General features: G+C 45.1%; 1 protein-coding gene across 1 annotated transcript; it reads right to left on the reverse strand.

Annotated features, from left to right (window-relative positions):
* Positions 1-12,672: 12,672 nt before the first annotated feature.
* SFRP5 (secreted frizzled related protein 5) lies at positions 12,673-114,289 on the reverse strand. The gene is made up of 3 exons (XM_073595536.1): positions 113,185-114,289; positions 60,859-60,936; positions 12,673-20,934 (listed from the first exon to the last, which is right to left on the reverse strand). The coding sequence occupies exons 1-3, from the start codon at positions 113,699-113,701 to the stop codon at positions 20,582-20,584; spliced, it is 948 nt and encodes a 315-aa protein (XP_073451637.1). The 5' UTR covers positions 113,702-114,289; the 3' UTR covers positions 12,673-20,581.
* Positions 114,290-144,179: the final 29,890 nt, after the last annotated feature.

Below are 144,179 nucleotides of genomic sequence, written 5' to 3' on the forward strand. Positions count from 1 at the left end.
TCTGTGCCTAGGCACTTCTCTTTCACTGTGCCGGGGCCATATAGAATATATGTACACACACACACAAACATGCAGTGTGTTTGAGCTTTGGGGTGCACACCCTAATGCAATAGGCTGCACAGACCTCTGCCCAGGAGACACCCTGTCTAGCATGGGAAGACCAGTACAGCAGGAGGCCTGAACAGCCTGCCTGCTCGGATAAGGGTCTGGTATGAATTTTGGGGGGGGGCACTCAATAGTTTTTTACATTTTGGCATGGGGTTCCCCTTAAAATCTATACCAGATCTGAAGGGCCTGGTATGGATTGGGTGGGACCCCACAATGTTTAAAAAAAAAAAAAAAAAGAGAATGCTATTTGGAATAAACAATGCTAAAAATAGAAAACAAATTCTGAAATTCCGAAAACGAATTGGTCTATTGACGTAATATTGGACCGATTCGTTTTTGGAATTTCGGAATTCATCTTCGGCATTCCTTTTGTATATTCAGAAATCAGAATAGCTGGTTGTTGAGGGGTGGGTGGCCGCTGGCGTCCTTAAGCCCCTTCACGCTTAAGGGTAAAACAAATCTAAATGCCTAAGCCCAATTTTGTCATTTTGACATGTGTTAGTAAAACTGTACATATCATCACAACTACTTTGTGCATCCAGGTGGATTATACCGCGTTTTTTTTTCAGGACAAATTGGGCTTTCATTTGGTGGTAAATGGTAATGGATATCTCCTGGCTCAAAATAGTAAAAAAAAAAAAAAAACATTTTTTAAATATAACGGTATTTTTTCTACTACTACCACAACCTACCACCAAAGAAGAAGCAAAAATTAATTTCGCCTGTTCCTGATGATTGCAGTGATACCACATATGTGTATGTTAGTTGTTGTTTGTACCCGTAGTACAGCCCAGAATCAATAGTGCGCATTTTGCTTTTTTTTTTTTTTTTTTTTTTAAATCCTACCTAAAACACACCGACACTGACACTAATAAAAAAAAAAATCCTGTCCAAAAATTATTGACCATGACCTTTGACCTTGACCTTTGACCCTGACTTTAACCCAAACACTAACGGTAGCAACTGACCTAGATCAAACTTTTTTTTTTAACTTGTTTATTTTTTTTTTTTATGTGGTGGATGCCATGCAATTCTATTGGGATATGCAATAAATGGACTTTTGATATCTCGGTGTACAACCACTTATGTTCCCATATATACTCTACGGCTGGCGAGCCGGGGCGTGCACGCGCAAGAGGAATCCCACCCTTTTAATCCATCAACCTGGATCCACTCACCTGGAGCGGCGTTTCCCTTGTTCTGATGAAAATAACTTATCCTTTTTCTCACTCCCTTAGGCTTAGATCTGATGATAGTGTCTGGATTTTCCACCCAAGGTACCTTATACTCTGTGAAGGAGTACGGTAGGTACCAGTGGCAGCTGGTGGTAATTTTTTTGTGGGTGAGGGGGGCGGCAAACAGTGCACCTGCACCCGCAACCGTCACCCCCGTCGGGTCGGGTTGATTGGTCGGTCGGCCGGTAGATTTACCCCATCCATGGCGGGCAATCACGGGCGGCTCCCCCTGCTCTACTCCACGGGCATCACGAGCAGCTTCTCCTTCCCCTGCTCAGCGGCTTCCGTCTCCTCCCTCCTCCTCGGCGACCAATCAGAACGCTCATTTGGGGTGCAATCGGGAAACATGTCTCAGACCCATGCTTCCTGATTGGCAGAGAGGCGATTCAGTGTAAGAATAGGGAATATTAATTCGCTATTCTCACACACCTGGGTGGGCTCGTAGCGCAGTGCTCTGCACCCGGAGCCCACCCCAGTTTGGATAGGGTGAGGTGGTGGCGATGGATAGGGGAGGGGGCGGTGATGGATAGGGTGTGGCGGTGATAGATAGGGGAGGGGGCCGTGATGGATAGGGTGTGGCGGTGGCGATGGATAGGGGAGGGGGCGGTGATGGATAGGGTGTGGCGGTGATGGATACTGGAGGGGCGGTGATGGATAGGGTGTGGCGACGATGGATAGGGGAGGGGGCGGTGATGGATAGGGTGTGGCGATGGATAGGGGAGGGGGCGGTGATGGATAGGGTGTGGTGGTGGCGATGGATAGGGGAGGGGGCGGTGATAGATAGGGGAGGGGGCGGTAAAGAAAGGGTGTGGCGGTGGCGATGGATAGGGGAGGGGTGGTGATGGATAGGGTGTGGCGACGATGGATAGGGGAGGGGGCGGTGATGGATAGGGTGTGGCGATGGATAGGGGAGGGGGCGGTGATGGATAGGGTGTGGCGGTGGCGATGGATAGGGGAGGGGGCGGTGATAGATAGGGGAGGGGGCGGTAAAGAAAGGGTGTGGCGGTGGCGATGGATAGGGGAGGGGTGGTGATGGATAGGGTGTGGCGACAATGGATAGGGTGTGGCGGCGATGGATAGGGGAGGGGGCGGTGATGGATAGGGTGTGGCGATGGATAGGGGAGGGGGCGGTGATGGATAGGGTGTGGCGGTGGCGATGGATAGGGGAGGGGGCGGTGATAGATAGGGGAGGGGGCGGTAAAGAAAGGGTGTGGCGGTGGCAATGGATAGGGGAGGGGTGGTGATGGATAGGGTGTGGCGGCGATGGATAGGGTGTGGCGGCGATGGATAGGGGAGGGGGCGGTGATGGATAGGGTGTGGCAGTGGCGATGGATAGGGGAGGGGGCGGTGATAGATAGGGGAGGGGGCGGTGATGGATAGGGTGTGGCGGTGGCGATGGATAGGGGAGGGGGCGGTGATGGATAGGGTGTGGCGGTGATGGATAGGGGAGGGGGCGGTGATGGATAGGGTGTGGCGGTGGCGATGGATAGGGGAGGGGGCGGTGATGGATAGGGTGTGGCGGTGATGGATAGGGGAGGGGGCGGTGATGGATAGGGTGTGGCGGTGGCGATGGATAGGGGAGGGGGCGGTGATGGATAGGGGAGGGGGCGGTGATGGATAGGGTGTGGCGGGTGGCGATGGATAGGGGAGGGGGCGGTGACGGATAGGGGAGGGGGCAGGGATGGATAGGGGTGGCGGCCATGGATAGGGGAGGGGAAGGTGATGGATAGGGGAGGGGGCAGTAATGGATAGGCTGTGGCGGCCATGGATAGGGTGTGGCGGGTGGCGATGGATAGGGGAGGGGTGGTGATGGATAGGGTGTGGCGACGATGGATAGGGGAGGGGGCGGTGATGGATAGGGTGTGGCGATGGATAGGGGAGGGGGCGGTGATGGATAGGGTGTGGCGGTGGCGATGGATAGGGGAGGGGGCGGTGATAGATAGGGGAGGGGGCGGTAAAGAAAGGGTGTGGCGGTGGCGATGGATAGGGGAGGGGTGGTGATGGATAGGGTGTGGCGGCAATGGATAGGGTGTGGCGGCGATGGATAGGGGAGGGGGCGGTGATGGATAGGGTGTGGCGATGGATAGGGGAGGGGGCGGTGATGGATAGGGTGTGGCGGGTGGCGATGGATAGGGGAGGGGGCGGTGATAGATAGGGGAGGGGGCGGTAAAGAAAGGGTGTGGCGGTGGCAATGGATAGGGGAGGGGTGGTGATGGATAGGGTGTGGCGGCGATGGATAGGGTGTGGCGGCGATGGATAGGGGAGGGGGCGGTGATGGATAGGGTGTGGCAGTGGCGATGGATAGGGGAGGGGGCGGTGATAGATAGGGGAGGGGGCGGTGATGGATAGGGTGTGGCGGTGGCGATGGATAGGGGAGGGGGCGGTGATGGATAGGGTGTGGCGGTGATGGATAGGGGAGGGGGCGGTGATGGATAGGGGAGGGGGCGGTGATGGATAGGGGAGGGGGCGGTGATGGATAGGGTGTGGCGGTGGCGATGGATAGGGGAGGGGGCGGTGACGGATAGGGGAGGGGGCAGGGATGGATAGGGGTGGCGGCCATGGATAGGGGAGGGGAAGGTGATGGATAGGGGAGGGGGCAGTAATGGATAGGCTGTGGCGGCCATGGATAGGGTGTGGTGGTGGCGATGGATAGGGGAGGGGGCAGGGATGGATAGGGGAGGTGGTGCTCGTGAGCCCTTAATAGATGTGCCGCCCCTGGTAGGTACTCTTTTTGTTTATAAGGACATTTACAGATCCTTTTTCAGTTTTCTATCAAATTTTAATTTTATTCTTGTACAGATAAACACTGTTTAAAAACTCGGCTGTGTTTTGTTTCCTGGGTCCCGGGGGTTGGGAATTATTTTAGTTTGCGGATTCATTAGCACACGCTCTATAATTATACGGTGAGTGTGTCCCAGGCACATGTTCTCAAATTTCCTGACATTGAACTCCAGACTCAGCTGTGAGCCTGAAAATGTTATGGATGGGTCATGTAAAGAGCTATTGAAGTCTGTTTACGTCTTCTTCCTGCAGCCAGAGAGTTCCCACGGTAAGTCAAGGGTTTGACCCTCTCAACCTTCCAGGCCAGATTATTTATTTTGTTATGAACCGGATGATAATGTTAATAGCTTATGCTTAATAATTTTATAAGAAGTCTGACATTGGACCCCTGCATTATTGTGTTTTGTTTTTCTAAATATATAAAGTGTATATAAACCTATAGGCACATACTTTATTATATGTATTGCATATGCAATCCTGGTCTGTATACCGCCAAATTAAAATGCTTGTAAATACATTCATTTATTTAATAGAAACATAGAAGAGTGACAGCAGATAGCACTGAGAATTATCATAAATATATATGTATATATATATATATATATATATATATATATATATATATATATATACACACACACACACACAGTGGATATAAAAAGTCTACACACCCCTGTTAAAGTGTCAGGTTTCTGTGATGTAAAAAAACGAGACAAAGATAAATCATTTCAGAACTTTTTCGACCTTTATTGTGACTTATAAACTGTACAGCTCAGTTGAAAAACAAACCAAAATATATTTGGGGGGGGGGGGGGGAGTAAAAATAAAAAAATTAAATAATGGGGTTGCATAAGTGTGCACACCCTCTTATAACTGTGGATGTAGCTGTGCACAGAATTAAGCAATCACATTCAAACTCATGTCAGATAGGAGTCACTACACATCTGACATCATTTAAAGTGCCTCTGATTAACCCCAAAATAAAGTTCAGCTGTTCTAGTAGGTCTTTCCTGACATTTTCTTAGTCGCATCCTACAGGAAAAGCCATGGTCCGCAGAGAGCTCCCAAAACATCAGAGGGATCTCATTGTTAAAAGGTATCAGTCAGGAGAAGGGTACAAAAGAATCTCCAAGGCATTAGATATACCATGGGACACAGTGAAGACAGTCATCATCAAATGGAGAAAATATGGCATAACAGAGACATTACCAAGAACTGGACGTCCCTCCAAAATTGATGAAAAGACAAGAAGAAAACTTCTCAGGGAGGCTGCCAAGAGGCCTACAGCAACATTAAAGGAGCTGCAGGAATATCTGCCAAGTACTGCCTGCGTGGTACATGTGACAACAATCTCCCGTATTCTTCATATGTCTGGGCTATGGGGTAGAGTGGCAAGACGGAAGCCTTTTCTTACCAATAAAAACATCGAAGCCCGGCTAAATTTTGCAAACACACATCTGAAGTCTCCCAAAAGCATGTGGGAAAATGTGTTATGGTCTCATGATACCAAGGTTGAACTTTTTGGCCATAATTCCAAAAGGTATGTTTGGCACAAAAACAACACTGCACACCACCAAAAGAACACCATACCCACCGTGAAGCACGGTGGTGGCAGCATCATGCTTGGAGGCTCGTTTTTCTTTAGCTGGAACAGGGGCCTTAGTCAACGTAGAGGGAATTATGAACAGTTCCAAATACCAGTCAATATTGGCACAAAACCTTCAGACTTCTGCTAGAAAGCTGAACATGAAGAGGAACTTCATCTTTCAGCATGAAAACAACCCAAAGCATAAATCCAAATCAACAAAGGAATGGCTTCACCAGAAGATTTACGTTTTGGAATGGCCCAGCCAGAGCCCAGACCTGAATCCCATTGAAATTCTGTGGGGTGATCTGAAGAGGGCTGTGCACAGGAGACGCCCTCACAATCTGACAGATTTGGAGTGTTTTTGCAAAGAAGAGCGGGCAAATATTGCCAAGTCAGGATGTGCCATGCTGATAGACTCATACCCAAAAGACTGAGTGCTGTAATAAAATCAAAAGAGGCTTCAACAAAGTATTAGTTTAAGGGTGTGCACACTTCTGCAACCAGATTATTTTCGTTTTTTTATTTTCCCTCACCTAAAAGATTTCAGTTTGTCGTTCAACTGAGTTGTACAGTTTATAGGTCACATTAAAGGTGGAAAAAGTTCTGAAATGATTTATCTTTGTCTCTTTTTTTTTTACATCACAGAAACCTGACATTTTAACAGGGGTGTGTAGACTTTTTATATCCACTGTGTATATATATATATATATATATATATATATATATATATATATATATATACATACAGTATATAAACTCTGCTAAAGTCTTAGGCATGTGCGATGTTAATGCTGTAAATGCAGAATGCTTTCAGAAATCGAAGTGTTAGCAGAAGGGGGGATGGGAGTGCATGTAGCTATGCCCAGATAAAGACATACCTCCCATGGGGGTCTACCTGAACCTTCACACACTCCCATGAGACCAAGCGGTGCACTAATACTGATACCCCCCCCCTAGAATAAGAGGAATGGCTCGTCCACTGCAGCCAAGGCTTCTTGAGGTGATCGATGTGTTCAGGAGTCAAATGCGAAGACATATCGAAGTGTTAATAGTTTATTTTTTATCAATGAACAAAATGAAAAGTAAATGAAGAGAAATCCAAATCCAATCAATATTTGGTGTGGACCCCTTTGCCTTCTTCTAGGTACGCTTGCACACCAAACCATCACTTCCAGGACTCCTTGTTTTCTTTACACTGAAGATAGTTCTTAATGACATTGGCTGTGTGTTTTGGGTCGTTGACCTGCTGCGGAATACATTTGGGGCCAATCCATCCCTATTGGCATGGCATTATGAAGTAGTACTGTATTTCTCAGCATTGAGGGCACCATTGATCCTGATCTGCATAGTTGAGTTGCTTAGCCTTGTTTCCATGTCCTATGCAGGAAGACATAGGAACTGGGGGGCAGAAAACTGGCAGCAGATGCTCTGGACTGATGAGTCAAAATGTGAAATATTTGTCTGTAACAGGAGGCAGTTTGTTGGGGGAAGGAATGGAGAGCGGTACAGTAATGCAGCCATCTGTGAAACATGGTAAAGGTTCCATGCAAGTTTAGGGCTGCATTTCTGCAAATGGAGTTGGAGATTTGGTCAGGATCAATGGTGTCCTCAATGCTGACAAATACAGGCAGATACTTCTCCATCAGTGAGACCATCAGTGAGGCGTGTGATTGGCCTAAAATTTATTTTGCAGTAGGACAACCATCCCAAACATACAGCCAATGTCATTAAGAACTATCTTCGGTATAGAGAAGAACAAGGAGTCCTGGACGTGATGGTTTGGCCCCCACAGAGCCCTGATCTCAACATCATGGAGTCTGCCTGGGATGACATGAAGAGACAGAAGGATTTGAGGCAGCCTACGAGAAGAAGAACTGATGCTGTTTAGAAGCCAAAGGGTGGTCATATAAAAAAAATGATTTGGATATCTCTTCTGTATATCTGGGTATATATTATATACACTGGTGAGCCATAACTTTATGAGCACCCAGCTAATATTGACTGGGTCCCCCTTTTACCACCAAAACAGTCCTGACCAGTCAAGCCATGGACTCCACCAGACCTCTGAAGCTAAACTGTGGTATCTGGCACCAAGTCGTCACTAGCTGATCCTTCAAGTCCTGTAAGCTGCGCAGGGACACACATAAATTACTGCCTTGGTCCCCACATTGTCTTTGCTGTAACGTACAAATGTGTTTTATTTTGTTACTGTTTGTAGCGCTACCACCATAGGAGCCTCTGGTTTTAGTTAGGTTTTTCCCTAAACTGTGCAGGGGCCACCAATCAAACAGGCAACTGTCCATTTACTTCATTATACAGTCTAGGGGATGTCTTTTTATGATTTAGTGCATGTAGAACCTGTAACAGGAGAGGGGTTGGGGTGGTATGGTATACTCCAGAAAATGCTGACTTGTAACAGGAGGACACACTTCACCAGGTGAAACATCTTTGAACAGCCAGAAACGAGAAGGCCAGAAATGAGACCCTGTAGGAATCCCCTGTCTCAGAGAGAGCTACTACTTATACCCCAAATGTAAAACAGCACCCAATCACTAGGACCCTGAACGCAGGTCAGTACTCAAAATGTCCCAGGCAGCTACACACCCTCCAGCTTTCACCAGGCATTCTTCAATGAGTTCTCCCAACCAAAACCTTAGGTAAAACTGCTTTATTATCGCCAACGGTAACTAGGAAAAGCCCCCCCCCCCCCAGCTCTGCTATAGCTGGGACCTCAATGAACATCAGCAGATTCCAGCAACACTGCCTCCAAGGGGCAGCAGCCCCCGAGGCTGGGAAGTTCTCCAGCAGGACAAGAAGCAGGCTGTTCCTGACCCTGACTATTTATGTTCCCTCCAGCCACTTACTGGGCACACCTCCCCAGGGATTCAATATGTACTCAAGCTGTCTATTTGACTCTCCCAGGCTTCTATGTTCTGGAAGCCTCCAGAATGCAGGGGTAAGCAATCAAACCTGCAGCCTGTGAGATCTAGAACAGCCCAAAGAATTCAATAACTGTTCCAATTATTACAGAGGAGCCAAAAGTAACTAAATTTATCTACCATCCTAGCAACCTACCTAGGAGGATGTTACATGTTTATTGCCGTTGCAGTTTTATTTTCATTATTGTTGCCTCGTTGGGTGTATAGCTCAAATAAATCTTCATTCTTCAGCCTTGGTGTGTCAGAGGGTGTTGCTTTGCCAAAAGGGTTCGCTGTCCTCTGGAATCAGGGGACCCATACATCATAAACTCCTCCGGGGGGGGGGGGGGAGTGCCACATATGTATTTATGTTCTCTACATTTGATACTTTTTAGATGTTTATGTTATGCCCCGTACACACGATCGGATTTTCCGACGGAAAATGTGTGATAGGACCTTGTTGTCGGAAATTTTGACCGTGTATAGGCTCCATTACACATTTTCCATCAGATTTTCCGACACACAAAGTTTGAGAGCAGGCTATAAAATTTTCCGACAACAAAATCCGTTGTCGGAAATTCCGATCGTGTGTACACAAATTCGACGGACAAAGTGCCATGCATGCTCAGAATAAATAAAGAGATGAAAGCTATTGGCCACTGCCCCGTTTATAGTCCCGACGTACGTGTTTTACGTCACCGTGTTTAGAACGATCGGATTTTCCGACAACTTTGTGTGACCGTGTGTATGCAAGGCAAGTTTGAGCCAACATCCGTCTGAAAAAATCCTAGGATTTTGTTGTCGGAATGTCTGAACAAAGTCCGACCGTGTGTACGGGGCATATAAGTGGTACAAGACAGAAAGTCTTGAAGGCCATAGAATAGGAACTTAGAGGTTCTCCTGTGTTAGAATTTTCCCATTGCACAGTACTTTGCATTAACTGTTATCTGGTGTTCCAACCAGGATATCTGGAGGACAAATGTCACTCGTCTGGGCTTTGACATAGAAGAAGCATTTAACAGATGGCATTTGTTTGTGCGGTCGTATGAAAAAATTGCTCTGTTTTTGGGCTCATCCAAACACAGATGTGCCCTATAAGTGTCCATGTATCAGTGACTGATAAAACAGAGGTCTGCTCTGTTTACTTTCTTACAGTATGTCATGCAAATTGCAATGGGTACTTGATCCTGTCTGACCTTCCCGTAATACAAATCCTGAAGTGCTGAAGTCATGTCTCTTAATTAAAATTTCACATCACATTGTAACCATTTATACTGTTTACTTTCTGTCGCACGATCTGGTGAACTGAGATTGTAATAACATGCGTTGCAATGTTTAGCCCTAGGAGTTTATGTATCTTAGAAAAGGGTACCCTAAAAATATCCTTAAAAGATAACTGCAATTTTTAATACATTGTTCGAAGACAACCACCCCCCCCAACTTTCATGTCAAAATGTCAAATGTGTTTCCTGCTTTCTCATCCCTAAGGGACACAAGATCAGTATTTATTCTGATGTGATTGGGTTATACTCCCACCTTCAGGAAGATCAATTGGCCAGGCAAGTATAGCCCCTCCCACTCCCAGCATGCTTCCGATTTTTGCTAGTTTCCTAAGAGGATGGACATCTTTTCTCTACTGAGAAAGTTTTCCTCTTTTTATTTTACTAGAATTTTTTCTTTTCTCTCTCCATCTCTCTCTCTCTCTCTCTCTCTCTCTCTCTCTCGCTCTATATATATATTTTTGTTTTCAATTAAAGCAAATCTTTAGTCCCCCCCCCAAAAAAAACAAAATGTAACAGTCAGCAGCTACAAATACTGTAGCTGCTTACATTTATTAAAAGGGGTCCAGCACTGTCTTCAACTAGGCCAAAACTTTGCCAAATTTTTGGGGCCCAAGCGCTGCCATGCTAACTGTGGGAATCTGGCTGCAACTCCATGCAGCTTCACAGCTGGTCTAGGGGAACCATTTTAAACCAGGTTCCATGAAACCCCTGGGTTTCTCCAGAGGTTGCTGGAGGTTCATTGAGAGGAGAGCAGTGACATATTAATCTCTGGCCTACATTGACCCACAAAGTAAGGGGTTACTTCTACACTGACCACCAAAGTAAGAGGTCTCTTCTACACTGACTGCCAAAGTAAGAGGTCACTTCTTCACTGACCACCAAAGTTTAGGGTCACATCTGAACCAGCCAACCAAAGTAAGGAGTCACCTCTACATTGACTGCAAAGGTAGGGGGTCACTGCTACATTGCCTGTGAAAGTTAGGGGTTATATCTTCACTGGAGAACCCAAGGTAAGAGGTCAATTCTACATTGACTGTCAAAGTAAGGGATTGCTTCCTCATTGACTACCAATGTATGGGGTCACTTCTACACTGAAGGCCAAAGTAAGGGGTTGCTTCTTCAGTGACCACCAAAGTATAGGTCACTTCTACACTGAGCACCAAAGTAAGGGGTAACTTCTACATCAATTGCCAAAATAAAGGGTTGCTTCTTCAATGACCACCAAAGTAAGTGGTCAATTTTACACTGACTGCCATAGTAGGGAGTGATTTCTACTGTGACTGCGAAAGTAAGGGGTTGTATTTTCATTGACCACCATTCATTGACTGCCAAAGTAAGGAATTGCTTCTTGATTGACCACCAATGCAGGGGTCACTTCTACACCGACTGCCAAAGTAAGGGGTTGCTTCTTCAGTGACCATCAAAGTATAGGGTCACTTCTACACTGAACACCAAAATAAGGGGTCACTTCTACATTGATTGCAATGATTACAATGACTGCCAAAGTAAGGGATTGCTTCATAATTGACCACCAATGTAATGGATCACTTCTACACTGACTGCCAAAGTAGGGGGTCATTTCTACGTTGACTGTGAAAGTAAGGGGTTGCTTCTTCAGTGACCACCAAAGTATAGGTAACTTCTACACTGAGCATCAAAGTAAGGGGTCACTTCTACATTGACTGCCAAAGTAAGGGGTCACTTCCACATTAACTGCCAAAGTATGGGGTCACTTCTACATTGACTGCCAAAGTAAGGGGTCACTTCTACATAGTTACATACAGTAGTAGGTGAGGTTGAAAAAAGACACAAGTCCATCAAGTCCAACCTATGTGACTGCCAAAGTAAGGGGTCACTTCTACATTGACTGCCAAAGTAAGGGGTCACTTCTACATTGACTGCCAAAGTAAGGGGTCACTTCTATATTGACTGCCAAAGTAAGGGGTCACTTCTACATTGACTGCCAAAGTATGGGGTCACTTCCACATTGACTGCCAAAGTAAGGGGTCACTTCTACATTGACTGCCAAAGTATGGGGTCACTTCCACATTGACTGCCAAAGTAAGGGGTCACTTCTACATTGACTGCCAAAGTATGGGGTCACTTCTACATTGACTGCCAAAGTATGGGGTCACTTCTACATTGACTGCCAAAGTATGGGGTCACTTCTACATAGTTACATAGTAGGTGAGGTTGAAAAAAGACACACGTCCATCAAGTCCAACCTATGTGACTGGCAAAGTAAGGGGTCACTTTTACACTGACCACCAGTGTAAGGGGTTTTTTACAATTTGCATTTTCTTTCTTTTCTTCCCATTATTATTATCCGTTTTATTTCATTATTATTATTTATTTCATTATTGTTACTGGAATCTTTCTACAAACTACTGCTCACATGACTGTTCCATGATCTATAGGTCCAATCATTTTAGTGGGGGTCACCTAAGACCTGAAACTATTTAAGGTCTTCCTCCATTGTAAAAAAAGGCTGGAAAGATCTGGTCTGGGTAGTGCGGTAATATAAATATTGCCCCAGGTGTCTCAGGTGGTAAGAGCATAGAATACATTTTCCCTTTGTTTTTTGGAGCAGTCTCCATCTCAATCGGCTTCATAGGCAGTATATGAATCCCTGTGTATTTGTGTATTATTTCATTTTCCCCGTAAATATACATCATTATTGCAAGCTCGATTTGTTTCCTCGAATCTCATCTTCATTAACGCGTAGCATGTGGCGCTGAACAAGAAGTGCAACACATCTGTTGTTTTAGCAAATGAAATAATTTACTTTCAAACTTAATATTACAGGATTAAAATTACTTTGTAAGAAACACAGTCGTAAAATACAATGCAACTTTTATATAAGATGTGCTGTGGCTGTGAATGTTGGTGGAGCTTTGTTGAGAGATTTTTATGACTTATAATGTGTAATAAAAAAAATAAAAATAAAATAAAAAGCTTTACCCAGTTCAGATTGGCAGCCTACAAATGTGTTCTTTATAAGTTTTCTATGCTAAAATATACATTGACATGAATCACTTTCTGATAAGAAAAACTATAACTTGAACCGGAATATAAACATTCAAACATAAAAATAGCACCACTGCGGGGCCCGTTCCCAGAATATATTTTTTTAAAAGGCTTATTTTCCTTAAAAAAAATGTGCTTTTAACCAGAGCTGTCATCCCGACATTCATATCCACTGGATATCAAAAACAAATGGAAATTCAAAGCAATTTAACAACAAGCCTTAGGAAGTATGCCTTAAAAATATTTGATACATTTGATACCTTTAAACCATTTCATTCATCACAGGCCAATAACATTTTAAAGACTTTCACTAACAATGCCACACCATAGATTATGAGTTGCAAGTAAAAACAAGGGGCCATAATGAAGTTTCCTGGCGCCAACATGGCAGCACACATGTGGTAGTATCCCCACCTACCGTGCCTTGAAAAAGTATTCATACCCCTTGAAATTTTCCATATTTTGTCATGTTACAACCAAAAACGTAAATGTATTTTATTGGGATTTTATGTGATAGACCAAAACAAAGTGGCTCATAATTGTGAAGTGGAAGGAAAATGATAAATAGTGTTTAAATTTTTTTACAAATAAAATTCGAAAAAGTGTGGCGTGCATTTGTATTCAGCCCCCTTTACTCTGATAAGCCTAACTAAAATCTAGTGGAACCAATTGCCTTCAGAAGTCACCTAATTAGTAAATAGAGTCCACCTGTGTGTAATTTCATCTCAGTGTAAATACAGCTGTTCTGTGAAGCCCTCGTGGTTTTTTTAGAGAAACTTAGTGAACAAACAGCATCATGAAGGCCAAGGAACACACCAGACAGGTCAGGGATAAAGTTGTGGAGAAGTTTAAAGCAGGGTTAGGTTATAAAAAAAAATATCCCAAGCTTTGAACATCTCACGGAGCTCTGTTCAATCCATCATCGGAAAATGGAAAGAGTATGGGACAACTGCAAACCTACCGAGACATGGCCGTCCACCTAAACTGACTGGCCGGGCAAGGAGAACATTCATCAGAGAAGCAGCCAAGAGGTCCATGGTAACTCTGGAGGAGCTGCAGAGATCCACAGCTCAGGTGGGAGAATCTGTCCACAGGACAACTATTAGTCGTGTTCTCCACAAATCTGACCTTTATGGAAGAGTGGCAAAAAGAAAGACATTGTTGAAACAAAGCCATAAGAAGTCCCATTTGCAGTTTGTGAGAAGCCATGTGGAGGACACAGCAAACATGTGGAAGAAGGTGCTCTGGTCAGATGAGACCAAAATTTAACTTTTTGGCCTAAAAGCAAAATGCTTGAACACCTGAACACACCATCCCCACCGTGAAACATAGTGGTGGCAGCATCATGCTGTGGGGATGCTTTTCTTCAGCAGGGACAGGGAAGCTGGTCAGAGTTGATGGGAAGATGGATGGAGCCAAATACAGGGCAATCTTAGAAGAAAACCTGTTAGAGTCTGCAAGACTTGAGACTGGGGTGGAGGTTCACCTTCCAGCAGGACAACGACCCGAAACATACAGCCAGAGCTACAATGGAATGGTTTAGATCAAAGCATATTCATGTGTTAGAATGGCCCAGTCAAAGTCCAGACCTAAATCCAACTGAGAATCTATGGCAAGACTTGAAAATTGCTGTTCACAGACGCTCTCCATCCAATCTGACAGAGCTTGAGCTATTTTGCAAAGAAGAATTGGCAAAAAGTTCAACCTTTAGATGTGCAAAGCTGGTAGAGACATCCCCAAAAAGACTTGCAGCTTTAATTGCAGCAAAAGGTGGTTCTACAAAGTATTGACTCAGGGGGGCGCCATACAAATGTACACCACACTTTTCACATATTTATTTGCAAAAAAAATTGGAAAACCATTTATCATTTTCCTTCCACTTCACAATTATGTGCCACTTTGTGTTGGTCTATCACAAAAAATCCCAATAAAATACATTTATGTTTTTGGTTGTAACATGACCAAATGTGGAAAATTTCAAGGGGTATGAATACTTTTTCAAGGCACTGTACTTCCACCCACAAGACCAGTCCAAAGCTATAGTATAGTCAAGTGTTGACACTCACAAAACAGCCCATTGCTGGTGTTTGTTTGCTGTTTGCCTAAACCAACAGTGAGAATGCCTTTGACCATCCTTAGGTTAATGTGGAAGGCAAGTCAAAACCTAACTAAGGTTAAATCTATTCCCAACCCCCCATTCTAAACCAAATTTATCTACCCAGTAAAAGGAAAAACACCTATATTTTCCTACACTGAAGTCACTCTGGTCCGGCCACATGACCAGGGAGGAGAGGAGGGATAGGGAACAACAGATGTCCCACAGTAAATGACTTCATCATCGAGGCTCTGCAGGGCTCTCCGCTACACTGAAGCCGGCGCTGGAGATATCATGAAACTGGACTGGAGCTCCTTCAGAATTAGGTAGGTATAGACATCTTTTCGTTTACAAGGTAGATGCCATAGGCTTAGAATGGGGGTGGGAGTAGATTTAAGCTTAGTTAGGTTTTGATTTGCAATCCACTTAAAATACTCTCTCAATACATCCAGATCAAAGAAAGCACACTTGCAAACAACAGTCGTTTAGGTAGCCAGAACAGCTATACCTAGCTCCTTGGAAGCCAACAAGGATAGAAGGCATCATTGCACATTCGCCTTGCAGTTCCTAAAGTTATATTAGCTGGGCTGGAGCCACCATGAGTAATTGCTGCACATTTGACCGGCAGCATCTGACCATCATGGGCGCCTTATGTAGAGGTGTCTGCCAACATATCGACAGCCAAACAGGTCCACTTATGGCATCTTTGATACTACACAATGGCTCAGTAGTCCTCTCTACAGCAGATACTCTCTTGTCTCTTATAAAAAGATAGGAAGATAGGATTTAAGCTTCCCACCCTGGTAGGTAGGTATTGGCCTACCACAAGTATGCTGGCATGTTGGAGCCAGGAAAATGGAAAATCGTATCAAATACTTACCATAATTTTCCTTTCAATGCAACAATCCATGGCAGAATTCTAAACCCACCCAGATCGTTACTAGTATTTTACAAGAAATGGGATGTTGTGTGGGTGTCAACACTTTATAGCTTTGCGCTGGTCCTGTGTGGCGGACTTAGGTGGGAGATACTACTACATATGTTCTGCCAGGAATGGGCACGGGGAAAGGAAAATTACAGTAAGTATTTGATACAGCTTTTCTGTTACTCGGAGTGAGAAAAAGGACGTGATAATGGATGATGGAGAACTCTAAATCTCATTTTTTTTCAGGTCACATGTGTTGCAGCTTTGTTTGATCCAGATTTTTGTTGAAGGGATAGTCAACCTCTTGCAAAAAATTTATAAATGCAACCATATTGGTTAAAAAAATCCAAGGTTGCCCACCTACATGTTTTTCGTGGTTGCTCATACCCAGAACATTTTACCATAATGTCTGTGACCTATTGCTTATAGAGTATGGATGGGTTTTTAGGATTCTTTGCATCCTCTTTCACTTCCTATGGAAACCAAGTGAGGTACTTTTACATTTTACACCAAATGGGATTCCAAAGGATTGATTTGCTCTTGTGACGGCCACAAAAGAAGCCAGCAGCTAGGGGTAGCTCCCTGATTCCCTGTACTTGTCAGTGGATGAAACAAGGGTACATTGGGTCATAGGTCTCGCCTTTACCTACAATTGGCTTTGACCATCATCTACTTGACCTTTTACATACTCATATAGCCTTATTGCTACATGCTGTCACATAGTGTCCTCTCTGGCCAGTCCAGCCCCCTACCCCTCCCGACTACCAGGTCCTGTCCTACCCCCTCCTTCCTTCCACCAACATAGCCTTCTCCCCCTTGACTCCCTTAAACTAAAGCTATGCTCTCCTCTTTACTTTGTCTTACTTTATTGGTTGAGTTGTGCATTTATCAGTACCATCCTTGTCACCTACCCGGTGTTATTTCAAATTCAAACGACTGATTTTTACTACGTGGCTTATTTGTTATCTTCAACTATACAATCTTTTTACTCTTGTAAGATCTGTAATAAACAAGTTAAACACAAGAATTTTTAATTTTTTTTGCAATGGAGCCTCTTAGACATTGCAACCATGATCAATGGATTGCGAGTGCAATGCCAGGGTTCTGCAGGCTATTCCTCCTTGAGCAGGTCTGTATTGAGGTATGGGGCTGGAGAAGGTGTCAATGGACTACAATTGCAATGAGGTCACCGCATTTGTGTTCCATTGAGATCTATGCTTCACTCTTCTGCGGTTGTCATCTCTGTGAATGGATGATGCAGCTGTGTGGGCGGGGCCATGCATTTTCCAATTTTGGGTGTAAATACCTACCCTAATAAATAGATTTAATTTGTGTTGCTCAAAGCCCAAATCTACTTTTTTAGCGCTATAAAGAAGAAGTATCACCAAATCTTTAAAAATCTTAATTAAATCTCCTATGGTACCAAGTGCATGTAGCACTTGGTCTGGTTTTGATTGGTTCTGAGCTTGCTGAGCAACGTGGTCAGACAGCGACCTAAATTCTTATCTAAATTTGAAGGCATAAATCAGGGATATGCAATTAGCGGACCTCCAGCTGTTGCAGAATTACAATTCCCATGAGCCATAGCAAGACTCTGACAGCCACAAGCATGACACCCAGAGGCAGAGGCATGATGGGACTTGTAGTTTTGGAACAGCTGGAGGTCCGCTAATTGCATATCCCTGGCATAAATTGATAGTATGCCAGCTTATCAGTCTTTAGATGTGGTGGCAGCATTACAAGCAGTGGTGGCTGCTGCTGGAGGATTTGGGGGGGGGGGGGGGTGCAGGCGGGTCCCTCCAGGTCCGCACTCACCCTACGGCAGAGCCCTCCAGCTGTCACGGCTCCCCTGGTGCTCGGTGCTGTGGCTTCTGTCTTAGTCCGGTCTTCTTCCCGGGGTTTGGGTCATCCTGTTCTGATTGTCCGGGAAGCCAGAAACCAATGCCGATTTGCTGGTATCGCAGGGTGGGAGGGTTCTGGGCACAGTGCTCTGCGCCCCCAGGCCAGTAGGAAACTGGCCAATTGGGGCCTTGGGATGTGGTCGTGTGCTTGTGAGGGGGTAATGGACCTGGTAGAGACCTGTTGGTCCAGTGTCCCGCACACTGCACATTTACAGTGTACTGGTGCAGAAAGTAGAGCTGATGTCATCATGTCATCAAAACTCTTTGCGTCAGTGAAGATCACCCAGCCTGGAGAAGAGTGGGGTGGGGGGTCCCTGTGGCTCATGTGATCCATCTGTAAACTTCAGAAAAGGTAAGTATTAAAACACATAAGGCATAATATACCGCCATAGGAGGCCATGGGGATGGGGGGTCAATGTAAGGCCTTGATGACTGGAGATGAGCTTTGATAGAGAAATATATTATCTAATCTGGACATCCCACAAATTGATGAAAAAATCCTGGTAGAGGTTTTTCACTTCTGTCCTATGAAAAAAATATACTTTCACCCTAAACCAGATACTAAAATTCTGGACAGTACTAGATACTAAACCTCCATCCTAAGCTAATGCCTACAATTTTGGACAGTACTGTATACTACTGTACGCTAACATCCTAAACCATGCCGATTCCTGAAATTCTGCATAGTACTGTATACTACACTCTCATTCTAAGCAGTACTGTCCAGATTTTTAAGAATTGTAATTTTAGGAATTGGAATGATGTAGGATGGAGGTTTAGTATACAGTACTACCAAGAAATGTGGTACGTGGTTTAGGGTAGGAGTGTAGTACAAACACAGTACTGTCCAAAACTTTAGGGACTGGCAATGTTGGACAGTACTGTGTACTACACCCTCATCCTGTACCATGCTAAATTCAAAAATTTTGGACAGTTCCCTGTACTAACCCCCCCCCACATCCTAAATCTTACTTAGGCCGGCCATACACAGTTCGAATCTCGGCTGATTCTGCAGGAATAGCTGAGATTTGAACCATTAATGGGCAGGCTGAAAGTACCAAATTGATCGATCAACTTGGGTACAAGCAGCTTGCCGGGTTTGCTATCTTTACTCGTGGTTGCAGGAAAGAAATTCACACCAACTATGGCTGGCCTTACTCCTAAAACTCTGGACAGTACTGTGTACTAAACCCCCCATTCCAAACTAGGCCAATTCCTACAAAACCCCTGTCCTAAACCATGCCGAGTCCTTCAATTTTTTGACAGTGCTGTGTACTATACGCCCATCCTAAACCAAGCCAATTCTCAAAGTTAAAGATGATACTGTATACTACACACCTACCCTAAACAATGATGAGTACTAAAATTCTGGACAGTACTGGGTACTAGAGTTGCCACCTCATCCCTTTAAACCCGAACACCTTTGAATTACACAGGTTCTGAGGTTAATTAAATGCAGATAAGGCACCAAGTGAGTTTAATTACCACCTTAATCAGCCACAGAACCTGTGTAATTATTATGTGTTCGGGTTTAAAGGGATGAGGTGGCAACCCTAATGTGTACTAAACCTCCACTCAAAACCATGCCAATGCTAAACTGTATACTACATTCACATCCTAAACCATGCCAATCCCCAACATTCTGGGCAGTACACACCCTGTAATACACCACCATCGTAAACCTTCTAAAATCCTGGACAGTGCTGTGTACTAAACCCACCCCAAAACCATGCACATTCCTAAAATTCTGGACGGCATTGTATACTGTACTACAATCCCACCCTAAACCATGCCAGTTCCCAAAGATCTGGGCAGTAGACACTCCTCAATACACCCCCGACCTAAAACTTGCTGATGCCCAAAATTCTGGCCAGTGCTGTGTACTAAACCATCATCCTAAACCATGCCAATTCCCAAAATTCTGGCCAGTACTGCGGAATCTGGGAGCGTTTAAAGTGAGATTATTCATGGCCATGCAAAGCCTACAGAGGACCTCTAAATCACACTTCAGCTGTTCCATTCATGACCCCATAAGCAATAATTCAAGGACAATGCACTGATCTTGGAGATACAGCGTCGGGGGCTTGGAGGGGAATATGTACAGCCTGCTCTTGTTTTGGATTTTACTAAATTTTCCTCTGTGGAACATTTTTCTTTCTTTTCTGGTTATGCATGTACAATAGACCCAATGGGCCCATTTTTCAAGCTACAGCCCCTCTCCTATTACCAGTCGTTAGCTAGCTACATGGTGTTTGTGGTTACAAAAAAAAAAGAGAAATAGTTCCTGGCTCTCTGACTTGATATCATGCATCATTTAAGTTATTTCGGAATACATCTGCCCAGTCACGATTCAGCAATTTTCTGTAGAATTTTTTTTTTTTTTTTTTTTTACCAGTGTCAAACTTAGGTCTTAATGCATTAGCCTCAGGGAATGATAAACCATGGCTTTCAACAACTGTGTTAAACATATAATCAGTTTTTTTCTTCTTTTTTTTTTTTTGTATTTCTTTTTGTCGTTTTTGGTTTCCCAATGTCTCATCTTGCAAAGATCCCACTCTTCACCCTGTCTCTTGTATCACTCACAATGACTACTACCCTAGTGTTCTTCTTTACGGTAAGCGGAGTATGCTATGTTACTGCTATTGCTAAGATATAAAGTCCATTTGGTAAGGCTGGGTGAGGGCTTCTTCTTCTTCTCATAAGTTCTCTAGATGTTCCTCTTAGCGGAAAGACCCTAAGTGTGACCCCGCACTGTGAGAAATGGTTTCGGAGCAGGGGTAGGTGAACATGAAGTTGACGGCGTACTTCATGTCTTTGCTTTTCTTGTCCCACTTGTAGATGGCGGTCAGCAGAAGCTTATTGTCCACCTTCCGGCCCATGATAAGGAAGCTGCCGCTTAGATTGTCCAGCTGGGGACACGGGCACCCCGCCGCGTTCTTAATGTACAAGACCAGCTTGCGGAACTCTTTCCTCTTGAGCTTTCCCGCTTTTAAGACTTTCTTTTTCTTCTGAGCCGCGATGAGCTTTCGGTCTCCGTTCTCAATCTTCACCTCTTTGATTCGCATCCGTAGAACTGGAAAGAATTCAAGAAAATAAATGGTCAGTCTGGACAATGGAAAAAAAAAGTTAGATGCCTACGTCACTGTGTGTTGGAGTTGCTGTCTATTTTCCTTATCAAGAAAGTAATTCATTCTGCTTCAAGACAAAAAAAAAAAAGAAACAAAGTGCTTTGTAAGCGATGCTTAACGTGCCAGAACATTACATAATGGAGAGAACGAGGCTCCCCTCCCCCTCCAGAAATGTACTTTAATCATTCCTGTGCATTGCCCTATTGGCAAATTATGTTCCTTAGAAGAACAGAGAAGCAGTGTGTGTGTGTGTGTGTGTGTGTGTGTGTGTATGTGTGTGTGTGTGTGTATGTGTGTGTGTGTGTGTATGTGTGTGTATGTGTGTGTGTGTGTGTGTGTGTGTATGTGTGTGTGTATGTATGTGTGTGTATCTGTGTGTGTGTATCTGTGTGTGTGTATGTGTGTGTGTGTGTATGTGTGTGTGTGTGTGTGTGTGTATGTGTGTGTATGTGTGTGTGTGTGTATGTGTGTGTGTATGTGTGTGTGTATGTGTGTGTATGTGTGTGTGTGTGTGTCTGTGTGTATGTGTGTGTGTGTGTATGTGTCTGTGTGTATGTGTGTGTATATGTGTGTGTGTGTGTATGTGTGTGTGTGTATGTGTGTGTATATGTGTGTGTGTGTGTGTGTATGTATGTGTGTGTATGTGTGTGTATATGTGTGTGTGTGTGTGTGTGTGTGTATGTGTGTGTGTGTGTGTGTATATGTGTGTGTGTGTGTGTGTGTGTATGTATGTGTGTGTATGTGTGTGTATATGTGTGTGTGTGTGTGTGTGTGTGTATGTATGTGTGTGTATGTGTGTGTATATGTGTGTGTGTGTGTATGTATGTGTGTGTATGTGTGTGTATGTGTGTGTATATGTGTATGTGTGTATGTGTGTATGTGTGTGTGTGTGTGTGTGTGTGTGTGTGTGTTTTATTTTTTTTATTTAAAATAGTTTAACTATTTCAATACCGGCCACATTTACCCCCTTCCTGCCCAGGCCAATTTTCTGTTTTCAGCTCTGTTGTTTTTATTTTTTTTTTCGCTATAAAGAAAAAAAGTCCGACAATTTTGAAAAAAAAAAAAAAAAAACAATCTTTTTTTGCTTTCTGCTATAAAACATATCCAATAAAAAAATGTAAAAAAAAATCAAATGTATTCATCAATTTAGGCCAATATGTATTCTGCTACATGTTTTTGGTAAAAAAAAAAAATCCCAATATGCGTATATTGATTGGTTTGCGCAAATATATTTTTATGGATTTTTTTTTTTTTTTACTAGTAATGGCGGTGATCAGCGATTCTTAGTGGAACTGGGCACTTTTACACCCTTCCCTGCCCAGGCCAATTTTCAGTTTTCAGCTCTATCGCACTTTGAATGACAATTGCACGGTCATGCAACACTGTACCCAAATCAAACGCTCATAATTTTGTTCACACAAATAGATCTTTCTTTTGGTGGTATTTGATCACCTCTGCGGTTTTTATTTTTTTGCGCTATAAACAAAAAAAGACCGATAATTTTGAAAAAAAAAAAAACAATATTTTTTACTTTCTGCTATAAAACATATCCAATTAAAAAAAAATGTAAAAAATCAAATGTATTCATCAATTTAGGCCAATATATGTATATTCTGCTACATGTTTTTGGTAAAAAAAAAAACAAAAACAATATGCATATTGATTGGTTTGCGCAAATATATATATATTTTTACTAGTAATGGCGGCGATCTGCGATTTTTAGTGGAACTGCAGCATTGTGGCGGACAAATCTGACACTAAGTGACACTTTTTGGGGACCAGTGACGCCACTTTACACCACTTTATGTCACGCGGTATTTGCGCAGTGGTTCTTTAAATGGAATTTTTGGGAAAAAATACACTTTTTCTGAATTATAATGCAAAAAAAAAAAAAAAAAACAAAGTACATAATCCAATTTTTGTGTAAATTATAAAAGATGGGTTGGATGGAAGAGCCCAAGCAAGCAGTAGAAGGCGGCAGGAGAGGGGTGCCCCACTCCCATTGCTTGTAGTAGCAATCGAGCGGCTATTTAGTCCCTCCGACTGCTATTACAAGAAAGCCCACGGTACTGGGATGATCAGCCCGGTACAACCACTTGAAGTCAGATGACGTACTAGGTATGTGATTTGGCGGCCAGTGGATAATTAACAATATATTGTAACTACACCCCCCTATCGTTTTCAGCCAAGGAAGCTGCAATCTTGGCCTCTGTTTAATCTACAGCTGCCATGATGCTGTACATGTGATCAGTTATGACACCAGCCATTGGATGGTTTGACAGTTTGGTTGAGAGCACAACCAATGGGAGTGTTACATTTCCGGCACATGCCGGAAATGAAACTGTTTTATGGATGGGTTTACTTCCGCTTTAATAGTCTAAACTTACTAAAGTCTTGCAGAACCCCTGCTAATGTCAATTCATTGTGGGTCAATTGTAAAAATGCCCCTAAAGCTGGGTACACACACTAGAAGTTTTTTTTTTATCATTCAACCCAACGGGCTGAATGAAAAAAAAAAAACCTGAGAGATCGCCGTATTAACACAAAAGAAGTTAGTGCAACGATCTCTCCTGCTGTCGGGGCCGGATCTAGCCTGTCTGATGTGGGAGTGCAGTAAAAAATGTCGGGGGGGGGGCTGAGGATACGAGGTCAGCAGTGCAGTGTGTAAGAGTCAGTAGGGCAGTGTACAAGGAGCAGCAGGGCAGAGGATAGGGTTGGCAGTTTGTAGGGCAGTGTACAGTGGGTTATCAGGGCAGTGTACAGGGGTCAGCAGGGCAGCAGAAAGACAGGGGGGTCAGCAGGGCAGCAGACAGTGGGTCAGCAGGGCAGCAGACGGGGGGCAGCAGGGCAACAGAAAGGGATCAGCAGGGCAGCAGACAGGGGGGTCAGCAGGGCAGCAGACAGGGGGGTCAGCAGGGCAGCAGACAAGGGGTCAGCAGGGCAGCAGACAAGGGGTCAGCAGGGCAGCAGAAAGGGATCAGCAGGGCAGCAGACAGGGGGGGCAGCAGGGCAGCAGACAGGGGGGTCAGCAAGGCAGCTGACAGGAGGTCAACAGGGCAGCAGAAAGGGATTGGCAGGGCAGCAGACAGGGGGGTCAGCAAGGGAGCAGACAGGGGGTCAGCAGGGCAGCAGACATGAGGTCGGCTGGGCAGCAGAAAGGGATCAGCTGATGGGCGCTGATGAGGTGGTACTGATGGGTGGTACTGATAGGTGGCACTGATGGGCACTAATAGGTGGCATGGATGGGCAATGATAAGCGGCACTGATGGGCACTGGTAAGCTACACTGATGAGGAGGCACTGATGGGTACTGATGATGGGCACTGGTAGTCGGCACTGATGGGCACTAGTAGGTGGCACTGATGGGCACTGGTAGTCGGCACTGATGGGCACTAGTAGGTGGCACTGATGGGCACTGATAGGCAGCACTGATAGATGACACTGATGAGGTGGCACTGATGGGCACTGATTGGCAGCACTGGTGGGCACAGTTGGGGCTGCACTGATAATCAGGACACTGACATCTGTGCCCTGATTATCAGTGTAGATGTCTCTTATACAGAATCCAGTTATCGGCTCTCCTCTCCCTTCCTCATGCTGTCAGCGTGAGAAAGGAATGCCCATAATTAGCTTCTCTTTACATTGTGATCAGCTGCAATTGGACACAGCTAATCACATGGTAAAGAGGCGCTTGACGCACGGCGGCCACGATCATGGGGGGAGAGCAGATGACGCCCTCCCAGAACTGGCCGGCCGTGCTGTAGCTGTCATTTGGCTACAGCGCGGTTGAAAATCGGTTAAAGTATCCAATAGTTACATACAGTAGTTAGTCTGAGCTTTACAACAGCTTTAATCCTTAATGTAAAGCCCGTGTCAATTGCTCCTCCATTTTCACAGTGACAGGGCATCGCACTGCCACAACACTTGAATAGAATTTTTTTTTTTTTAAACCAGACTTTAATGTAATTTTAAGTCCTTTGGCTCCCCCCCCCCCCCCGAATAACATTTCCATGTAAGCGGTGGGCAGGGTGCCTTAGGCCTATTTATGTTGTTGGGTCCATACTTCATAAAGTCATGCTTTGATTGCCTGCGTATTGAACAAGCTGATTGGGTAGTGATGACAGGTCGGTACACTTGTACCATTGTGAGCTGCCAGTTTGAAGAAGTGCAGCTGGGCACACAGGAATGACAGCTCAGCTCCAGAACCTTTTCGCCAGGCCTATTCCTTTCAGTTCAGCCGATCTTCATCCATCTTGGTGGCCACGGAGGAGAAATGAATGTGTGGTCTGTGATCGGTGCGCTGAGTTCTTCCCTCCTATGCCTCCCAGCAGAGGTGTCAGCCAACGTCGGAGTTTTCCAGGCCGTTCGTAAAGACCACACTCTTTTTCTTATTTGTTTTACAGAAGCAAACTGAATGTTAAACTCACATTTTAAAGCCAAACGTTTTTTTTCCTTCTCGGGCAGTTCCAGCGTGAAGGTGGCGGCTTCCCGAGATGTACTTATGCTAAAAAATGCTTTTTTTTTTGGATTTTGTTCCTTCTTTCCCCCTCCAGCCAGGAGATCTCTAAATTCTGGGAAAGGCTTTGCTGACAGACCTCCCGTACTGACTGCGGTTTGCACGTTCTTTAGGGAAGATGTTGTTGGGGGGGCCCGTCTGCACTTTCACAAAGATGTGTCAGATGCTGGAATGGACTCCAAATACTCAGGAGACATACCTGCCCCGTGCCCCCCGAGCGATGGTTGAGGTCTCTCGCCTCCAGGTTGCATTCTCCGAAAATATCTGAGCCACCAGAGTGGTTAACCCCCACTTTGTGGAGGGAACAGGTACATTAAAACTAAGGCTATGAGCCAGCAGACTTGACTTTAACTTTTTTTTTTGGTCTGCAAACGTATTGAAAGATAAAACATTAGCGTTGGTGTGAATTTTGATTAAAAAAAAAAATCATAACTTAGATTAAAATGAGTCTTAAAATTTCAACAGAGTGGGCAGTGGACTCCTAAACCTTGTGGACGGCCTTCCCAGAAGAGTTGAAGCTGTTATAGCTGCAAAGAGTGGGCCAACTCAATATTGAACCCTACGGACTAAGACTGGGATGCCATTAACCGCCTCCTGCCCGCTGTATAGACAGATGACGGCGGACGGGATCCGTGCTTGTTCTGAGCTGACATCATATGACTTTACCCATTCTCGCCACCTATGCGCGCCCGCGGGGGGGTGCGCAGCGCAACGATCGTGGACGCGCCGTGTCCCCCTTCTCAGTAAAGAGCCGATGACATGGCTCTTTACCCATGTGTCCCATGTGTTATATGTGACATAGTCGATTACATGTAAACACAGAAGTGTGAGGAGATCAGCGGCATCTCCTCACAGGACAGACCTGTACAGATAATTAGGGCGCTGATTATCAGTACCCTGAATATCCGTGCAGCCCCAACAGTGCCCAGCAGTGATGGCAGTCTGTGCCCATCAGTGATGCAATTCAGTGCTGCCTTTCAGTATCCATCAGTGCCTGCTCATCAGTACCGCCAATCAGTGCCCATCAGTGCCGCCTATCCATGCCATCTATCATTGCCCATAAGTGCCACCTATCAAGGCCCATCAGTGCTGCCTATCAGTGCCGATCAGTGTCGCCTATCAGTGCCACCTATCAGTGGTCATTAGTGCCACCTATCCGTGCCCACCAGTGCTGCCTATCAGTGCTCATCCATGCCCATCAGTACCGCCAATCAGAGCCCATCAGTGCCGCCTATCCATGCCACCTATCAATGCCCATTAGTGCCGCCTATCAGTGCCCATCATTGTCGCCAATCAGTGCCACCTATCAGTGCTCATCAGTGCCACCTATCCATGCCCATCAGTGCCGCCTATCAGTGCTCATCAGTGCCACCCATCCATGCCCATCAGTACCGCCAATCAGTGCCAATCAGTGCCGCCTATCCATGCCACCTATCAGTGCCCATCAGTGCCACCTATCAGTGCCCATCAGTTTCGCCTAACAGTGCCACCTATCAGTGCTCATCAGTGCCACCTATCCGTGCCCATCAGTGCCGCCTATCAGTGCCCATCATTTCTGCGTATTAGTGCCACCTCATCAGTGCCCATCAGTGACACCTCATCAGCACCCATCACTGAAGAAGAAAAAATCTTTATTTACAAAATTTTCTGATAGAAACTAAGAAAAACTTTTTTTTTTCTTCAAAATTTTCAGTCTTTTTTTTCTTTTTTTAGCAAAAAAAAAAAACAGCAATGATTAAATATCACCAAAAGAAAGTTCTATTTGTGGGAAAAAAATATTAAAAATTCACTTGGGTACAGTGTTGTATGACCGCGCAATTGTCATTCAAATTGCGACAGCGCTGAAAGCTGAAAATTGGCCTGGGCAGGAAGGGGGTGAAAGTGCCCTGTAGGCAAGTGGTTAAAGTTCATGTGCATGTAAAGGCAGGCGTCCCAATACTTTTGGTGATATAGTGTATAATAATGGATAGATTGAGGGCAGGTATGCCTGGAGGGAGCCTACGCCTTCTTAAAGGTACAGGCCACAGCGGACACCCAGCAATAGCACAATGGCAGCGAAGATATCCAGTGCATCCCTTCACCAATTACAGTACAAACTAATGGCGACCACCCCAACCTATAACTGGCCTATGCAGCAAGGAGCACATGGAAGGGTGACAAACGAAAATTCCCAGCTCACTTACCAGCCAGATTGCAAACATTTTTATACTTCCAATACTATTGACTGTTGGGTATTTGGTTTTAAATATCACCCCAGGGAGAGGAAATTATATTCATATCAGATTGATATGGAGATGTCGATGTTTCCCCTCCCCCCCTTTTGCTCTTGGGCCCTTGAAACACGTTGGCTACCTTTTGAATTGTCCGTTTTTTATCTAAATGCAGTTGTATCTTGACCTCGCTTTCTCAACCTTTTAACACTAGAGGAACCCCAAAAATAATTTGTATGTCTTGAGGAACCCTAGCTAAAACCAAATCATCAGGGCTCAATAGGAACAATGCTCCATTTATTAGTGGTCAATAGGAAGAATGTCCCCCTTAAAGTGGTGTTTAGAATGCCACCCTTAAAGACAGCTATAAAGATATTTGGTGTCATGCTGCTGGCTTTGCTAAGTGGTGCAGAACCTTGAACTCTGTAGGCATCATCAAATAGGTGGTTCATCATCAGCCACAGCTCAAGGAACCCTTAGCAACCTCTGGAGCAGGGTTAGGGAACCTCGGCTCTCCAGCTGTTTTGAAACTACAAGTCCCATGAAACATTGCAAGAACCTGACAATCACAGGCATGACTCCTAGAGGCAGGAGGCAAGATGGGATTCGTAGTTTCACCACAGCTGGAGAGCCGAGGTTCCCTACCCCTGCTCTGGAGGAACCCCGGGGTTCCACGGAACCCTGGTTGAGAATGGCTGCTCTAAGCAGTAGTGTGCCACTTCAAGTTCCCTTTTTGTTACATTGCACTACAAGCCAAGGGGACTGTGAAGATTCTCTGGGGTGTAGAAGCCACCTGCCCAGGAACCAGATCATTTACATCAACATCAGTACTTTAAGAACACCATTGAGAAAACTCTACGGGTCCAGCGCTATTTTTTCCATTTTCCTCAACAGTGCAGAATAAGGTGTGGTGAGTCAGTAATAAGCTTCAGAGGGACCACGGGCAATACTGGTGACCAGTCCTTTGCCCTCTGCCTGTCTTTTTTGGGCACAGCTTTCTTAGTATGTGTCCTCTTTAACAAGCATCACAGGTGGCTTCCAGTCCCATGTTCACCATGTTCTTGTGGGGGTTTCCTCTGGGAACCTCCAGTTTCTTTCCAAAGACAGGCTGATAGGTTCATTGCCTCTAGTCAAAAATGGTCCTAGCATGTATGTGAGATAGGGGCTTTAGATTGCAAGCTCCATGGGGGGGCAGGGACTGATGTGACTGTACAGTATCTAAAGTGTTGAGCAAATTCTTGGTATTTATATACAGTGAATATGTAGAAATAAATAAATGGCTTTGTTTATGATCACTAAAAGTTGGTGACCTCCTTGAATGATGAACTCCTTTGTGTGAATTCTGCCCTGAACTTGGCTTCCTTATGGTTTTGGTTTAGAGCTTTCTTTGGTGTCCATATGTGGCCGAGGTCAGGTTCTGGGAAGAGCTATTACTGTACGTCAGCGTTTTCCATTACTGAACCTGCAGTGAGTGATTTTGTCATGTAGCTTATTTGATTAGGTATGTGAAGTATTGATTTCATGCCTGGTCGCTGATCCCTTCCTGCCTCACTCAGCACCCAACGTAACACATCGAGCTGTTGATTCCCAGATAAGAAGCTACAAGTTGGAGAAGTGGAACTCAGATTCCACATTGTCCCGTCACTGCTTCCCATTATCTCCACAATGTCCTGTCATTGCTTCCCATTATCTCCACATTGTCCCATCATTGCTTCCCATCATCAGCATTCTTTGCAGTGAAGTAGGATTGGTAAGCTGTATTGTGATAACTAGATCAGAATGACTGAACAGAACATGTCAGTCCTCAGTGACAAGAGCTTCAAAGGTAAGCTGGAGAAGGATATCAGGGTTTTTAAAGATAAGCAATTTGTACAACATGCTTTGAAGAACATTGAAATAGACCAGGCTACTCTTCATCACTGCTACAAAGACTGGATGCTTGTTCCAATAGAACTTTCTAAAAACATGCGTCTTCATATTTTTTTTGTGCCTATGAAAGATGGAAGGTGGGCATTGCATACAACTGTCCCAGGAAGGGAAGGGGAGCCCAGGGCCATGTCAGCCTGGAACATGGAGGTGCCTGCAAGATGGACCGCTCCTCCTGTACTGGGCCATGACCCCATAAGTACAGTAGGATGGATCAGGGGCAGAGAAGGAAATTTTTATTTTCCATGGGGCACAGGCAGAGTATTACCAATAGCTCCCAGCAATTAAAGTAAAGTCTACTAGGCTCTATTGATCCAGAAGGTGGGCCTGGGCCAGTGAGGGGACTTCTTTTTCTTTCACAATGTTTTATCGAAAGAAGGTTTACAAGAAAAACAAAAGAGTCATGAATGGAAAATGACAATAGACCAGACCATCTGCACCACATGTGTGTATGTGATACAGGCTAAAAGGCCAAGCTAAGGTGCAACGGGACTACTAAAAGAGCTATCCTATTCAATGGTCAAACCTTCCGAGAGTAGAACACTTAGCTGTTGAAAGAGGTAAACCTCATGGGGATGGGATGGTAATTTGTTGGTCCGGCATAAGAGCAACAGACGGTGCTGAAGAAAATGCAACAGAATAGAAAGAAAAAGGAGGAAGTAAGAGGTTAAGAAGAAAGAGGGGAGGGAAGAAGTGGGTTAGTGTTGGGGACATGACTCCCCCCCCCCCCCGAGGGGCCCATGACAGGCATAGTTAGGCAAATGTAGTGCCCTGTAAGTCCAGAAAACATGAGGGGACTTTTTGTTTTTGCTTTCCGGAGAAGGTGAAATATTATTAAGTAATTCGGCTCCCAATATCTGTGCATATTCCTGACCCTGCACTCTGTACATTACATACTCCTGATGCCTGCCTTCTGTAGGACATATACTCCTGACACCTGCATTCTGTGTGATATATACTCCTGACACCTGCCCTCTGTACATTACATACTCCTGACACCTGCACGTTGTACAATACACTCTCTACAATACATACTCCTGACACCTGCACGTTGTACAATACATTCTCTACAATACATACTCCTCACACCTGCATGTTGTACAATACATTCTCTACAATACATACTCCTGACACCTGCATGTTGTACAATACACTCTCTACAATACATACTCCTGATACCTGCACCTTGTGCAATGCACTCTCTACAATACATACTCCTGACACCTGCATGTTGTACAATGCACTCTATGCAATACATACTCCTGACATCTGCATGTTGTACAATGCACTCTATGCAATACATACTCCTGACACATCCATGTTGTACAATGCACTCTATACAATACATACAGTACTCCTGACACCTGCATGTTATACACTACACTCTATACAATACATACTCCTGACACCTGCATGTTATACACTACACTCTATACAATACATACTCCTGACACCTGCATGTTGTACAATGCACTCTATGCAATACATATATGGAAACCAAACATTCTCTGATCCACACCGAGCAAACCATTTCTATTGCCTGTAGACAACTTAAAGAGTTTATCCAAAGCCAAAACTTTTATCTCAGTTTTGGATAGAATGGCAAGGGGTTAGAACCCCTGAACTTGTCTTACATTGAAGTGATTTCCTTTCACCTTCTGCTGTCTCCGCAGGACAGGAAGTGAAGAGAAATCTCCTTCTTTTTACTTTCACTTTCAATGATAATGCTAAACAGGACAAATAGAGAGCGCAAATCTCCCTTACGGAGGCACAGAGAGCGATAAAAATGTTGACAAGTCTTCAAATACCTCTCCACTCCATTCAAAACTAAAAAGAAAAGTTTTGCATTTAGTAAAATTTTAACAGTGGTAAGTTGATTGTGCTCGGAGTTGGGCTTTAAATATTGAATAGTATATTTAAAGCCCAACTCTTGAGTACAACCAACTTACCAGTGTTCTCCTATTGAAAGGATATCCGTGATATCTGTTTAATAGGTGCAAAAAATACGTGTTGATCCTGCCAGAAAATGCTTTACTATACTCTGTGCCTATACTCTCATCAGTTAGCAATGCTCTCAGCTACCTCTGAGGACTATAGAACACCTCCCCCCATGTTTTGGAGAAAAGGAGAGGGAAGGGGGTGTTCTGCCCCCCGCTATCACATAGGGGGCTTTCTAGCCCCCTTGTGATATCAATAACATAAAAAACATTAAAAAGTGTAAAAAACAGGTACCCGCCCGCCCCTGCCCCAAAGTGCAACATTTGGCACCTTTCTTGGGGGGGGGAGTGGGTACCTGTTTTTGACAGGTACCCGTCCCCACTTCCAGGAGACCTCGCCACAGACCTCACGTGTATATATTTTAGATCTTTTTTTTTTTTTTTTTACACTTTTTAATGTTTTTTATGTTATTGAGGGGGAGGAAGCAAACAAGCAGAGCTTCCCCTTCTGAGTGGAGCTCCGCTTTAAACAACAAAAAAAGCACACAGATCCCCAAAACTCTTCCCTCTCTTCCCCTTCCCTTCCTCTCTCCCTCCCAGCTGCCTATCAATCTGTTTAGTAAGTAACAGCAGTATGGCCTCAAGGAATAGCTTGATTATTGTGGCCCCAGCTGCTATGCCTGTGCTGCAGACAGGTGCTCGGGGGGGGCTTTGGACCCCCCCCCCCCCCCCATATCTATGCCCCTGGAGGAGATCAACGGCACTAAGATGGGAAAAGATGAAAAAATTAAAAAAAAAACTATATTCCATAATAACAAAAATGGTGGTTGATTAACAGCGATTTAGCAAACTAAATAACACCCAGTTGGGGTTTTCCATCTACTTTAACAGATAAACAATAAGAAGCAGCAGAAGATCTTTGTGTTTCGTGGCTGAAAAAGCTTTTATGTAATTCTGATCGCGTTTTATGAATAACACCAAAAAACAAAAAACGCAGACCCGGCAAATCCACATCATTCATGTCTACGGCGAAAGGAACAAACACTTTTCATGACATTGCCAAGATCATTATAGTGTTTATTTGTTTAGCTTTCCATCACGAAACCTTCTTGTTAGACTCCCTGCTGAGATACGACAAGCAGACAAGTACAACAACGCTCTTTTACTTGCTCTCCCGCCGTGACAAATTTCTCTCTTCGCAATGCTAAATAGACCTATAGGTAAGGACTACATCATGTGGAAAGGATTGATGCGTTACCTGCTAATTAATGAACAACCTCCCCAGCAGCTTCTATTATACGCTATCTGTTTCCTGCGATTTTCAAGGGAAACTGCCAGCAACACAAGCCGCCTCCTTTACACTGCTTTCCTTCAGGCTTCTTTTTAGATTTATAAAGTTTCACAGTTTGGATAAAGAGAAGAGTATACGCCAACGGGTTAGGGTCAGTTGGGCCAAAAGGAACCAAAAAGCAGGGCCTTCATAATAAAAAAAGATATCTACATGTCTCACTTCCATCACAAATCCCAAAAAAGGAGGGTTTCATGCCACAATCGTTCCTTCTTGCCCCTCACGTCTTCATAAATTCTGTCTTCTTTGCACTCCAGATTGTTGTTTATCTTTATGGAACAGCTAAAAGATGTACGTTGATTGGGATTTAGGATGGAAGTCTGACAAAGATTTGGATTTATGATGGAAGTAAGAAATTGGGGGTTATTTACGAAAGGCAAATCCGCTTTGCACTACAAGTGCAAACTACAAATGCAAAGTGCACTTGAAATTGCACTGAAAGTGCACTTGGAAGTGCAGTCGCTGTAAATCTGAGGGGTAGATCTGAAATGAGGGGAAGCTCTGCTGATTTTATTATCCAGTCGTGTGCAAGCTAAAATGCTGTTTTTTTTATTGTCCTTGCATGTCCCCCTCGGATAAATTCCAATCCATGCCTATTTTCCATCATAAATCTCAATCCATGCCTCTTTTTCATCATGAATCCCAATCCATGTCTCTCTTCCATCAGAAATCTCAATCCATGGCTCTCTTCCATCATAAATTCCAATCCATGCCTCTCTTCAATCATAAATCTCAATCCATGCCTCTTTTCCATCATGAATCTCAATCCATGCCTATTTTCCATCATAAATCCCAATCCATGCCTCTTTTCCATCAGAAATCTCAATCCATGCCTCTTTTCCATCATAAATTCCAATCCATGCCTATTTTCCATCATAAATCCCAATCCATGCCTCTTTTCCATCATAAATCTCAATCCATGCCTCTTTTCCATCATGAATCCCAATCCATGCCATTCTTCAATCATAACTCTCAAACCATGCCTCTTTTCCATCATAAATCCCAATCCATGCCTCTTTTCCATCATAAATCTCAATCCATGTCTTTATTCCATCATGAATCTCAATCCATGGCTCTCTTCCATCATAAATTCCAATCCATGCCTTTCTTCCATCATAAATCTCAAACCATGCCTCTTTTCCATCATGAATCCCAATCCATGCCTCTTTTCCATCAGAAATCTCAATCCATGCCTCTTTTCCATCATAAATTCCAATCCATGCCTATTTTCCATCATAAATCCCAATCCATGCCTCTTTTCCATCATAAATCTCAATCCATGCCTCTTTTCCATCATGAATCCCAATCCATGCCATTCTTCCATCATAACTCTCAAACCATGCCTCTTTTCCATCATGAATCCCAATCCATGCCTCTTTTCCATCATAAATCTCAATCCATGCCTTTATTCCATCATGAATCTCAATCCATGGCTCTCTTCCATCATAAATTCCAATCCATGCCTATTTTCCATCATAAATCCCAATCCATGCCTCTTTTCCATCATAAATCTCAATCCATGCCTCTTTTTCATCATGAATCCCAATCCATGTCTCTCTTCCACCAGAAATCTCAATCCATGGCTCTCTTCCATCATAAATTCCAATCCATGCCTCTCTTCCATCATAAATTCCAATCCATGCCTCTCTTCAATCATAAATCTCAATCCATGCCTCTTTTCCATCATGAATCTCAATCCATGCCTATTTTCCATCATAAATCTCAATCCATGCCTCTTTTCCATCATAAATTCCAATCCATGCCTATTTTCCATCATAAATTCCAATCCATGCCTATTTTCCATCATAAATCCCAATCCATGCCTCTTTTCCATCATAAATCTCAATCCATGCCTCTTTTTCATCATGAATCCCAATCCATGCCATTCTTCAATCATAACTCTCAATCCATGCCTCTTTTCCATCATGAATCCCAATCCATGCCTCTTTTCCATCATAAATCTCAATCCATGTCTTTATTCCATCATGAATCTCAATCCATGGCTCTCTTCCATCATAAATTCCAATCCATGCCTTTCTTCCATCATAAATCTCAAACCATGCCTCTTTTCCATCATGAATCCCAATCCATGCCTCTTTTCCATCAGAAATCTCAATCCATGCCTCTTTTCCATCATAAATTCCAATCCATGCCTATTTTCCATCAAATATCCCAATCCATGCCTCTTTTCCATCATAAATCTCAATCCATGCCTCTTTTCCATCATGAATCCCAATCCATGCCTCTTTTCCATCATGAATCCCAATCCATGCCATTCTTCCATCATAACTCTCAAACCATGCCTCTTTTCCATCATGAATCCCAATCCATGCCTCTTTTCCATCATAAATCTCAATCCATGCCTTTATTCCATCATGAATCTCAATCCATGGCTCTCTTCCATCATAAATTCCAATCCATGCCTATTTTCCATCATAAATCCCAATCCATGCCTCTTTTCCATCATAAATCTCAATCCATGCCTCTTTTTCATCATGAATCCCAATCCATGTCTCTCTTCCATCAGAAATCTCAATCCATGGCTCTCTTCCATCATAAATTCCAATCCATGCCTCTCTTCAATCATAAATCTCAATCCATGCCTCTTTTCCATCATGAATCTCAATCCATGCCTATTTTCCATCATAAATCCCAATCCATGCCTCTTTTCCATCAGAAATCTCAATCCATGCCTCTTTTCCATCATAAATTCCAATCCATGCCTATTTTCCATCATAAATCCCAATCCATGCCTCTTTTCCATCATAAATCTCAATCCATGCCTCTTTTCCATCATGAATCCCAATCCATGCCATTCTTCCATCATAACTCTCAAACCATGCCTCTTTTCCATCATGAATCCCAATCCATGCCTCTTTTCCATCATAAATCTCAATCCATGCCTCTATTCCATCATGAATCCCAATCCATGTCTCTCTTCCATCAGAAATCTCAATCCATGCCTCTCTTCCATCATAAATCTCAATCCATGGCTCTCTTCCATCATAAATTCCAATCCATGCCTTTCTTCCATCATAAATCTCAAACCATGCCTCTTTTCCATCATGAATCCCAATCCATGCCTATTTTCCATCATAAATCCCAATCCATGCCTCTTTTCCATCATAAATCCCAATCCATGTCTCTCTTCCATCAGAAATCTCAATCCATGCCTCTTTTCCATAATAAATTCCAATCCATGCCTCTCTTCCATCATAAATCTCAAACCATGCCTCTCTTCCATCATAAATCTCAATCCATGGCTCTCTTCCATCATAAATCTCAAACCATGCCTCTTTCCCATCATAAATCCCAATTAATGCCCCTTTTCCTTCATAAATCCCAATCCATGCCTCATTTCCATCATAAATCCCAATCCATGCCTCTTTTCTGTCATAAATCTTAAACCATGGCTCACTTCCATCATAAATCCCAATCCATGCCCCTCTTCCATCATAAATTCCAATCCATGCCTCTCTTTCATCATAAATCTCAAACCATGCCTCTTTCCCATCATAAATCCCAATTAATGCCCCTTTTCCTTCATAAATTTCAATCCATGCCTCTCTTCCATCATAAATCCCAATCCATACTTCTCTTCCATCATAAATCCCAATCCATGCCTCTTTTCTGTCATAAATCCCAATCCATGCCTCTTTTCTGTCATAAATCTCAAACCATGGCTCACTTCCATCATAAATCCAAATCTATGTCAAACTTCCATCATAAATCCAAATCAATGTCCCACTTCCATCATAAATCCAAATATCTGCCTCACTTCCTTCATAAAGCACAATCCATGCCTCTTTTCCATAATAAATCCCAATCCATGTCACACTTCCATCATAAATCCTAAACTGTGGGGTTGACTTACTAAAGGCAAATAGACTGTGCACTTAGCAGTTGCTCCAGAGCTTAGTAAATGAGGCAAAGCTCTGTTGACTTCCATCATCCAATCATGTGCAAGCAAAAATGCAGTTTTCTTTATTTTCCATGCATGTGATTGGGTATTCTTTGCGGAGGGAAGCAATACCTCATTTACTAAGTTCTGGAGCAACTGCACTTGCAGAGTGCACAGTCTATTCGCCTTTAATAAATCAACCCCCATGTCTCACTTTCATCATAAATCTCATGTCTCACTTCCTTCATAGAACCCGATTGATGCCTCTTTTCCATCATAAATCCCAATCCATGTTGCACTACCATTAAAAATCAGAAACTATGTCGTACTTCCGTCATAATCCGAATCCATGTCTCACTTCCTTCATAAAGCCCAATTCATGCCTTTTTTCCATCATAAATCCCAATCCATGTCTCACTTCCATCATAGCAAGGCAGAAAACACGTGGGGACACACTGGAAGCAAGGCTGGAAGAAATAGTGCACTTGAAATTACACTAAAAGTGCACTTGGAAGTGCAGTCGCTGTAGATCCGAGGGGAACATGCAAGGAAAATTAAAAAAAAAAGCATTTTAGCTTGCACATGATTGGATAATAAAATCAGCAGAGCTTCCCCTCATTTCAGACCTACCCCTCAGATTCACAGCGACTGCACTTCCAAGTGCACTTTCAGTGTAATTTCTTAACTTGTAGTGCAAAGTGGATTTGCCTTTCGTAAATAACCCCCAATTTCTTACTTCCATCATAAATCCAAATCTTTGTCAGACTTCCATCCTATATCCCAATCAACGTACATCTTTTAGCTGTTCCATAAATATAAACAACAATCTGGAGTGCAAAGAAGACAGAACGTAGGTAGGAGTGCACAGAGTGAACAGAACAGGATACAGGTTGAGTGACACAAGGCAGGAAACAAGCTGGGACACACTGGGAGCAATGCAGGGAACAAGCTGGGACACACTGGGAGCAATGCAGGGAACAAGCTGGGACATACTGGGAGCAATGCAGGGAACAAGCTGGGACATACTGAGAGCAATACAGGGAACAAGCTGGGACATACAGGGAGCAATGCAGGGAACAAGCTGGGACATGCAGGGAACAAGCTGGGACATACTGGGAGCAATGCAGGGAACAAGCTGTGACACACTGGGAGCAATGCAGGGAACAAGCTGGGACATACTGGGAGCAATGCAGGGAACAAGCTGGGACATACTGGGAGCAATGCAGGGAACACGCTGGGAGATACTGGGAGCAATGCAGGGAACAAGCTGGGACATACTGGGAGCAATGCAGGGAACAAGCTGGGACATACTGAGAGCAATGCAGGGAACAAGCTGGGACATGCAGGGAACAAGCTGGGACATACTGGGAGCAATGCAGGGAACAAGCTGTGACACACTGGGAGCAATGCAGGGAACAAGCTGGGACATGCAGGGAACAAGCTGGGACATACTGGGAGCAATGCAGGGAACAAGCTGGGACATACTGGGAGCAATGCAGGAAACAAGCTGGGACATACTGGGAGCAATGCAGGGAACACGCTTGGAGATACTGGGAGCAATGCAGGGAACAAGCTGGGACATACTGGGAGCAATGCAGGAAACACGCTGGGAGATACTGGGATCAATGCAGGGAACACGCTGGGAGATACTGGGAGCAATGCAGGGAACAAGCTGGGAGATACTGGGAGCAATGCAGGAAACACGCTGGGAGATACTGGGAGCAATGCAGGGAACAAGCTGGGACATACTGGGAGCAATGCAGGGAACAAGCTGGGACATACTGGGAGCAATGCAGGGAACAAGCTGGGAGATACTGGGAGCAATGCAGGGAACAAGCTGGGACACACTGGGAGCAATGCAGGGAACAAGCTGGGACATACTGGGAGCAATGCAGGGAACAAGCTGGGACATACTGGGAGCAATGCAGGGAACACGCTGGGAGATACTGGGAGCAATGCAGGGAACAAGCTGGGACATACTGGGAGCAATGCAGGGAACAAGCTGGGACATACTGGGAGCAATGCAGGGAACAAGCTGGGACATGCAGGGAACAAGCTGGGACATACTGGGAGCAATGCAGGGAACAAGCTGTGACACACTGGGAGCAATGCAGGGAACAAGCTGGGACATGCAGGGAACAAGCTGGGACATACTGGGAGCAATGCAGGGAACAAGCTGGGACATACTGGGAGCAATGCAGGGAACAAGCTGGGACATACTGGGAGCAATGCAGGAAACACGCTGGGAGATACTGGGATCAATGCAGGGAACACGCTGGGAGATACTGGGAGCAATGCAGGGAACAAGCTGGGAGATACTGGGAGCAATGCAGGAAACACGCTGGGAGATACTGGGAGCAATGCAGGGAACAAGCTGGGACATACTGGGAGCAATGCAGGGAACAAGCTGGGACATACTGGGAGCAATGCAGGGAACAAGCTGGGAGATACTGGGAGCAATGCAGGGAACAAGCTGGGACATACTGGGAGCAATGCAGGAAACACGCTGGGAGATACTGGGAGCAATGCAGGGAACAAGCTGGGACATACTGGGAGCAATGCAGGGAACAAGTTGGGACATACTGGGAGCAATGCAGGGAACACGCTGGGAGATACTGGGAGCAATGCAGGGAACAAGCTGGGACATACTGGGAGCAATGCAGGAAACACGCTGGGAGATACTGGGATCAATGCAGGGAACACGCTGGGAGATACTGGGAGCAATGCAGGGAACAAGCTGGGAGATACTGGGAGCAATGCAGGAAACACGCTGGGAGATACTGGGAGCAATGCAGGGAACAAGCTGGGAGATACTGGGAGCAATGCAGGAAACACGCTGGGAGATACTGGGAGCAATGCAGGGAACAAGCTGGGACATACTGGGAGCAATGCAGGGAACAAGCTGGGACATACTGGGAGCAATGCAGGGAACAAGCTGGGAGATACTGGGAGCAATGCAGGGAACACGCTGGGAGATACTGGGAGCAATGCAGGGAACAAGCTGGGACATACTGGGAGAAAGGCTGGGACATATAGGAATGCTGGGGGTCACAAATGACAAGTGGCACAAAGAAATACATTAAGAGAATACAGGGGGGCAATCCACATGCTAGCCTGTTAAAACAGCGCCCCCCCTCTGGGATTGGCTGGAAGCCTTTAGTCTGTTGGGTTTTGTCTCTACTAGCTTTGCACATCTAGACTTTGCAGTATTTGCCCGATCTTCTTTGCAGAACGGCTCAAGTTCAGTTACATTTGATGGCGACTGTTTGTGGACTGCAGTCTTCAAGTCATTCCACAGATTTTCAATGGGGTTTAAGTCTGGGCTCTGACTAGGCCATGCAAGGACATTCACCTTTTTCTCCTCCAACCACCGTGTGGTCATTGTTGCTGTGTGCTTTGGGTCATTGTCATGTTGGAAGGTAAACCTTCTTCCCATTGACAACTTTCTGGCAGAGGGCAGCAGATTTTCCTCAAGAATTTGATGGTATTGTGCCCCATCCATTTTTCCTTCTATCCTGACAAGTGCTCCAGTGTCAGGGCTGGGCTCAGCCCTTCCTTCTCTGAGCTGGCCGCTCAGCTGTCGGCTAATTGCCAGCTCCTATCTCTCTCCGCAGATACTCAGCTGTTGATGAACCTGCTCGTCAGTCCTGCCTACTTAAGCCATCCAGTCCAGAGGATCTCTGCCTTCGCCTTGGTCAACATCACAGAGACATTCTCCTGCGATCCTGATCGAGACTTGCTTTGCTGATATCCCTTCTGGCTCCTATTTTTTGCTTTTCGCTATAATAAATATCCCCAAATTTAAAAAAACATTTTTTTTCCTCAGTTTAAGCCAATATGTATTCTTCTACATAATTTTGGTAAAAAAAAAAAAAAAAATCGCAATAAGCGTACATTGATTGGTTTGCGCAAAAGTTATAGCGTGTACAAAATACGGGAGAGATTTATGGCATTATTATTATTAGTTTTTTTTTTACTAGTAATGGCGGCGATTTGCGATTTTTATTTGGACTGCGACATTGTGGCGGACACATCGGACACTGTTGGCCCTTTTTTAGGACCATTGACATTTATACAGCGATCAGAGCTATAAATAGCCACTGTTTACTGTATAAATGTCACTGGCAGGGAAGGGGTTAACACTAGGGGGCGATCAAGGGGTTAAATGTGTTCACTCATGTGTGTGTGTGTTCTAACTGTGGGGGGGGGGATGGGACGGGACTGCCAAGAGGACACACTGGGATCAATGCAGGGAACACGCTGGAACACAACAAAAAAAAAAAGTCGCGCCCACATATGAAATTGGTGTTCAAACCACACATGTGAGGTATCGCCACGAGTGAGAGCAATAATTATAGAACTAGACCTCCTCTGTAACTCAACACTGGTAACCTGTAGAAATTTGTAAACGTCGCCTATGGAGATGTTTAAGTGCCGAAGTTTGGCGCCATTCCATTAGCGGGCGCAATTTTGACGCGTGACATGTTGGGTATCAATTTACTCGGCGTAACATCATCTTTCCTAATATAGAAAAAAAATGGGCTAACTTTACTGTGTTCTTATTTTATAATTCAAAAAAGTTATTTTTGCCCCCCCAAAAAATTGAGTTTGTAAGACCACTGCACAAATACGGTGTGACAAAGTATTGCAACGACCGCCAATTTTAGTCTCTAGGGTGTCTGAAAAAGAAAAACAATACAATGTTTGGGGGTTCTAAGTAATTTTCTAGCAAAAAAAAAAAAAACTTTAACTCAAAAATAGGCCTGGTCCTTAAGTGGTTAAAGGGGGGGGGGGGGGGGTGATTCTTTTCTATACCCGCTGTATATGTTTCTTTGGGTGAAATTTTGCTAAAATTGTACGCATAGGGGGTTGATTTACTAAAGGTAAATGCTGTAGGCTGTGCACCTTGCAAGTGCATTTTCTCCAGAGTTTAGTAAATGAGGTGAAGCTTCACTTTACAAAGAATACCCAATCACCTTGGAAATTACAGACCAGTTAGCCTAACATCAATAGTATGTAAACTCTTGGAGGGAATGATAAGGGACTATATACAAGATTTTAGTAATGAGAACGGTATCATTAGCAGTAATCAGCATGGATTCATGAAGAATCGTTCTTGCCAACCCAATCTATTAACCTTCTATGAGGAGGTGAGTTGCCATCTAGATAAAGGAAGGCTCGTAGACGTGGTGTATCTGGATTTTGCAAAAGCATTTGACACAGTTCCCCATAAACGTTTACTGTACAGAATAAGGTCCGTTGGCATGGACCATAGGGTGAGTACATGGATTGAAAACTGGCTACAAGGGCGAGTTCAGAGGGTGGTGATAAATGGGGAGTACTCAGAATGGTCAGGGGTGGGTAGTGGGGTTCCCCAGGGTTCTGTGCTGGGACCAATCCTATTTAATTTGTTTATAAATGACCTGGAGGATGGGATAAACAGTTCAATCTCTGTATTTGCGGTTGATACTAAGCTAAGCAGGGCAATAACTTCTCCACAGGATGTGGAAATCTTGCAAGAAGATCTGAACAAATTAATGGGGTGGGCAACTACATGGCAAATGAGGTTTAATGTAGAAAAATGTAAAATAATGCATTTGGGTGGCAAAAATATGAATGCAATCTATAGACTGGGGGGAGAACCTCTGGGGGAATCTAGGATGGAAAAGGACCTGGGGGTCCTAGTAGATGATAGGCTCAGCAATGGCATGCAATGCCAAGCTGCTGCTAATAAAGCAAACAGAATATTGGCATTAAAAAGGGGATCAACTCCAGAGATAAAACGATAATTCTCCCGCTCTACAAGACTCTGGTCCGGCCGCACCTAGAGTATGCTGTCCAGTTCTGGGTACCAGTCCTCAGGAGGGATGTACTGGAAATGGAGTGAGTACAAAGAAGGGCAACAAAGCTAATAAAGGGTCTGGAGGATCTTAGTTATGAGGAAAGGTTGCGAGCACTGAACTTATTCTCTTTGGAGAAGAGACGCTTGAGAGGGGATATGATTTCAATGTACAAATACTGTACTGGTGACCCTACAATAGGGAGAAAAATTTTCCATGGAAGGGAGTTTAACAAGACACGGGGCCACTCATTAAAATTAGAAGAAAAAAGGTTTAACCTTAACCACTTGGCTACTGGGCACTTGCACCCCCTTCCTGCCCAGGCCAGCTTTCAGCACTGTCGCACTTTGAATGACAATTGCGCGGTCATGCTACACTGTACCCAAACAAATTTTTTATCATTTTCTTCATACAAATAGAGCTTTCTTTTGGTGGTATTTAATCACTGCTGGGTTTTTTATTTTTTACAAAAAAAAAAAAAGACCAAAAATTTTGAAAAAAAAATGTTTTTTTTTTAACTTTTTTTCTGTCAGTAAATTTTGTAACTAAGTAATTTTTCGCCTTCACTGATGGGCACTGATAGGCTGAACTGGTGGGCACTGATTAGGTGGCACTGATGAGGAGGCGCTAATATGCCGCACTTATGGGCACTGATAGGTGGCACTGATATTTGGCACAGATGAGCACTGATAGGCGGCACTGATGGGCACTAATAGGCAGCACTGGTGGGCACTAATAGACAGCATGGATAGGCGGTACTGATGTGCATTGATGGGTGGCACTGATAGGCATTACTGATGGGCATTGATTGACAGCAGTGATGGGCATTGATGGGCAGCACTGATAGGTGGCACTGGTGGGCACTAATAGGCGGCACGGATAGGCAGTGCTGATGGGTATTGATGGGTGGCACTGATGGGCATTATTGATGGGCATTGATTGACAGCAGTGATAGGTGGCACTGACTGGCATCACTAATGGGCATTGATTGGTGGCACTTGTGGGCAGTGATGGGCACTGATTGCTGCCACTGATAGCTGGCATTGGTGGGCACTGATTGGTGACACTGTGTTGCACTATTGTAATCAAGGCACTGATGATCAGTGCCCTGATTACATTCCTAGATGTCCCCCTGTGAGGAGATGCCGCTGATCAGTGTGAGGCGAGGAGCGACGATTACCAGCATCTCTGTGTTTACATGTGACCGGCTGTGATTGGACATAGCCGATCACATGGTTTAAGAGCCACGGACACGGCTCTTTACAGAGATCAGGGTCGCGGCGTGTCCTAGCAACACGGCATGGCCACGATCGCCGCGCTGCGTCATATGACGGTGTCCCAGGACGAGAGCCGCACCGCCCCAAAGTCATTTGACGGCGGGGCGGGTGGCAAGCCGTTAAACTACGTAGAGGGTTCTTTACTGTAAGAGCGGCAAGGATGTGGAATTCCCTTCCACAGGCGGTGGTCTCAGCGGGGAGCATTGATAGCTTCAAGAAACGATTAGATAATCACCTGAATGACCGCAACATACAGGGATATACAATGTAATACTGACATATAATCACACACATAGGTTGGACTTGATGGACTTGTGTCTTTTTTTAACCCCACCTACTATGTAACAAGAAAAAAAAAAAAAAAAAACAGCATTTTTTGCTTGCACGTGATTGGATGATGGAAGTCAGCAGAGCTTCCCCATCATTTACTAAGCTCCGGAGCAACTGCTCTTGCAGAGTGCACAGTCTATTTGCCTTTAGTAAATCTCCCCTCCCCCCCAACGTGCGATACACAGCGGCTACCGATGCCGATCTCCTCCGTACATCTTCACCTAATCTACGATTGTATTTAATAATAAAAAAAAAAAAAAATATATATATATAAATAAAAAATCATAAATCTATGACTGTATATAAATAAATAAATATATGTGTATATATATTTATATTTATTTATATACATAAATATATAAATATATATAAATATAAATATATAAATATAAATATAAATATATACAGTATATATATATATATATATATATATATATATATATATATATATATATATATATATATATATATATAAAAAATAAATATATGATTGTATTCATACGGGATCACAGCCTGGATTAAAAAAAACAAAAAAAATCTCCAAAAGAAGTGATGACTCCGCCGGTGCCAAATGTCAGAATGAACAGAACATGTTAACTTTTCTCCCCTCCCCCCCCGGCTCTTTATCGGCCGTATTAATCAGCAGCAGAAATCGCTCGCAGCCTTTCACAATACCTAAACAAATTGGGGAAAAAATGAAAACCAAAACCCGGCCCCATATAAAGCTGCGTGTTTGCTTTAGATGTGATGATAATTCGGCATTTGGAGAGGATGTGAGCGGGATATCAAATAAATATGTCTGAAGGTCTCTCTCTGCTCGCCATGGAAGGCAAAGTGCGCTCTGTGGTCGGTTTTTTATAGCCTGTGGAATTGTACATTCGTTCCTCCATGTTCTGCGAAGTATTATTAGTGCTGAAAGTGTAAGTCCCCGCTTGTCGAGAAAGAACCCTCCCCACCCCACCCCATCCACCCCCCCTCATCCCCCCATCCCATCAACCCCCCCTCACCCCCCATCCCCCACCTCCCCCTCATCCCCCCCATCCCCCACCCCATCCACCCCCCCTCACCCCCCCATCCCCCACCCCATCCACCCCCCCATCCCCCACCTCCCCCTCATCCCCCCCATCCCCCACCCCATCCACCCCCCCTCACCCCCCCATCCCCCACCCCATCCACCCCCCCATCCCCCACCTCCCCCTCATCCCCCCCATCCCCCACCTCCACCGCCACTCCTGTCAACTAAGAACAGGAAACTGAGGCTACAATTGGCACAGGATCACCAAAATTGGACAATAGAAGATTGGAAATACGTGGCCTGGTCTGATGGGTCTGGATTTCAGCTGAGACATTCAGATGGTGGGGTCAGAATTTGGCGCATGGATCCATCCTGCCTTGTATCACCGGTTCAGGCTGGTGGTGGGGGTGTAATGGGGGGGGGGGGGGGTATTTTCTTGGCACACTTTGGGCCCCTTAGTACCAATTGATCATGGTTTATACACCACGGCCTACCTGAGTATTGTTGCTGACCAAGTCCATCCCTTTATGACTACAGTGTCCCCATCTTCTGATGGCTCCTTCCAGCAGGATAATGCACCATGTCACAAAGCTCCAATCATCTCACCACTGGACAATGAGGTCACTGTACTCCAATGGCCTCCACACTCACCACATCTCATCCAATAGAGGACCTTTGGGATGTGGTGGAACGGGACATTAGCATCATGGATGTGCAGCCAACAAATCTGCAGCAACTGTGTGATGTTATCATGTCACTATGGACCAAAATGTATGAGGAATGTTTCCAACACCTTGTTGTATCTATGCCACCAAGAATGAAGGCGGAAGGGGGTCCAACCCACTACTAGCAAGGTGTACCTAATAAAGTGGCCAGTGAGTGTATATACATTGCAGGGGTTATAAAAAAAAAACTTCATAGCGGATTCCTAATTTTTGTTGCTCTGCAGAAATAACTGTTTGTTTCCCCAAGTTCTTTGCAAACTGATTCTGATTGGGAGAGTCCGGTACATTATCATCACCTGGTGCACTCCAAGGAGAGTCGGGACAAGGTAATCTAGAGCCCAGCAGAACGTGCCAAACTGCCCCCCCCCCCCCCACTTCTCATCAGGTATGGACTTTATATGTCAGCAAAAATCCTCCCCCCCAAAACAAAAGTGCACTAATCTGCATGCGTACCCCCTAAACATAAATTCTTCCCCCTCCCAGCACAAATCTTTGCCCCCCATCCCCCCTCTCAGCTCAAATCCTCTCTCATTCCACAAATCCCTCCCCCAAATAAATCACACCTCCTACCATAAATCCTTTACTCCTCAAATTTCCCCTCCAAGTACAAATCCTCCCCCCCCTACTCCAAATCCCCCCTCCCAGCACAAATCTTTGTCGTTGTCCTTCCCCCATTCCCTCTCCCAGCTCAGATCCTCTCTCTCTCCACAATTCCCTCCCACACAAATCAGCCCCCATTAAAATCACTCCTCCTAGGACACATCCTTTATCTCTCAAATCTCACCTCGCGGTCCCCCCCCCCCCACTTCAAATCCTCCCAGCACAAATCTTTGGCCCCTCAGCTCAGATTCTCTCTCTCCGCAAATCCCTCCAGCAAAAATGTACCCCCCCCCCCCAAAAAAAAAATCACTCCTCCTTGTACAATTCCTTGTGCTGCACTGCAAGAGGCAAATGGTGGTCACACCAGATACTGACTGGTTTTTGGATCCCCCTGACCCCCCCCATACCCCCGACCCCCTAATACAGTAAAACTGCACATTTTAGAGTTACCTTTTTTTTGTGGCCAGCCTAAGGCACACCTGTGCAATAATCATCCTGTCTGATCAGCATCTTCATGTGCCACACCTGTGAGGTGGATGGATTATCTTGGCAAAGGAGAAGTGCTCACCAAACACAGATTAAGGGCTCTTTCACACGGGGCGGATCAGTGATGATCCGCCCCGTGAACACCCGCTGGCTCAGCGGGGATCGCTCCACCGATCCCCGCTGAGCAGAAAGATGACAGGTCCATCGCTGCACGCTGTGCAGCTACGGACCTGTTAGAGCGCCGCTCTCCCCTATGGGGGGATCGGATGATGACGGACCGTGGTGTCCGTCGTCACCCGATCCGATCCGAAAACGGATGGAAAAGTAGGTTTTTCCTCCGTTACACTTTTCGGATCGGAGCGGGGTCGGATGTCAGCGGACATGTCACCGCTGACATCCGACGCTCCATAGGGATACATGTATGTCCGTTTTTCATCCGAAAACGGAAGGATGAAAAACGGACATACGGATCCCCTGTGTGAAAGAGCCCTTAGACAGATTTGTGAACAATATTTGAGAGAAATCTGCCTTTTGTGTACAGAGAAAAAGTCGCAGATCTTTGAGTTCAGCTCATGATAAGTGGGAGCAAACACAGAAGTGTTGTGTTTTTTAATTTTGTTCAGTGTATATAGATATCTCTATACAGATATAGATAGTGTTTTTAAGTATAAAATATAACGACTAGTATACATACTAGAAAAAAAAACAATAAATATATATATATATATATAGCGGTCACATTTTTGCTTAATAATTCAATGTTATGTTATAGCTTAGTATTTGTACTTAGTTACTTAGTATTACTTAGTATTAACAAAAATGTGAGGGGTGTACTCCCTTTTGTGAAATACTGTATATATATATATATTAGACATGTGCACAACCAAAAAAATTCGTTTATTTTCGTTTTCGTTTCATTAGTTTATTATTTTTTTCGTTTTTCGGGTCATTCGTTATGATCGCGATTCGTACATTCGTTCATTCATACATTCGTTCATTCATACATTCGTACATTTTTACATTTGTACATTCGTAAATTCATACATTCCTAAAATCGTACATTTGTAAATTAGAAAATTCGGAAATTTGTAAATTCGAAGTTTGAAAATCCAAAAACCCGAAAATTCAAAAATCTGAAATAGTAACTAACTATTAAATTATAGGTATTGTAATTTCCTTTCAAACTTGACTGTCAGTGAACGTAACAAATACAAATTTAACCGAAGTTACGAATTATCCAAAACGAATGCTGCATCTAAACAAATGGAACGGAACAAATTAATAATCAATAATAATAATAAAACGTTGTTATTATTATTATTGTTATTTATTATTATTAATTCATTACGTTCCATTACGTTTTTTCGGATCATTCATAACTTCGGATAAATTTGTATGTGTTACGTTCACTTAACAGCCAAATTTAAAAGGAAATTACAATACCTATAAATTAAAAGTTACTAGTAATTACTAATAGTTAAGTTATTATTAGTTAACTATTATTTCAGATTTCCGAATTTTCGAATTTACAAATTTAAGAATTCACTAATTTACTAATGTACGAATGCACGAATGTACGAATGTAAATTGCGAATGTACGAATGTTCGAATGCCCGAATTTACGAATGTCCAATTTTATCGAATTTACGAATATTCGGAAAAAATTCGTTAAACGGGTTTTCGTTATTTCGGATATTCCCGAATTAACGAATTTGTCGAAATTTGTTAAAAACGAATTCGGAACGAAACGAATTGCACATGCCTAATATATATCATTCATCAGGCTGACTATAAAGTTTAGTAAATATTAATTATTAAAGCATAAACAGAATACTTGGCATGGGTGATTATATTACCCCTAAATCACAGGACAAAATTAGTTTTTTTTATAGACTAGTACATATACAAAAAAAAAAAAAAATATTATATATATATATATACACACACACACACACACATACATACATATATATATATATACACACACACACACACATACATACATATATATATATATACACACACACACACACATACATACATATATATATATATATATATATATATACACACTATTTTATATAGAATAGTATATAGTATACATACTAAAGTAAACAATTATATATATATATATATATATATATATATATATATATATATATAATATATACAGTATATATATTAGAGCATATGAGAATACTTGGCATAGGTGATTATATTACCCTAAATCACAGTAGAAAATTAGTTTTTTTATAGACTAGTATATATACTAATATATATATTTTTTTAGTATATATACTAGTCTATAAAAAACTAATTTTGTCCTGTGATTTAGGGTAATATAGTCACCCATGCCAGTATTCTGTTTATGCTCTAATAATTATTATTTACTAAACTTATAGTCAGCCCGATGAATGAAATCCAGTATTTGGAGCCAAACGCGTTGGCCAGCATCTTAAACAAAATAAAGTCGCACATTCCTCCGCAGTACACAGCCCGTGTCATACAAACACCGCGCCGTGCGTTGTGCAATATTACACCTCCGGCTACAGATATGTTTTTGTTTAAATCATACTTTTTCGTTGCTAGCCAACAGGTTTTTGTTTTTTTTTTCTATTTTGTTTTTTTGTAATCTGTCTTCTTTTTTTCATTCTACCTAATCCAGTGAAGTCATTGAATGAAGATATTACCCAGAGGCCGGTGTCATGGGAAGTCATGTTTTCCTACCGATTAAGAATCCATTACTAGATCCCCCCATTTAAAAAAAAAATCTATTTTAAGATAAAAGAAGAATAGGATGTGTCTCTTCCATTGTGAAATCTTTTTCCTTGGAGCGAAGCTCTGGATGGAAGCTCGGGAATACAATGTGATCTATGAGAACTGTTGCCGTGATTAGCTTGGAGGGATAACCGCTGGCTTCTTAGACGCTCATGTAACTTGTCTCTCCAGATGAAGAATTGGATGTTCAGCTCGGGGATTTCTCCATTCATATAAATATCATTTGGAATTGAAGATCTGAAGGCATTTAATCCCTAACATTTGCAAATTGCATTGCTTGCCTTTCGAGAGAAAAAATGTTGCTTGATTCCCCTCCCCCGCTCTCACAAGCACGTCTAGGCAAATGGCACTTCATAGTTTATGATTTGCTTGAGGCCGTTCATGTACACTTGAGCATGCCTCGGCCTATATGCACATGTGTGCGTGCGTCAGCATATCCGAGTGCACATGTGTGCAGTGCGTCAGCATATCCAAGTGCACATGTGTGCGTGCGTCAGCATATCCGAGTGCACATGTGTGCGTGCATCAGCATATCCGAGGGCACATGTGTGCGTGCGTCAGCATATCCGAGTGCACATGTGTGCGTGCGTCAGCATATCCGAGTGCACATGTGTGCGTGCAGTCAGCATATCCAAGTGCACATGTGTGCGTGCGTCAGCATATCCGAGTGCACATGTGTGCGTGCGTCAGCATATCCGAGTGCACATGTGTGCGTGCGTCAGCATATCCGAGTGCACATGTGTGCGTGCGTCAGCATATCCAAGTGCACATGTGTGCGTGCGTCAGCATATCCGAGTGCACATGTGTGCGTGCGTCAGCATATCCGAGTGCACATGTGTGCGTGCGTCAGCATATCCGAGTGCACATGTGTGCGTGCGTCAGCATATCCGAGTGCACATGTGTGCGTGCGTCAGCATATCCGAGGGCACATGTGTGCGTGCGTCTGCATATCCGAGTGCACATGTGTGCGTGCGTCAGCATATCCGAGGGCACATGTGTGCGTGCATCAGCATATCCCAGTGCACATGTGTGCGCATACTCACAAAGGCCACTAAAGCCTTTTTTTTTGCGTAGAGTGAAATATTCCTGGTTAATCCTGCCTTCAGCTGTCCCTCCCATCTTCTCTGTGTCCCCACTGTAGGCTGAGATTGTGTAGACCAGCTGGTGTCCTCTACTGATGCTGGAGGCCATTACAGATGATGGAGGCCACTGTGCCAATTGGGACCTTCAATGCTGCAGAAATGTTTCTTCAGCATTGAAGATCTGTGCCTCCATACAATCCTGTCTCGGAGGTCTACAGACAATTCCTTGGACTTCATGGCTTGGTTTGTGCTCTGACATGCACTGATAACTGTGGGACCTTTTATAGACGGGTGTGCGCCTTTCCAAATCATGTCCAATCACCTGAATTACCGCAGGTGGACTCCAATCAAGTTGTAGGAACATCTCAAGGAATGATCAGTGGAAACAGGAGGCACCTGAGCTCAATTCTGAGTGTCATGGGGGGAGCCTGAGATACTTATGTACATGGGAGGAGCCTGTGATACTTATGTACATGGGAGGAGTCTGTGATACTTATGTACATGGGAGGAGTCTGTGATACTTATGTACATGGGAGGAGTCTGTGGTACTTATGTACATGGAGGAGCCTGTGATACTTCTGTACATGGGAGGAGCCTGTGATACTTATGTACATGGGAGGAGCCTGTGATACTTATGTACATGGGAGGAGCCTGTGATACTTATGTACATGGGAGGAGGATGTGATACTTATGTACATGGGAGGAGCCTGTGATACTTATGTACATGGGAGGAGTCTGTGATACTTATGTACATGGGAGGAGTCTGTGATACTTATGTACATGGGAGGAGTCTGTGGTACTTATGTACATGGGAGGAGCCTGTGATACTTCTGTACATGGGAGGAGCCTGTGATACTTATGTACATGGGAGGAGCCTGTGATACTTATGTACATGGGAGGAGCCTGTGATACTTATGTACATGGGAGGAGCCTGTGATACTTATGTACATGGAAGGAGCCAGTGATACTTGTGTACATGGGAGGAGCCTGTGATACTTATGTACATGAGAGGAGCCTGTGATACTTGTGTACATGGGAGGAGCCTGTGATATTTGTGTACATGGGAGGAGCCTGTGATACTTGTGTACATGGGAGGAGCCTGTGATACTTGTGTACATGGGAGGAGCCTGTGATACTTATGTACATGGGAGGAGCCTGTGATACTTATGTACATGGGAGGAGCCAGTGATACTTATGTACATGGAGGAGCCTGTGATACTTATGTACATGGGAGGAGCCAGTGATACTTATGTACATGGGAGGAGCCTGTGATACTTGTGTACATGGGAGGAGCCTGTGATACTTGTGTACATGGGAGGAGCCTGTGATACTTGTGTACATGGGAGGAGCCTGTGATACTTATGTACATGGGAGGAGCCTGTGATACTTATGTACATGGGAGGAGCCAGTGATACTTATGTACATGGGAGGAGCCTGTGATACTTATGTACATGGGAGGAGCCAGTGATACTTATGTACATGGGAGGAGCCAGTGATACTTATGTACATGGGAGGAGCCAGTGATACTTATGTACATTGGAGGAGCCTGTGATACTTATGTACATGGGAGGAGCCAGTGATACTTATGTACATGGGAGGAGCCTGTGAGACTTATGTACATGGGAGGAGTCTGTGATACTTATGTACATGGGAGGAGTCTGTGATACTTATGTACTGTACATGGGATTTTTTTTGTTTTTTATTTTTAATAAATTTGCAAAAAATTCAAACAAACTTTTTTCACGTTGTCATTATGGTGGATTGTTTGTAGACTTTTAAGGAAAATAATGAATTTAATCCATTTTGATATAAAGCTGTAACATTCTGTAACAAAATGTGGAAAAAGTGAAGCACTGTGAATACTTTCTGGATGCATTGTATCTGTGCAGTCTACATGACTATAGAGTCAAACATGTGGGCAGATACAGAGTGGTAAATGACCCCCCTTCTCCATGTCCTCCTATTGCTAAACACTACGGGGGTTGGATACAGAATACTGATTAATTACATTCACTAAAAAACTAACAACAAAAGCTTAGTTTTAATACAAATCAGTATTAAATATATCAAATGTAATTGCTAATACCTGTAAAGTAAAAAAAAAAAAAAATGCCGTCGGAACAAAATAAAAGCTAATAATCATTCATCCAGTCAGGTGCAATCGAGACTCGTATTAACCGCTTGCCGACCAGCCGCTGTCATTATACTGCGGCAGGTCGGCTTGTTCCCGCAAATCACCGCAGGTGTACGTCGGCTCCTTTAAGAGCCATAGCAGGCGCTACACGGCGGGGGGAGCCAATGCGTGTGGCCATCCGCGTTCGCGGGAAAAAGAGCCAGAATGGGGATCTGTCAATGTAAACTGATAGATCCCCGTTCTGACAGGGGAGGAGAGAGAGATTTGCTGTTCCTAGTAATTAGGAACAGCGATCTCTCTCCTCCTCTAGTCAGTCCCCTTCCCCCCACAGTTAGAAACACCTCCCAGGGAACACATTTAGCCCCTTGATCGCCCCCTAGTGTTAACCCCTTCCCTGCCAGTAACATTTACACAGTAATCAGTGCATTTTTGTAGCACTGATCGCTGTATGAATGTCAATGGTCCCAAAAAAGTGTCTGATCTGTCCGCCGCAATGTTGCAGTCCCACTAAAAATCTCAGATCGCCACCATTACTAGTAAAAAAAAAAAATAATAAAAATGTCATAGATCTACCCTCTATTTTGTAGACGCTATAACTTTTGCGCAAACCAATCAATATATGCTTATTGCGATTTTTTTTTGTACCAGAAATATGTCGAAGAATACATATTGGCCTAAACTGAGGAAGACATTTGTTTTTGCTTTTTAAAAATGCGGGCTATTTATTATAGCAAAAAGTAAAAAATATTGTTTTTTGTTTTTTTTCAAAATTGACGCTCTTTTTTTGTTTATAGCGCAAAAGATAAAAATCGCAGAGGCGATCAAATACCACCAAAAGAAAGCTCTATTTGTGGGAAAAAAAGGACGTAGATTTTGTTCGGTTACAGCGTCGCACGACCGCGCAATTGTCAGTTAAAGCGACGCAGTGCCGTATCGCAAAAAATGGCCTGGTCATTAAGGGGGGAAAATCTTCCGGTCTGTAAATGGTTAAGTAATGCATTAACAGATACAACAAAACCGGAGGGGGGAACCGCCCAATCAGGTGCACTCGCGGTTTTCAGCAAAGATGGTGGAGCGATGCACAGCTGGACTAACAGAGCCTGTAAAGAGGGCAGAATGCAGCCTGGCTGTCTTGTGACCAATCAGGAAGATGTTCACAGGAGTAGCCAACCCTATGCTTATTCTCCTTAACAAGAACCTTTCCCTACCACTAGTTCTGTCCCTAACAGACGGGGAGCCTTTCCCTTCACCGTCCAATCGCAAATATGTGCCAAAACTGGGAGCCAGGGCCCTAAATAAGCTCTGTCTGATCCAAGATGGCCACCAGAGTCACATGGGGGAGGGGCAGCATCCAATAGGATAGCTTCCCCAGTGACCCAGGAAGCCATAGAGGAACCCTGTTTATCAGTGCCATGGAAGAGCACCACCTGTCATGGAGAAAGTAGATTGCAGAGGAATGGGGGTGCCTAAAATTTTTTTTTCTTTCTTTTTTTTTTTTTACTTTTTATTTTTACACTGCTCCTTTATTTTTATTTTTGCTCACTTTTTTTCCTAAGGAACGTAAACACCCCTTGTAATAGAAATAAGCATAACAGGTCCTCTTTTTTGAGAAAAGAAACCCCAGATTTCTAATTTACCTTTAGCCCCCCCACTCAGCTCTATGCCCTTGGAGGACCTAAGCGACCTCTGATGTCACTTCCGCCTCTTGGGCATAAAACAAAGGATTTTTTTTTTCCCTTAAAAGCAAAATCTTTTCTTTTTTTTTTCCTTTTAAGGCCGTGAATACACTACAGCGTTTTAAATCCCGGGCAGATTTGTCGCGGATCTGTCCGCGATTTGACAGCGCCGAGGTGTGAACGACAAAACGCGGGAGTCGCATTCGAGATGCCATTCTTGTGAATGGCGCCTCAAATCGCTGTGCGGGTCTGCCGCGATGGCTGCGCGATAAATCCGGGTGCAATCGCGGCAACCCGCGATTCAAGAGCTACTTTTGGGCGTACATGTGTCCCGGCGAGGCGGGTTTGCCGCTATTGCAGCACGTTTTATCGTACGACAATCACGTCACAGCGATTTGAGGTGTCATTCATATCGAATGCGCGTCCCGCGTTTCGTCATTCACACCTCGGCCCTGTCAAATCGCGGGCAGATCCCGCGATTCCAAATGCTGTAGTGCGAATGCAGCCCGAAGAGCAAAAAATAAATAAAAAATGAGATTTTGCCTTTAAGGGAAAAAAAAAAATTCCTTTGTTTTATGCCCGAGAGGCGGAAGTGACGTCAGACGTCGCTTAGGTCCTCCAAGGGCATAGAGTTGAGTGGGAGGGGCTATCTTGCCCTCACTCGACATCCTGCCTAGCCGTCGGCCGTGCCGGATCGGTTCCAGGATTACCGACGGCTCCGGTAAGCTCGAGAACCACCGGGAAGTGATGGTGGTGGTGGGGGCACCTCTCCCGCAGCCTATAAAAGTGATCTTGCGGTGAATCCGCTGCTGGGACCACTTTTATCTGAAAGCCAACCGCCTAACTAAAAAAAAAAAAAAAAAAAAAAAAAAAAGATATTGGGGTCATGACGGCCAGCTGCTGCCATAACCCCGGTATTAACCCCCTTAGGACCACCGCACGCCGATATACGTCCTAACTTTGAAGAGGAATATCGTTATAGCAGCAGCTAGCTGCCATAACCCCGGTCTCCTCTTCTTCAGCGGGCGGTCCGCTTTCTGATAAGAGTGGTCTCTGGGGTGTATTCGCCGCGGGATCCCTTTTATCAGCGGCGGGAGAGGGCCCCCCTCCTCCCGCTGCGCTCCGGTGCCCTCCGCCGCTTACCGGATGCGTCGGCAGCGGTGGAGGCGATCGGATGTTACCCCTTGCTGGGTATGGAGATGAGTGAGGGGAAGATGGTGGCCCCCACCCATCTCCATAACATTGCAGGGCGGAAGCGACGTCAAAACGTCACTTCCGCCCATAGCTCTTAAAGGGCCATTTTTTTAAAATATTTTTTTAAATGACAACATTTTTTTTTTCTTTTTTTTTATTGCATTTTAGTGTAAATATGAGATTTGAAGTCTTTTGGACCCCAGATCTCATATTTAAGAGGACCTGTCATGCTTTTTTTTTCTATTACAAGGGATGTTTACATCCCTTGTAATAGGAATAAAAGTGACACATTTTTTTTTTTTTTAAACAGTGCAAAAATAAAAAATAAAAGGTAAAAATAAATAAGAAAAAAAAAAAATTTTAAACGCGCCCCGTCCCGCCGAGCTCGCGTGCAGAAGTGAACGCATACGTGAGCAGCGCCCGCATATGAAAACGGTGTTCAAACCACACATGTGAGGTATCGCCGTGATCGGTAGAGCGAGAGCAATAATTCTAGCCCTAGACCTCCTCTGTATTGCAAAACATGTAACTGGTAGAATTTTTTTAAACGTCGCCAATGGAGATTTTTTAAGGGTAAAAGTTTGTCGCCATTCCACGAGCGGGTGCAATTTTGAAGCGTGACATTTTGGGCATCAATTTACTTGGGGTAACATTATCTTTCACAATATTAAAAAAAAAAAAAAAAAATTGGGCTAACTTTACTGTTGTCTTATTTTTTTTTTTTAAAAAGTGTATTTTTTCCAAAAAAAGTGCGCTTGTAAGACCGCTGCGCAAATACGGTGTGACAGAAAGTATTGCAACAACCGCCATTTTATTCTCTAGGGTGTTAGAGAAAAAAATGTATAATGTTTGGGGGTTCTAAGTCATTTTCTAGCAAAAAAAAAAAAAACTTGTAAACAACAAATCTCAGAAAGAGGCTCGGTCCTTAAGTGGTTAACGGTGGTTGAAGGCAGAATTTGTTGGAGGGGCACAACTTGGTGATTCTGGATGCCAAACAGACAAAAAAAAAAAATATATCATTTTTTTGAATCACGTCTTTAGCACACCGGGGACGGTCCGAGACCCTCCGATTGGAAACAGACGGTCATCTTGCACAACACGCTTTTTTTTTTTTTTTTTTTCCTTTAGTTCCTCCAGTAGATGTCGGCGGGTGAAATGAAAGTCTGTTGATTTTTATCATCGATCCGCACACATAACTCCGGGCCGGTGGAGCTGCAACACGAACCGCATTACTAACTGTCACATTCTGCCTTCGAGGAGCAAAAAACAAAACGCTCGCCGTCTCGCCGCTGACTCCTCCGAAAGATTTCATGTGACACTCGATGATCCCCTCCAATCACAGAGCTTTCGTCTCATTGATTTATTTCAGCGTGAGACTTATAAGACGTGATCCATTGTTCACCTTTCATCTACATGAGATTCATCAACCACTTAACCCCTTCATGGCCAAAACAACCCAACATTGGAGCTTCGACGTGTAAATCTGTACATATCATCACAGCTATTGTACCGGGGGGGGGGGGATCATACCGGGGGAGGGGATCATACCGGGGGAGGGGATCATACCGGGGGAGGGGATCATACCGGGGGAGGGAATCATACTGGGGAGGGGATCATAGGAAGGAGGGGATCATAGGGGGGAGGGGATCATACCGGGGGAGGGGATCATACCGGGGGAAGGGGATCATAGGGGGGAGGGGATCATAGGGGGGAGGGGATCATATTGGGGAGGGGATCATACCGGGGGAGGGGATCATACCGGGGGAAGGGGATCATAGGGGGGAGGGGATCATAGGGGGGAGGGGATCATATTGGGGAGGGGATTATACCGGGGGAGGGGATCATACCGGGGGAGGGGATCATAGGGAGGAGGGGATCATAGGGGGGAGGGGATCATACCAGGGGAGGGGATCATACCGGGGGAAGGGGATCATAGGGGGGAGGGGATCATAGGGGGGAGGGGATCATATTGGGGAGGGGATTATACCGGGGGAGGGGATCATAGGGGGGAGGGGATCATACCGGGGGAGGGGATCATAGGGGGAAGGGGATCATAGGGGGGAGGGGATCATAGGGGGGAGGGGATCATATTGGGGAGGGGATTATACCGGGGGAGGGAATCATACCGGGGGAGGGGATCATAGGGGGGAGGGGATCATATTGGGGAGGGGATTATACCGGGGGAGGGGATCATACCGGGGGAGGGGATCATAGGGGGAAGGGGATCATAGGGGGGAGGGGATCATAGGGGGGAGGGGATCATATTGGGGAGGGGATTATACTGGGGGAGGGGATCATACCGGGGGAGGGGATCATAGGGGGAGGGGATCATAGGGGGGGAGGGGATCATAGGGGGGAGGGGATCATACCGGGGGGAGGGGATCATACCAGGGGAAGGGGATCATACAGGGGGAGGGGATCATAGGGGGAGGGGATCATAGGGGGGAGGGGATCATACCGGGGGAGGGGATCATAGGGGGGAGGGGATCATAGGGGGGAGGGGATCATACCAGGGGAGGGGATCATACCGGGGGAGGGGATCATAGGGGGGAGGGGATCATACCGGGGGAGGGAATCATAACGGGGGAGGGGATCAGAGGGGGGAGGGGATCAGAGGGGGGAGGGGATCATACCGGGGGAGGGGATCATACCGGGGGGGGATCATACAGGGGGAGGGGATCATAGGGGGGAGGGGATCATACCGGGGAGGGGATCATAACGGGGGAGAGGATCATAGGGGGGGAGGGCAGGGGGGGGTTCAGAACAAATTGGGATTTCATTTGGTGGTAAATGGTAATGGATATCTCCTGATTTGATTCTATTAGGAAATGAAAACTGTCGAATTCCAACACATAATAAAATGCGTCCTCTAGGTTCTAGGCAAATGTATACATTGTTACTATCTAAAAATTACATATACAGTGTATATTATAGTTGTACGCAGCCTATTGCATTAGGGTGTGCACCCCAAAGCTCAATCTGTGTATATACATATGGAAGAAATTTTCTTTTTTTTTTTTTATATTAATACTTTTACTATTACAATTTTATTTTTTTGTTAATTTATTTTACATTTTTTTACAATAATTTTTTTTTTTTTTTAGGAGCCCCTTTGGGGGTCTTTGGTGAAATATCAGGGGTCTGGCACACATATATATATATATATATATATCATAGATTTATGCAGCCTATTGCATTAGGGTGTGCACCCCAAAGCTCAATCTGTGTATATACATATGGAAGTGGACAGCGTCATTATGACAGACATTGGTGTGAGTAGTTTATTTTATTTATCTTTTTATTAATACTTTTACTATTACAATTTTATTTTTTTATTAATTTATTTTACATTTTTTAACAATAATTTTTTTTATTAATTTATTTATTTTTAGGAGCCCCGTTGGGGGGCTTTGGTAATAGGTATCACGCAGCCTAATCTGCAGGCCTGAAATGATTTTTTTTAAACGTGTATAAAAATAGCTTCCTTGCTTTGTAAGAGTTGACGACCACCAGAGGTAATACCGAGATGACAATATGGAATATCAAATAAAAAAGGTGAAACTACCACTATTTTATTCTCCAGGGTCTTTGCTTTAAAAAAAAAAAAAAAAAAAAAGTTTTTGGGGGTTTCAACTAATCTTCAGGCCTAAAATGATTTTTGAAACGTATGCAAAAATAGCGTCCATGCTAGACGACCACTAGAGGGAGCATTTCCTAATCCTGCAATGACAATATGCTATATCCAATAAAAAAGTGAAACTACCATTATTTTATTCTCCAGGGTCTCTGCTTTCAGAAAATGTATACATTGTTTTGGGGGTTTCAACGAATCTTCAGGCCTAAAATTATGTTTTTTTAAACATATGTGCAAAAATAGCTTCCTTGCTTATTTGGCAGAGAGACAGCCACTAGAGGGAGCATTTCCTAATCCTGAGAGACAATATGGAATATCAGATAAAAAGATGCAACTACCAATATTATATTCTCCAGGGTCTCTGCTTTCAGAAAATGTATACATTGTTTGGGGGCTTCAAATAATCTTAAGGCCTAAAATTAATTTTTTAAACATGTGTGGAAAAATTGCTTCCTTGCTTTGTAGCAGAGAGACGGCCATTAGAGGGAGCATTTCCTAATCCTGAGAGACAATATGGACCACTATTTTATTCTACAGGGTCTTTGCTTTAAAAAAAAAAAAAAAGGATGGGGTTTCAACTAATCTTCAGGCCTAAAATAATTTTTGAAGCGTGTGCAAAAATAGCGTCCATGCTAGACGACCACTAGAGGGAGCATTTCCTAATCCTGCAATGACAATATGGCCTATCCAATAAAAATTTGGAACTACCATTATTTTTATTCTCCGGGGTCTCTGCTTTCAGAAAATGTTTACATTGTTTGGGGGTTTCAACTAATCTTCATATTTTTTAAATATGTGTGAAAAAATAGCTTCCTTGCTTTGTAGCAGAGTGACGGCCACTAGAGGGAGCATTTCCTAATCCCGAGTTGACAATATGGAATATCAAATAAAAAGGTGGAACTACCAATATTTTATTCTCCAGGGTCTTTGCTTTTTAAAAAAAAAAAGTTTGTGGGGGTTTCAACTAATCTTCAGGCCTAAAATAATGAATTTTTTAAAACATATATTAATGTGTATAGAAAAATAACTTCCTTGCTTTGTGAGACAGATGGCCACTAGAGGGAGCATTTCCTTAATCCTGAGATGACGATACATTGTATCAAATACATGATATGATAGAAAACGCATCATGGGTTGTTACGTTAATAATTTAAAAAGTGAACATACACTTTATTTTTTTCTTTTCTTTAAACAAAAGCGTATATTTATTTTCCGGTCTGCGTGACACAATCTAATGAACGCCGTACATCAGGAGACTTACCGAAGTCGCTGGCGCAGTACTGGACCCGCATGGTCTCGGATTTTTGCTCGATTTCACACTGAGTGCAGATCTTGGTTACTGTAAGAGAGAACAATGTATCATGAATGTGGGACTGCGGAATGTTTACAAGACTCGGCCTGTTTTTTTTTAATTTTTGCTGTACAAATGGCAGATCTGTGCTGCGGGTTTCGGCTGGAAGAAGAATTGGCGCGGATGGCGGGGGCCGGCTGCGGAATGTATTTATTAGCCGTCATTTACACATAATGCCTGGCACAGGCCCCCCGGCACACACACACTCCCAACCGCCTATCGCAGATCAATTTATTTCATGTATCCGCAGGAGACCAGAGCTGTGCCGGATCACCCCCCCCCCCCCCCCGCTTACCGCTAACCCCTGCGACTTCACGGGAAATCCAGCCGGGAAAAGTAAAAAAAAAAAAAAGTTTAAAACGTTTTGTTTTTTTTTTTCTTTCTTTTTTTTGTTTCTGGTGATCCTAATAGGTACTTTGATACTTTCGTAGCATTCTCAGCCCTGGTTCACACCGAATGCGGCTTTTAAAATTGTGCGACGTCACTTGAAATCGCACGTTTTTCAAAGCCGCATGTCAGTTGTGATTTTCAGGTGCGACTTGGCCGACATCTGAGCGGCTTCATGCACAGATGTCCATGAAGGTCGCACCTGAAAATCGCCAAAAAGTAGTGCAGGAACGACTTTTTTCTAATCAGTGCGGCACCACAAAGTCGGCGTCACATCGGTTTGAACAGTTCCGTTGCCGACAATAGGGTGCGACTTGTCACATCGGTGAGAATGAGGACTTAGTGTAAGTCAAGTCATGGCTTTTTGTACCCATTCAAAATTTTTACCATTTTTGAGAGAATTAGAGCTTTATTTGGGGAAAAAAATCGAAAATTTTGAAAAAAAAATCCTTTTCTTTGTTTCTGTTATAAAATTTTGCAAATAAATAATTTATCTTCTTCACTGATGGGCACTGATGGGCACTGATGAGGCAACACAGATGGGCACTAATGAGACGGCAGTGATGGGGACTGATGAGGCGACACTGGTGGGAACTGATGATGCGACACTGATTGGCACTGATGAAGTGACACTGATGGGCAATGATGAGGCATCACTGATGGTCATAATGAGGCTGCACTAATGGGCACTGATGAGGCGACACTGATGGGCACTGATGGTCACTGATGGGCGGCAGAGTTGAGCACTGATGAGGCGACACTGGTGGGCACTGATGATGCGACACTGATGGGCACTTATAATGCGACACTGATGGGCACTTATGATGCAACACTGATTGCCACTGATGAAGTGACACTGATGGGCAATGATGAGTTTGCACTGATGGGCACTGATGAGGCATCACTGATGGTCATAATGAGGCTGCACTAATGGGCACTGATGAGGCGACACTGATGAGGCTGCACTGATGGTCACTGATGGGCGGCAGAGTTGGGCACTGATGATGCGACACTGATGGGCACTGATGAGGCTGCACTGATGGGCACTGATGATGAGGAGGCACTGATAAGAAGATACTGATGGGCACCGATGAAGCGACACTGATGGGCACTGATGGGTACCGATAAAGCTGCACTGATGGGCACTGATGAGGCTGCACTGATGGGCACTGATGAGGCAACACTGATGGGCACTGATGAGGCTGCACTGATTGGCACTGATGAGGCAACACTGATGGGCACTGATGAGGCGACACTGATGGGCAATGATGAGTCTGCACTGATGAAGCTGCACTAATGGGCACTGATGAGGCGTCACTGAAGGGCGCCAATTAAGCTGCACTAGTGGGCACTGATGAAGCTGTACTGATGGGCACTGATAAGAAGGCACTGATGGGCGGCAGTTATGGGCACTGATGAGGCGGCAGTGATGGGCACTGATGGTTGGCAGTGATGAACCTGCACTGATGGGCACTGATGAGGCGACACTGATGGGCACTGATGAAGCTGCACTTATGGGCACTGATGAGGAGGCACTGATAAGAAGGCACTGATGGGCAGCAATGATGGGCACTGATTGGCACTGATCATCAGTGCCCTGATTATCAGTTTAAATGTGCTGTGACAATAATTGGAATTTGTTTACATGACTTCAGCTGTGATTGGATACAGCTGATTACATGGTAAAGGGCTGCTTTGATTGGCTCTTTGCCCTGATCTGTGATCAGCTGTACCCCCAATGTACGAGAGGTGGGGGTGGGGTCCTGGGAGGACAGCAATAGACGGACGCTGGACGGAGCTCCCCCAACTGTTTAAACACCTTGCATCGTGATGATGCCACCTATAGGACTACAGGGGTACGACCTTCTTTAGTCCCATCAGGACGGATCTCAGCGATGTCGGACATCATCCACCTCTTGGACCATACCCAGAGACAATAGGCACATATAGGAAAGACCACCATGGGGGGCACAGAGATTACCGGGGGAAGGGAAAGGCTATGATGTGGTTTCTTATCACCCACAGGTTTCATAGAAACAGCACATTATAAGTGGCCTTTTCTCCCTTAAATTCATTATTTTTTGCTAATTCTTTCTATATATTGTTTTTTTATTTTTTTTTGTGGTAATAATGACCTTGGCTCTTAGTAGCTTGTAATATTTTTCCTGATATCAGATTTTGGACATCGTTGTAGCAGCATTAGAACGGCTGCCAAATATGCCGAGGTGTACAGCCGGCACCGCCAATCTTCAACAAAAGGTTCCAACTTGCTGAGCTCTTGTAGTAGCAGATCGGTTCGCAGATCGCAGGGCGGACTGTGAAATGGTGCTGGAATCGGATCGCATGGGTGTGCTTCCAGTGCGGACCAAAAAAAGGGTTCTCCACCATTTTGGTGCGAATGCGATGCAATTTCAGCCATACCGCTTGTATGGATGAAACCGCATTGCACAGACATCGTATGTGACCTGCACAGCAATGTGGTGTGAATGACGTGTGATGTCTGGCATGGCACTAGTGTGAATCGGCACTCAGGGCCCTTCCCATTGACAGGGGCCCTTCCCACTGACCGGGGCCCTTCCCACTGACTTGGGCTCTTCCCACTGACCGGGGCCCTTCCCACTGACTGGGGCTCTTCCCACTGACCGGGGCCCTTCCCACTGACCGGGGCTCTTCCCACTGACCGGGGCTCTTCCCACTGACAGGGGCCCTTCCCACGGACCGGGGCCCTTCCCACTGACCGGGGCTCTTCCCACTGACCGGGGCTCTTCCCACTGACAGGGGCCCTTCCCACTGACAGGGGCCCTTCCCACTGACTGGGGCCCTTCCCACTGACCGGGGCCCTTTCCACTGACCGGGGCTCTTCCCACTGACAGGGGCCCTTCCCACTGACCGGGGCCCTTCCCACTGACCGGGGCTCTACCCACTGACAGGGGCCCTTCCCACTGACCGGGGCCCTTCCCACAGACCGAGGCCCTTCCCACTGACCGGGGCCCTTCCCACTGACAGGGGCCCTTCCCACTGACCGGGGCCCTTCCCACGGACCGGGGCCCTTCCCACTGACCGGGGCTCTACCCACTGACCGGGGCCCTTCCCACAGACCGGGGCCCTTCCCACTGACCGGGGCTCTTCCCACTGACAGGGGCCCTTCCCACTGACCGGGGCCCTTCCCACTGACTGGGGCTCTACCCACTGACAGGGGCCCTTCCCACTGACCGGGGCCCTTCCCACTGACCGGGGCCCTTCCCACAGACCGAGGCCCTTCCCACTGACCGGGGCCCTTCCCACTGACAGGGGCCCTTCCCACTGACCGGGGCCCTTCCCACGGACCGGGGCCCTTCCCACTGACCGGGGCTCTACCCACTGACAGGGGCCCTTCCCACTGACCGGGGCCCTTCCCACAGACCGGGGCCCTTCCCACTGACCGGGGCTCTTCCCACTGACAGGGGCCCTTCCCACTGACCAGGGCCCTTCCCACTGACCGGGGCTCTTCCCACTGACAGGGGCTCTTCCCACTGACCGGGGCCCTTCCCACGGACCGGGGCTCTTCCCACTGACAGGGGCTCTTCCCACTGACCAGGGCCCTTCCCACTGACCGGGGCCTTTCCCACTGACCCGGGCTCTTCCCACTGACAGGGGCCCTTCCCACTGACCGGGGCCCTTCCCACTGACCGGGGCTCTTCCCACTGACAGGGGCTCTTCCCACTGACCGGGGCCCTTCCCACGGACCGGGGCCCTTCCCACTGACAGGGGCCCTTCCCACTGACCGGGGCTCTTCCCACTGACAGGGGCTCTTCCCACTGACCGGGGCCCTTCCCATGGACCAGGGCTCTTCCCACTGACCGGGGCCCTTCCCATGGACCAGGGCTCTTCCCACTGACAGGGGCTCTTTACTCCTATCGTGGGACCATTAATTACACAGAGGGCCACCTTCCTGCCATCTTGGGGTCCCCCCCCAGGGTGGCAAGTGCAACCTTTGCAACTAAGGTAGCTCTGCCACTGGTGTCAGCAGTTTTTTAATTTTTGTTTTATTTATTTATTTATTGACTTTTTTTTTTTTACAACTCTATTTTTTATTATTTTTTACAATTTTTTTTTAGGACCCCCATTGGGGGGGGGGGCTTTGGAGCAATATCAGGGGTTTACACCCCTGATGTCTCACTTTTGAGTTAGAGAAAGGGACTGAGGGCAGATTCATCAGTCACTTTCTCCATAGCTTCAGCCGCACAGAATGCATGACCAGGAATAGCTTTTGTATAGAGGCTTCCTGTTCATTCATAAACTAAGGCAAAGTAAACACAGAAAACATACAAACAAGAAAAAAAAAAAAACAGAATCGGTAATCAGTATCGATCACTGAAAAGGAAGGGGCCAGTAAATGAGACATTTACCAGCCCCCTCCCTGCTCCCAATCCTGACAGATCCCCCACAGCAGCCAGCGAGAGGTGGGAGGGGGGAAACCTGTCAGTGCTGCAGGCGGGGCCAGGCGGGGCCAGGGGAGCACACAGGAGCTCAGGGAAGCAGGACAGCAATAGGGAGGTAGTGGGAGCGGCATGTAGAGGAACAAATGCCCTCTATTTCCTTCCAGTAGCTGCTGAATGTCTTCGGGAGGGAGAGGAGGAGAAGCGGGCACTCAGCGGGTACATGGAGGGATTGGCTCCTCTATATGCAGCCGCCCCCCGCCAACCTCCTATGCAGGCATACAGAGGTGCCACATGGGCCCCCCTGGAGCATGGGGACGGATCTCAATGGCGACCCCTGATAATGATGTACATTGATCATGTAGTCCCATGGTGTCATTCATAAGATGCACATTGATCATGTAGTCTCATGGTGTACATTGATCATGTAGTCCCATGGTGTCACTCATAAGATGCACATTGATCATGTAGTCCCATGGTGTCATTCATAAGATGCACATTGATCATGTAGTTTCATGGTGTCATTCATAAGATGTACATTGGTCGTGTAGTCTCATGGTGTACATTGATCATGTAGTCTCATGGTGTACATTGATCATGTAGTCTTATGGTGTCACTCATAAGATGCACATTGATCATGTAGTCCCATGGTGTCACTCATAAGATGCACATTGATCATGTAGTTTCATGGTGTCATTCATAAGATGTATATTGATCATGTAGTCTCATGGTGTCATTTGTTGCCCTATACACACAGCCTATAGTAGAGTAAATCTTAACATTCCCATAGCTGTCCCTGATTTGGAGCAATGTCCCTCTGTCCCTCTTTCACCCTCATTTGTCCCTCATTTTGGTCTGATCCATATAGTTGTATATAAAATGCATTTTGTATCTTTCAAAACGTACTTCACAGCGCTAAACCTTTCATCCAGTTTCTAAATTGCTGCATTTGTAAATTACAAAAGCCAATATAAAGGAATAGTAATGGTAAAGAAAAGCACTTGTGGGTTTCACAATTTTTTTTTGGTATAATTCTCCTTTAAGTGGGTGGGGCAGGGGGCGTGTCCTATGCCTGCATACTTTTGCTAATAGGTGTCCCTCGTTCCCATCTCAAAAAGTTGGGAGGTATGCATTCCGTTGTCAGAAGTTTCTGTTTGTGATAAAACATGAGGCATGGCACTGCACAGGTAAATGCATGACCTCATGTCTGTAGTGTGAGAACTGACACTTCCAGCGAAGAAACTTCATATCCCACAGTCCCAGAGTCTCTCACTCTAGTGCTCTGCAGGTGAGAGCTATACTGTAATCACATCTGACACAGACACAAACAGGCAGAGCAATTAACAGAGAGAGCACCATGCAGTCCTCCGTCACATTAGTACTCCGACTTTTTTATGTAACACAGAGGAAATGGTGAGGCATGCGTTGGATGTCGCCTGACCCAGATCAAGAAGTTGCTTGTCCCTCTAAAATGCTCTAGAGGTAGAGGTGGGGGATTAATCTGTAGTACCTGTAATTATTGATTACCTGTAACCCTATAGGCAAGCGCTAAGCCCAGCCTATTGCCATTAGAAATGTATGAATTGGTTCGTTCAGATTTGATTTTGTTTTTGGAGATCCAGATTTATCCCAATTTTCGAATGAACATAGAAAGAAGAAAGGCAACAAATCCGAATAAAGTTATACCGAAAAAACAATCAACGCATTTGTTTATTTGTTTCATTCAGATGACGCCAATATCAAATTATTTTGATAATGATCTGAATTCACGGTGAATAGCTGTGGTTGTTAGGGAGAGGGCAGACGCCGCGTCCCTAACAACTGGGACTTATATGCCGTCAGTGGGATTCCCCGCTGCCAGCGGAATGAAAACAAAACATGGCGGTTAACAAAAGTGTTAAAAAAAATTTTTGGGAGGGATACTGGAGCTCCTCTGTAACCGCTGCCCGCCCGCCATATAGGAAAATGACGTCCGGCAAGTGGTTTCATTATCCTGACTGGGCCTCATATGACGTCCAGCAGGATAAGCCGCGGTCGAGCGCTCGCGGGGGGCGCGCAGCGCGGCGTTCGGTGGTGTGTCACCCTCACACACCGCATCTCTGACGTAGGCTCTTTACCACGTGATCAGCCGTGTCCAATCAGGAAGAGCCGTTTATCGGCTTTTCCTCCACTCGCGCTGACAGGTGTGAATAGATGAGAGCCGATTGGCTGCTCTCCTGACAAGGGGGGGGGGGGGTCACATTGATTATCAGTGCAGACCCATCAAGGATGCCCATTTCAGACCACCAGGTGAGCCCACCAGGGGTGCCAATCAGTGGCGATCAGGATGGCACTCTGTGCCCATCAATGATACCTGCCAGTGCCTCCTGATCAGTGCCCATTAATGCCACCTATCAGTGCCTATCAGTGCCACCAATCAGTGCCCATCAGTGACAATCAGTGCCACCAATCAGTGCCCATCAGTGACAATCAGTGCCACCAATCAGTGCCACCTAACAGTGCCCATCAGTGCCACCTATCAGTGCCCATCGGTGCCACCAATCAGTGCCCATTAGTGCCACCTATCATTGCCCATCAGTGCCACCTATCAATGCCCATCAGTGCCACCAATCAGTGCCCATTAGTGCCGCCTATTATGTCACAATCTGTGCTTGAATAGCTGCACTGGAAGGCAGGGAAGACATTGGGGGACTAACTTTACATAGCTCCCAACCGTCCCTGATTTCGAGGGACTGTCCCTGATTTGGAGCAATGTCCCTCTGTCCCTCATTCCTCCTCATTTGTCCCTCATTTTGGTCTGATTTATATAGTTGTATATAAAATGCATTATTTAGCTTTCAAAAAGTGTTTCCCAGAGCTAAACCTTTCATCTGATTTCTAAATTGCTGCATTTGTAAATCTCGGAAACCAACATAAAGTAATAGTAGAGGTTAAAAAAAAAAAAAGCACTTGTGGGTTGTAACTAATAATTTTTTTTTGTACATTTCTCCTTTTAGGGGGCGTGGCAGGGGGCGTGTCCTATGCCTACATACTTTTGCTATTAGGTGTCCCTTGTTCCCATCTCAAAATAGTCGGGAGGTGTGCTAATAGACCCCCAATGTCTCCATAGAAAGGATCTGTTACCTGCCCATGCTATCACATAGGGGGGGGGCTTGTGATAGCAACAAAGTTTAAAAAAAATTAAAAAGTGCAAAAAAGTAAATAAAATGAAAGCACCCCTTGTCACTCCCATACATACCCATATAAAATGCGCAGTGTAGGACGGACGTGTGTATGAAAACATCAATTGCGACACACATGTGAGGTATCATCGTGAACGTTGGAGTGAGATCAATAATATTTATTCATTTATTATAGGTACTTATATAATTTAGGCAGTGCTTTATATTTATATATATATATATATATATATATATATATATATATATATATATATTACATTCACATTAGTCCCTGCCCCAAGGAGCTTACAATCTAAGATCCCTAACACACATTCATACATACACATATTAGGGACAATTTAGACCGGAGGCAATTATCCTCCCAGCATGTCTTTGGAGTGTGGGAGGAAACCGGGGTACCCGGAGGAAACCCACACAGGCGCAGGGAGAACATGCAAACTCCATGCAGGTAGTGCCGTGGTTTGGGAATCAGAAACCGATGACCCCAGTTTGCCCATTTTGCAGGCCCAGGACCGATATGGCGGGTGCCGGCGGGTGGAGAGGAAGGAGAAGAGCGGACACACAGCCGTTCTCCTCCCCTTCTTGCTGTGACCCGGAATGTGACGTCACTTCCGGGTCAGCCTTTCAGTGTCCCCGGCCAGCAGAGCCGGCAAGGGATGTATTGCAGTGCGATCTGCATTGAATTACATCCAGTGGAGCCCCGAGGAGACATTGGGGGGTATTTTAGACCATGGATGTCTCATTAACCACTTGCTGACCGGCTCACGCCGATATACGTCGGCAAAGTGGCACGGGTGCGCAAAACAATGTGCTATGTCGCTGCGTCATCCGCGTCTAGCGCGCGCCGCGGGAGCGCGCCCGCGGGGTCAATGTCCACCGGTGGCCTGTAATCGTAGCACGGAGAGGCAGAACGAGGAGATGCCTATGTAAACACGGCATTTCCCTGTTCTGCCTAGCAACATGACAGGGATCTGCTGCTCCCAGTGATCTCTGTCATGTTCTAGTGAGCCCATCCCCCCTCCCACAGTTAGAACACGCCCAGGGAACACATTTAACCCCTTGATTGCCCCCCCCCCCCCTAGTGTTTAACCCCTTCCCTGAAAGTGACATTTATACAGTAATCAGTGCATTTTTATAGCTCTGATCGCTGTATAAATGACAAAGGTTCCAAAATAGTCAAAAGTGTCCAATCTGTCCACCGCAATGTCGCAGTCACGCTAAAAATCACAGATCGCCGCCATTACTAATAAAAAAAAATATTAATAAAAATGCCACAAATCTATCCCCTATTTTGTAGACACGATAACTTTTGCGCAAACCAATCAGTATACGCTTATTGCGATTTTTTTTTTTTTTTTTACCAAAAAACTAAACTGAGAAATTAGTTTTTTTATATATTTTTGGGGATATTTATTATAGCAAAAAGTAAAAAATATTTCTTTTTTTTTTTTCAAAATTGTCGCTGTTTTTTTGTTTATAGCGCAAAAAATAAAAACCGCCGAGGTGATCAAATACCACCAAAAGAAAGCTCAATTTGTGGGGGGAAAAAAGGACGTCAATTTTGTTTGGGTACAGCGTCGCGCGGCCGTGCAATTGTCGGTAAAGCGACGCAGTGCTGGATCGAAATAAAGGGCTCTGGTCAGGAAGGGGGTAAATCCTTCCGGGGCTGAAGTGGTTAAAGAGAACCTGTCACCTAAAAATCATCACATAGGGAAGTTTTTGTCCCCGATGTGATCAAAAAAAACAAAAAAGGTTAAGAAAAAAAAGAAAAAGAAAAGGTTAAGTAAAAAAAAAAAAAAAAACTAAAGTTACACCCAAGCACATAAAATCCCCCACCCCTAAAAATTTTTGAGGCCCCCCACCCCCCCATATAAGCATGTATGAATGTAAACGCATGCGCCAGGGGCGCCTTTGCTCGAAAACGTTGATTGCGATACATGTTACATATCGCCGCGCAGGCAGGATTGAGAACAATAATTCTGGCACCAGACCTCCTCCGTAACACTAAACTGATGACCTATAGGGGGGCTTTTGAAGTGTCACCTATGGAAAATATTGGTTACTGAAGTTTGTCGCCATTTCACAGGCGCACGCAAATTTAAGATTTGGGTATCTATTTACTCGGTGCAACCTCGTCTTTTTATATTTTACCAAAAAATTGGGTAGTTTATTGCGTTTGTTTGCCCTAAAGTTCACTTTAGTGTGTTTTTTTACTGAAATGTTTGCGTTTCCCAGATCTTTTTCGGTCATTAACATGTGACATAAAAATTGGAAGTACCACTATTTTATACTCTAGGGCAGTGGCGAACCTTGGCATCCCAGATGTTTTGGAACTACATTTCCCATGATGCTCATGTACTCTGCTGTGTAGTTGAGCATCATGGGAAATGTAGTTCCAAAACATCTGGGATGCCAAGGTTCTTCATCGCTGCTCTAGGACGTCTGCTTTCAGAAAATACTGTTTATCATGTTTTTGGGGTTTTATGTAATCTTCAGGCCCTGAAATAGTTTTTTAAATGCGTGCAAAATGCAAAAACGCCTCTGGCAGCGAAAAGGTTAGAGCGCCACCTAAAGGGGAATTTTGGGGAGGGGGGGGGTTTGCAATTTCACAGGCATGCACAATTTTAGGCTCCGTTCACATCTCGGCATTCCGAATCTTGGGCAGAATGTCCGCGATTCCGCTTGCGATTCGAAAAATAACGGCAAATCGAGGGACGTCCTGTCACTTTCAATAGCGCCCCAGGCGCGGCTCGATGTTGGCGCGATTCGTCAGCGGCGACCATCGCAGCAAAATCGCGCACAAACAGAATCACGGGACGCCTGTCGCCCCAAAAGAAATGCAACAGCTTCTTTTGGGGGCAACAGGTGTCCCACGATTCTGTTTGCGCAATTTTGCCCGCGATTGTTGCCCCAATTTGCCAAGATGTGAACGGAGCCTGAAGGCTTGACGTGTTTGGTATCTATTTACTCCACGCAACCCAATATTTTTATATTTTACCAAAAAAAAAACAAAAAAAAAAAACGGGTATACTATTGTGTTTTTTTTTTGCACTAAAATTAATTTTAGTGTACTTTATTTCTAAAAAAATATGCTTTTGATAAACAGCTGTGAAAACTGTGACATAAATTGCAACTACTGCCGTTTTATTCTCCAGAGTCTCTGCTTTTGAAAATATAAATTTTTTGGTGGGTTTGCAGTAATTTCTAGCAAAAAAAAAAAAAAAAAAAAGCTAATTTTTTTTAAAAATGACTCCCCCATAGGCAAGTGGTTAAACACACGCATGCTTGTCATTGTGTAGAAGTGAAGAGCGGAGTGCTGGGATTATCTTCACCTCGGTGTTGGGGGTGATAATACATTGGTTGCTATGAGCCTTGAGGCATAGATGAGTGAAGATAGGAGCAGAATGTGTGGAACTCCCGTACATCCCATAATACGTCTCTGATTATTTACCGTCCCTCGCGGTTTTTCCTGCCAGTCAAATGTCAGTTTTCAGCGAGCAGGTGATGAACATTCTTCATGTGTAGAAGCGATTACTTGGCTATGCTGGAAATTGTTTACTATGTATCGATCGTATCCGACACATCTACATTGAAGGAGAACTGAACCCAAAGAACAAGAAATGCAATATATTGCAGCTCGCAGTCTTTCGATCCAGGGGCGTATCTACCGCGAGAAAAACGAAGGTCGTATCTACCGCAAGAAAAACGAAGGGCGTATCTACCGCAAGAAAAACAAAGGTCGTATCTACCGCAAGAAAAACGAAGGGCGTATCTACCGCAAGAAAAACAAAGGTCGTATCTACCGCAAGAAAAACAAAAGGCATATCTACCGTGAGATAAACAAAGGGCGTATCTACCGCAAGAAAAACGAAGGTCGTATCTACCGCAAGAAAAACGAAGGTCGTATCTACCGCAAGAAAAACAAAAGGCATATCTACCGTGAGATAAACAAAGGGCGTATCTACCGCAAGAAAAACGAAGGTCGTATCTACCGCAAGAAAAACGAAGGTCGTATCTACCGCAAGAAAAACGAAGGGCGTATCTACCGCAAGAAAAACGAAGGGCGTATCTACCGCAAGAAAAACAAAAGGCATATCTACCGTGAGATAAACAAAGGGCGTATCTACCGCAAGAAAAACAAAGGTCGTATCTACCGCAAGAAAAACAAAGGGCGTATCTACTGCGAGAAAAACAAAGGTCGTATCTACCGCGAGAAAAACAAAGGTCATATCTACCGCAAGAAAAACGAAGGGCGTATCTACCGCAAGAAAAACGAAGGGCGTATCTACCGCAAGAAAAACAAAGGTCGTATCTACCGCAAGAAAAACAAAAGGCATATCTACCGTGAGATAAACAAAGGGCGTATCTACCGCAAGAAAAACGAAGGTTGTATCTACCGCAAGAAAAACAAAGGTCGTATCTACCGCAAGAAAAACAAAGGGCGTATCTACCGCAAGAAAAACAAAGGGCGTATCTACCGCAAGAAAAACAAAGGGCGTATCTACCGCAAGAAAAACGAAGGGAGTATCTACCGCAAGAAAAACAAAGGGCGTATCTACCGCAAGAAAAACGAAGGGCGTATCTACCGCAAGAAAAACAAAGGGCGTATCTACCGCAAGAAAAACAAAGGTCGTATCTACCGCAAGAAAAACAAAGGTCGTATCTACCGCAAGAAAAACAAAGGTCGTATCTACCGCGAGAAAAACAAAGGGCGTATCTACCGGGAGAAAAACAAAGGGCGTATCTACCGCGAGAAAAACAAAGGGCGTATCTACCGCGAGAAAAACAAAGGGCGTATCTACCGCGAGAAAAACAAAGGTCGTATCTACCGCGAGAAAAACAAAGGTCGTATCTACCGCGAGAAAAACAAAGGTCGTATCTACCGCGAGAAAAACAAAGGTCGTATCTACCGCGAGAAAAACAAAGGGCGTATCTACCGGGAGAAAAACAAAGGGCGTATCTACCGGGAGAAAAACAAAGGGCGTATCTACCGCGAGAAAAACAAAGGTCGTATCTACCGCGAGAAAAACAAAGGGCATATCTACCGGGAGAAACACAAAGGGCGTTTGCCTTGGACGGCATTTTTCCCACGGCTGCAGCGTGGTCGTCCTGTTGTGGGAGGGCGTCTATTGACATCCTCACTGAACACCGCGCCCCCCTGCGCCCTCGCTGTGGCACGCATCAGGCAGAGCTGCTCACAGATCAAGTTACACCCAAGCACAATAAAATCCCCCCCCCCCAAAAAGTGGAGGCATCCCCACCCTCACATATACGCACGTACAAACATAAACGCACGCATCAGGGGCGCCTACGCATGAAAACGTTGATTGCGATACACATGTTACACATCGCCGCACACGCCGGAGTGAGAGCAATAATTCTAGCACCAGACCTCCTCCGTAACACTAAACCGATAGACCTATAGGGGGGCTTTTGAAGTGTCGGCTATAGAAAATATCGGTTACTGAAGTTTGTCGCCATTTCACAAGCACATTTAAGGTTTCACATGTTGGGTATCTATTTACCCAAGCAATCTTATTCTATTTTTTTTTTAAATATTCTATTCTTTTCTTTTCGATTCAATTTGAATTTATTCTATTTGAGATTCAAATTTCAGAAGATGGTTTATTCTAATTTATTCTATTCTATTCTTTTTTTTCTATTCTATTTTCATCGGTTTTACTCTATTCTTTTCTGTTCTATCCCTTTATTTTCCATATAATTTTATTCTAATCTTTTTTATTTTGTATTCTGTTCTGTTTTACTCTATTATTTTCTATTATTTCCTATTCTATTCTGTTCTACTCTTTTCTATTCTATTCCTTTATTTTCTATTCTATTTTATTCCATTTAGAAATTCAAATTCGATTAGAAAACGATTCAGATTTGATTCAAAAACGATTTGGATTCGAACTTCGTCCGAAATTTTGTTCCCTTATATCAGATTCATTTAAATTTGTTACTATTGTACTTGATACACCCGAATTTCCAAAAACCGAAAAATTTGTCCGAATTTTGTTTCGGGAAGCAAACGAACCGCATCGTCTACTGTTGTCCTACCTGGGTGCCCAGGACATCCATCACTGGGTGGAGAAACGGGAGACCAGCGAACATCCATTCACTGATCTCCCCTATTTATGGTACATGTTTGTAGACCCTATCAGCCGAGCAGCCTTGGGTGACCACCATGGCTCCTACCATAGATACGGTGGAGGAAAGACGTAGCCACCCATTGACAGGAAGTGTATTCTATAATAGAAACGAACCGCATCATCTACTGTTGTCCTACATTGGTGCCCAGGACATCCATCACCGGGTGGAGGAAAGGGAGACCAGCGAACATCCATTCACCGATCTCCCCTAGTTATGGACATGTTTGTAGACCATATCAGCCGAGCAGCCTTGGGTGACCACCATGTCTCCTTCCATAGATACAGGGGAGGAAAGACGTAGCCACCCATTGACAGGAAGTGTATTCTATAATAGAAACGAACCGCATCGTCTACTGTTGTCCTACATTGGTGCCCAGGACATCCATCACCGGGTGGAGGAAAGGGAGACCAGCGAACATCCATTTACCGATCTCCCCTAGTTATGGACATGTTTGTAGACCATATCAGCCGAGCAGCCTTGGGTGACCACCATGTCTCCTTCCATAGATACGGTGGAGGAAAGACGTAGCCACCCATTGATAGGAAGTGTATTCTATAATAGATTATCGGCTGAAAATTAAAGTAAGGAAGCTTAAAAATAAATAAATAAATAATGCAGCCACCACACCAAGGACTGGTAAGCTATGATATATTGCATTTTTGGCTTCGGGTTTAACCCTCTTACCACCACCACCTCCGTATGGCAGTGGGAGTATTACACACACCTGGTCATCCTTCCCTCCACAGGTGATGCCTGCAAATGCGGGTTCTAGGCTCCCAGGTGGGCCGGGGGGGGGGGGGGGTTGTTGTGTTGGGCAATTACGGAAATTGGTCCGGTGGCTGTGCTGGATCACTTTCCGTGACCCCTCCCCCGGCACAACATCCCCCCATTGTCATTCATTGTCCCACCTGGGTGCCCAGGACCCACTTCCAACGTCATATGATGTCCTGGGCCTTCAGTGGAGATATCTGAATGATGGGTGTCAGGCATCGGGCAGATATCATTCTTTTTCTGCCGGCGATTCCGTGTACAGTACGAACAATCATGGCGGCAGTTCAGCCACTTGATTGTTTTTACAGGAGGCGGGAATAGGGTTGCCACCTGTCCAGGATTCACCCGGACAGTTCGGTTTCAGAATCATGCGACTTCCTGAAACCCGGACACATTATTCAGACTGGACTATGGCTTTCAGATACACCTGGATGAGGGGTGCTGACTGCCAAGGGGTGAGTGAGCTCACCATCCATCCCTGTCTGTGTCTGAAGTCTCCCCCCCCCCTTCTCTCTCCTGACTCTGAGTGAGTACACTAAGGTAATTCAGGGTTCTCAGAGCACCCCTTACATCAGAGTTCCCCTTTACACCAGAGGCCTCTCTGTACATCAGAGTTCTCAGTGTTCCCCCTTAAATCAGGGTTCCCAGAGCATCCCTTATGTCAGAGTCCCCAGAGTTCTCCCTTCCATCAGAGTCTGCAGAGTCCCCCCCTTACAGTGAAAGGGAACTCTGCGAGTTCAGATGTAAAAGGGGAGCTCTGTGGATTCGGATTAAAAGGGGAACTCTGCAGACTCAGATGTAAAAGGGGAACTCTGTGGATTCAGAAGTAAAAGGGGAACTCTGCGGATTCAGATGTAAAAGGGGAACTCTGCAGACTCAGATGTAAAAGGGGAACTCTGTGGATTCAGAAGTAAAAGGGGAACTCTGTGGATTCAGAAGTAAAAGGGGAACTCTGCTGATTCGAATGTAAAAGGGAAACTCTGCGGATTCGGATTAAAAGGGAAACTCTGCGGATTCGGATTAAAAGGGGAACTCTGCGGATTCGGATTAAAAGGGGAACTCTGTGGATTCATCTCTGCGGATTCTGATGTAAAAGGGGAACTTTGTGGATTCAGATGTAAAAGGGGAACTCTGTGGATTCAGATGTAAAAGGGGAACTCTGCGGGTTCAGACTTAAAAGGGGAACTCTGCGGATTCATCTCTGCGGATTCAGATGTAAAAGGGGAACTCTGGGGATTCAGATGTAAAAGGTGAACTCTGTGGATTCAGATGTAAAAGGGGAACTCTGCAGATTCAGATGTAAAAGGGGAACTCTGAGGATTCAGATGTAAAAGGGGAACTCTGTGGATTCAGATGTAAAAGGGGAACTCTGTGGATTCAGATGTAGAAGGGGAACTCTGCGAATTCAGATGTAAAGGGGAACTCTGTGGATTCATCTCTGTGGATTCAGATGTAAAAGGGGAACTCTGTGGATTCAGATGTAAAAGGGGAACTCTGTGGATTCAGATGTAAAAGGGGAACTCTGCGGATTCAGATGTAAAGGGGAACTCTGCGAATTCAGATGTAAAGGGGAACTCTGTGGATTCATCTCTGTGGATTCAGATGTAAAAGGGGAACTCTGTGGATTCAGATGTAAAAGGGGAACTCTGTGGATTCAGATGTAAAAGGGGAACTCTGCGGATTCGGATTAAAAGGGGAACTCTGTGGATTCATCTCTGCGGATTCTGATGTAAAAGGGGAACTTTGTGGATTCAGATGTAAAAGGGGAACTCTGCGGGTTCAGACTTAAAAGGGGAACTCTGCGGATTCATCTCTGCGGATTCAGATGTAAAAGGGGAACTCTGTGGATTCAGATGTAAAGGGGGAACTCTGGGGATTCAGATGTAAAGGGGGAACTCTGCAGAGTCAGATGTAAAAGGGGAACTCTGGGGATTCAGATGTAAAGGGGAACTCTGTGGATTCAGATGTAAAAGGGGAACTCTGAGGATTCAGATGTAAAAGGGGAACTCTGCAGATTCAGATGTAGAAGGGGAACTCTGTGGATTCAGATGTAAAAGGGGAACTCTGTGGATTCAGATGTAAAAGGGGAACTCTGTGGATTCAGATGTAAAAGGGGAACTCTGGGGATTCAGATGTAAAAGGGGAACTCTGCGGATTCAGATGTAAAGGGGAACTCTGCGAATTCAGATGTAAAGGGGAACTCTGTGGATTCATGTCTGTGGATTCAGATGTAAAAGGGGAACTCTGTGGATTCAGATGTAAAAGGGGAACTCTGTGGATTCAGATGTAGAAGGGGAACTCTGCGAATTCAGATGTAAAGGGGAACTCTGTGGATTCATCTCTGTGGATTCAGATGTAAAAGGGGAACTCTGCGAATTCAGATGTAAAAGGGGAACTCTGTGGATTCATCTCTGCCGATTCAGATGTAAAAGGGGAACTCTGTGGATTCATCTCTGCCGATTCAGATGTAAAAGGGGAACTCTTGTTATTAACTCCATATGATTAGAAATGTTATTTCATAGCAAAATATATGTATAGTTTATACTATTAAAAAAAAAATTGCTGTGTGCCACTAAAGTGTTCGGGTTTGACTTGAAGAAAACCCTAGGCGGGAAGGGACATCCTATGACATCCTAGGGTCATCTCTATGACTCTCGGAGGCCAGGCGCGACGTTATGACGTCACGTCCAGCCCGGCAGTTGTAAACACTGCTGTGTGTTCCGCTGGAAAGCCTGAGATTGTTTTGTTTTTTTTTAACTCAGGTTTTCGAGCCTGGAGGAGAGATGTGCGGTCTTATATACCCCAGATATCTCCATAAAGAGGACCTGTCATGCCCTATTCCTATTACACGCGATGTTTACATTCATTGTAAAAGGAATAAAAGTGATTTAAAAAAAAGAATATTAAGGAAAAGTGTAAAAAAAAAAAAAATTAAATAAAAAAAAAAAAACAATAAAAAAATTAAAGCGCCCCCGTCCCCTCATGCTGGCATGCAGAAGCGAACGCTTACGTAGGTCGCGTCCGCATATGTAAATGACATTCAAACCACACATGTGAGGTACAGGCGCGAAAGATAGAGCGAGAGCAAAAATTCTAGCAAGACGTCCTCTGTAACTCTAAACTGGTAACCTGTAGCCTATGGAGATTTTTAAGTACCGTAGTTTGGCGCCATTCCACGAGCGGGCGCAATTTTAAAGCGTGACATGTTGGGAATCTATTTACTTGGCGTAACATCGTCTTTCACATTATACAAAAAAATTGGGTGTTTTGTTTTTTAATTCATGAAGCGCTTTTTTCCCCCAAAAAGCGGCATTTGAAAAATTGCCCCACAAATACCGCGTGACAAAAAAAAAAAATTGCAATGACCGCCATTTTATTCCCTAGGGTCCCTGCTAAAAAAATATATATATATACAATATATATATAAAGTTTGGGGGTTCTGATTAATTTTCTAGCAAAAAAATGATGATATTTACATGTAGGAAAGGAATGCCGAAATTCGCCGTTAAGGCTCGGTTTTCACTATTGCAACCCCAAAGTCGCGTGATTTTCCCGCGATTTTACCGCAATTTTTTTTCCTGCGACTTGAAGCAATGCCTGTGTATTCTTGAGGTCTATGGACCTCAGGTCGCATCAAAGTAGGACCAAAGTAGTGCAGGGACTACTTTGAAGTTGCTGCAACTTGAAGTCGCACAGATATGAACGGTACTCATTGGAAATCATGGGGGGGGGGTACAACTTGTCATGTGACTTTGCAGTCCCAAGTCGCATGAAAAGTTGCATTAGTGGAAACCGAGCCTAAATTGGCTTTTTTGGCTATTTGTTTTTTTTTTATTAGAGAGGGAAAATAAAATGAATGTTTATGAGAGGCTCGTGGAATGAAATGAAGTGCACTCCTCTTGTAAATGTAATCGCACGGACCGTAACGTGAGCTGTGATTGGTCATTCGACTCTCTAGATGATCCGTGGGACACCTTAAAAGAACTATTTCCAGTAGTGACATCTAATGACGGACGATCGGTCATCTGAAGGTGCGGCAGGGAGGACACCGCTGGGTAAAGCTGGAATGCGGTGTTGGAGTGCTGAGAGTCCCGGTTATCAGTTTGTCGGGCGGGCCGCCTCTCGTCGCCCGAGGGTGTGTGATAGACGCTTGAGGGCCCCCAACATCCCTCCTTGGATTCGAGAGGCCCGTCTACTGTATGTGTTGGGACATGTGCTGCACCGCCGACTGCTTGATTCATAGAATATTCGCCTCTGTCTGCATTTCGGGACTCCTCTGGACTTTTACTGAATAGACAGTGCATCCGGAAAGTATTCACAGAGCTTCACTTTTTCCACATTTTGTTATGTCACAGCCTTATTCCAAAATGGACTAAACTCATTATATTCCTTGAAGTTCTACAAACAATCCCCCATAATGAGCTTCTATTTCAGCTTGAAGAAGCTTGTACTTTTTTGGGCTTTTTTGCATGGTTTTATTGAGATTCTTTGCGGTTCTTTGAGATTCTTTGATCTTTTGGCCTCATACACACGGACGTTTTAACAGCGGCTTTTTTTAAGCTTTTTTTTTGCTGTTTAACCACTTCAATACCGGGCACTTAGACACCTTCCCGCCCAGGCCAATTTTCAGCTTTCAGCGCTGTCGCAGTTTGAATGACAATTACGCGGTCATGTTACACTGTACCCAAACAAATTTTTTATCATTTTGTTCCCACAAATAGAGCTTTCTTTTGGTGGTATTTGATCACCTCTGCAGTTTCTATTTTTTGCGCAACTAATAAAAAAAGACCAAAAAGTTTTTTTTTGTTTCTGTTAAAGTTTTTTGTAAATAAGTACGTTTTCTCCTTCAATGACGGGCACTGATACGGTGGCACTGATGGGCACCGATGAGGTGGCACCAATGAGGTGGCACTGATGAGGTGGCACTGATGAGGTGGCACTGACGGGCACTGATGATGGGCACTGATAGTTGGCACTGATGGGCACTGATAGGTGGCACTGATGGGCACTCTTAGGTGGCACCGATGGGCACTCATAGGCGGCACTGATGGGCACTCGTAGGTGGCACTGATGGGCACTCGTAGGTGGCATTGATTGGTACATATGGGTGGCACTGATGGTTACTGATAGGTGGGCACTGATGGGCACATATTGGCACTGACAGGTGGCACCGATGGGCACTGACAGGTGGGCACTGATGGGCACAGATGGGCACTGACAGGTGGCACCGATGGGCACTGACAGGTGGCACCGATGGGCAATAACAGGTGGCACTCATAAAACATATTGGGGGCATTGCTGGAACATAATGGTGCCAATCAGTGCCCATTTGTGGGCTCTGATTGGCACAGATTGGGCACATGTGGATGGCCATGGGGTACATACCTGGCCATCCACATGTTGCCCACTTCCCTGGTGGTCCTAGTGGCGATCCCTGGTGGTCCAGTGTGGTGATCTGAGGGGGGGGCTGAGCTGATAAACAATCAGCACAGACCCCCCCTGTCAGGAGAGCCGCCGATTGGCTCTCCTCTACTCGCGTCTGTCAGACGCGAGTGAGGAAAAGCCGATCAACGGCTCTTCCCATTGACAGCGTGATCAGCCGTGATTGGACACAGCTGATCACGTGGTAAAGAGCCTCCGCCGGAGGCTCTTTACCAAGATCGGTGGAGAGGTGTGTCAGGCTGACACACCGCTCCACCGATCGCCGCGATGCGCGCCCCCCGGCATGTTATCCTGCTGGACGTCATATGACGCCCAGTCAGGATAACGGAACCACTTCCCGGACATCAATCCGCTATAGGGCGGGCGGGAAGTGGTTAAGAACGCCACTCCATGTTATTCAATGGGCTCATACACACCATGGCGTTTTTGAGCTGTAACTGGCACGGTCGTTTTTAAGCTCCAAAAAAAAAAAAAACAAGGACCAGCGCGTTCGGAGGCTCCGGCGCTAGAGCTGTTTTGATGCCGAAAAAAGCTCAAAAACTGCCGTTTTTAGCGTCAGCGTTTTTAAGCTGTAAAAATGTTTATGTGGGTAATTTGGGAGTGGAAAATAGCAGAGGGATGTTTTTTTTAAAAAAAACGCCCCTTAATGTTAACGCTTACAAACGACGTAAAACGCACATTTTTTCCAGGCGTTGTTACTAGCTTTACAGACCATTTTTTAAAACGTCTGTGTGTATGAGGCCTTTTGGTCACAAACCCTTCCCTCAAATTTTTTTTATTTTTTTTTTTTGTGTGTGTTTTTGAGCTTCTTTGAGCTTTTTCATGCCCTTTCAAGCTTTTTTACGCGTTTTTACGCTTTTTTTTAACACTTTTTCGCTCGAAAGCTCTTCTCAAAAATGCGAGTTGGGGGGGGGGGGGGGGGGGGGTTCTGCCTGTAGGAGCATATGCCTGTAAACTCCTGAAAGAGCCACAGTGTGCATGGACGCATTGCCTACCATGGAGGGGAGTTTACACGCAGTAAAAATGAGAGCTCAAAAAAGCTCAAAAACCTGTAGGAGCCGCTTCTTTCAGCTTCTTTGAGCTGTGGTGTGTATGAGCCTTACAGGCATTTGAGCTTTTATTTCAGCTTGGAGAAGCTTGTATGTTTTGGGCTCATGTGCACAGTTTTATTGAGCTCCTTTGAGCTCCGTTGAGCTTTTTTGAGCTTCTTTGAGCTGCAGTGTGCATAAGCCCTTACAGGCATTTGAGCTTTTTTTTTCAGCCTGGAGAAGCTTGTACTTTTTTTGGGCTCTTTTGCATGGTTTTATTGAGCTCCTTTGCGCCCCTTTGACCTTTTTTTTTTTTTTTTTGAGCATAACATTTTTTTTGTTACAAACCCTCCCCTCATTTAATTTTTCCTTTTTTTGTGTGTGTGACTTCTTTGGGCATTTTCATGCTTTTTTGGTACACTTAGGTGTCTTTGTTGCTCGAAAGCTCCTCTCAAAAAAGCGGGGTTTGGCGGGGTTTTTGTCTGCCTGTCGGAGCATATGCCTGTGATCTCCTGAAAGAGCCGTAATTTGAATGGACACATGGGCTAACAGGGAGGGGAGTTTCCAGGCAGGAAAAATAAGAGCTCAAAAAAGCTCAAAAGCCTCTAGGAGCCGCTTCTTTGAGCTTCTTTGAGCTGCAGCGTGCATGAGCCTTACAGGCACTTGAGCTTTTATTTCAGCCTGAAGAAGCTCGTACTTTCTTGGGCTCTTTTGTATGGTTTAATTGAGCTTCTTTGAGCTCTTTTGAGCTTCTTGGAGCTGCAGTGTGTATGAGCCTCACAGGCATTTGAGCCTTTATTTCAGCCTTTAAGAAGCTTTTTTTTTTTTTTTTCTTGGGCTCTTTTGCATGTTTTTTTTTAGCTCTTTTGAGCTCCTTTGAGCTTCTTTGAGCTGCACGTGCATGAGCCTTACAAGCATTTGAGCTTTTATTTCTGCCTGAATAAGCTTGTACTGTTTTGGGCTCTTTTGCATGATTTTATTGAGCTTTTTTGAACTGCAGTTTGCACGAACCTTACAGGCATTTGAGCGTTTATTTCAGCTAGAAGAAGCTTGTACTGTTTTTGGGGGCTCTTTTGCACAGGTTTGTTGAGCTTCTTTGACCTTCTTTTGAGCTTCTTTGCGCTTTTTTGAGCGTAAGTGTTTTTTTTTTTCACAAACCCTCCGCTCAGCTAATTTTTCCTAATTAGTTTTTTGTGTGTTTTCAAGCTTCTTTGAGCTTTTTCATGCTCTTTTACGCTTTTTTTGCGTGTTTTTATGCATTCTTGGGCACTTGGGTTCCTGTGTGCATGAGGCCTAAGAGGGAAATGCTATTTTTCCTAACCGCTATTATTTTTATTTTTTTTTTAATCAATGAATAATAATGTTCACCCTGCGGAGGAAATAGGAGTGCATTCAATGTCTTTCTCAATTTGCGCCGTAGGAATATATATCAGCATTTATGGATGGATGAAGAGCTGTGCAAATTTTGAGAACTTCTCAACCTAGACCAGTGATGGAGAACCTCGGCATCCCAGATGTTTTGGAACTACATTTCCCAAGATGCTCATCACACTCTGCAGTGTAGTTCATCATCATGGGAAACGTAGTTCCAAAACATCTGGGGGTGCCAAGGTTCACCATCACTGGCCTAGACCCACCATGACCACCTTCACCATCGGTGGTCCATCCCATCTTTTTAATGTTGGTTTCATATCGGCGGTCCTCTATGACTTTACTCTCAGCCTTCCAGCCCACCAATCCGTTTCTTTATCTTGCGGTAAAGTCAGAAACTTAGAACGTGCTAATCGTTTGATGGAAAGGTTCTTCTACGGCTCTTGAATTCCAACGTTTGTGAGGCAGAGCAGAAGAATGAGGATGGTGTGTGTGTTGGATTGGTGATTCATGAGAAGTCTGTCCTTTCACCTCCAGAGGTTCTGGAGAACTTCACCACTTGCTGAAAGTTTCAGCCGCGGTGTGAACATCTTGAAAAATGTCTGTTTAATGCTCCAGCACTTATCTGGGGGGGGGGGGGGGGGGACCGGCGGAGCTGTGAAAATAATTTACTGTAAAACGCCTTCGACTCTCACTCTCTGCATGTTTTCATTACTCGTTGCTTCTGAGGAACCATTCACACGTCTGCACTAAAAATTTCATTCGTTTTTTTTTTTGGTATATAGTGGATTTTAGACCCATTCAAGTGTATTTTTTAGGAATTTTCTAGGACAGGGGGTCTACAAACTTTCTGAACAAAGGGCCAGTTTACTGTCTTTGAGGCTTTGGGGGGGGGGGGGGGGCAGAGTGTGGCCGGTGGGATTGGAAACTGCCCCATCATTGATTTTGGTGAAAGGAATAGTGAACCTATTGTTGGTATCAGTGGGAAGAATAGTGCCACATCATTGGTATCTGTGGTAGGATTAGTGCCCCATCATTGGTGGCGGTGGGTGGAATAGTGCCCCATTATTGGTGTCAGTGGGAGGAATAGTGCCCCATCATTGGTTTCAGTGGGAGGAATAGTGCCCCATCATTGGTTTCAGTGGGAGGAATAGTGCCACATCATTGGTATCTGTGGTAGGATTAGGGCTCCATCATTGGTGGCGGTGGGTGGAATAGTGCTCCATCATTGGTGTCAGTGAGAGAAATAGTGCCCCATCATTGGTGTCAGTGAGAGAAATAGTGCCCCGTCATTGGTGTTGGTGGGAGGAATAGTGCCCCGTCATTGGTGTTGGTGGGAGGAATAGTGCCCCATCAATGGTGTCAGTGGGATAAATAGTGCCCCATCATTGGTGTCAGTGGGAGAAATAGTGCCCCGTCATTGGTGTTGGTGGGAGGAATAGTGCCCCAACATTGATGGCGGTGGGAGGAATAGTGCCCCATCATTGGTATCAGTGGGAGGAATAGTGCCCCAACATTGGTGTCAGTGGGAGGAATAGTGCCCCGTCATTGGTGTCAGTGGGAGGAATAGTGCCCCATCATTGGTGTCGGTGGGAGGAATAGTGCCCCAACATTGATGGCGGTGGGAGGAATGGTGCCCCATCGTTGGTGTCAGTGGGAGGAATAGTGCCCCATCATTGGTGTCAGTGGGAAGAATAGCGCCCCAACATTGGTATCAGTGGGAGGAATAGTACCCCAACATTGGTGGCGGTGGGAGGAATAGTGCTCCATCATTGGTGTCGGTGGGAGGAATAGTGCCCCAACATTGATGGCGGTGGGAGGAATGGTGCCCCATCGTTGGTGTCAGTGGGAGGAATAGTGCCCCATCATTGGTGTCAGTGGGAAGAATAGCGCCCCAACATTGGTATCAGTGGAAGGAATAGTACCCCATCATTGGTATCAGTGGGGGGAATAGTGTCTCATCATTGGTATCAGTGGGAGGAATAGTGCCCCATCATTGGTGTCTGTGGGAGGAATGGTGCCCCATTATTAGTGTCGCTAGATAACATGGTACGGTACCCCAAGAGTAAAGCAAAGCAAGAGACACATCTGGCTCATGGGCCGCAGTCTGGAGACCACTGTTCTAGGGGGAAAGGTGCTGCTCGGATGGGCTTCCATTCTTCCTCATAATATGGGGGGTCTATATGGTGTTTGGGGTACAGCCATTCTATAGTATAGATGCAGTTCTGAAGACCCCCACATAGAAGATGGCAGATGGACCTTGTGCTATGGAAAGTGATATGGATCTGGCTTTTCATTTTAGAAGCAGCCTTTATATTATATCTAAGCCTAAGAGCAAAAAAAGAAAGATGAATTCCGGGAATGGCAATTTTTCCACAGTTAGGCCTCAATCACGCAGACCAAGGGGCCATCTTCACAGGTGCTCCATGCAGACCTATGCAGGCAATGAAAGGCTGCTGACTGCATGGATCTCCATGAACATCCCAGTGTGTAAATCTGTGGGGTCCAATGCATAGATCAGGATGCAGACAGAACACCTGGATATACCCTTTCTAACCAACGACACCACCAAGCTTCTAGTTCACTCCCTGGTCTTCTCTCGCCTCGATACTGCGAATCCCTCCTCATTGGCTTACCTCTACATAGTCTATCCCCCCCTTCAGTCCATCATGAATGCTGCTGCAAGGCCTATCCACCTTACCAACCGCTCCGTGTCTACTACTCCTCTGTGCCAATCCCTCCACTGGCTTCCACTCACCCAACAAATTAAATTCAAAATGCTAACAACTACCTACAAAGCCACCAACAACTCAACCCAGAGCTACATCACTGACCACGTCTCAAAATACCAATCTACTCGTTCCCTTCATTCCTCCCAAGACCCCCTGCTCTCTAGCTCCCTCGTCACCTCCTCCCATACTCGCCTCCAGGACTTTTACAGAGCCTCTCCCATCCTATGGAACTCCTTGCCCCAATCCATCCAATTATCTCCTACTCTATTAGCTTTTAGACGATCCCTGAAATCCCATCTCTGCAGAGAAGCCTACCCTACCCACACCTAACAACTGTATTTTGATTCTCTTCTTCAGCCTATCCCCCACAGCTATTAACTTTTGTATCACCTGACCCTCCCTCCTAGATTGTAAAGCTCTAACAAGCAGGGCTCCCGGATTCCTCCTGTATTGAATTGTATTGTAACTGTACTGTCTGTACTGATACCCCTAACTAAAATCCAGTGGAACCAATTGCCTTCAGAAGTCACCTAATTAGTAAATAGAGTCCACCTGTGTGTAATTTAATCTCAGTATAAATACAGCTGTTCTGTGAAGCCCTCAAAGGTGTGTTAGAGAACCTTAGTGAACAAACAGCATCATGAAGGCCAAGGAACACAGGTCAGGGATAAAGTTGGGGAAACAAGAAGAAGAAGAGGGTGCACCAGCCTTGTGCGTTATCCTTTAAACGTCTTTTTATTTATAATTGAGACAAAAATACTACTCACAAACATGTGGGAAAGGGTCAGGGATAAAGTTGTGGAAAAGTTTAAAGCAGGGTTAGGTTATGAAAAAAAATCTCCAAAGCTTTGAACATCTCACGGAGCTCTGTTCAATCCATCATCCGAAAATGGAACAAGTATGGCACAACTACAAACCAACCTACCAAGACATGGCCGTCCACCTAAACTGACCGGCCGGGCAAGGAGAGCATTCATCAGAGAAGAGCCAAGAGGTCCATGGTAACTCTGGAGGAGCTGCAGAGATCCACAGCTCAGGTGGGGGAATCTGTCCACAGGACAACTATTAGTCGTGTTCTCCACAAATCTGGTCTTTACGGGAGAGTGGCAAGAAGAAAGCCTTTGTTGAAAGAAAGCCATAAGATGTCCCGTTTGCAGTTTCTGAGAAGCCACGTGAAGGACACAGCAAACATGTGGAAGAAGGTGATCTGGTCAGATGAGACCAAAATTGAACTTTTTGACCTAAAAGCAAAACGCTATGTGTGGCAGAAAACGAATGCTGCACATCACCCTGAACACACCATCCCCACCGTGAAACATGGTGGTGGCAGAATCATGTGGTGGGGATGCTTTTCTTCAGCAGGGACAGGGAAGCTGGTCAGAGTTGAGGATGGAAGGAGCCAAATACAATCTTAGAAGTCTAGGGGGGTCTGCAAAAGACTTGAGACTGGGGCAGAGGTTCCCCTTCCAGCAGGACAAGGACCCTAAACATACAGCCAGAGCTACAATGGATTGGTTTAGATCAAAGCATATTCATGTGTTACAATAGCCCAATCACAGTCCAGACCTAAATCCAAATGAGAATCTGTGGCAAGACTTGTAAATTGCTGTTCACAGACGCTCTCCATCCAATCTGACAGAGCTTGAGATATTTTGCAAAGAAGAATTGGCAAAAATGTCCCTCTCTAGATGTGCAAAGCTGGTAGAGACATCCCCAAAAAGACTTGCAGCTGTAATTGCAGTGAAAGGGGGTTCTACAAAGTATTGACTCCGGGGGGCGCCATACAAATGCCCCCCACACTTTTCACATATTTATTTGTAAAAAAAATTAAAAACCATTTATCATTTTCTTTCCACTTCACAATTATGTGCCACTTTGTGTTGGTCTATCACATAAAATCCCAATAAAATACATTTACGTTTTTTGGTTGTGACAAAAATGTGGGGGATTTCAAGGGGTATGAATACTTTTTCAAGGCACTGTATATACAGTTGCAAGAGAAACCAGGCCAAAAAAGAAAAAACAATCCATCATTGGTGTCCCATCTTTTGTATCAGTGAGAGGAATAGTGCCTCATCTTTGATGTCAGTGGAAGGAATAGTGCCCCATTGTTGGTATTAGTGGGAGGAATAGTGCCCCATTGTTGGTATTAGTGGGAGGAATAGTGCCCCGTCATTGGTATCAGAGGGAGGAATAGTGCTCCATCATTGGTATCAGTAGGAGGAATAGTGCCCCATCATTGGTATTAGTGGGATAATTAGTGCTCCATCATTGGTATCAGTAGGAGGAATAGTGCCCCAACTTTGGTGTCAGTGGGAGGAATAGCGCCCCATCATTGTTATCAATGGGAAGAATAGTGACCCATTATTAGTGTCAATGGAAGGAATAGTGCCCCATTGTTGGTATCAGTGGGAGGAATAATGCCCCATAATTGGTATTAGTGGGATTAATAGTGCCCCATCTTTGGTGTCAGTGGGAGGAATAGTGCCCCATCATTGTTATCAATGGGAGGAATAGTGTCCCATCATTGGTATCAGTGGGAGGAATAGTGCCCCATCTTTGGTATTAGTGGGAGGAATAGTGCCCCATCTTTGGTATTAGTGGGAGGAATAGTGCCCTGTCTTTTATGTCGGTGGGAGGAATAGTCCCCTATCATTGTTATCAACGGGAGGAATAGTGCCTCATAAATGGTATTAGTGGGAGGAATAGTGCCCCATCTTTGGTGTCAGTGGGAGGAATAGTGACCCATCATTGGTGTCAATGGAAGAAATTCTGCCCCATTGTTGGTGTCAGTGGGAGGAATGGTACCCCAAGGGCCGGATAAAGGCTAGCAAATGGCCACAGTTTGGAGATCGCTTTGAGTCAGTTTTGACTGTTTTAGGAGGAAGGGTCTATTGTACCCTTTTTGGAAGACTTTTGTTTGTTTTGTAGACCGGTTGATAATAGTCACAACTTCGAATAGTCTTCTACGTGTGTTCAGTATGAATAAAGCTGGTAATTGAAGATGACACGAACAAAGGGCTTTTGTTTTCTCAGCGTGGAAGAGGAACAGACTTTCAGACTTTCTTTCTGTTCTGTTGCTTGGAGGTGAACACATCGGGGGGATCCTTTGTCGGATGGCAGCACCAATTAACTACCTATGATTCACCCAAACACAGCGGGAGGCGAGCTCAACAGACTTCATTCTACTTGTGGAGGAATGACAATTAGTCTTTAGTCTACATGGAAATTGATTTCTGTGTCAAGTGAAAGCGTTTCGGCCGGCCATAGATTGGCCATGATTAATAACAATGGTATTGTCTTCACTGGTGAAAGTTTGGGAAGTGGAGTGACTCAGGGCCGGTAGGACTCCGCTCATTAACGGTAATACAGTGACACATTTAATGATGAATGCCAAAGAACAGCTGGGAAGGCAGATGTCTGATGTCCATTGAAGGATTCAGCTGGGAAATCGGTGACCTTACATATACTGTAACTCCAATATTGCAAAATACTAGAACGCAAAGCAACCAATCAACAATCACTATTTAATGAGCCGCCTTCAGGAAAGTGAAATCTGTGGAAATGGAACTCCAGCCAAAACTTTTTGCTATGTGCACTGGGAAATGTTAGGACCTCTGTCAGGTTAATATTTCTACATGGAATGCGTGTTTCCCTTGTGATAGCTTTGGGCAGGTGACGGGTACTCTTTATGGTGACATCAGGGGTCTATTAGATCCCCAATGTCTCCCCTGCTCTCCAAAGCAGCTAACCAACCACAGATCATGCTTGGTTAGGTGTAACAGCCGGGGAATGACAGCTCTGAAACTGTACAGGGACAAAATCATCATCACTTTCAGGTTCATTAGTCACAGAGGAGATCAGGAAATGGATGTTCCTCCACGTTCCTCTGTGGAGTACCACCCTAGCCGCTTACTTGAGGTTCCAGGCTCCCCATGACCTTGTTGTAGCACTACCTCCCGCAGGAGCCCCGAAGACTTAACCGGTTCTTTCCCAAAAAGTTGATGCAGAAGCATCCAGACACACAGCATTTTCCTTTCACTTCAGCTCAATAAACAGTCTAGGGCAGGAGTCTCCTTCTGAACAAAGGGACAGTTTACTGTCCTTGAGGCTTTAGAGGGGCCAGACTATGGCCGGTGGGATTAGAAAACGCTGTGGTGAACACAGAACAAACAGTTCCCTATCATTGGTGCCAGTGGGAGGAATAGTTTCCCATCATTGGCATTAGTTGGAGGAATAGTGCCCCATCATTTGTATCAGTTGGAGGAACAGTGTCCCATCATTGGTGTCAGTTGGAGGAACAGTGTCCCCTCATTGGTATCAGTTGGAGGAATAGTGTCCCATCATTGGTATCAGTTGGAGGAATAGTGTCCCATCATTGGTATCAGTTGGAGGAATAGTGGGTCATCATTGGTATAATTGAAAGGAATAGTGTCCCATCATTGGTATCAGTTGGAGGAATAGTGTCCCATCATTGGTATCAGTTGGAGGAATAGTGTCCCATCATTGGTATCAGTTGGAGGAATAGTGTCCCATCATTGGTATAAGTTGGAGGAATAGTGTCCCATCATTGGTATCAGTTGGAGGAATAGTGTCCCATCATTGGTATCAGTTGGAGGAATAGTGTCCCATCATTGGTATCAGTTGGAGGAATAGTGGGTCATCATTGGTATAATTGAAAGGAATAGTGTCCCATCATTGGTATCAGTTGGAGGAATAGTGTCCCATCATTGGTATCAGTTGGAGGAATAGTGTCCCATCATTGGTATCAGTTGGAGGAATAGTGTCCCATCATTGGTATCAGTTGGAGGAATAGTGTCCCATCATTGGTATCAGTTGGAGGAATAGTGGCCCATGATTGGTATCAGTTGGAGGAATAGTGGCCCATCATTGGTATCAGTTGGAGGAATAGTGCCCCATCATTGGTATAAGTTGGAGGAATAGTGTCCCATCATTGGTATAATTGGAAGGAATAGTGCCCCATCATTGGTGCCTGTGGGAGGAATAGTGCCCCATCATTGCTACTAGCGGATGGCATGGTGCCTCAAGGGCCAAAAAAGGCAAGCAAAGTGCCAGATCCGACCCACAGGCAGCAGTTTGGAGACCAATGGTCTAGGGAATGTCTTTTATGTGTTTTTTTACTGAAGTAACTTGGATGGGATGATGGGTGATATAGAATACCCCAGGAACACTACATAGCAATAGGACTCCTCATCTTGCTCAGTCTCTAGAAGTGAACTCTGCACAAAAGCAGACAAGGCAGCTGGAGCCAAGTTCTTGCAAAAGCTACTTCTGTTAAAGAAATTATAGGACCTTCTGTTCAACAGATAAAACTGCACACAGTCACTAGGGCACTGAGTACAGGTTGGCATTCACAATGACACAGGATCACCGGATGCCTCCTGCATATATCCACTGGGCACTCTTCAGTGAGGGAGCAATCAACTCTCGCAATGCCACGGGACAGCTGGAAACCCTCTTCCAACTCCCCCCCCCCCAAACACTCCCCAGTGAGCTCTCTAGACCAGATCTCCAGAGGATACCTCTAGAATAGGTCCCTCAGCTATATCACAGCTGGGACCACGGTGAACATGCTGGCCAAAGGGGCAGAGCCCCAACAGGCTAGGGATTTCTCCTACAGGATTGGTCCCAGGACTAGCACACCTTGCTCCACGCCTCATACTATTTATGGGCTCTTCAGCCACCTACTGGGCACATCTCCCCCAGAGATTGTCTGAAAGCCCTTAAATATTGAGAGTTCCCATTTGCCCCTTCCACCCACTGTGATTCTAGAACCCTCTAGAATGCAGGGGGAAGCAATCAGGCCATCAGCATGTAAAGCACTGAGCAGTCTAAAGCAATTAACTGCTTCCACTGGTTACAGAGGAGCCAAACTAAATTTGCCTTACAGCCTAATACGTCAACTAGGAGAGTGCTACGTTGTTATAAGCACTTGCTGACAGGACATTTGCAAACCTATGTCGGTCAGCAAGTGGTTAAGCCAGAAATATCTTATGACTGATAAAGATAAGCCTGTCCATGACTCCATATTCCTGTAATTGATGGGCTATGGAAGCAGAACCCCCCCGAAATCATTAGGATTCACAGTAGGGGACACGTGGACCTTGGAAATAAAATGTCTAAAACGTGGGATAGATTATCTTTTCATTACTTTTGATAGATGATGGATTTCGCATATGGCTTCCGCTTCCACCCTCCCTACTGGAGGGAATGTTCCATGCTGTTCGGGTGGATAAACATTTCATGATATATTTGTTGTTTTACTCTATCGGGGTATATCTGAGGGTCTCGCTGGATGTGAAAAAATGCATGATTCAGACACATTTGCAATAATAATGTAAATATCCGAGTCGGATTGTTATTAACACCAGGGACTCGTGGCCGCGGCCTCCACATTTCAGCGGCGGTCCCAGGTGTCGGATGTTCAGGACCAGGAATACAAATAGGAGAAGTGTATCACCTTCCGCGGGGAGCGAAGGGAAAATATTTATGTGTTAAGGCTCGATTCGGCCAAATTCCACAGGAAACATCGACGTGCTTATGTGCCCCATAACCCGCAACACCGTAAAGACAAACGTTTAACCTCCAAATGCCATATTTAAAGCCCTATTAATCTGCTGGCTGGTTTGGAGACCATTGTTGTGCGAGAAGAGTCAGAGTAGATGTTTTCTCCTAGCCAACATGGATGAGCCGAGGGTTCCAGTTGCTGAAGGGCCAGTTTACCGTCATTCAGGCTTTGGGAGGGGCCAGACTGTGGCCAGTGAGATTAGAAAACACTCTGGCGTCAGTGGGAGTAAACAATGCCCCATCATTGCTTCTAGTAGGTGAAATAGTGCCCCAGTGTTGGTATCAGTGGGAGGAATAGTGCCCAACCATTGGTATCAGTGGGAGGAATGGTCCCCCCAACACTGGTGTCAGTGTACGGAGTAGTGTCCCATCAATGTTGTCAGTGGATAGAATAGTGCCTCATTATTGGTGTCTGTGGGAGAAATAGTGACCCATCATTGGTATTAGTGGGAGAAATAGTGAGTCATCAGTGGGAGGAATAGTGCCCCATCATTGGTATCAGTGAGAGGAATAGTGCCCCGTCATTGGTGTCAGTGGGAGGAATAGTGTCCCATCATTGATGTCTGTGGGAGGAATAGTGCCCCATTATTGGTGTCAGTGGGAGGCATAGTGCCCCATCATTGGATTTATTGGGAGAAATAGTGACCCATCATTGGTATCAGTGGGAGAAATAGTGAGTCATCATTGGTGTCAGTGGGAGGAATAGTGCCCCATCATTGGTGTCAGTGGGAGGAATAGTGCCCCATCATTGGTGTCAGTGGGAGGAATAGTGCCCCTTCATTGGTTTTAGTGGGAGAAATAGTGCCCCATCATTGGTATAGTGGGAGGAATAGTGCCCTATTATTGATTTTAGCAGTAAAAGTAGTGCCCCATTGTTGGTATTTAGGAGAGGAATAGTCCCCTATTGTTGGTATTTAGGGAATGAATAGTGCCCCCATCATTGGTGTCAGTGGGAGGAATAGTGCCCCATCATGAGTGTCAGCGGGAGAAATAGTGCCCTGTTGTTGGTGTCAGTGGGAGGAATAGTGTCCCATCATTGGTGTCAGTGGGAGGAATAGTGTCCCATCATTGGTGTCAGTGGGAGGAATAGTGTCCCATCATTGGTGTCAGTGGGATAAATAGTGCCCCATCATTGGTGTTAGTGGGAGGAATATTGCCTCATTGTTGGTATTTAAGGGAGGAAGTACTCCATCCTTGGTGTCAGTGGGAGGAATAGTGCCTCATCATTGGTGTCAGTGGAAAGAATTGTGCCTCATAGTTACATAGTAGGTGAGGTTGAAAAAAGACCAAAGAAAAAGTCCATCAATAATCATCATTGATTCTATTGGGTGAATAGTGCCCCATTGTTGGTGACAGTGGGAGGAATTGTGCTCCATTGTTGGTATTTAGAGGAGGAATAGTGCCCCGACGTCGGTGTCAGTGGAAGAAATGGTCCTTCCAACACTGGTGTTGGTGGAAGGAATAGTGCCCCATCATTGGTGGCAGTGAGTGGAATGGTGCCTCGAGGGCTGGATAAAGGCCAGCAAAAGACCATATCCTGCGTGCGGGCCGCAGTTTGGAGACCACTTGTTTAGGGCATGAGCGAACAATACAGCTAACGGCTGTCAATAGTCACTGAAGAAGTAGTGTAAGAGGTGGCTTACAGGGAGGGTTAGTGTAAGAGTTGGGTAACAGGGAGGTTTAATGTGAGGTTTGGGGTTACAGAGTGGGATAGTGTAAGAGTTGGGATTACAGAGTAGATTAGTGTAAGAGCTGGTGTTACGGGGAGGGATTGTATGAGATTTGGAGGTACAGGGAGGGTTAGTGTGAGGTTTGGGGTTACAGAGTGGGTTGGTGTAATATCTGGGGTTACAGGGAGGGTTAGTGTGAGTTTTTGGGTTACAGGGAAGGGTAGTGTAAAAGTTGGGGTTACAGGGAGGGTTAGTGTAAGAGTTGGGGGTACAGAGTGGGTTAGCATAAGAGCTAGGGTTACAGGGAGGGTTAGTGTAAGAGATGGGTTAAAGGGAGCGTTAGAGTAAAAGTTGGGGTTACAGGGAGGATTAGTGTGAGATTTGGGGTTATAGAGAGGATCAGCGTAAGATTCGGGGTTACAGGGAGGGTAGGTGTTGGATTTATAGATAAGCCATAGTGTGTGAGTTAGGATTACAGGGAGGTTTAGAGTGGTGGTCAGGGCCTGTGTTGATGGGATTTTGTTCCCTTCTGAACTGCCCCCAAACTGGATGTCTGATAAATATGTGTCTGCCTCTAACATGTCTTTTATACATAAATCGCTCAACAGAGGCGCTTGCGCTTCATTTGTATGTGTAGAAAATGCCCATTAATTGCACTATTGGGGGGTACCATTGTAAGAGCTTCTCATCGTTGGCATCTCCAAGAATTGTTTTCCTTCCTTAAAACATAATAATTTGTGGCTCCCCCACACAGTTGATAGACCAACAGATGGTAAAAATGCCGTTCCAAACTAGTTGCAATGAAGATTTATGATAGACATTCAGAACATTCGTGGACCACATGGTCCATGGTCAGGCTCTAACTCTTAAAGCTTGACTACTGTAGCTGTGACCAGTAAGTGATCTCTACAAGCTCAGTTATATTTTTATTTTCATTTTCACTGAATCGGCCATCAGTGACCTAAACCCAAATTGTAGGTTTTATGACTCTGTGATCTTATTGGGGAGGTTTTCCCTCATTTGCTTTTTACATTGATATCAAGGCAAGAAAATAAGCAGGAGTTGTCCTTGGGAAAAGGAAGACACAGACTGCAATAAAAATGTCTAACGGTTCTAGCTCTTGTAAGCAGGGGTTAGGACCCTTTTTATAGTGATCCTACCCTGTTCCCTATGTGAGCATGGGTTGCAACCTTGAAAGAAGTGGGAGGGGTCAGAGTGAGGGCTGATGGAAATAAGAAGTCACAGAGTCTCTTAAGGTGTGGTATTACAGTACCATGAATGTTTACCCTTAATGTGTCCAGATTGGCTTGCAAGAATCCTATGAGAGTGTTAGGGAGTGTGAGTGAGTATGGAATGCAGGCTGGCAGTCCTTCTGAGTAAGACCTCAGTAGGTGGCTGCCAACCCCTCTGAGAAGGACCTCAGTAGGTGTCTGGCAACCCCTCTGAGTAGGACCTCAGTAGGTGGCTGGCAACCCCTCTGAGTAGTACCTCAGTAGGTGGCTGGCAACCTCTCTGAGTAGAACCTCAGTAGATGGCTGGCAACCCCTCTGAGTAGGACCTCAGTAGTTGGCTGGCAACCGCTCTGAGCATGACCTCAGTAGTTGGCTGGTAACCCCTCTGAGTAGGACCTCAGTAGGTGGCTGGCAACCTCTGTGAGTAGGACCTCAGTAGGTGGCTGGCAACCCCTCTGGGTAAGAACACAGTAGGTGGCTGGCAACCCCTCTGAATGGGACCTCAGTAGATGGCTGGCAACCCTTCTGAGTAGGACCTCAGTAGGTGTCTGGCCACCCCTCTGAGTAGGACCTCAGTAGTTGGCTGGCAACCCCTCTGAGTAGGACCTCAGTAGTTGGCTGGTAACCCCTCTGAGTAGGGCCTCAGTAGGTGGCTGGCAACCTCTGTGAGTAGGACCTCAGTAGGTGGCTGGCAACCCCTCTGGGTAAGAACACAGTAGGTGGCTGGCAACCCCTCTGAATGGGACCTCAGTAGATGGCTGGCAACCGGTCTAAGCAGGACCTCAGTAGGTGTCTGGCAACCCCTCTGAGTAGGACCTCAGTAGGTGGCTGGAAACCACTCTGAGTAGGGCCTCAGTAGTTGTCTGGTAACCACTCTAAATTGGGCCTCAGTAGACGGCTGTCAACCCCTCTGAGTATGACCTCAGTAGGTGGCTGGCAACCCCTCTGAGTATGACCTCAGTAGGTGGCTGGCAACCCCTCTGAGTAGGGCCTCAGTAGGTGGCTGGCAACCTCTCTGAGTAGGACCTCAGTAGGTGGCTGGCAACCTCTCTGAGTAGGACCTCAGTAGGTGGCTGGCAACCCCTCTGAGTAGGACCTCAGTAGATGTCTGGCAACCCCTCTAAATGGAACCTCAGTAGATGGCTGGCAACCCCTCTGGGTAGGACCTCAGTAGGTGTCTGACAACTCTTCTGAGTAGGACCTCAGTAGGTGGCTGGAAACCAGTTTGAGTAGGACCTCAGTAGGTGTCTGGCAACCACTCTGAATGGGACCTCAGTAGATGGCTGGCAACCCTTCTGCTTAGGACCTCAGTAGGTGTCTGGCAACCCCTCTGAGTAGGACCTCAGTAGGTGGCTGGCAACCCCTCTGAGTAGGACCTCAGTAGTTGGCTGGTAACCCCTATGAGTAGGACCTCAGTAGGTGGCTGGCAACTTCTGTGAGTAGCACCTCAGTAGACGGCTGTCAACCCCTCTGAGTAGGATCTCAGTAGGTGGCTGGCAGCCACTCTGATTAGGACCTCAGTAGGTGGCTGTCAACCCCCCTGAGTAGGACCTAAATAGGTGGCTGGCAACCCCTCTGAGTAGGACCTAAGTAGGAGGCTGGCAACCCCTCTGAGTAGGATCTCAGTAGGTGGCTGGCAACTACTCTGTTTAGGACCTCAGTAGGTGCCTGACAACCACTCTGAGTAGGGCCTCAATAGGTGATTGTTATCTGAAGAAACCTGGGTTTGAGATGGGGTGTGTCATTTCTATGTAGATAAACCGTTGAAAAGGAAGATCTGACTGGACATTCTTTATTGGCTGATGGCTCTGGACTCCGAGGTAAGGCCTCAGGCCTGTGTGCATGTGTTGGGATACAAGATGGTGGAGCCCTCCTGAAGACAGTAAAGGTCAGTAAACCCCAATTCCCGTGCATCTCCTGAAGCAGCAGGTGAACACCCCCTGGGCCGGCAGGTGGCATTTGCTGGCTATCAATAGATAACATTATTACATGCTTCCTAACTTTGTTATAAAACTTTGTCTCTGTTGAAGAGGTATTCCATGATTTCCAACCTGTGGCCCAACACTGGAAACCACTGTATAGACACCGCTAATACTGTACATCACTACTACTCCAGTGAGTACTGCTATTTTCTGAACACAGGAGCTCGGTCACACAGCCTAGGCACCATTTAGAGATCCATGCAGTAAAATGAAGCCAGCAACCAGGTATCCATAAATAAGAATCCTTTATTGACTACATAGTGAGTATACAGCGCAGAAGGCTAACACCTTTTTGTTACACAGCCTTATTCATAGCATGCATAGTGCTATGAGTAAAGCTGTGTAACTGAACTGCGTTAGACTTCTGTGCTGTATACTCACCATGTAGTCAATAAAGCATTCATATTTGTGGATGATACCTGGTTGCCAGCTCCATTTTGCTGCATGAATCATTGCTAGTGTGTGGAGATACTTCAACCAGTGCACAGGATTTTCCTACTAAGCAGCTTTTCTTTTCTATCTTGTGACCATTCAAAAGATCGCTTTGCATTTCCTCAATAAATGCAAAGCATTCTCTGATCGAATGTGCTGGAGAGGTAGAGCGGTGACGTCACGTTCCTCACCTCGTCCAATTAGAGGTTGATTGGCATTCGTTCAGAAAATGCCAAGCATTCTTTGAATGGTGCCCAGGCTGAGTAACCAACCTCCCCCTGTTTTGGAGATAAAGAGAATGGAAGATGTCCTTGAAGCCCAGGCTGAGCGACAACCATAGCCCCCACCCCCCCACCCCCCAAAATATATTTCATTTTTGTTTAGAGACACTAAAAATGTTTATGGTCAGGTATTGGAAAATCTAGCAGAGCATGTCAAGGAGCCAAGGAGTACTCATGATGACCTGCTGGTAGCTATCCTCAAAACCACTAATCTGCCAACAATTATATATTTAACCAGCAATAGTCCATCACTTGAGGTCAAAGAACGGCCCATGTCCAGACCTTTGTGGTCTGACCACCCCATGTCCTGACCTTTGTGGTCTGACCACCCCATGTCCTGACCTTTGTGGTCTGACCACCCCATGTCCTGACCTTTGTGGTCTGACCACCCCATGTCCTGACCTTTGTGGTCTGACCACCCCATGTCCTGACCTTTGTGGTCTGACCGCCCTTGTCCTGACCTTTGTGGTCTGACCGCCCTTGTCCTGACCTTTGTGGTCTGACTGTCCATGTCCTGACCTTTGTGGTCTGACCGCCCTTGTCCTGACCTTTGTGGTCTGACCACCCCATGTCCTGACCTTTGTGGTCTGACCGCCCATGTCCTGACCTTTGTGGTCTGATCGTAGGTCATGATGATCTTCTCACAATCGTACCCCAAGCCAAAAATAATTTGAGGATATTAAAGTTTGTAACCAACTGACTGATCTTCCTCTCTTCCCGCAATCAGATCTGTAGCTATTTTATTTTCAGAATAGCATTTGGGCTTTGCTTCCATTATGAACGCCCTGTGCATGGGAAACGTCCGACTTTTTAAAATAATTTTATACTAAACACACACTGTTTAATTTAAAATGTCCCTTCTTTCGCGTAAACCAATCAATATATGCTTATTGGGATTTTTTTAAAACATTTTTATGGATATGTTTTATAGCAGAAAGTAAAAAATATTGGTTTTTTTTTTTCAAAATTGTCTGCCTTTTTTTGTTTATAGCGCAAAAAATAAAAACCGCAGAGGTGATCAAATACCACCTCTATTTGTGAGAAAAAAAGGACATACATTTTATTTGGGTACAGTGTTGCACGACCGCACAATTGTCAGTTAAAATAACGCAGTGCCGTATCCCAAAAAATGGACTGGTCATTAAGGGGGGAAATCTTCTGGAGGTCAAGTGGTTAAACCCTCCATAGTCATCACTAGAAGAAACCTTCTACAGATAATAACCATGTGGCCTCTCTGTTGCCCTTTGACCCTCATACCCTAGGCTAACCTGTGCAGTAAATTTTCACCTAATTGTTTGTTTTTGTTGAACCTAATCAGACGTTGCCTCCCCGAGGCCGAAAATTCTTCCCTATGTGTCATCGCTGACTAGTAATGCATCCTTATTTCCTTAGAGATGACATAAGCAGATTAATGGAAGCCCATATTTTAACCGGGATTGTACTGACTTGTAGTCACCCCTTCCAGCAGGTTCTCCGGGGTGTAGGACTCAAGAGGCAATTCTGCTTGTGCTCCACTTATGGGGGGGGGGGTCAGAGACCCAAAAGCCATAACTCTAGGCTCACTTCTTCACAGCGTCACCGGGAAATATTTATTGACTGGTCTCTCTTTTCAGGTAGTATCAAGCGGCAGCCCCTAAGGGTCCCACTGTCTCACCGGGGGGTCATTGAGACGTCAAAGTCTGAAGACATAGCTCATTTCATTGGAATCTATATACTACAAAAGTGGTGGTGACCAAACTCTGTGGAGGCCCCTAGCCAGTCGGCACCTTGGGGTCCCCTGGCAGGTTTCTGGAGGTTTCTCGTGTGCGCCCTCTAGTGGGATAACATTGAACTAAGTAGTGTGCATGTTGCGGCTGCTAGATGGAGATGACCATCACATTACATGGACGGAGGTTGCACCAACATTTTTAGAAGCTGACAGCTGGAAGAAGATGAACTTTTAAGAGACAAACTGTAACCTGATGTCTCTGGTTTATGGACTTATGGTTGCTATTGGTTACATGACATGAATACAGGATTTTCTCTATAGAGTCTTTAATGGAAGGTTTTTCTTTCCTTGAGTTAGTTTTTTCTATCTTTTGTAAACCATTTTAGGGAAGCTTCCTTGTCATTATCTGGTAATCCGGCACTGGTGGTGACCCTTCAAGAGGCCAACTACCTCTTTCCCACACAGAGCCCATTCACATATTTTTATATCCAGACATAGGCCGAACTTCTTTTCTTTACTCAAAACTTTCCAATACTTTATCTACTTCAATGTATATTTTTTTTTTACATAATTCTTCAGCCCTGTTCTCCAGTCTTGTGAACCCATTGCTTATAGTATCCGGAAATACATTCCTTCTGATTACCAGAATAAATCCCAGTCCTCCTGGCATGGCTCCACGGGGGAGAATACTCTGCTTCCCCCACACTTTAGGAAGTTTCTGCCAAGAGTTTGCACATATTTGGTTTCTTTGTGACCGTTGGCAGACTCCCCCATGCTACAAGCACGACCACCAAAACTGCCTAAGAAATGCCGCCCTTTCCAAAAGCTCATCAGGTGTAGTTGTGTCATCAGACAGTGCAGACCTCGCTGTTTTGAGTGGACACTTCCTTTCTTTGCTACTCAGCTGTCATAGTACATTGGGGGTTGCTGAGTCCACACTCATGCCATAACTGCACCATCATTCATCATCAATCAAACCTTCTACATTTGCTGAATGCCTTTGTTGACTATCAGTTGGAAGAAACCATTCTTATCTTGTCTAATGAGCTTCAAATGCAGAAAGAGTTGTCACACAACTGACACAAATACAATTACAAGCAAACAGGAGTTGGGCAGAATCAGTATGATACAAGCCGGGAACAAAGGTCAGAGCTTTAGAAGGTAATTGGAAGTTAAGGACAGAGATAGAGAGGACAATGAAAGTTAAAGCAGAGCTACACCCAAAAGGGGAAGCTCTGCTTGTATGCACACCACCCCCCCCCTCCACTGCCACATTTGGCACTTTTTGAGGGGGAGCGGATACCTGGTTTTGACAGGTACCCGCTCCCACTTTCAGGGAAGGTTGCCGATTGGCAATCTACGACATTTCTACGACATTTCTGGCCCCTCCTTCTCACCTCCCCCGCCCCGCAGCATTTGGGGACACACACAAGTCCCAGTAGACTGCAGGACCATTTAGAAAGTGCAGCGCGACTTGCGCATGCGTACTAGGAAACCGGATGTGAAGCCAGAGGGCTTCACTGCCCGTTTCCCTTACCTAAGATGGAAAAGATAAAGAAATGAAGAATAAAAATGAAAAATAATCATTTAAAAAATAGATAAAAAAGTTCTAATAATAGTATTTGTAGCTGTTGATTTGACATTTTTTGGGGGGAAGACTGGAGCTCCTCTTTAAGGATGGAGTTAGAGAGGGTAACTGAGAAAATTGAGTACTGTCCGTGATACTTTTTTTATTTGGGTAACTGGAAATTAAGGACGGAGTTAGAGAGGGTAACTTGAGATTAAGGACGGAGATAGATAGGGTAACTGGAAATTAAGGACTGAGTTAGAGAGGGTAACTGGAGATTAAAGATGGACATAGAGAGGGTAACTGGAAATTAAGGACGGAGATAGAGAGGGTAACTGGAGATTAAGGACGGAGATAGAGAGGGTAACTGGAAATTAAGGAAGGAGATAGAGAGGGTAACTGGAAATTAAGGATGGAGATAGAGAGGGTAACTGGAAATTAAGGAAGGAGATAGAGAGGGTAACTGGAAATTAAGGAAGGAGATAGAGAGGGTAACTGGAGATTAAAGATGGACATAGAGAGGGTAACTGGAAATTAAGGACTGAGTTAGAGAGGGTAACTGGAGTTTAAAGATGGACATAGAGAGGGTAACTGGAAATTAAGGACGGAGATAGAGAGGGTAACTGGAAATTAAGGACGGAGATAGAGAGGGTAACTGGAAATTAAGGAAGGAGATAGAGAGGGTAACTGGAGATTAAGGATGGAGATAGAGAGGGTAACTGGAAATTAAGGACGGAGATAAAGAGGGTAACTGGAAATTAAGGACGGAGATAGAGAGGGTAACTGGAGATTAAGGATGGAGATAGAGAGGGTAACTGGAAATTAAGGAAGGAGATAGAGAGGCTAACTGGAAATTAAGGATGGAGATAGAGAGGGTAACTGGAAATTAAGGAAGGAGATAGAGAGGGTAACTGGAGATTAAGGATGGAGATAGAGAGGGTAACTGGAAATTAAGGAAGGAGATAGAGAGGGTAACTGGAAATTAAGGATGGAGATAGAGAGGGTAACTGGAAATTAAGGATGGAGTTAGAGCTGCCTAAACTGACCAGGGGTGGTCTGAAGAAGGCCGAGTGAAAGAAAGGAGTGGAAGGCACGTGATCTAACGCTTGAATCAAGATGATACAATTTATTCCTATACAAAGTGGATAAATACTAAAAAGTTACTACGTATTCATAAAAACTAGGTTACAGAGTGTACATTAAAAGTTAGACATGCCCTTGCAAGGGCAAGTGCTCAAAGGTAGGCTGACGCGTTTCGAGGGGTTCCCTCTTCATCAGAGCCTTGGAAAACAAAAGAAAGTCTGTACAATGTGGTAGACCAACATACAGATTTTCCTGCACCACACTTGGCGCAAACAAGCTCTAAGGCTGCATTTAGCATTTGCTGAATGCTGCAAGCATCACCCCAGTACTGTTTTTTTTTTTTTTTAGAGCCAGTGGTCAGCACTCTTGTAAAAGCAATCCTAGTGGCTAACTAGCTGCTCGATTGCTATTACAAGCAGCAGGAACGGGACATCCTCATCTCCCGCCCCCCCTCCTCCTGCCACCTTCCGCAGCTTGTTCTAGGCTCTCCCATCTTTCCAGGAGACCCCAGAGACCAGCTGGTGCATCCGCCAGCTGGCTGGACAGCCAGACAAAGCCAGGATCAGCTTTGATCGTCTGCTCGCTATAGTAGCCTGGAAGCGATGAGATGACATGAGATGACTTCCGGTTTCACTGCGCCATTTTTAACAAATTTGACATACTCAAAAACATAATCTTGGTGTTTTTAATGCTTTTTAAGGGCAGAGGAGGGATTTGGGGGTCTTATGGATCCCAGATCTCTCTATAAAGAGTACCTGTCACATGCCTAGGGCTGTCACAAGGATGTTTATATTCCCTGTGGCAGCAATAAAAGTGATAAAAAAAAAAAAAATGAAAGCAACAGTGTAAAAAAAAAAATAAATAAAAAAAAAAATGCTGCCGTTCTCTCGTGCTGTTGCGCAAAGGCGAATGCGCGCTTTGGTCCCACGCGCATAAAAACATTGATCGTCCATTACGCACGAGGTATCACAGCGAGGGTCAGATCATGGCAGTAATTCCAGCACCAGACCTCCTCTGTAAATCTAAAGTAGTAACCTGTAAAGGCTTTTAGAGCGTTGCCTATGGATATTGAAATTTACGTTGTTTGTCGCCGTGGTACCGGCGTGCACAATTTTAAAGCGTGACATGTTTGGTATCTATTTAACTCGGCGTAACATCATCTTTTATAATTTACCAAAAAAAGTTGGATTATGTATTGTGTTTTTTTTTTTTTTTTTTTGCGTTAAAATTTAAAAAAGTGAAGTTTTTCCAAATAAATTGCGTTTGAAAAATCGCTGCGCAAATACCGTGTGACATAAAAAAGAAATGCAACACCCACCAATTTATTCTCTAGGGGCCTCTGCTTTAAAGAATAAATATATATATATATATATATATATATATATATATATATATATATATATATATATATATATATATATATATATATATAATCTGTGTGTGTGTGTTTTTTATATATATATATATATATATATATATATATATATATATATATATAAATAAATACACACACACACAGATTATATATATATATATATATATGTATGTGTGTGTATATATATATATATATATATATAATGTTTGGGGGTTTCTAACTAATTTTCTAGCAAAAAAAACAAAAAACTGATTGTTACATATAATAAAAAAAAAAAAAAAAAAGCCTGGAGCTGAAGTGGATATAGAGCAGCCTGCAAAAAACGTGCAAAAATGCGGCTCGATTTTGTCTGCGTTCAAAGAACGCCAAAAAGTGAATGCAGCCTGAGTGAAGACTTATCCGACTTCTGAATTAAAAAAAAAAAAAAAATCTATTTCAGAAAAACGGGGAAAATCTGAGACTTTGCTTTTCTGAGGTCTTCACATTGAAGTGTAATCCTTTCTACTCGGTTCTTTTCTGCCTTCCTAGTTTTCAGGGAATAGCGATACAAACATCGTTCATATTTAACCACTTAATGTCCGCCCTATAGCAGTTTTACTGCAACAGGGCGGCCCCTGTGCACCAGATCACGTATATACACAGAGGGACACCTATTAGCACAAGTATGTAGGCATGGGACACACCCCCTGCCACGCCCCTCTTAAAGGGGTTGTAAACCTCTTGCAGTGCAGCGGCCCCCCAGTGCCCCCGTTTTACCTGAACTCTGTTTTTCTAGCTCTAGCCAGTGTCTCGTGTCCTGATTGGCTAGATTGATAGCAGTGCAGCCATTGGCTCCCGCTGCTGTCAATTAAATCTAATGACACGGGCGCCGGGGGCGAGTCATACATTCGGCGGCTATGGACGCCGAATGCTGGACTCGGGAGCGCGCCCGCAAGGTAACCCCCCTCGGGGAAGCGCTTCCCCAAGGGGGTTATCTGATGCGGGGAGGTGCCGCGAGATCCGTCGGGGGACCCCAGAAGAGGAGGGTCGGGGCCACTCTGTGCAAAACGAGCTGCACAGTAGAGGTAAGTGTAATATGTTTGTTATTTTAAATTTAAAAAAAAAACAAACCCTTACAAGCACTTTAAAGGAGAATTCTACAAAAAAAAAAAAAATTATTACTATTCCTTTATATTGGCTTTTGAAATGTACAAATGCAGCAATTTAAAATTTGGATGAAAGGTTTAGTGCTGGGAAACACTTTTTGAAAGATAAAAAGTGCATTTTATATACAATTATATAGATAAAAAACAAAATGAGGGACAAATGTGGAGGAAAGAGGGACAAGAGGGACTTTGTTCTAAATCCGGGACAGTCCCTTCAAATCCGGGACAGTCTCTCCAAATCCGGGACAGTCCCTCCGAATCCGGGACAGTTGGGAGCTATGTATACACATGATCGACTCTTCTGGGTAGGTGGGGCGAACATGCGCGCCGCCGGTGGCTCGCTTCTACTGTGATTACACACAGCGGAAGCCGATCGGCAGGTGCACAGTACCCGATGTCCTCCGGCACCCGACGATCGTCAGGCAGAGAGACAGGACGGAAAATTTATTCCATGTCTTCCCCCTAGTAAAAGCACCTCACGCTGTACGCACAAACACTGGCTAGGCACACAATTAACCCTTTGATCGCCCCTGATGTTAACCCCTTCCAAGCCAGTGTCATTAGTACAGTGACAGTGCTTTTTTTTTTTAGCACTGATCACCGTATTGGTGTCACTGGTCCCCCCAAAAAAGTGCCAAAAGTGTCAGTTAGTGTCAAAATGGCTGCCGAAATATCGCGCTCTAAGGCTTAGTGTACACAGGATATTTTACAACCTCTCCTGAACGATTCAACTTGACAGATAGAAACCGATGTTTAAAAATGTCAGTTTAGCCGCGTTTACGTGCAGCGTTTAGCCGCGTTTGCCTAGAAATTATTATAAACGACCCCGTGTACATGTACTGATAAGATAAGATAGAGGAGAGTTCAGGGGCAGCTGAAAAAAGAAGCCCAACTGCTCCTAAACGTATGTTTATCAGCTGCAGTGTACATGAAGCCTAAGCCACATTACTAGTAAAAAAACAAAAACAAAAAAAAAACAATAAAAATATACCATAGATGGTATAACGTTTGCGCAAACCAATCAATATACGCTTATTGGGATTTTTTTTTTTACCAAAAAAAATAGCAGAATATATATTGGCTTAAACTCATGAAGAAATTACATTTTTTTTATAGGATGTGTTTTATATCCGAAAGTAAAAAAAAATTTTTTTTTTTTTTTAATTGTCTGCAATTTTTTGTTTATAGAACAAAAAATTGCAGACAATTGAAAAAAAAAAAATTACTTTCGGCTATTAAAAAAATAAAAAAATAACGCAGAGGTGATCAAATCCTCCCCAAAAGAAAGCTCTATTTGTTGAAATATTTTTTTATTTGGATACAGCGTTGCACAACCGCGCAATTGTCAGTTAAAGTAACGCAGTGCCGTATCGCAAAAAAAAAAAAAAAAAGGCCTGGTCAAGAAAGGGGGGGGGGGGGGTGTAAATCTTTCAGAAGTCAAGTGGTTAAAGTATTTTTTTTTTTATCCTTCATTGAAGTTCTGTATAAATTCTTTGTATATTCCGTTCACACGCGGCTCCAGGGAGCTGTCTACGCTCTTATCTGTGCGAAGAATAATGTCGGGTCTGGAATGCGGCCGTTTTATTTTTCAACGATTAAAATGTTGGAGCCGCATTAGAGTGGCCCCGTCACATCGGGTTTCCTCTTCTTCTAAGGTAGAGCGCGTTTTCTATTTTCCACTAAGGAGCCCTGGTCTGGGCCATTCGTCTTCTTACCGGGTAGATCTTATTTTTCTCGGGTTATAAAGATACAACTTGTCTGGGAGATTTTTTTTTACTCAATCTCAGAAGTTTTAAAGCAAAAAAGTCCAATTTATTACCGAATATCATTTTTACGTTTCCATGCACTAATGTGCGAATTGATGGCTGCTTGACCCGCTATTGGCTGCTGCAAGTCACTTTACGAAATGTTGGGCCGGTAATTTCTGAATGAACGCTCTGATCTTGTGATACCGTGTGATGTATTACGATTGATAACGGTAATGAAAGCGACCAATAACAGTGCATGTGATGCAAGCTACATCCAGCAGTCATAGAGTGAGCTGTTAACATTCCTTTAGCTGTAGACACGTTGATTAGATAAAGGAGCTTAGCAGTTACCACAAGTCTGGACGGACACGATGGCTGCGAAGATCTGCCTGTCTATGGCCAACTTAATGATATAGTGCATAATATAGTGATATTTTTTACCCAGGAGTTAACCTAAATAGAGATACTTAATGTTTGTACAGTTAATTCCCTCCAATTCATTGGGGGGGGGAAGCAAAAACAGCCTCTACGTCGGTGGTCAATGGAAAAAATGCCCCCCTTACATTGATGGCCAATGAAAAGGATGCCCCCATACATTGGTGGCCAGAGGAAAGAATGTCCCCCTTGAATTGGTAGTCAGTGGAAAGAATGCCTCCCCTTACATTGGTGGCCAGTGAAAAGAATGCACTCCTTACGTTGATGGCCAATAAAAAGGATGCCCCCATACATTGGTGGCCAGAGGAAAGAATGTCCCCCTTACAGTGGTGGCCAGTGGAAAGAATGCCCCCCTTACAGTGGTGGCCAGTGGAAAGACTGTCCCCTCTACAGTGGTGGTCAGTGGAAAAAAATGCTCCCATACATTGGTCGTCAGTGAAAAGAATGGCCCCCTTACAGTGGTAGTCAGTGAAAAGAATGGCCCCCTTACAATGGTGGCCAGTGGAAAGAATGCCCTCCTTACAAATGGAAAAAAATGTTCCCCTTACAGTGGTGGCCAGTGGAAAGAATGTCCCCCTTACATTGGAAGTCAGTGGAAAGAATACTACCCTTACATTTGTCATCAGTGGAATGCCCCCCCCCTTTACATCGGTAGTCAGTGGAAAGAATGCCCCCCTTACATTGGTGGCCAGTGGAAAAAAAATGTTCCCCTTACAGTGGTGGCCAGTGGAAAGAATGTCCCCCTTACATTGGAAGTCAGTGGAAAGAATATTCCCCTTACATTTGTCATCAGTGGAAAGAATTGCCCCCCCCCCCCCTTACATTGGTAGTCAATGGAAAGAATGCCACCCCTTACATTGGTGGTCAGTGGAGAGGATGTCCCCCTTACATTGGTGGCCAGTCGAAAGGATGTCCTCCTTACATTGGTGGCCAGTGGAAAGAATGCCCCACTTACATTTGTGGCCAGAGGAAAGAATGCCCCCCTTACATTGGTGGTCAGTGGAAAGAATGCCCCACTTACATTGGTGGCCAGTGGAAAGAATGCCCCCCTTACATTGGTGGTCAGTGGAAAGAATGCCCCCTTTACATTGGTGGCCAGTGGAATGAAATGCCCTTTTACAGCGGTGGCCAGTGGAAAGAATGCCCCCTTACAGACAGCTAAAAAGATCATTGATGTCATGCCGCTGGCTTTGTCAAGTGTTGTTGGCCCTAGAACTATACAGGCACCATCAGATGGTAGGTCAATTAGCCACAACCCAAGGAACCCGTAGACACCTCTGGAGGAACGTTGGCTGATAAAGGCTGCTCTAGATAATGGTGCAGTGTGCTGCAGCACCAATAAATGAGTTGGTATGATGTTCATCACCCCCCTCTAGAAAAGCCCTTCTTAACCATTTTAGGCACCCCTAAAAATTTCCAGAACCAACTCACTAGGGGGATCAATGGCAAAAATGTCCCTTACATTGGTGGTTATTGGGAAAAATGCCCCCTTAAAGTGGTGGTCATCCCCATATAACATGTTTAACTTTGTAAAATGATTGATACCCTGGTTAGAGAATTTGATTATTAGATACAACTGTATCTTTCTAAAGTGACATCCAGAGAGCAGAGAGGATACACATGCTAATTGAACAAAATAGTTATAAGCTTATTCTGTTTCGATCTGGCTTGGTATATTCCGGCCTTTCTTAACCTTTTACCCCAGAGGAACATCTAAAACAATCTTCAGGTCTTGGAGAACTCTTACTAAATATCATTTCACCGGGGGACAATGGCACAAATCGCCCTTACATTGGTGTTCAGATCAATAGCTATTGGCTTTGCCAAGCAGCTTTGGTTCTAGACCTCCTATAAGCACCATCAGATGGGAGGTCAATCAGCCATAGCTCAAGGAACATCTTGACACCCCTGGAGGAACCCTGGTTGAGACAGACTTTTCTAGACCAAGGTCCACTGTGATGCAGCCCCAATAATTGAGATAGTTTAAGATTTGGCACCTCCATTAAACTTGTTTAACTGTGTAAAATTATTTATACCCTGGTTAGAGAATTAGATTATATATTTTTATATCTACATCAAGAGAGCAGAGAGGATACCTAATTGAACAAAAATAGTTATAAGCGAAGGGGCAAAAGTCTGTCCCTTATTCTGTTTTGACCTGGCTTGGTATAATCATTCTAGACCAAGGGTAGGTAACCTGGGGCCCTCCAGCTGTTTTGGAACTACATTTCCCATGAGGCATTGCAAGGCTGGCAGTTACAATTACTCTCAAAGGCATGATGGGACTTGTAGTTCTGCAACAGCTGAAGGGCCCCAGTTTGCCTACCCCTGATCTAGACCAACCTTTTTTAACCTTTTTTAGGAACCCTTAAAATTACCAGAACCGACTCATCAGTAGGTCAATGGCAAAAATGGCCCTTAGGCTGGTGGTCATTGTGAAGGATGCCCTCTTAAAGTGGAGGTCGCCCCTATAAAACTTAATTAAATGATTTAATCTCTGGTTAGAGAATTCGATTATTGGATATAACTGTATTTTTTTTATATCTGTTTACTTTGAGAGAGCAGAGAAGATACAGACACTAAACTGCACCAAAAGAGATATATGCAAATGGGCAAGGGTATTTCCCTTATTCTGTTTTGATCTTGAGTTATATATTCTAGAGGAGCCTTTGTTATTCTTTTTAACCCCTAAAATGACCAAAACCAATGGCAAAAATGGCGCTTACATTGGTGGTCAGTGGGAAGAATGTCCCTTACATTGGTGGTCAGTGGGAAGAATGTCCCTTACATTGGTGGTCAGTGGGAAGAATGTCCCTTACATTGGTGGTCAGTGGGAAGAATGTTCCTTACATTGGTGATCAGTGAGAAGAATGTTCCTTACATTGGTGGTCAGTGAGAAGAATGCCCCTTACATTGGTGGTCAGTGGGAACAATGTCCCTTACATTGGTGATCAGTGGGTAGAATGCTCCTTACATTAGTGGTCAGTGGGAAGAATGTTCCTTACATTGGTGATCAGTGGGTAGAAAGCTCCTTACATTGGTGGTCAGTGGGAAGAATGCCCCTTACATTGGTGGTCAGTGGGAAGAATGCCCCTTATATTGGTGATCTGTGGGAAGAATGCTCCTTACATTGGAGGTCAGTGGGAAGAATGTCCCTTACATTGGTGATCAGTGAGAAGAATGTTCCTTACATTGGTGATCAGTGAGAAGAATGTTCCTTACATTGGTGATCAGTGGGAAGAATGCTCCTTACATTGGTGATCAGTGAGAAGAATGTCCCTTACATTGGTGATCAGTGAGAAGAATGTTCCTTACATTGGTGGTCAGTGAGAAGAATGTCCCTTACATTGGTGATCAGTGAGAAGAATGTTCCTTACATTGGCGATCAGTGGGAAGAATGTTCCTTACATTGGTGATCAGTGAGAAGAATGTTCCTTACATTGGTGATCAGTGAGAAGAATGTCCCTTACATTGGTGATCAGTGAGAAGAATGTTCCTTACATTGGTGGTCAGTGAGAAGAATGTCCCTTACATTGGTGATCAGTGAGAAGAATGTTCCTTACATTGGCGATCAGTGGGAAGAATGTTCCTTACATTGGTGATCAGTGAGAAGAATGTTCCTTACATTGGTGATCAGTGAGAAGAATGTTCCTTACATTGGTGATCAGTGAGAAGAATGTTCCTTACATTGGTGATCAGTGAGAAGAATGTCCCTTACATTGGTGATCAGTGAGAAGAATGCTCCTTACATTGGTGGTCAGTGGGAAGAATGTTCCTTACATTGGTGGTCAATGGGAAGAAACCCTCCTTAGAGATATCTAAAAAGATCATTTAGGTCAGTGGTTACCTATCTGAGAGGTGAATATTGCTCATTTTAGTTTTTATTTATTTCAGGTACTTATATAGTGCTGTCAATTTACACAGCACTTTACATATACATTGGGGGTTATTTAGGAAAGGAAAATCCACTTTGCACTGCAAGTGCACCTGGAAGTGCACCTGGAAGTGCAGTCGCTCTAAATCTGAGGGGTAGATCTGAAATGAGGGGAAGCTCTGCTGATTTTATCATCCAATCATGTGCAAGCTAAAATGCAGTTTTTTTATTCTCCTTGCATGTCCCCCTCGGATCTACAGCGACTTTACTTTACTACAGTGCAAAGTGGATTTTCCTTTAGTAAATAACCCCCATTGCACATTCACATCGGTCCCTACCCTCAAGAAGCTTACACTCTAAGGTCTCTAACTCACATTCATACATATACATACTGGGGACAATTTAGACAGGAGCCAATTAACCTACTAGCATGTATTTGGAGTGTGGGAGGAAGCCGGAGTACCCGGAGGAAACCCAAGCGGGCACAGGGAGAACATGAAAACTCCAGGCAGGTAGTGTACTGCTAGGTGAAAGTGCTATCCTCTACACCACTGTGCTGCCCCATTTATAAAGGAACCCCTACCATCCTCTGGAGGAACCCTGGGAATTCATGGGACCCTGCCTGAGAAAGGCTGACCTTGACGGTTCTTTCAAAAATACAACAATGCAAAAAAAATAGACCCTCCCCTAGTTTTTATCACAGAATCAATAATTAAATTGTAATAATTTAAGACCAGGCAACTTGTTCTTATAAAAACCTGCTAAAGATATGTATACGGTTTACAATGGGAAAACGAATAAACTATTGCGCCGACTAGATCCCAAGCTGTTTATAATGAGGTTGCTTTATCAATGGCAACTAGACTTTTGCGCTCTGCAGTTGCTCCAGAGCTTAGTAAATGAGGTGGAAGCTCCGCTGCGTCCCGTCATCCAATCATGTGCAAGAAAAAAAAATGCTGTGCTTCTTTTTTTTATTTTGTGTGCATGTGATTGAGTATTCCTTGTAAAGTGAAGCTACCCCCTCATTTACTAAGCCCTGGGGCGACTTGCAAAGTGCCCGCAGCTCAAGGAACATCTTGACACCCCTGGAGGAACCCTGGTTGAGACAGGCTTTTCTAGACCAAGGTCCTCTGTAATGCAGCCCCAATAATTGAGATAGTTTAAGGTTTAGCACCTCCCTTAAACTTGTTTAACTTTGTAAGATTATTTATACCCTCGTTATTGAATTAGAATTATATATTTTTATATCTACATTAAGAGAGCAGCGAGGATACACAATACTAAGCCCTGGAGCAACTTGCAAAGTGCCCACAGCTCAAGGAACATCTTGACACCCCTGGAGGAACCCTGGTTGAGACAGGCTTTTCTAGACCAAGGTCCTCTGTAATGCAGCCCCAATAATTGAGATAGTTTAAGGTTTAGCACCTCCCCTAAACTTGTTTAACTTTGTAAGATTATTTATACCCTGGTTAGAGAATTAGAATTATATATTTTTATATCTACATCAAGAGAGCAGAGAGGACACACAATACTAAGCCCCGGAGCAACTTGCAAAGTGCCCATTCTATTTGCCTTTAGTAAATCCACCCCAATGCATATCTGTCTCCAGCATTCTGTAGGTAGTAGAGTTACCTGGTGGCTGAGTGACTTGCTTGCTGCCAAACTGCACGGCGATGCACAGGTCGTTATCGATGGGGAACTTATTACAGTTGAGCATCTCCGGCCAAGGAAAACCGTAGGACTCCATCACCGGTGCACAGCTGTCACGCACCACCTCGCACAGCGATCGGCACGGGTAAATGGGCCTCTCCAAACAAATGGGGGCGAAGAGCGAGCACAGGAAGAGCTGCGTGTCCCTGTGGCACCTCTTGGCGAGCAGCGGTACCCAACTGCTGGCTTGCTGCTTCACCTCGGGCATGGTCTCGTGGTCGAGCAGATTGGGCAGCCTCATTTTCTTGTAGCCGACGTTGTGGCAGAGGCTGAGGTCTTGGGGGATGTCCACGCACTGGCTCTGTTTGGTGTAAAAGCGTCCGTTCTGGAAATTGTCGGACTGCCAGCTGTAGTAGTCGTATTCTTCGGCCGAGCTCCAGAGAACGAACCCAAATAGCAAAGAGTTCATGCAAGCCACAATATTCCACTGGAACTGCATGACTGCACCGACGCCGGCTGTAGGACCCTCAGATGAGATTCATGAATGGGCTCCGGGGCGCTTCTACTTTTTTTGTTAAAAATTGAATAAAGAAATGGGTCCAAAATGGTGAATTCTTGATCCTCCTTCAATGGGTTAAAGTTGCGACTCAGAAAGGTTTTTTTTTTTTTCTCCTGGTTTCCCTGGTTGTGTCACTCTCCTTTTCACTCTCCCCAGGTCCTCTGCAGCTGCAAGTACAGACAGCTGGAGCTTATATGCTGCACAAGAAGTGAATTAAAAGTCTGTGCTTGTTTGCTTCCAAAACTCCTTACCCCATCCAGGGAATCTTAGCACCACCCACCTCTAATCTTTTAAGTGAGCCCTGAAGGATTAGCCAGCAGCCTGTCTACAGTGGCCAAGCCTCCGCCTGCTGCTTGGACGAAGGAGCCGGATTCTGGGGATGTGACAATCCCCAAAGTTTTCCTTCTGTTCACTCAGGCAGTTTTGTGTAACAAAAGGCTTACATGTTCCAAAGACTTTCACCTACAAGCGTGCTCCTCCATGCTTCTGCTAATGGGCTGCTGTGGATGGCATGCCTTGCAGAGTCTGTGTTCTGTACATCAGGGGTAGGAATTCGAATTCAAGGAGGGGCGGTCAGTTTTCGTACCGACGCGGGTCCGAATCTCATGTTTGTGCTATGACTCAGATCCTAGTATCTATGCAGTCATTTTATGTCTACCAAAAGATAAGAAATGTACGATTTCCACAGCATTTTGTAATATTTGTCAGTTTTTCAGAATGCACCCTTACATCAGGTGTCCCCATCAGAGTCCCCCCTTACATCAAGTGTTCCCATCAGAGTCCCCCCTTACACCAGGTGTCCCCCTTCAGAGTGCCCCCTTACATCTTGTGTCCCCTTAACAGTGCTCCTTTATGTCAGGTGTGCCCATCACAGTCCCCCATACATCGGGTGTCCCCATCAGAGTCCCCCCTTACATCAAGTGTTCCCATCACAGTCCCCCCCTTACATCAGGTGTCCTCATCAGAGTGCCCCCTAACATCTGGTGTCCCCTTAACAGTGCTCCTTTATGTCAGGTGTGCCCATCAGAGTCCCCCTTACATCAAGTGTTCCCATCAGAGTGCCCCCTTACATCAGGTGTGCCCATCACAGTCCTCCTTACATCAGGTGTTCCCATCAGAGTGCCCCCTTACATCAGGTGTGCCCATCACAGTCCCCCTTACATCAGGTGTTCCCATCAGAGTGCCCCCTTACATCAGGTATGCCCATCACAGTCCCCCTTACATCAGGTGTGCCCATCAGAGTAACCCCTTACATCAGGTGTCCCCCATCAGAGCCCCCCTTACATCAGGTGTCCCCATCGGAGTGCCCCCTTACATCAGGTGTCCCCATCACAGTGCCCCTTTACATCAGAGTGCCACCTTACATCAGGTGTCCCCAGGGCCGGTGCTACCACTAGGCAAACTAGGCAGCCACCTAGGACGCACTGCTGCCTAGGGCGCCCGGCCACTGGTGTTTCTCTCTTCTCTCTGCAGCAAGCAACTTAGTCTCGGCATCAGCAGGCAGCCGCCGCTCCTTTCGCACATAGTGTCAGAGGCGCAGGACTGTGTCTGTGTCCTGACTCCTGAACGAATGGAAGCAAGCAAACGTGATGGGCACTGGTAGGTTGCATTTTATAGGCGCTGGTGAGGCTGCATTGATGGACGCTGGTGAAGCTGCATTTGATGGGTGCTGGTGAGGCTGCATTTGATGGGCGCTGGTGAGGCTGCATTTGATGGACACTTCATTGAAAAGGTTGGGTATACATGGGCAGGGCAAAGGGGGTGGAGTCAAGGGTTCGGCAAAATTAGGTTTTGCCTAGGGTGTCAAAAATCCTTGCACCAGCCCTGGGTGTCCCCACCAGAGTGCACTCTTATATCAGGGGTCCCCTTCACAGTTCCCCCTTACATCAGAGTGCCCCCTTACTTCAGGTGTCCCTATCAGAGTGCTCCCTTACATTAGGTGTCCACATTGCAGTGCCTTTTTACATCAGAGTTCCGTCTTACATCAGGTGTCCCCATCACAGCCCCCTTACATCAGGTGCCCCCCTCAGAGTGCCCTCTTGCATCAGGCGTCCCCATTACAGTGCCCCCTTACATCAGAGTGCCCCCTAACATCAGGTGTCCCCATCACAGTGCCCCTTTACATCAGAGTGCCACCTTACATCAGGTGTCCCCACCAGAGTGCACTCTTATATCAGGGGTCCCCTTCACTGTTCCCCCTTACAGCAGGTGTCCCCATCAGAGTGCTCCCTTACATAAGGTATCCACATTACAGTGCACCTTTACATCAGAGTGCCCCCTTACATTAGGTGCCCCAATACAGTGCCCCTTTACATCAGAGTGCCACTTTACACCAGGTGCCCCAAACACAGTCTCCCCTTACATCAGGTGTCCCCATTTCAGTGTATTTTTACATCAGAGTACCCCCTTACATCAGGTGTCCCCCCTCAGAGTGCCCCTTTGCATCAGGCGTCCCCATTACAGTGCCCCTTTACATCAGCGTGCCCTTTACATCAGGTGTCTCCTTAACAGTGTTCCCTAATGTCAGGTGTCCCCATCAGAGTCCCCCCTTACATCCGGCGTCCCTATTACAGTGCCCCTTTACATCAGGTGTCTCCTTAACAGTGCTCTCTAATGTCAGGTGTCCCCATCACAGTGCCCCTTACATCTGTGTCCCCATCACAGTGCCCCTTACATCTGTGTCCCAATTACAGTGCCCCTTGTATCTGTGTCCCTATCACAGTGCCCACTTACATCAGGTGTCCCTATCAGAGTCTCCCTCTACATCAAGTGTCCCCATTACAGTGCCCCTTTACATCAGAGTGCCACCTTACATCAGGTCTCCCCACCAGAGTGCACTCTTATATCAGGGGTCCCCTTCACAGTTCCCCCTTACATCAAAGTGCCCCCTTACATCATGTGTCTCCTTAACAGTGTTTCCTAATGTCAGGTGTCCCCATCGGAGTCCCCCCTTACATCAGGCGTCCCCTCTACAGTTCCCCTTTACATCAGAATGCCCCTTTACATCAGGTGACCCCCTTAAATTAGGTGTCCCCATCAGAGTCCCCCCTTACATTAGGTGTCCCAATCACAGTGCCCCCCTCCACATCCCCCCTCACATCAAGTGCATCAGGTGTTCCAATCACAATATTCCCTTACAACAGGTGTCCCCATCAGAGTGCTCCTTTACATCAGGTGACCCCTTACATCTAATGCCCCCTTTTATCAGGCGTCCCCATCAGAGTGCTCCTTTACATCAGGTGACCCCGCACTTCAGGTGTCCGTATCAGAGTGTCCCCTTACATTAGGTGTTCCCATCACACTGCCCCTTACATCAGGTGTCCCCATCTCAGTGCCACCCCCACCTTTCATCAAGTGCATCAGGTGGCCCAATCACAGTGCTCACTTACATCAAGTGTCCCCATCAGAGTGTCCCCTTTTATTGGATGTCTCCATCGGTGTGCCCCTTTACATCAGTTGTCTTCATTGGAGTGCCCCCTTGCATTAGGTGTCCCCATCATAGTACCCCCTTATATCAGATGTCTGGACACCTAAGGGCTGTAAGATTATTAAAGGTAAGAGATTGTCTAGAGTCTAAGCTGTTTGTATATCAGGGTAAGCTTAATAAGGCAATAATGGGATATAATTGGTTACATTGATATATAATGAATGAGATGATTGGAAAGAATGTTTAAAATAAAATATAGAAAATTAGAGATAATACCAGCAGGGGGTGTATGAGGGAATAATACACCGAGATCATCTTCTGATATTTATTGTATACTGTGCATTGTGATGTAAGGGAGGGTGGGGGGACTTTTGACTTCTGATGATGGGGGGGGGGGGGGGGGGGCTACAGATAGAACCAGCCCTCCGAGGGCGACCATAATGGTGATGCAGCCCACGATAAAATTGAGTGTGACACCCCTGGCTTAGAGTATATGTGACCATTGGTATGTGTGGGGGGAACTGCAAACTCATTCAGAGTTAGGAATAGATGCACATGATTCTGTGAAGGGCTGTATAATATGCTAATTCTACATAATGAAGCACATTTTTAGTTTGTACTTCTACAGTCACTTACTGAACACCATGTACATGCCTCATTGTTCGTGTAGCTGTGGCATGTTGTTACATCTTGTCCTAGATTAACACTCAAATGCACCTGAAAGCACAGCTTTAGAATTCTGATAGCTAATAAAGGGCCCACAGGAGAATAAATAAGTGTGTGCACACTTGGTTTGTTTCTGAAGCACCCTGGCAGCCCTGAAAACCTGGGGGTGCTCTATTCTGCAAACAGAAACTGCTACTCTCATTGGTACACTGTGTCTTTCCCTTTCTGTTTGGATAGTGAGGCCCATCTCCCCACTTATTGGCCCTAGGGAGGCCTTGGGAGCATGAAGAGTTGGGCCACCATGAAAACCATAGAAGCCATACTTGGCCCACCATGAAAACCAAAGAAGCCATAGTTGGGCCACCATGAAAGCCATAGGAGCCTTAGTTGAGCCACCATGAAAACCATAGGAGCCTTAGTTGGGCCAACATTAAAACCATAGAAGCCATAGTTGGGTCAACATGAAAACCATAGGAGCCACAGTTGGGCCAACAAGAAAACCATGGGAGCCATAGTTGGGCCAACACGTAAACCATAGGAGCCATAGCTGGACCCACATGAAAACCACAGGAGCCATAGTTGAGCCAACACAAAAACCACATGAACCATAGTTGGGCCAGCATGAAAACCATAGGAGCCATAGTTGGACCACCATGAAAACCATAGGAGCCATTGTTAGGTCAACATAAAAACCATAGGAGCCATATTTGGGCCACCATGAAGACCATAGGAGCCATAGTTGGGCCACCATGAAAGCCATAGGAGCCATAGTTGGACCACCATAAAACCATACAAGCCATGGTTGGGCCACAATGAAAATCATGGGAGCCATAGTTGAGCCACCATGAAAACCATAGGAGCCATAGTTGGGCCACCATGAAAACCATAGGAGCCATATATATAAACAGCGCTGGCAGAAAATATATTAATCTAAACAATTCAATGACATAGAAGATTATGCCATGTAAATTTACAAACATAGAATACACACAATAAAGTGCTTGGTGCTCATATGATACATTAGATCAAGGGTCTTCAAACTTTGGTCCTCCAGTTGTTCAAGAACAACAATTCCCATCATGCCTAGCCATGTCTGTGAATGTCAGAGTTTTACAATGCCTCATGGGATGTGTGGTTCTGCAACAGCTGGAGGGCCATAGTTTGAGGATTCCAGCATTAGATAAAGTGCAACAGTGCTCCAAACTCGCAAGGTGTGAGGTGCCACACTCCCCCTTTGGTGACCCCACTCACCAAAAATATTGGACCCTCAGCTTTGCAGTCTGGGGTCAAACTAGGCTGTGATCTAATGATCTGGGGTTTCAAATTGATGACGTCCTGGAGGAGGGGTGAAACGCACTGACGTACTTCTGGTTCACGCTAAACCATTGACGCAATTTCCTCCTCTGTGGAACGCACGCCAACCAGCGGACGATTTCTAACTGATGCCTGTTTTTGCCAGCTATCCTGTAAGTGGCGCCCAGGTCGCGCTTTGCTCTTTATTCTAGTGGTATTTCACTATGAGTTTCCTCTGTTTCCCTATGTATGGAGTGTGGCGAATGCTCTCTGATATAACTAAATCCTTCTGGAAGAGTCTCTGAGCAAACATCCCTTACACCCCAGATCATTAGATCACAGCCTATGTTAAACCCCTGGCTGCAAAGCTGAGGGTCCAATATTTTTTGGTGAGTGGGGTCACCAAAGGGGGAGTGTGGCACCTCACACCTTGCAAGTTTGGAGCACTGTTGCACTTTATCTAACGTATCATATCAGCACCAAGCACTTTATTGTGTGTATTCTATGTTTGTAAATTTACATGGCATTAGCTTCTATGTCATTGAATTGTTTAGATTAATACATTTTCTGCCAGCACCTTTGAACAGCTGCTTCAGTTTTTCATTCATCACTATTTGATCACCTTAGCGCACGTTTTTTGTATAGTTCATAGGAGCCATAGTTGGGCCAACACAAAAACCACAGGAGCCATAGTTGGGCCAAAATGAAAACCATAGGAGCCATAGTTGAGCCACCATGAAAATCATAGGAGCCATAGTTGGGCCACCGTGACAACCATAGGAGCTATAGTTGGGCCACCATAAAAACCATACAAGCCATGGTTGGGTCACCATGAAAACCATGGGAGCCATAGTTGGGCCATCAAGTAAATCATAGCAGTCATAGTGGCTGACTAGAACACCATGGTTTTTAAGGCCCAGGAGTACACTGGGAATATTACAAATGAGTACTGCCATGCGATCTGGGGCAGGCAAAAGCTCTGTGTTTGGGGAGCTGTTAACTGTTGTATTGGCACCCACAGCAAATGACAAAGGCAGTGCATTTTGAACTCTATGCGGGAAGCGTGCATGAAACCCGCCTGGTGTGAAACAGTCCTGATACCAGACACAGCCCTGAAGAGCCAAGATGGCACACCTGGTTGAGAAGCTCTGTTTTAAAACACAATCTGTTCCCAACACTCTCCCCTTTTGGATGCTGTACTTTGGATGGCTGGTGTTGGCGGATTGCTGGTATTTCAAGTATCATTTTGTACTACCTTTTCCCTTAGACTTTTTTATTATCTTGTAGATAGGCAGCATGGTGCATGAATACAATGGAAGTGTTAATCTGGATTGTATGAGGAAAGTGACGTTCACTGATGGGTAAAAATCAACCCAATCAAATGGAGATGTGATCAGTGAAACTCATAGAATGGCCAATTCACACTTTCCCTATTGATTAGAATTCACACTTTCCGTATTGATTATAACCGATGATAATCCAATCAACCAGGCTGGAGGTTGACTTCTCATCAGATGTAGAAGTGTTTTTAAGAAACAATTAGATCAAAGCTAAACTTAATATTGCAAATCTGAATTCTAAAGCCCCACTCCAGCCAAAACTTCGACTTTAGTTGTTGATGAAGTCCAATGTTCTCCCTAGAAATTTTTGTCAGCCTGGGTATTGCAATAAAATAAATAAAATGGGCAGGAAAATGCAACATGATCTCTATTTTATTTTCCACCAAATAGAAAGGATAAGATTATGTAAAATTAAAAACTAGCACATATTCTGTAGCTAGGCTCAAAACTGTGTTTAAAATAGCAAAAAATTATGATACCCAAAATTGTAGTTTTAGTACCCATTTACACTATTGCATTCTAACACATATGTTGCAATGCATTAACACTCATCTATCCAATTTTCCCATATTAAAGATAGTCTGTTGGGGGGCGTGGCCAGAAGCGCGATGTGAGCAGACGTGCTTTGTTAGAGCTCTGGGGAAACCTCCACTATCCTGCCTGATCTTGACCGATTCTACGGATTCTAAATACCTACAGTTACCCTGCCGCCGCCCGGGAGTGCCTGGCACTGGATCCTACTATCTGGGGGCGCGCTAGTGGATGGGACGGTGGAACAAAAAGCAGCCTCCAGCCAGGATAAATGGTGTGCTCACACGCTCCTGCCAAGATGAACACCGCTCCGCTATCCAGGGTCCATCTCCTGTCTCCAAACCGGGGCTGTTTGATGAGGCTGCAGATTCCTTGCAGCCTGCCTCCCCGTCTGCCTCAGGGCCACTGATGGTTCTCTCCCAGACGTCCGCTAGCTCCAGGGCTCCCAAGGAGGCACAGGAACCTACGCTGTTGGATGTGCTAACTACTATCAAGGTAAATCACACTGTCATGATAGGGAAAGTAGAGGAGCTGAAACTAGACTTTGCTATCCTACACCAAGATGTGCACAAAATAAAGGAGAGGGTTACTGACAATGAGAAATGAATTAGTGACCTGGAGGACACAGTTAACCCTCTCACCCCCAAAATGGCAACCTGTAATGCCAAGCTCCAATCCCTGGAAGACAAGGCAGATGATTTGGAAAATAGATTCCGCCGGAACAATCTGCGTTTGATGGGCCTGCCTGAATAGGTGGAGGGTTCTGATCCTGCGGCCTTCTTGGAGAGCTGGTTGATACAGGAGTTTGGCAGTGACTGCTTCTCTATATGTGTTGCTATTGAAAGGGCTCACAGGGTCACGGGTACAGCTCTTCCCCCGGGTAACCCCCCTCGCCCAATGGTAATTTGCTTGCTGAACTTTCGTGATAGGGATGCAGTCCTGCGTGCTGCCAGGGCTAAAGATTGCCTGCGCATCAACAGTGCCACACTCCTTTTTCCCAGATTACTCCACCAAGGAAGCTTCGGGCTCAATTCCAGTTCACCAAACAGATGTTACGAGATCATGCCTTACCATACGCCATGCTGTTTCCTGCAAGATTGCGGGTGACCCACTAAGGGCAAGTACATTTCTTCACTGCACCTGAAAATGTCCTTACCTGGCTGGACTCCATTCAACTTACCCTGAGGTCCTCTGCTTCACTTCCGCACACCTGACTTTCTCCATTCACAATATTTTTGTTTTTTCCTTGTTCGGGGGTTCTTTACTGTTTCAAATGGAGGTTTGTTGTGCTGCTGATACCGCAATGTAGGTTACCTCCACCTACTTATTGGACACTTCGAATCTGGTCCACGGTTACTTATTTGTTGGGAGGTGTTCCCCTACTCAGCTCATGTTTTCTAATCTAAGTTCATTGTATGACTGTGGTCACAGTCCCCATCATAGAAGATCGGGGGGTTTGAATTTTTTTCCCTATATCTGTGCAGGGTTTTTTTCTATCTTTTTCTTTTTTGTTGGGTGAATTGGTGTTTGATTGTGTGCGAATGTTATGTATGATTTCAGGCTCTCTCTACTGGCAAAGCTTAGACATTGACTCCACCCTAATATGTATGTGGTCAAATGCTAGGGTTACGGACTAGGGCTATGGTTACTACTTTGGTTTTCCTTATAGCTAATGTTGTGTTTCTTTCATGGAACGTGCGCGGTTTGAATTCCAAATTCAAACGTGCAAAATTTTTTGATTACCTTATGGCACATCAGCCGCATGTTGTATGTCTTCAGGAGACTCATCTAATGGGCTCTAAGATAATGGCTCTTAAGAAGTGCTGGGTGGCATGGGCAGTACACTCTACTTATTCTAATTTTCCCTGCTGAGTGTCAGTATTGATCTGCAAGAGTCTTCCACTTGTTTGCCTTCAAGTTATTTCTGACCCTCAGGGCAAATATGTGATTCTTCATGTTACTGTACATGCCACTCCGCTTATTTTAGTTGGGCTGTATGCCCGCCTGTGCTGGTGAATGCAACCCTTCTGGAAGTGTCTGTACACTTAGCCACTCTCCCTCACTGCCCTACACACCTGCTAGGGGTTTTTAATGCAGTGATGGACCCCAAACTGGACAGGTTGAAACCCACGTCAAATGACAGTAAAACGCTAGCTAACTGGTGTGCGGCATATGGATATGTGGATATTTGGCGCCGGATATTCCCTGATATTAGGGAATATTCCTGTCAATCCATGACATATCGAGCCATGTCCTGAATTGACTATGCCTTAGCTTCTTCTGATGTACTATCTTGGGTACAGACTGTTTCCTCACTATCTCAGACTTTATTGGACCATTGTCCTATGAAACTAGAATTGGCACTGGGACATAGACCTGCCTTTAGGGTCTGGAGGCTGAGCCCCTTGTGGGCCTCTTCAGAGGAGATTATCGAAAGAGTGCGGCAGCATCTGATTGAATATTGGATGCACAACGCAGATTCAACCTCAGTAACTAACGATTGGGACGTCTTTAAGGCGGATGCTCGTGGCTCCTATATTAGTCACATTGCCTCCCATCACACATCCGTTTGGGCCCATTTACATTCATTGGAGATGGAGTTGGACTCTGCCTGCTCTGAATATGTCAAATGTCCATCCCCATCCTTTCACAGTGCTCTGGTAGCATATATATATCTACACACATGTGCATGTGTGTTTGAGCTTTGGGGTGCACACCCTAATGCAATAGGCTGCACACACCTATGGTCCCTATCATTAGAGGCCCCTCCATCAGTGTCCCCCTCATTAGAGGTCCCCCATCAGTGTCCCCATCATTAGAAGTCGCTCCATCAGTGTCCCCATCATTAGAGGCCCCTCCATCAGTGTCCCTATCATTAGAGGTCCCTCCATCAGTGTCCCCAATATTAGAGATCCCTCCATCAGTGTCCCCAACATTAGAGGTCCCTCCATCAGTGTCCCCCTCATTAGAGGTCCCTCCATCAGTGTCCCCCTCATTAGAGGTCCCTCCATCAGTGTCCCCCTCATTAGAGGTCCCTCCATCAGTGTCCCCAACATTAGAGATCCCTCCATCAGTGTCCCCCTCATTAGAGGTCCTTCCATCAGTGTCCCCCTCATTAGAGGTCCCTCCATCAGTGTCCCCCTCATTAGAGGTCCCTCCATCAGTGTCCCCCTCATTAGAGGTCCCTCCATCAGTGTCCCCCTCATTAGAGGTCCCTCCATCAGTGTCCCCCTCATTAGAGGTCCCTCCATCAGTGTCCCCCTCATTAGAGGTCCCTCCATCAGTGTCCCCCTCATTAGAGGTCCCTCCATCAGTGTCCCCCTCATTAGAGGTCCCTCCATCAGTGTCCCCCTCATTAGAGGTCCCTCCATCAGTGTCCCCCTCATTAGAGGTCCCTCCATCAGTGTCCCCATCATTGGAGGTCCCTCATCAGGGTCCCCATCATTAGAGATCCCCTATCAGTGTCCCCATCATTAGAGATTCATCCGTCAGTGTCCCCATCATTAGAGATTCATCCGTCAGTGTCCCCATCATTAGAGGTCCCCCATCAGTGTCCCATCATTAGAGATTCCCCCATTAGTGTCCAAACAATAGAGATTCCCCCATCATTGTCCCCATCATTAAAGGTCCCTCCATCAGTGTCCCAATCATTAGAGGTCCCCTATCAGTGTCCCCATCATTAAAGGTCCCTCCATTAGTGTCTCCCTCAATAGAGGTCCCTCCATCAGTGCCCCAATCATTTGAGGTCCCTCCATCAGTGCCCCAATCATTTGAGGTCCCCTATCAGTGTCCCCATCATTAGAGGTCCCTCCATCAGTATCCCCCTCATTAGAGGTCCCTCCATCAGTGCCCCCCATCATTAAAGGTCCCTCCATCAGTATCCCCCTCATTAGAGGTCCCTCCATCAGTGTCCCTATCATTAGAGGTCCCTCCATCAGTGTCCCCAACATTAGAGGCCCCCCAACAGTGTCCCCATCATTAGAGGTCCCCCAACAGTGTTCCCATCATTAGAGGTCCCCCATCAGTGTCCCCATCATTAGAGGTCTCTCCATCAGTGTCCCCATCATTAGAGGTCCCCCATCAGTGTCTCAATCATTAGAGGTCCCCCATCAGTGTCCCAATCATTAGAGATCCATCCATCAGTGTCTCCCTCATTAGAAGTCCCTCCATCATTGTCCCCATCATTAGAGGTCCCCCATCAGTGTCCCCATCAATAGATATCCCCTATCAGTGTCCCCATCATTAGAGATTCATCCGTCAGTGTCCCCATCATTGGAGGTCCCCCATCAGTGTCCCCATCATTAGAGGTCCCTTATCAGTGTCCCATCATTAGAGATTCCCCCATTAGTGTCCACTCAATAGAGATTCCTCCATCAGTGTCCCCATCATTAAGGGTCCCTCCATCAGTGTCCCAATCATTAGAGGTCCCCCATCAGTGTCCCCATCATTAAAGGTCCCTCTATTAGTGTCTCCCTCAATAGAGGTCCCTCCATCAGTGCCCCAATCATTAGAGGTCCCCTATCAGTGTCCCCATCATTAGAGGTCCCCCATCAGTGTCCCCATCATTAGAGGTCCCTCCATCAGTATCCCCCTCATTAGAGGTCCCTCCATCAGTGCCCCCCATCATTAAAGGTCCCTCCATCAGTATCCCCCTCATTAGAGGTCTCTCCATCAGTGTCCCTATCATTAGAGGTCCCTCCATCAGTGTCCCCAACATTAGAGGCCCCAAACAGTGTCCCCATCATTAGAGGTCCCCCAACAGTGTTCCCATCATTAGAGGTCCCCCATCAGTGTCCCCATCATTAGAGGTCTCTCCATCAGTGTCCCCATAATTAGAGGTCCCCCATCAGTGTCTCAATCATTAGAGGTCCCCCATCAGTGTCCCAATCATTAGAGGTCCATCCATCAGTGTCTCCCTCATTAGAAGTCCCTCCATCATTGTCCCCATCATTAGAGGTCCCCCATCAGTGCCCCCATCATTAGATATCCCCTATCAGTGTCCCCATCATTAGAGATTCATCCATCAGTGTCCCCATCATTGGAGGTCCACCATCAGTGTCCCCATCAATAGATATCCCCTATCAGTGTCCCCATCATTAGAGATTCATCCGTCAGTGTCCCCATCATTGGAGGTCCCCCATCAGTGTCCCCATCATTAGAGGTCCCTTATCAGTGTCCCATCATTAGAGATTCCCCCATTAGTGTCCACTCAATAGAGATTCCTCCATCAGTGTCCCCATCATTAAGGGTCCCTCCATCAGTGTCCCAATCATTTGAGGTCCCCTATCAGTGTCCCCATCATTAGAGGTCCCCCATCAATGTCCCCATCATTAGAGGTCCCTCCATCAGTATCCCCCTCATTAGAGGTCCCTCCATCAGTAGAGATCCCCTATCAGTGTCCCCATCATTAGAGATTCATCCGTCAGTGTCCCCATCATTGGAGGTCACCCATCAATGTCCCCATCATTAGAGGTCCCCTATCAGCGTCCCATCATTAGAGATTCCACCATTAGTGTCCACTCAATAGAGATTCCTCCATCAGTGTCCCCATCATTAAGGGTTCCCCCATCAGTGTCCCAATCATTAGAGGTCCCCCATCAGTGTCCCCATCAATAAAGGTCCCTCCATTAGTGTCTCCCTCAATAGAGGTCCCTCCATCAGTGTCCCCCTCAGTAGAGGTCCCTCCATCAGTATCCCCCTCATTAGAGGTCTCTCCACCAGCATCCCCATCATTAAAGGTCCCTCTATCAGTGTCTACATTTGAGGTCCCTCCATCAGTGTCCCCCTCATTAGAGGTCCCCCATCAGTGTCCCCCTCATTAAAGGTTCCTCCATCAGTGGCTCCCTCATCAGAGGTCCCTCCAACAGTATTCCAATCATTAGAGGTCCTCTATCAGTCTCCCCATCATTAGAGGTCCCCCATCAGTGTCTCCCTCATTAGAGGTCCCTCCATCAGTGTCTCCGTCATTAGAAGTCCCTCCACCATTGTCCTCATCATTAGAGGTCCGACATCAGTGTCCCAATCATTAAAGATCCCTCCATCAGTGTCCACATTTGAGGTCCCTCCATCAGTCTTCCAACAATTAGAGGTCCTCTATCGATGATGAGATATTCATGAGTCGATCCTCCGCACTCACACTCCGTATACATGTCCCCTCATTAGAGGTCCCCCATCAGTGTCCCCATCATTAGAGGTCCCCCATCAGTGTCTCTCTCATTAAAGGTCCCTCCATCAGTGTCCCAATCAATAGAGGAACTCCATCAGTGTCCCCATCATTAGAGATCCCCCAACAGTGTCCCCATCATTAGAGGTCCCCCATCAGTGTCCCCATCATTAGAGGTCCCCCATCAGTGTCCCCATCATTAGAGGTCCCCCATCAGTGTCCCCATCATTAGAGGTCTCTCCATCAGTGTCCCCATCATTGGTGGTCCCCCATCAGTGTCCCCCACGTTGAATTCCCTGACCAAGGGCTGGATGGGGGGCTGAGAGCCGGGACCCAGCAGCCAGAACTCTGTGTGCAGGACATATCAGGCGGGACTTGGTGGGTGGGATTTGGTGGGCTCGGGAACACAGTGCAGCATCCAGGTCTGAAGGAGGAAGTTCGGTTAACTTCTCCTCCACTAATGATGGAGGCAGACCTACCACATGGTGGGTTGCTAGATGCCAGGCGGCCCTATCAACCAGCTACTAATACTGGCGGCAGCGAGCTAAAGGAAACCACAGAAAAATCATTGGCAACACTGCATGTGATGCCCGGGCCCCCTTATGTGGCTATCCCCCCCTGATGGCGGCCCTGCATCAATAGAAGTGATGAAAAAAAAATTAAAGGGACAGTGTAAAAATAAAAAGTAATATAAATAATAATAATAAAAATTTAAAAAATTAAAGCGCCCCCATCCCTCCATGCTCGCTCGCAGAAGCAAACGCATACGTATGTCGCGCACGCATATATAAACGATTTTCGAATCACACATGTGAGGTATCGCCACGAACATTAGAGTGAGAGCAATAATTCTAGTGCTAGACCTTCTCTGTAACTCTAAACAGGTAACCTGTAAAGAGGTTTAAAGTGTCGCCTATGGAGAAATACCATCGTTGGTCACCATTCCACGAGCATGCGCAATTTTAAAATGTGACACGTTAGGTATCTATTTACTCGGCGTGACATCATCTTTCCCATTATACAACAAAATTGGGGTGACTATTGTGTTTTTTTTTTTATTCATTAAAGTGTATTTTTTGCCTAAAAATCATCATTTTATTCCCTGGGGTCTCCGCTAAAAAAAAATGTATATTTGGGGGTTATAAGTAATATTCTAGCAAAAAATACTGATTTAAACTTGTAAACAAAAAGTGCTAGAAAAGGCCTGCTCGGCAAGTGGATAATTATAAAGTCACTCCTAGTCACATTCACTCGGCACATGGACACAGAGAAACAAACAGCTATTTCTTCAGAATAACAAAAACAAAAAAAAAGTTGTATGAAATAAATAAATAAATAAATTAAAGCGAGTCCCTCCCACCGTGCTTACACGCAAATGCAAACGCATACGTTACTCTCACACGCATATGTAAACAGTAATCGCACCACACATATGAGGTACTGTTGCGAACACCAGAGTGAGAGCAATAATTCTAGCACCAGAACACCTGTGCAACTCTAAACTGATAACCTGTAAAGGCGTTTAAAGCGTCGCCTATGGAGAACTTTTAGCATCGTAATTAGCCGCCATTACACGGGCAGACGCAATTTTAAAGCGTCACATGTTAGGTATCTATTTACGCAGCGTAACATCATCTTTTACATTATACAAAAAAATTGGGCTAACTTTATTTATTTATTTATTTTGTGTTTTATTTTTATTTTAACTATTATTCTTTATTTCGTAAAGAGAAGTGAGAACAGAAAATGATTATTCATCCCATTAACAATATGAAGAGTCACATAAGCATATATTTTTTTTTTTTTATTCATGAAAGTTTTTACCCCCCCCCCCCCCAAAAAAAAAATTGCATTTGTAAAAAATTGCTGCGCAAATACAAGACATAAAAAATTGCAACGCCCGCATTTTTTTCTATAGGGTCTCTTCTAAAAATATATCTATAGATATATATATATAAAATGTTTGGGAGTTCTAAGTAATTTTCTAGCAAAAAAAAAATTGATTTATACATGTAGGAGCGAAGTGTCAGAAATGGCCTGGATGCAAAGTTTCGCAAAAAGAGAAGTGAGAACAGAAAATGATTATTCATCCCATTAACAATATGTAGGGTCACATAAGCATATTGGTTTTTTTTTGTTTTTTTTTCTAATTCGTGAAAGTGTTTTTTTTTTTCCCCCAAAAAAATTGTGTTTGCAAAAAACTGCTGTGCAAATACAAGACATAAAAAAATTGCAACACCCACCATTTTTTTCTATAGGGTCTCTGCTGAAAAAAAAAAAAAAAATTATATATATATAGATATATAGATATATATATCTATATATAGATCTATATGTAGATCTATATATAGATATATATCTATATCTATATTCATATGTATGTATATATACATGAAATGAACAATGATTTTATGCTGTGAAATCAATGCTAATAAAATACTTAATATTAATCTTCCTCCACTATTCAATTGCTTCATATAAAGTCCCAAACTTCCTTTTTTCTTGCATATATATATATATATATATATATATATATATATATATATATATATATATATGAATACAGTATCTATCTATCTATCTATCTATCTATCTATCTATCTATCTATCTATCTATCTATCTATCTAGACCCTATATAGATATCTATATCTATAGATATATCTAGATATGTATATCTAGATATATATATATATATATATATATATATATATATATATATATATATATATATATATATATATATATATATATATATATATATATATATATATATATATATAAAATGTTTGGGGGTTCTAAGTAATTTTCTAGCAAAAAAAAAGTAGATTTATACACGTAGGAGCGAAGTGTCAGAAATGGCCCGGATGCAAAGTTTCGTAAAGAGAAGTGAGAACAGAAAATGATTATTCATCCCATTAACATGATGTAGGGTCACATAAGCATATTGTTTTTTTTTTTTTTTTTTTTTTCTAATTCATGAAAGTGTTTTTTTTTTTTTTTTCCCCCAAAAAATTGCGTTTGCAAAAAACTGCCGTGCAAATACAAGACATAAAAAATTGCAACACCCGCCATTTTTTTCTATAGGGTCTCCACTTAAAATAAATAAATAAATAAATAATAATAAATAATCTATCTATCTATCTATCTATCTATCTATCTATCTATCTATCTATCTATCTATCTATCTAGAGATATATCTATATCTATATCTAAAATGTTAGTTGAAATCTAAAAAGTAGATTTATACATGTAGGAGCGAAGTGTCAGAAATGGCCCGGGTGCAAAGTGCATGTATAATGTAATAAAATGCTGCACGGGAGGAATAATGATCCCCGGTGGAAAGCTTCGTCGGCCACATTCTATCGGTTAGGTATTTGATGAGCGTTTCATGTCTCTAAGCTACCTGACAATTATAAATGTGAACACGGCTATGACATATCGCCGCTCCCAGCTACAATCCTCCAGCCGATGAGCTAACCCATCCTCAGTGACTTAAAGCTGCTTAATCTGCTGGAATCTTCCCCCGGCAGATAATTGTCTCTCCCCATAGACACAAGTTACACGTCTGTCTTTCAGAGACATTAGAGAAGGTTTCATTGTCCCTCCATCGCTTTTCACTTGTCAGAGTTTCCATTTGTCTGTTATCTGCAGTTTCATTCTGCGGACACCGAGGGACGTTGTTGGCAGGCTCCTCCGCTCCGCGTTGGGTTTTGATTTGTGTGAGTTTAGGGGGTTAAGAGCAGCCATCGTCACTGAAACACTTTCCCTCTCTTTTTGGCAATCCGGTGAAATATTCTTGGCCGCAGAGATGTGTAAGCTATAAAACATCGAACCCAGGGCTGGAACCACTAAAAGTTCAATTGCTAATAAGTCATGTTAATGCGTGAATAGGCATGACCAGAGAGAGGGGGGGACGCAGGAGGCGGAGAGGAAGAAATATGGAAGGTTGGGAAGGGGGGAGTTCTGCTGAGGCACATGTTCTAGTTATGGAACATCAGAAGTCTTCACCTTACAAGACACCTCAATAACAGGAGGGCAGGTAGGTTCTTCCAAAGTTCACGGCAAGCATCAAAGGCTGGGAGATACCTTGTTGTGGTTTTCTTTTTTATGGGTTTCTGTCCAATGTGTATGAATTACAATTTCTGGAAGAATATTGAGCCATGTTCTCCCACCCAATGAAATACTGAAGGCCCCTGTTGGGTGATAGATGTCTCTCTTCACTTGGAAATACGGGTTCAATTTAAAGTCTCAGTTCACTCTTTCAGGAAAATTGGTTATGCAGTCAAGGAGCTGAAATAAGTGCAAATAAAAAAATGTGCAGCTGTGAAAAAAGTTGATCAATGTAATTGTCATATCGGTAGGCAATTTGATTTTCAGGGAAATTCTATCTTCACTGACCACCAATGTAAGGAGCATTCTTCCTCCCACTGACCACCAATGTAAGGAACATTCTTCCCACTGACCACCAATGTAAGGAACATTCTTCTCACTGATCACCAATGTAAGGAACATTCTTCTCACTGATCACCAATGTAAGGAACATTCTTTCCACTGATCACCAATGTAAGGAACATTCTTCCCACTGACCACCAATGTAAGGAACATTCTTTCCACTGATCACCAATGTAAGGAACATTCTTCCCACTGATCACCAATGTAAGGAACATTCTTCCCACTGATCACCAATGTAAGGAACATTCTTCCCACTGACCACCAATGTAAGGGCATTTTTCCCACTGACCACCAATGTAAGGAGCATTCTTCCCACTGATCACCAATGTAAGGAACATTCTTCCCACTGACCACCAATGTAAGGGCATTTTTCCCGCTGACCACCAATGTAAGGAGCATTCTTCCCACTGATCACCAATGTAAGGAACATTCTTCCCAATGACCACCAATGTAAGGAACATTCTTTTCACTGATCACCAATGTAAGGAACATTCTTCTCACTGATCACCAATGTAAGGAACATTCTTCCCACTGATCACCAATGTAAGGAACATTCTTCCCACTGATCACCAATGTAAGGAGCATTCTTCCTACTGACCACCAATGTAAGGGACATTCTTCCTACTGACCCCCGATGTAAGGAACATTCTTCCCAGTGACCACCAATGTAAGGGACATTCTTCCTCCCACTGACTACCAGTATAGTAGGCAATGTTTCCCCACATAAATACCACTGTAGCAGAGTACTGTTCCTCTTACTGACCACCAGTGTAGTGGGGCATTATGCCCACAAACCACCAAAGTGTATGTAGGGGGCCCTTCTTCCTTCCACTGACTACAGATGTGTGTGTGTGGGGGCTTCTTCCTTTCATTGACCACCAATGTGTGTGGAGGGGTCCTTCTTCTTTGTAGGGTGAGTTCTTTTTGCCACTGATTACCAGTGAGGGGGGGGGGGGGGGGGTTGGGGTCACTATTCCTCCCTAAGCCACCAACGTTGGGGGCATTCTTTTTCCCTCTGACTACCAATGTAAGGAGACATTTAATATTCACCGACTTTTCTACTCTTTCCATTGTTATTACACCGTCCATTACATGGTTACTAAAAATATATATATATATTTTTTTTAAATGTGTCCATATGGATCAAAGGGGAGTTTTTATTTTCATGGCGAGTTCAGCTTGAGGATCTTTTGTACCACCCATAATAAATCATTTCACTGAAAACAACAGTGTCACGAGTAAAAAAAAAAAACTCACCTCGCTCCTTCAGTCTGCTCTCACATTACTAACTTACTAACGGACATATCAGTATGGATGTCATACACCACTTCCTTAACCACTTGCCGACCGAGCCTTAGCCGAAAGACGGCTACAGCGCAGTACGCTAGTTCTGGGAGACCATTCAGGGACGACCTCACGAACCCGCGCTTCCCACACACGCCCCGGGGCGCGCACACAGAAGTGTTCACCGGACCCGACGCATCACGGATCATGGTAAAGGGCCAATGACAGCGGCCCTTTACCACGTGATCACTCTGTCCAATGACGGAGCGATCACTTGTCAACAAGCCGCCGCATGTCCGGTTCAGCTCCTCCCCTCTCCTCACACCGATCGGTACAGTGTGTGTGCAGAGAGGAGGGGGGGGCAGTGCAGCAGCGCTTGCAGGCTGGATCTGAAGTGCCCACAGCGCTGATCTGTGCCCATTCAGCCTCATCCATGCCTCATTTATGCTCATTGATGCCCGGTCATGCCTCATTTATGTTTATCCATGCCTCATTTATGCCTAGCCATGCCTCATTTATGCTCAGCCATGCCTCATTCATGCCCCATCCAGGGGCGGACTGACAACTCATGGGGCCCCCGGGCAATAGGAGATTATGGGGCCCCCGGGCAATAGGAGAACATTATGGGGCCCCCGGGCAATAGGAGATTATGGGGCCCCCGGGCAATAGGAGAAGATTATGGGGCCCCCGGGCAATAGGAGATTATGGGGTCCCCAGGCAATAGGAGATTATGGTGCCCCCCAGGCAATAGATTATGGGGCCACACAGTATACACACACACACATACAGTATACTCACACAGACACACAATATACACACACAGTATACACACACAGAATACACATACACACACTGAAAAGGTACTGGAGAGGCAGGGCAGCTATAATCTTGGGATTTAAAAAAAAAAACACAGATTTTTACATACTGTCCCTGGTTTTATTGAGGCTGGCAACCCTGATGGGGCCCCTTAGTGGCATGGGGCCCTCGGGCAGTGCCCGAGAGCCCGAATGAACAGTCCGCCCCTGGCCCCATCCATGCCACATCAGTGCCGGTTCACACTTGTGCGATGCGGGAACCCTGCGAATCCACTGTAGGTTCCCACATCGCATCTGACTCACAAGACCAGTTCTCACTGCCATATGCAAACTGTGTGGAGTGTCAATACAATGTTAATGACACCCCCCATTTCAGCTTGCATACCGCACTGCGAACTGACAGTTCAGACATGAACCGATTCTGGTGCGGACCAAAAAAAGGGTCCTGTGCGAGTTTGGTCCGAATACGATGCAAATTCATCCATTCTATCCGTATAGCTGAAATCACATCGCACAGAGATCGCATGTGGGAAACATGTTATTTTGAGGTCAGACCTCTCCAGGTGCCTGAATCCTAAATCTAGGGGAGACTTAACTAAAGGTGATACTCTCTTACAGGCTGAAAGGTCCTAGAGTTTCTCTAAAACCCCTTCCACTGGCCAGTGTAGTAGTAGATATTGGCTAACTTTGGGGTCCAGAGCCTTGCGTTGGAATATTCAAGTAAATCTGCAATCCCACGGTAAAGGGTGTAAGTCTCCAAACCAAAGCCCAACTTTAGGGTGGTGTTGTTCTTTTAAGAGGAGGGTAATGAAGGTTGTAGCTGGGGACCTCTCACCGCTATGTTGTGAAGCCTCCTCCCCACTGATATCCAGAGCCCTGGATGCTCAAGGGATACTTCCCACAGTAGCCCGTGGCATTGACGGAAACTCTGGACTCTGTAGCGATGATCCCTTATGAAGCCAGTGATGTCCCTCTCCTACAGCTTGATGGACCTCTCTGATGGCAGTGGCCTACAAGCAAATGTGCAGCAAAGTCCCTCTCCGACACGGCAGCCAACTCTGGCGGCAAGCAGCTTCTCCAACTCAGCAGGACTCAAACTTCCCAAATCCAGGCTTCTTCCTCCTTTTTCCTCTTCTCCCAGCACACCATCTCTCATGGGACTTGTAGTCCTATACAGTACTTCTCTTAATAGAGGCTGTCTCCTGGGGACTACATCCCCCATAGTTCCAACCGGATCCTACTCATCCTTTACAGGTCCATTGGTGGGCTGTTTCTTTCCCAGACTACACTGTAGCCAATCACAGTGTTTCTCTTTTCTGGACGGTGGGCGGGCTCTCCTCCTGCCATGGCTGCAAGAGCAGACTGTTACAATCTCTAGCTGTCCCCCCCCCCCCACCATGTGGTGCCACGCTGCACATCCATGACCAGGGAGGGCAAAATGGCAGCTGCTGCAGCCGGGATGCCGTAAGCAACTGTTTCAGCCTTGTCTGTGCAGCTGCAGACCTGGCGGTGCTGTAGACCAGAGCGACATCAGGATAGTGTGATTAACTTTTGGTTAGTGCAACTAAAAACCCATAGAATGTGGATAAAGAATAGGCCCTTGCGATATCATTTAGTAGTTTTTATAGAACGGTTGTAGTTCAGATGAGCAACCTGGAGATGTTGAACTGTTTCGTAACACCTCATAGTTGGGGAAGTGGCAGATCAGCAGCAAAACATATCTTTTTAGTGTATCAAATTCATTTAACTGTTCAATATAAAAACCACACTTTGACTTCTCTTTAAAAACCACTACAGTAGATGATCACGGGCACCTCTGCCACATCAGCATTCCATAAGGTTTTTAGTCGCATCATCTACTTTGTCAGGGCCGGGAACTGAACCTACAATCTCTCCTTCATAGCTCTCCCTGCTGAGCCACCTGAGAAACTGGACAGCATCATCTCTGAACCCTTGGATAATCTTGCCTTGTACTTTGTATCTGGTGAACCTTGAACTTCTTGCTCCTCCAATTAACTTCCTATTTAAGCCATGCTTTTGCGCTTCCTGGTTGCCAAATTATTGTGCTCTCTCCAGACAATATCTTGCTCCTTTCGCTTCTTCTGCCGTCGATATCTTCTCTAACACTCGTTAACGACCTTGGCTTGATCCTCGACTACGGTTCCGCTTGATCCCAACCTGTCACCACTTGTGACTTGTGAATCAACCTTTGGGTTGTTACTGACTACGCTTCTGCTTGATCCCTATCTGCTACATATGCAACTGAACCCGGGCTTGTTCACCTGCTGGTGGGGTGATTCTGAGGACCGTGATCTGGCACTTGCATGCAGCAAAACCCATCTCCACCATCAGGAGCTATGGTGAATACTGGTTAGTGTTTATACCCCGCACCCCTGGTAAACCCATGTCATCCACCAGGGTAACCTGCTTCCATACTTATCCAGTTGGTTGGTGGGAGCCTCTCTTACAGTACTGCTATAGCTACGGGTCTCCGAGCCTGACCCCTGACCATGACACTTAGAGAAGCAGCAGGAAGTGAAAGAAATTCCCCCAAAATGACAGAAATTCCCATCTCCCCATTTAGAGATCTACCCTCACCTCCTGCTCTTAAAACATCTGCAAGATATGGGAATTACCATTAGTTTCTGTCGTGGTGACAATGGGCACCAGGACAAATAAAGAGGCAGACTGTTGCCTTTAGTGCTATCAGGAGACATTAGTCTTTATCTAGGCTTAACAAAGGCCCCTTACTGCATTCTGATGTGATTTTAGTAACATTGACTGCTCAAGCCCTGAAGAAAGGGAAAGCTTTTTTCCCAAAATGCGTTGACTGTATCTGAGGCTTTTAACCATTAAATGTTTCAAAAAGTCCTTCTAGAATTTACCGTCTGTAGAGCGCTACCTTTGTCGCTATCAGAGAGGTAGCAGCCTAGGACTACAACAAGATCTACCTCTGTAGCAGTACCCCCAAAAGAGCTTGCTGATGATGGTCAAAGGCACAGTCACTGGACACTTCCACAAATGATGAGAATGACGACTACCGGAGAAACTACAGACTAATGTATGTCGTCTCTCAGGAGAGGAACTACTTAGCTCATGTTCTTCCACTAAACTCAAGGGGGTGGGTCAGTATGTTCTTCTCAGGAGAGGAACTACTTGTCCCAGCAAACATGTCACCAGGATCTTGCCGTAATGCGGTACTCACAAGACCAGGGAAGCAGCTGTGCCCATTCAGCTTCCTCCAGGTGCATTCCAATGAGGCTATGTAGACTGGATCTTTAGGGGAAGCGTCAAAGAAGCTTTCAGCTATAGCCCCCCCCCCACCCCGGCTCTGCCACAGCCGGGACCTTGATGAACAGCAACTTGAAACACCCCTACCCCCCCCCACCTGAATAGATGGAATCCTATGAACAGGAAGCCACTGCTGTTCTACAGCTCAGAATAATTATGTGCTTCTCAGCCACCTTCTGGGCACATCACCCCAGGGATTACCTGCAGCACCATAAATATTCATGCTGCCCATTTGCTTTACTTCATTCCTAAGTTCCAGAACTTTCTGGAAGGCAGAAGAGCGCAATCAAACTTGCAGCCTCTGATAACCCAAAGTAGCCAAATGAAATCAACAACTGCTTCAATGAATACAGAGGAGCCAAAAAGAACTAAATTTACTTAACAACCTAGCTAGGAGGGCACTACACTCCTATCATATTTCAACCACAAATCTGCTTATTTGACGGAACAAGCACTTTATCTTTATAGTAGATCCATTCATTAAGGGCGCACGCCTCACCTATCTATGCGTCCGGCCCCTTTCAGGACACATGGATTCCAATGCAGAGGGGCTGTTTTTTAAAGCACCAATTAGAGCCAGAGGCTCTAATAGGCTTCAATATAGGGTGGGCTCGGGTCCCACTCAGGTGTGTTACAACAGCAAATCAATATCCACTGTTGTGACACTGATGCTCCTCCCGGCCAATCAGGAAGCGGGTCTTGACACCGGTCCCCCAATTGGCTGGAAGGACAGGTGGTCCTGTTGGACGACTAGGAGGAGGAGCTGGAAGCCGCCATGGAGGAGAGGACACTCGGAGCCGAGCCGCTGCACCACGCTGCCAGCCACCCGCCACGATGGGGTAGGTGTCGAACCGACCAGCAAACAGTGGGGGTGGGGGGGGGGGTGGTTGTTTGCTGCCCCCCCAAAAAAAAACACCAGCCGCCACTGACTCCTATTATATTTCAACCGCAGATCTGCTTCTTTGACGGAGCAACCACTTTATGGTAGATCCATGGGAACCAACTTGCACTTCGTTCCAACGCTATCAGGCAGTAAAAACTTGGCACAGAGTCTAACCCTTCCCAACTCAGACCAAAACTGAAATAAAAGTTTTGCCTAGACTTTAAAGTGGATTTAAACCCCCTCTCATCCTTTTTAAACTACTGCCATGGTGGTTATCTATAATGCCCCGTACACATGGTCGGACTTTGTTCGGACATTCCGACAACAAAATCCTAGGATTTTTTCCGACGGATGTTGGCTCAAACTTGTCTTGCATACACACGATCACACAAAGTTGTCGGAAAATCCGATCGTTCTAAACGCGGAGACGTAAAACACGTACGTCGGGACTATAAACGGGGCAGTGGCCAATAGCTTTCATCTCTTTATTTATTCTGAGCATGCGTGGCACTTTGTCCGTCGGATTTGTGTACACACGATCGGAATTTCCGACAACGGATTTTGTTGTCGGAAAATTTTATATCCTGCTCTCAAACTTTGTGTGTCGGAAAATCTGATGGAAAATGTGTGATGGAGCCCACACACGGTTGGAATTTCTGACAACAAGGTCCTATCACACATTTTCCGTCGGAAAATCCGACCGTGTGTACGGGGCATTAGGCTATACATGCCTCCTGCATGTATCCTTACCTGTCCAATGTCTCCCCTCTTTCTGTTATAAGACCTGAAAAACTGCAGATTCTGTGGGCGGGTCTGTTGTCCGGAGCTCGGTGGGTGGAGTCGTGATGCCACCTCTACACTCCCCTTGTCAACATGCATTTTCTCCCGTGCATTTCTTACACTGAACTTCTGCTATGATCACCAACATCCAGTCAAAACCCAGAAAGGTCACCACATGACTTCAGGATGCTCAATCATGCTGAGGTGTGGAGCAGCCAATCCTGGGAGAGCTGGAGAAGAAAGGAGGAGGGGATCTGAAGTACACAGAATGTCTCTCTCAGGCTCCTGCATGAGATATGTAAATCACCTGTCACTTACAGCAAGTGGGAAGAACTGACTCCTATTTCTCTGTGTGTCAGTTTTTATCTCACAAAAAAGATAAGAGGACTGCTCAAACCTGGATTAAAACTCTTCGTGGCAAGACTGGGCACAGATGACATGAAATCCTATACTGTACAAGGTGCAAGCCTTAATTAAAACATTTTTTTTTTCAGGTTTACATCCACTTTAATAATTGCTGTGCCCCCTATTTTGTAATCCAGACAGCAAAGTGACCTCTCGGCTTAGTGAGTTGTTTTTTTTTGCCTTTGAAGAAGATGGGCCGCGATTCAGATGAAAATTATTCATGTTGCAGCTATTTGTTCACATAGCTGTACATAGTTTTCCTTGAAAATACATATTCATTAAAACCGAGCGGTTCTAAAAAGAAAGATGTCCCAGACTGCAATTGTATTTCAAAGTTTCAGCATAAGAGATATTAGTTTTTAAGGCTCTAGAGGGATTTCGTTTTTGCTGTTCCTCCGGCAATCCGTTCCCAGCTCTCTAATTTTACACAGATGCATTTTATATCTGAATTGTGGAAATCTGAGAAGACTTACAGCTCACATTGATTTATCTGTCAAACTCATCAAAAGGTGGATGGATTGGAGTGCGGATAGAACGTTTTAAGCATCAAATATTTCGCAAAAAAGGTCAGGCTGGAGGAGAAGAAAATAAAGAAATCAGAATTTAATATGGAGCAATTGGTTCGGGTACATATTTTATAGTCATAAAAGAAGCTAATATAAAGGGACTTTAGGTAATACGGAAAAATGGAGCAGACAGAATCCTGTCTCGTGTTGGTAACAAAGGCTTGTAATAAGGAAGCTTTATGCGCTCTACCCATGGGGTCTATATGATTATGTACTGGAGTATGGAGTGAGATCATTCCCTAATAATCAGTTACACATTTACCCTTCCACTGGCTCAATAACTACCTGGAAATCCACTCATTGAGCTTTTCTTTGTGATTAGATCAGCAATACCTTGTATATGGGAATTTGTATTCCTCCATTAGGACTCCCGCAGTTGGGGTGGAAAAACAAGGTGGTGGCATATCTGCATTTGACCATCCAGCCAGTGCGTGGATTCTTTGGAATTGGTGGCATTCTTAATTTGTGCTCTCATAATTAGGGGGATAACTTTTTAGGCTTTTGTGTGTTGGTAGGTGCAGCGTGATGCAGCGGGCAGAAAACATACAGAGTCCAAGTGCAGTAACAGGAATATATTGTAACAAAAGTTTGGCAATACACAACAGGCCCAGTGGGGAGACAACCTAACCGGAATGCTCACAAGGTGTAACGGTTATGGGATAGAAGACTGGAGACCCTGGGTTGCCAACAGCATCTGCCACGAGGAGCGGAATGTGGCCAGGCAAGTCCATACCCAAAGGAGGCTTTTCAGCGTGTTGGCGTGGTCCTTGTGCTTTCCCTACTCCTCCGGAACCTTTCCCCGGATCTAAGTGCTGTCCCTGTCAAACGAGTGACCTGTCCCTATTCTAGCCACTTGCACAATGCGTGCCAAGTGAGTGAGGGTGAGGGTCTTAAATAGACTCTGTCTGACCCAAGATGGCTGCCAAAGTCACATGGGGTGCCAACATCCAACCGGATAGCTGCTTCCCTGTGACCAAGGAAACCATAGACGAACTAGGTTCCTTTTGACTTTCTCCTCCATCTGCATTGCCGCTGCAGAGGAGCACCACCTGCGGTGGAGAAAACATACTGCCCCTCCCTACCAGTGGTGGCTGGTACTTGACAATTCGGGGGGGGGCAGAAAACTAACACCACCCCTCTCGGCAGCAGACGGACATTAACACGGGGAACCCCCCCCCCACCGTCACCGTGGGAGATGGAGACCCTCCCTATCTCTGTCCTGCCCAGACTCCGGGGAGTGCTGGATGGCGACCCAGATTCTGGATGGTGAGCCATTGCTGGAGTGGTGGCTGGTGGGTCCATCGGTCTTCCCCTTGCTTCTCCCCCGGCCACGCATCTCTTTCCTCCTCCTTCTCCTCCCTCTTGGACAATGACATTGCTTCTCCTTTCGGCCAACCGGAAAACGGGTTTCACGACCTGCTTCCTGATTGGCTGGGAGGAGAATCAGTATGAGAAAAACGAATATCCTTTCGCTATTATCAAACAACTGGGTGGGCTCAGAGAGCAGTGCTCTGCGCCCTAGCCCACCCTTTTTTAAAGCCTATTAGAGCCTCTGGCTCTAATCATGTGCTTCAAAAAAAACAAACACCCACCCCTCCATTGGAATCCATGGTCCGGCACCCTGTATGTAGATCAGGGGGCCAGACGCATGGATAGGGGGGGCAGTGCCCGTGCACCCCTATTTGATGGGCCGCCACTGTTGCCTACATGTTTTCTAGCCTACTCTTGGAAGGAGCCCGCACATACAGAGTGGTATTAATCTTGTAGTTCGAATGGGGAACTACTGTAAATGCAATGGCTTTTAATAAGTACTCATGTGTTTGCATTCTAGGTACCATTTATCTTGAGAGTTGGCACCCCTCATGGACGGAGGCCAAACTGTTGCACTGAGCCCCACACTGGTAGGATAACGTCTTTTCTCCCGCCAGTGACACCTGTCCAGGCACTGACTAGGAAGCTATTTTGGGGGAAATAGTGTGAAACACAAATTTTCCTCTACAAGTTCGTACCATATCTTACACTTTACTTTAGCCCATAGGCATAGAGGGTGTGACAGCGAAAGGCTCTGTCATGATGTGAGATTAGGACATGGATATAGAACACCGGTTTCTCAAAGTTGCAGTTAGAAAAGCTCTGCTGTGTTTATTGTGAGTGGAGAAAACTGTTTTATAAGTTTTCTCTGGGTTTGGCAGTTCCACATGGTGGGCCTGGAGCTTGAAAGTTCCAAAGTGTCTTGGGTGGGACAAAACCTTCAATCCAGTGTCTAGGTTTTACTGGATGCTTGCAGCCTGTGGGAATACGTAGGTGTGCAGGGTCATTATAAACCAAGTCTGAGAATAGCTCAGGGCAGTTGCTGCCATTTGAAGAAAGAGTCATGTTAGGAGGGCTGGGTGTTCCTGCCGGGGACTGCATCCCTTGTGAGGGGGATTCCTTGCCCAAGGACTGGGAGAGTTGGGACAGATATATGAACCTGGGAGACCAAGAGAGGGTCTGGGAGACTAAGAAAGCTGAGGAGGCTAGAGGGTCCAGGAGGATGGAGGGAGTCCAGGGGTTCTTGGAGGAGTGAGTAAGCTGAAGAGTTTTGGGAGAACCCTATGTAGAGGCAAGGAGTGGGCCCGTACATCGAGGTGCTGTGATAAAAAGCTAAGTGAGCCTGAAGAACCCATGGTCTGGGAGACCAGTGGTAATAGCAGCGGTGCTGCTAGTGTAGCCAGGTGGGCTAGCAGTTTTGATTCTGTAAGGTGGCTAAAGAAGAACCCCCTGTGTAGTCAACCAGTCTGAACTGGACTTTGTGTTTCAATAAAAGTGGGCCGTTGAGCCCCTTTTTTAGAGTTCCTGCCTGATGTGGACCTCTGAGTCTAATCACCCCATGTCACAAGGGAAGCAGCTTTAAACTTTGCAATGCCTTGCACACTCATGGTCTGTGCCCAGTCACAGGAGGGTCCTGCTATGCAGGAGGCCGCAACCCGAGGTCCCTGCCACTTCACCAGGTAGACCATAGAAACACCAATCTACCACTTCAACAGAACCTCTGTCACCAGCCACCACCACCTTCCCTCCCGAACTGGCTGCTTCTCCTCCCCTTTTTCTTGTCACTCTTCAGTACCCAGAAGATTACATGATGGTTTACACTTTGTTCCCCGTTTCCATAAACTGTAGGATTTTACTCACTCTGTGTTTCCAGTAAATCAGACCAGATGTTTCACCTAACTCTATTTACTGAATTTTTGGCATAGCCAAACAACTTCATTTTCATGCAGTTTGTTCCAGCAATCACATGGCAGAGTAACAGGTATTAGATGAACATTGTTCTTAAATTATGGCAGAGTCTTTAGGGCAATGCTGTGGTGTCTCATACCTTTGACTTGTAATAGTTCCCATCTATCGGAGGTTTGCTCACTAAGAGTCCCAATCAGGGTCCCACCAAGGGGTGACCCACTACGGGGCAACTCTACATCTCTCCATGTATAGCCTCTATCTGTCCCATGACCAATCTCCAAAGAAGAGCCCCTCGGGACCCACCACCTCCTCAGCTCAACTATGGGCCTCTTCACAGGCCAAATGGTAGACACAACAGCAAGTTACATCCAGCTGTATTCAAATGCCTACAATCTGCTAACCAAAAGACAAAAGACTTTAGAACAGTTGGCTTGTCAGCCATTTTAAAGTCCCACTTAAGTGCAGCTACCTTGAGATTAGCGCTCTATTACCTTTATTAGTCAGACAAATGTGTACCTTAGTGTCATTTTACTATGAACCAGACATTCCTCACTTCTGGGGTAGGTCCCACTCCAGAGGCCTGCGACCAAGTGGAAGGCCTGTTTCCCCCCTTGTGTCTGAGATAGAAACACCATGTTGGTGGTTGCAGGATACTGCCCAGTTGTATTTGATCCAAGGCGCAAATCAAGTTACAACTAAGATGCACACTGGAGGTTAGCTTCTATCCCCAGGACAACCTCCTCAGTCCATAGGCAAACTTTCACTGACACCCTCTACACATAGTCCTGGGATCCCATATCCCATTAACACGGGCACAGTCTATGAATGTTATCTACAGCTCCCACTTCACCCTATTTTAGGCCAGATCTGGCATGAATAGTCTCCAAGACGTTTTACTCTTTCTTCCGCATTCCAGCAGGAGGATTACGAATTTCAATTTAGGCTCGGATAAATATAACTCCAAAAGTTAGTGGTTACCAGAAGAATAAATAAATGAACATACTCTTAATACATAATCTGAAGCTTAATTAGTCCCAGTAATAGGGAGGTCTGTCTCCCTTCTGTCTAATTCTCCCTTTCTCAAGAGCAGGTCCTTCAAGTGAAATACTCACTCGTAATGACGCATGATAAAGGCCCATTTCGATTGGGGAAACCTAAAAGCTTGCTCAGCCTTTAACATGCTTGACTCCCATCTTTGACTGACCCCACCCACCTCTTCTTAAATAACCCACCACCAGGGACAATGACTGACAAGCTTGTTGCCTGGAGCCCAAGGGGATTATCACCCTATAACAGATGTGT

This window comes from Aquarana catesbeiana, linkage group LG08, assembly GCF_042186555.1.
Source record: "Aquarana catesbeiana isolate 2022-GZ linkage group LG08, ASM4218655v1, whole genome shotgun sequence".
NCBI classification, from domain to species: Eukaryota; Metazoa; Chordata; class Amphibia; order Anura; family Ranidae; genus Aquarana; species Aquarana catesbeiana.

What these genes read in the sequence shown, in the direction of transcription:
- SFRP5 (XM_073595536.1), bottom strand. Translation starts at nt 113,701, where the DNA reads ATGCAGTTCCAGTGGAATATTGTGGCTTGCATGAACTCTTTGCTATTT. An exon ending in GCAAGTCACTCAGCCACCAG is followed by an intron (nt 60,937 to 113,184) that starts GTAACTCTACTA and finishes TCTCTCTTACAG; the next exon opens with TAACCAAGATCTGCACTCAG. An exon ending in GTACTGCGCCAGCGACTTCG is followed by an intron (nt 20,935 to 60,858) that starts GTAAGTCTCCTG and finishes AATTCTTTCCAG; the next exon opens with TTCTACGGATGCGAATCAAA.